General features: G+C 59.0%; 2 protein-coding genes across 2 annotated transcripts; both read left to right on the forward strand.

The window, feature by feature from the left end:
* The first annotated feature begins 27695 nt into the window (after nucleotides 1-27695).
* AGXT (alanine--glyoxylate aminotransferase) lies at nucleotides 27696-37156 on the forward strand. The gene is made up of 11 exons (XM_004262530.3): nucleotides 27696-28088; nucleotides 28184-28376; nucleotides 29691-29755; nucleotides 29927-30027; nucleotides 31568-31638; nucleotides 33116-33200; nucleotides 33468-33563; nucleotides 34296-34365; nucleotides 35740-35835; nucleotides 36398-36526; nucleotides 36789-37156. The coding sequence occupies exons 1-11, from the start codon at nucleotides 27858-27860 to the stop codon at nucleotides 36894-36896; spliced, it is 1245 nt and encodes a 414-aa protein (XP_004262578.1). The 5' UTR covers nucleotides 27696-27857; the 3' UTR covers nucleotides 36897-37156.
* A 10350-nt stretch (nucleotides 37157-47506) lies between these two features.
* On the forward strand, nucleotides 47507-121363 carry CROCC2 (ciliary rootlet coiled-coil, rootletin family member 2). The gene is given in 36 exon segments (XM_049712197.1): nucleotides 47507-49864; nucleotides 61261-61411; nucleotides 62317-62444; nucleotides 64501-64607; nucleotides 66612-66777; nucleotides 70766-70869; nucleotides 71427-71624; nucleotides 72758-72854; nucleotides 72932-73363; nucleotides 73562-73758; nucleotides 75286-75446; nucleotides 75535-75688; nucleotides 75891-76035; nucleotides 76442-76618; nucleotides 76794-76811; nucleotides 84924-85117; nucleotides 88651-88778; nucleotides 89275-89444; nucleotides 90051-90227; nucleotides 92947-93060; nucleotides 96259-96402; nucleotides 99449-99666; nucleotides 100259-100418; nucleotides 101297-101446; nucleotides 101951-102308; nucleotides 102597-102799; nucleotides 103517-104262; nucleotides 104384-104452; nucleotides 106610-106742; nucleotides 106960-107043; nucleotides 113336-113501; nucleotides 113504-113561; nucleotides 113831-114029; nucleotides 117835-117970; nucleotides 118656-118825; nucleotides 119766-121363. Coding segments are annotated over 36 exon segments (6441 nt in total). The 5' UTR covers nucleotides 47507-49522; the 3' UTR covers nucleotides 119853-121363.
* Nucleotides 121364-121896: the final 533 nt, after the last annotated feature.

The raw sequence follows: 121896 nt of genomic DNA on the forward strand, positions 1-121896 counted from the left end.
CATTTCAATGATTCTGACGGATGTGCGTCGTCATTCTGCGGCCCCTCTCATCAGCGTGCATGTAAGGTCCTTCTTCATCTGTTGCTGGTTTTTTTCTGTTTGTTTTTGCTTTAAATTTGAATGTCATATATGAAGAGGTCAACCCAGTTTCCTTGGTCCATATTGGCTAGTATGTCCTCTGCCAACATTTTTATTCTAAACTTTTTGTACCTTTAAGTGTATGTCTTTTAGGCAACCCATTGTGAGGATGTCCAAATCCAGACTGCTTCCACCTTTTACTTGGAATTTAACCCACTCACATTTATAGAACTGTCATATTGAGACTTAGCTTTGCCATCTTCTTAAAAATTTCCACTTATTATATATATTCTTTCCTGTTTCCTTTTGAGTATATATTCTTTCTCCTGGTGGTTCATCCTTATTCTTATTTTTATTTTTATAGCAATTGCCCTTAATTTAAAACGCTGTTTCTTTCTTTCTTTTTTTTTTTTCTTTTTCTTTTTTCTTTTTTCGCTACTCACCACCTGTTTGGTCACTTACTCCTCACTCCCTGGCAATAATGAGATTGTCTGGAATTACACAGTTCTGAGTTATTGTGGATATATTCTATTTCTTTCTTTTGTCCTCACTTTTAAGACAATTAATACACATTCTAAGAAACTTGGTCGTCCTTATTGTCCATACCTCTTGAAGAGTCTTCTTCATTTGTGTTACTTATGAAATACAAAGTATTTTCAATGTGGACCTTGGGTGGAAACATTCTGAAACCTTGTATTTCTAAGAATATTTTTCATAATACTTTCAATTTCACTGGATGTAAAATTCTAGGTGCAAAGTTTGTTTCCTTCAATACTTTAAACATATGACTTTGTGGTCTCCTTGTGTGCTTTTGAGAAGAGTCCACGCTTATTGGGTTCTAGTTCCATGTTCTCTCAGGATGCTTCTAGAATTTTCTTATGGTGTGGATTTTTCTGTCTCCTGTTTGACAGTCTGTGAGTCCTTCAATCTGAAGTTGTTTATTTTTCTTTAATTCTGGAAAATTCATTTGCTTTGTTTTTCAAATATTTTCTCTTCTCTGTTTTTTGTTTTTTTTTTCGGTACGCGGGCCTCTCACTGTTGTGGCCTCTCCCATTGCGGAGCACAGGCTCTGGACGCACAGGCTCAGCAGCCATGGCTCACGGGCCCAGCAGCTCCGCGGCATGTGGGATCTTCCCAGACCGGGGCATGAACCCATGTCCCCTGCATCGGCAGGCGGACTGTCAACCACTGCACCACCAGGGAAGCCCCTCTTCTCTGTTTTAGCATCTTTTTTCTTTTGGGATGCCTAGCATCGGTGCCCCTCCCCACCATTAAAACGGCTGGTTTAACAATCACATCCTTCATGTTTTAGCCCTGCCACAGCACACTGCCCTGTGTTTTGTGCTCTGACCCTCTTCTGAGGTGCAGGTCGGCATCTGCTTTCAGTTATGTGCTCCACCCCATCACCGCTCATCGTGATGCTTTCTGGTTTGAAAATGTCCACTTAGGTTGCATTTCAAATGTATCAACTCAAGCGCTTCACTCCGCTATGGACTCGAAACAGCTTCTGGAAAGATGGGGGCAGCGGGTGAAATTGTGGATTTTTTTTTCATGGATAAAGGAAAACCAGTAAATTTGACAGGTTCAGAACTGAGGTCAAGGAGTCTCCCTGCTTCTGGTTGGAGGCTGCTGCCCTTCTTTCTTCCTGCAGACAGGTCCTGAAAACATGATCAGACCTATGTTGCAGAAATGTCCACAGCATAACAAACCTTCTTGCTTTCACCTCATTGCAGTGTGGAAAGGAGGCCACACTCAGAGACTGGGAGCCACACATGGCTTGCAATCTAAATAACATTAAAATGATCCTACGCCTTGACTAAATTCTCTGGAAGGCAAGGGTGGTTCAGTATTAAGGACTCCATCATTATAATCTACCATTCTAGTAAGTCACAGGATAAAAAGAAATAGGATGACTTTAGTAGGTGTTGAAAAGGCATTTGACCAAAGGGCCATCCATTTCTGGTTAAAAAGCAATAACTACTCCCTTCGGGGAAAGATGGCTTCTTCTTTCACTTTAGGAGACAGCATCCCTTCAGGATCTTGGGGGATAAGAGTGCAGCCAGGGGCAGCATGGATTAGTGTCTGACTTCACTCTCCATCAGCTGTGTGACTCTGGGCAAGTTCACCAGCGCCTGTGTCTGTCACCTCTCCTGTTGGTGGGATAAGAACAGTACCAACATCAAACGACAGTGGTGAGGATTCATGTATGAAATGCTGGGTCCAGGGCTGGGCACACGGTAAGCCCTATACAAACAATACTCGTAATGGTGAAACAGCAAAAGAATTCTCGTTTAATTAGGGATGTGCATTATCATCTCATCTCTGTTTTATTTAGAAGTATCAGCCAATGCAATTACAAAGGAGAAAAAAAGGTTAAAATATTGAAACAAAAAAAAGAAACAAAATTATCAATATTTGCAGATGACGTAATCATCTACCAAGAAAATTTAAGGGATGAGTGAAAAGCTATGGGAAACAGTACTTTAGGGAGAGGTAAGAAAAATTATCACTGAGAAGGCAACGGTTTCCATAAAAACAAATAATAACCAGTTAGAGCCTATAATGGAGGAGTCTAACCACAATAGTACTAAGAAAGGTAAATAACAGGAAATGTGCAGGTTTCTCGTTTACAAAGAAATTAGGTAGGAAAACTTCGAAAATCCATGAAAAGAGGTAAATTAATGGAAAAGTATAGTATACTCTTGGAAAGGAACAGGTGATATTGTAAAAGGTCTAGTTTTCCCTAAATTAAAGCTACACGCTTGTTGCAATCTCAATTTAAAAAGCAGCAGAAGTTCATGTAGAAAAACAAACAAGAAAGACTAGTGAGACGATTTGTTAAAAAGAAAGAAGAATAAGGAGGATTTGCCGTTAGATATTAAAACATATCATGATATTCTAATCATTAAAAATATACCAGTATTAAAAGAAAATAGATCAAAAGTTTATGATAGAGGTATCATTTCAAAAAATTTGGAGAAGATAGATGATTTGATAACTGGTGTAGGACACTATAGGAAATACATAAAATTGGATCCTACCTGACACGACATCAAGATAAATTTCCAATGAAGTACACATTTATTTGTAAAAAATGACATTTTAGGAAACTAGAATGAAGTGTGAATGGATGCATTCAACATCTTGGTGTGGAGAAATCAGGGTACACAAGCTGATTGCTCTAAAGAAGAAGATGGACTACGTAAAAAGTAAACATCTACATGTCCAAAACATCATAAACAAAACTGAGAGACCAACCCTGCCCTGGAAAAGATATTTCAAAACATATGAAGATGAAGGGAACTTCCTCGAGGTATAAAAAGCTTATGCAAACTAATAGCAAAAACTATAAGTAACCACCAGAGAAATGGCCACGGACTATGAAAGGGACACGTTACAGAAAGAAAATGGGTCAATAAGCAAATATAGTCATAGTTAAAGAAATGCAGATCAGAACAGTGAGATCTTTTTTCTGACCTGTCAGAGTGTCCAAAGTTTAAATGTCGGGTGGCATCTGGTACTCTGTGGGTGTGGGGAAAGGAGCCCCTCCACACCACAGCTGTGGTTGGGGCAGTGGAGAGATTTTTCTGGGCGTGTCTGCATTCAGGTGCCCCCTCCTTGATTCAGTAATCCCACGAATAGAAATCTGCCTGCAGTATCTGCGCACAAAAATTTCCCAAGAGACAAGATAACCAAGGTGTTCACCCACGAGCCCTGGTTAAATTAATCGGGGTGCACAGGAGAGATTTCTCTGATGCTACTGAAAAGAATGAGTCTCCAAAGTTATGTGCCAGCGTGGAAAGACCACCGGGATGTTCGTTCAATTATTTAAAAGGGGCACAGAGCAGTGTGTATAATATACCCAAACAATCACAAGAAACGGTTGGCAGTGTTTGCCAGTGCTGGGCCTGCTGTTGGGGGAGGGAAGCAAGGTTGCATTCACTTAAAAAAAAAAGTATCCATCTATCTATCTATCGATCTATCGATCGATCTGTCTACTTTCTGTTTATATAGTTTGAATTTTCTACTCATATTCAGGGATACCTTTTGTAGGCCAGCAGCACTACCCAGGAGTAGAAATTAAGACCCATTTTCATTTTTTACTTTTTTTGGCACCATTTACAATACTAATAAATACTACATTAAGTTTTTTAAATTTTAAAAATCTATCAAAGCTGTAGACTTCCCTAAGGCTAAGCAATGTTGAAAGATCCCAGTCCCTCCAAATATTAGGTTAAGTTATATAAAATTGCTTATGTTCAACTAATTTGGATCATGAAAAATGGTAATTTCAAATCGTTTAACCTCATAAGAATAAGTTGTAGAAAAATATATTACAAAATTCAAAATACACAAACCAAGCTTGCAAACAGAAAAGAAAAACTACCCAGGTGTCACAAACCAAGAGGAAACTAAAAATATAGTGGTGGCTACAGTCAAGGTGAGCTGATGGCAGGATGGTAACGTCGGGACAGCAACTGGGCAGGTGCAGAGGGGACCAGGTGAACCAGGTGGGTAAGGAGCCAGCTGAAGGAGTTCTGCGGGCAGGATGGCATGTCCAGGGCAGGAAAACGACTGTCCAACACGGGTCATCCCTGGGGCCTGAATGTGCTTGAACTGGGGGGAAGCTGGGAGGAAAAGGCTGGGCCGGGGCTCCTGCCTGGTGGGCACCCAAAGTCTAGGCTAGGCCAGGGCTCAGCAGAAAAGCCAAGGATGGGTGGTGGGGTCCGGGGAAGCTGGGAGCCAGGTGGAACCTGTGACCTGTGCTTGAGAAGCGATCCTGAAATTCTTGAAGGAGGCATAGAGTCATTGAAACCATATTTGCAGAAATATTGGCTTCGACTTTTCCAGAACTGTAGATACACAGAAATACTTAGTGAGGAATTAGCATGATCCCCAATAGGAAAAAGGAAACCAAACCTGCAGAAACCGGAGACCATGAATGAACGAATGAATGAATGAATGACGGAATGAAAAGACAGGTTGCCTGAAAAGAAGCCACAGCTGGGGGAGTGGTGGGATGTGAGGCTGCTATGGAAGTACATGCGAGCCCTGGAGGAGTTGAGGGGACACGTGGAATTTGAACAATGCCGCACTGCCTCAACCTGGGCCTCCTCTGCCCAAGCCCGCCTCCCCTCAGGGGCCACAGAGCATCTGGTGTTCTTGCGGTCCAGGCCCTGGAGACCGCACCCCACTGGAGACCCCTCTCATTGGAGGCCCCGCCCTTTGGAGGTGCCGCCTGGTTGCCGCGGCAACCCACTGCAGCCGCGTTCCGGGCTCTGCGGGGCCGCAGGGGAACGCCGTTGCCACAGCAACGGTGGGGCGTGTCTGGCCTGGTCCAGAGAGCGGGGCGCACATCCCCGCGGACGCAGGTGTCGTTGCCCCTGCGGCGAGAGGGCCCCGCGGGGTACGGATCCGGACTGTGAGGTGAGGCCAGGCCGCGGGGGGAGCTCTGTGGGCTCGAGCTGAGTCGCGGTGGGGTTCCAGATCCAGCACTGGAAGGCCTTTATCTGTATTTTACAGATGGGGAAACTGAGGCCAGGAAGGGAAAGATCTGCTCCAAGTCAGCGCGTTGATGTCCAGGCAGAGCTGGACAGAGCTCCCCTATCTGGCTGAAGCTCCCTTGCCCACCTGGTCCCCGTTGATCCCCTATAGCAGGGGTCCCCAGCCCCCGGGCCCCTGTGAGGGACCGGGTCGCAGAGCAGGGGGCGAGCAGTGGGGGAGCGAAGCTTCCTGTGCTGCTTCCCATCCCGCCATCGTTCACATTACCGCCTGAACCACCCCCCACACCCCTCCGCCCATCCGTGGAAAAATTGCCTTCCACGAGACCAGTCCCTGGTGCCAAAAAGGTTGGGAACCGCGGCCCTGTCGGCATCTGCAGAGCTACACTGAAGTCACCCCCTCTCTTCAGTTTCTGCAGCCTTTCCCTAAGCTGAGCCTCCCATCCTCCACAGCCCTATGAGAAAGCCTCCTCCATGCAGCCTTCCTGCCGTCACCACTGGATGGAACGTTTCCACCCTCTGAGTTCTCATTTGTTTCATCCTCTGAGCCTCCCATCCTCCACAGCCCTATGAGAAAGCCTCCTCCATGCAGCCTTCCTGCCGTCACCACTGGATGGAACGTTTCCACCCTCTGAGTTCTCATTTGTTTCATCCTCTGAGAGTCTCATGTTGTGTTTAAAGTGGGCCCAATGCCCTCCTTGGGGTCTGGGGAAGAGTAAAGCAAGTGAGCCAACAGGCAGTGTGTAAACTGTCTGAGAACCAGGCTGTCTGGGTCAGTCTTGGGCAGGAGACACTCAGACTGGTAGGCCAACACGGGTGCAAGCACCCAGGAACCTCAGCAATGGTGCGGACAGGATTCCTGTATGACCCACCAGAGGCTGCCGAAATGGGGCAGGGGCCAGACACCAGCCACTGACCTGGGTGCAGGGGAAGAGGCCCAGCAGAGCTCCTGTCACTGGTCCAGCATATGCAGTGGGGCTGGGGTCCAGAACGGGCCAGAGACTCGAGTCCTAGGGCTGGGACTCTCACCCAGGCTGACCTGAGGGCAGCCTGAGGCCGAGCACGTGTTAACACGGGGGGTGGGGTGGGGCAGCCAGGGAGGGAGCCTCGAGCCCGCATACGGACACTGCTCTGGGCTCCCATCAGTAGTAACCTGGGCCCTGCCAGCGTTTGTATCATGCTGCAGAATTTGCAAAGTGCTTACTTTTGAATAACTGAGCTCCTTACACGCAGGTCCCCTTGCACGGGGAGGCACAATCATCAACCCCGTTTTGTGGATGAAGAAACCAAGGCTGAGAGACTTGAAAAGGCCCTGAGGGTCCCGGGTACTTGCGGTCAACCTGAGCCAGACCCCTGGTTGAACACACTTTCTACGACTCCAGTAGCTTCTCAGGGGCCAGAGCCACAGGGGGTGAAGCAGCCCTTGGGGGATGGTAGGAGCAGGTTCCCAGGTGACTGGCCCACCCCAGGCTTTAATTACTGGAGGCTCTGATTAGCCGGACCCCTGAGCTCCTCCCCTGGAGAGTGGGCAGGGCTGGGATGAAGCCCAGGAGTCTGAATTTGTAGGAAAACACCCTCCCCCTTAACCATTCCCAATCTCACCTCGCTGCAGAATCACCCGGGAGGTAAGGTCAATGTTATCAAACTTTATGAAGAAGGGAAATAACCTGCAGGAGGTTCCGGATTTGGAGCCCAGAGCAGAGCTGGGAGATGCGCACCCAGTCGAGGGTGGAGACTGGCGAGGCCCCAGGTGAACGGGTCCCTGGGATTTGGGCTTGGGAGGCCTGGAGGGGATCTGCACTGCGTCTGGATAGCTCTGCTGGGTTCTGCTCCTGGTGTGCCTGACGGCCAATTGCTGACTCAGTGTCTGGCCAGCAGCAGCTGGCAGCCGGGTGGCTGGGCTGGGGCCAAAGCCCATTGTGGGGGACCGTGTCCGAACAGCAGCTGCTTCCAGAAGCTCCCTTCGTGACCCAGACCAGAAGGAAATGCTGACTCTTTAAAGGTCAGTCAAAGTCCCCAGCACACCCCCCGCCCGGCCCCTCCACTGTTTTCCCTCCTCTGCACATCTGCAAAGACCCCACAAGCTCTGAGCTGTGTCTGGGCTTGTAGGGTGAGGGAACAGGAAGGGTGTCCTCTGTATCGTGAATATGTTGTTAGGTAGGGCTAGTAATCAGGACTGTCCCGCCACCCACCCTGAGCCGTGTCCAGGGAGGGAAGGTTGAGGCTCCCCAGTGATGTGGCTTATAGATTCTGCTGTCAGGCAGCAGGTGAAGCCAGGGGGAGGCTCTGGGGGCTAGAGCAGGTGCTCTGGGGTTCAGAAGGGAGGGGGTCCAGCACTCTGCTAGATGCCGGCAAGGGTTCAGGGGCTGGGTAGGACACCATGCTGCTCAGGGCAACTGCCGTCTTACAGAAGACAGGGCCTTCCCCAGGAAATTTCTGCGAAGTGGGAAGTGTTGCGGTGGCGATGCCCAGCAGCACACAGGGCAGAACCCCGCCCGACCCCCCACTTCCCCAGTCAGCCTCCACCCACTCTGTCCCTGACTCCTCTGGGCTCTGCTTTGCCTTCAGCCAGTGGGAGGGTCCAGCAGGAGGTTAGAGGGCAGGAGGAGAGGGTGGGGGGAGGTGGGGGCAGGTTTCCCCAGCACCTCCTTTTCAGATCTCGCCGGGGGGGCTGCCACCCTTATTGAGGGCTCTGTTTCCCGCACAACCTTCTCCAGGTTCTGGTGTGGCCCCTCCCTGTGCCCTCCGGGACCGACACAGACTCCCAGCGCTGCTGACTCCTGGGGCTCCCCCTCCCTCAGGGGCCCCCAGCCCTGCCTCCGCTGAACTCTCTGCAGCTACCCCAGCGAGTTTCCCCCTGTAACCCTCACCAGTACATGCTGCCCCTTCGCGAAAGCCCAAGCACGTTGACATAATTTTAATCAGGCCTAGGGCCCTCCAAAGTATCAGTAAATTATTCGAAGAAGAAACTGTTCAGGTCGTCTCTTTCTCTCTGAGGCCCAGGTAACAAAACAGGAAGTAAACGAGAAAAGTGTGGCTCCGGGGGACAAAATCAAACATCTTAGAACTTAGAAAACTTATTTGGTTCAATGAGGAAATAAAACTGAAATTATACTCTAGTTAGAAATGAATGAGAAAGAATGTGCTTCGTCAGAACCAATGGGATGTAGCCATTGTGTTAAAAGAAACAAATTCAAGCCTTAAATGCTTGGAAAAAATTCAAGAAAGATCGAAAATGATTGGCCTCTACATTCAACTTCAGCATTTATCTTTTTATCTTATTTTATTTTATTTTTTGGCTGCGTTGGGTCTTCATTGCCATGCGCAGGCTTTTCTCTAGTTGTGATGAGTGGGGGCTACTCTTTGTTGCGGAGCGCGGGCTTCTCATTGCAGTGGCTTCTCTTGTCATGGAACACGGGCCCTAGACCGTGAGGGCTTCAGTAGTTGCAGCACACGGGCTCAGTAGCTGCGGCTCGCGGGCCCTAGAGCACGTGGGCTTCAGTAGTTGTGGCGCACGGGCTTAGTTGCTCTGCAGCATGTGGGATCTTCCTGGACCACAGCTCGAACCCATGTCCCCTGCAATGGCAGGCAGATTCTTAACCACTGCACCACCAGGGAAGTCCAACTTCAGAATTTAGATTATGAGTAACAACAACAAAATTCAACAGATAGTACAAGAAAGAAGCTAAGGAAAACCTGAAATTATGAAATAGAAAATAAACAACAATTAGACTTAAAGAAAAAAAGGATTGCTTCTTTGAAAATGAGGAGAGGATATAACTACAGAAAAGATATTTAAAATGCAATGTTTATATAAAAAGTGAAAATCTAAATAAAATTGATAACTTTTCCAAGAAAATATTAATTACCAAGATTTTCTCACAAGGTGCTATAGACTGAATGTTTATGTCCCCCCATATTCATATGTTGAAATCCTAATCCCTGATGTAATGGTGTTAGGAGGTGGGGGCTTGGGCAAGTGATTAGGTCATGAGGGTGGAGCCCTCACAAGTGGGGTTAGTGCCTTTGGAAGAGAGACCCCAGGGAGCTCCCTCCTACCTTCCACCGTGTAAGGGCACAGGGAGAAGTCGGATGTCTGTGGACCAGGAAGCAGACCTTACCAGACACCAAATCTGCTAGCTCTTTGGTTTTGGACTTCCAGCCTCCAGGACTATGAGAAATAAGTTCCTGTTGTTTCTAAGCCCCCCGGTCTATAGTGTTCTGTTGTAGCAACCCGAGCAGACTAAGACACAGAGAGAGAGAAAACCTGAATGGTCCAGTAACACAGGGGAAAAAATGGGAGACGCAGTAAATGATTTGACTTCCCTCACACATGCTCGCGGGTTAGGCCCGGACTGTTGCATGGGCAAGTTCTCCCAACTCCTCCAGGAACATAATATCTGTTATCTAAAGTGATCCAAGGCAGAAAAAATATGTCACGATCCCTGATTTGTCCTCTGAAGATAACGTAGTCCTGAGACCAACATCAACAATAGCACAAAAGAGAAACTAAAGACTAATATCCTTTCTAATATACATGCAAATATCCTAAGTGGGGTTGAAGAGTACAGTACAAGAATGACATGTCTTGACCATGTAGAATTTGTTCCAAGAATGAAAGGATGGTTCAACATTAGGAATCTTATAATTAAATTCATCGCACTAGTAGGGTAGAACAGGAAAAACCATGTTATACTGATCAATGCAAAAAATACATTTGATAAAATTCAACAATGATTCCTGATACAAATGCTTAAACTAGTAATAGCATGAATCTTCCTAACTTCAAAAAGAGATAGATCAAAGCCTAACATCAGACACGGTCTCCCTCACCCTCAAACATGGTACCCTACTCTATTTTCATTGTAATATTTACATGTCCCTTAAATTGTTTTATTTTTTTCTTGTTTACTTCCTCTCTTCTTCCAGGGAGGAAGGATCTTGTTTGCCTTGTTCGTAGTTGTGCCGCCAGAATCAAGAACAGTGCCTGGCACAAAAAATACGGCCAAGAAATACTTGGTGAATGACTGAATAAACAAAGAACCAAATAAATATTGGAATGAATAACTCAATGTAGTTCCATCAGGGTTAAAAACAACCAAGGATGGGCTTCCCTGGTGGCGCAGTGGTTGAGAGTCCGCCTGCCGATGCAGGGGACACGGGTTCGTGCCCCGGTCCGGGAAGATCCCACATGCCGCGGAGCGGCTGGGCCCGTGAGCCATGGCCGCTGAGCCTGCGCGTCCGGAGCCTGTGCTCCACAAGGATGGACGCTATTGCTGTTCAAGTTCAGTATTTTATGATGCTTCTGCTCCATGTGAAGGCAGGAGAAAACAAATGCTAGATCTAAGTGTGGAAAGGAAGAAAGAGTTACACTTTTCAGATGAAATATTGTCACTACTTGGGAAATCTAAGAGAACAAACAAGGAATTTAGTAAGCTGGCCAAATGGCAAAATAACCAGGAAAAATTCCAGCAGTAAACGTGGAAGAACACAATGGCAGGAAGGACTCATAGGGAGGAACGCAAATACCCAGCAGACACAGCGAACACTTGAAAAGGTGCTCGACCCAAAATCACGATTACGACAGTGATGACGTAGCACCCACGGCCTTCAGATCTCCGAGCACTCAGCCTGCACAGCCCCAGGCGGCCAGGCTGCCGGCCGTCCAGCAAACCCCACCCCCACCCCGCTCAGGGACCAGGGCTCGGAAGGTGAGAGATTACACTCAGGATGTTACCCCAGCACAAGTCCAGAGGAAACACACACAAGGGCAGTCGTCACAGTATTGCTCAACACCCCCAAATTAGAACCCCCCCGAAAGTCCACCAGTGGAAGAGTGGATAAATAAAGTGTGACGTGCTCATGTAAAAACTGCTACAGCAGTTAGGATGAATGGACCAGATCTACGTATAGCTGCATGGATTAAACCCTCAAAACATAACCCTGGATAAAAGGGGCAAACAGCCAGTGTTTACCATGTGCATTTGACCACATAAGACATTTTTACTTATGGTTTATGAATCCACACAAGTATAGTAAAATTTTGGAGGCACGATTTTAATGTTAAAGACCTTGGAGCTGAGTTTCTCTGGGGAGGGAGGAAGGAGAATGGGGTTAGGGAAGGGTACATAAGAAACTTCAGTTGCGTCTGTGAGACATTCTTGGCTTTAGTCTTTATCGAGGTGTACTTTACGCACAGTGCAATGCTCAGATGTGTGGCACTTAATCAGTTTTGACAAATACCCAGCAAGCCAGGCACCTTTCCATCACTCCAGAAAGTTCTCACGTGTCCCTTCCCAGTCCATTCCCCACCCCAGAAGCAATCTCAGACCTGATTTCTAGTAGCAGGGGTTCCTTTGCCAGCTCTAGAATCTCAGTGAATGGAATTGTACTCTTCTGAGCCTGGACTCTTCCAGCACAACATTTCTGAGCTTCACCCATGCTGTTAACACACCGGCAGTCTCTCTTCGCTGCTGAGTGGTGATCCGGCTTTGCAGCTATGCCGTGGTTTGCTTGCCTTTCTCCTGTTGATGAGCATCTGGGTTGTTTCTAGTCTCTGACTATCATCAAATAAGCTTGAGCATTCTTGTACAAGGCTTTTGGGGGATATATATTTTTAGTTTCTCTTGAAACTGAAGAGGAACTGCTGAGTCATAGAAAAAATATATATATATTTAACTTTCCAAGAAGCTGCAGTAAAAATTTCTACTCCCGTCAGTAGTGTGAGAGGTTCCACTTGCGTCGGTCTTGCCAACATTTGGTATTGTCAGCCTCTTTCAATTTTAGCCACATCTTATTTTCCTTGATCGTTCCTTGATGGCTAATGATGTTAAGAACTTTTTTATGTGTTTATTGACCACTTGTATGTGTGTGTGTGTGTGTGTGTGTGTGAAGTGTCTGTTCAAGTCTTTGCATTAAAATAAAGTTGGATATTTGTCTCTTTATTATTAAATTGCAGGCTTCTTTACATATTCTGGATACAACTCATTCGTCAACCATGTGCGCTGTGAATATTTTCTACCAGTTTGTGATTTGCCTATTTATTTTCTTGATGATGTTTTCGATGAGCAGAAGTGTTTAATTTTTATGAAGTTCCATTTATCTTTTTTTGTGTGTTTGGTTAGTGCTTTTTGTGTCCTGAGAAATCTTTGCTTACAAGGCTGCAAAGATTTCCTCCCGTTTTCCTGTGGTTTATTCTTGCACTTTTGTTGTTTTCACTTTTACCTTTAGGTCTACGATGCAGCTCTGATTTTTGGAGCACCGCTCACTGGAGAGCCTTCCTTCCTCTGGTCAGCCACACTGGGACCTTTGACAGAAACCGTTGGCCGTTTTGGGTCCATTTTTAGTCACTGTTCTGTTGCATTGATCAACTGGTCTTTTTTTTTTTTTGCAGTACCACACTGTCTTGATTACTGTAGGTATCAGGACACTTTATTGTTTTAAAAAACAGGATCTGAAGCAAAAGGAGGAAAATGTTAACATTTGTTAAATCTAGTGGTTGGTCCATGGATTTTGAAACCTTTCAAAATATTAAAAAATGTAAATATGTAATGGAAGACAGATTCCAATCACAACAGCAACAAAAACATATAAGTACCTAGGAATAAATTAAACAATAAACGGACAAGTTCTTTATTAAAAAAAACTATAGAAGGTTATTGAAGACATAGAATTTATATGAATAATTGAGAGATAGTATACTTTCCTGGAAGGAAAGACTGAGTATTATAAATTTAATGTAATTTCTATAAAAATCATAAGAGAGTATTTTAGGAAGGTAAGTTGGTTCTCAAGTTAATCTAGGCAAAACCAATAAGAGTGGATAGCAAGAAAAAATTGACACAAGTAAAAGGAAAAATACTCAGGGAAATTGATCTACCTTATGGGAAATCAACCTTAAAGCTATAATAATGATAATAGCTCAATACTGGCAGAGGAATTGACCAAAAAATGACACAAAACAGACATACATGAATTTAGCTTGTGATAAAGATGACATTTCAAACCAATAGGGAAAATCAGCCTATTTTCTGAACTGTGTTTGTTGATTAAAGATCTATTTGGGGGAGGAAAAAATAAGGTGTCTTCCTCATTTTACACACACACAAAATTCCAGATGGAGTCAAAATCTAAAAGAAAAATTAAGACTTCTGGTTACTTTTGTCCCCCCAAAAATACAAATCCTAGTTTTCTCTTCCTTGGGCTGTGGCAGACCTTTCCAGAACATAAGGAGTCCAGAAACCTGGCAGATGGGCCACAGCAAAATCTACAGCTTGAATGTGACGAAATCAACCAGAGACAGAGTTAAATGGAAAAAAGGTCCAAGCTGGGAGAAAATGCTTATAACACACACACAAGACTGCGCACCTGTACCCAGAACATTGAAATATCTCTAAATATTAAATCAATGCCTCAGGTACATTTGAGTGTTTATAAAAGAAGGTACTAACTTTGAAATGTTTTGAGAAATAAATAACCAATTTTTTAAAAACTACAAGAAAGTATGAGGCTATAAAAAAGAGCCCTGACAACTCCGAAAATTGTGGGTGGCCTCTACTGGGGTGACTCCCTCCCCCACTCACCCAGGAGTCAGGAAGCAGGGGATGCCAGGGGAGGGTCCTGGCTGATTGGGGCACATGGAGGAGCGTGGGGTCCAGGCCCTTCCAGCTCCCACCTTGTTGTGACTGTGTGTCTGTTTGTATCTGTCATTTGGGCCACGTGTATGAGTTTCCTGTGGTCGCTGTAACAACACCCCACAAACGTGGCTCAGGACGACCCAAATTCATTCTCTCCTGGTTCTGGAGGCCACAAGTCCAGATCAGTTTCGCTTCGCCGAAATCAGGGTGTTGGCGTCAGCAGGGGGGGTCCGTCTGGAGCCTCCAGGGGAGAATCTGTCCTGGCCTCTCCCACCCTCTGGACCCACACTCCTTGGCTCACGGCCCCTCCCTCCGTCTTCAAAGTCAGTATCGCAGCGTCTTTAAATCCCCGCTTCCATTGTCACACTGTCCTCTGCCTTCTCTGTGTGTCTAATCTCCTTCTGTCCCTCTCTTATAAGGGCTCTTGTGATGGCGTCTAGGGACATCTGGATACTCCAGAAAAATGTCCCCATCTCAGGATCCTTCATGTAAACATACCTGCGAACACTTTACTTGGTAAGATGCTATTCACAGGCGCCAGGGCTGAGACCTGAGATCCTCAGGGTCTTCGTCTGGCCTGGTGCCACGTGTCGCTCTATCTTTTATGCCGAGATATCAAAATAGATGGACGTGTGGGCGCTGCACTTTGGCTCGTTTCACCACGTGCGCTTTCCTGCCCTGCAGAGGCTGCATAGCCCTTGCTGTGCTATAGGCTCTGCCAACCCCCTGAGCTCACAGGGGTTTTGAAGGCAGAGGGCTGCTGTGGCTGGTGGCCCAGGTCAGTCACATGGCTTTGGGTCATTCCTGGAAACCCGAGAAGGTCCCGATGGTCAGGAATGGTGAGCAGCACCCCTCAGTACACCCATTTCTCCTCAAACCAGCCATAGTGAATTCTCACTGACCCCTCTGACGCTGGGGATCCCATCCACTGCTGCACTTAGCGTCCCCGGGAAGCATGCCTGAGCCTCATGGAACTGACTGAATCAGGAGGTCTGTGGAGGCGTCTGGCCCAGGCCGTTTAAGGCTCATCGGTGTGACCCACGTGTGCAGCTGGGCTGAGAACCACTGTTTTGGCGGCTCCATCTGCAGAGGCATCGGCTCTGTCCCGCTAAAATGTGATTGATATCATCTCATACCATTTCTCTCTATCAGGCTCCGCGACCGCAGCAGTCAGTGCCGGAACATCCCACGGCTCCTCCAGACCACCTTCTGTTACTGGTCGTGTCCATCACCTGCTTCACACAGGCTGCCTGGAGCCCCTTCCCCTAATTAGGCACTTCTGCCGACCCCTTAGGTTAAGTTCCCAAACCCAGAATTTGTGTACTCAGAGGTCATTCACCTTCACACTTTTTGGTGTTGGTAGCTTCCTGTCTGTGTTATTTTCCCCCGAATTTGTGCTTCCCTCTGTATGATGATGGGCTTGTTATTTTTCTGAAGAATCCATCAATCATCTGGGACCTCTTCTGTGCAGACAAGCCCGCGAGTAGAACTCCTCTGCAGGACTGGCCGGATGTGGGGCTCTCAGGAGCAGAAGAAGCCCCGCAGCGGGGCTTCAGCCCAAGAAAACGCAGCTCACAGAGGCTTTAATCCAGAAGATGGCATCGCAGGGACGAAATGGGCAGCAAAAGTGGCTGAAGTGAACTCTTGTCTTAGATCTTGTCAGAAGAGAGACTGGCCTGGGAGGAAGCAGTTTGGGGATCAATTGCTTTCTCATCCGCTATTCAGGAGCAGAGGAGAGGGAAGCCGGAGGCCCCCCCACGCCCCGATGACGCTGCTACTGGCTAAGCCTTCACCAGGAATGAGCGTGGGGCTGCGGTCCCTCTGGCCGGTGCATTCAGGTCTCCTCACTAAGCAGCCACGGGCTTTGAGTTGGGAGCCTGAACGCCTCCCGCCCGAGGTGCAATCCCTGGGGAAAATGGGTGAAACGGAGGCGGCAGTGCACCAGGGGATCCCAAGACCAAGGTGAGGCCTGTGCAGGCCCTGACGGAGGAGCGCGAGCTCCCTCGGACGGGTCAGCACGGAGCAAGATGCCGGCGGCCTCGTGGTCTGAGCCACGTGCTGGGAGCAGTGGGGAGAGCGGGAGGACGCAGAATGCGTCTGGAAATGACAGGGAGGTTAGCAGAGCGCTCCTGGTGGGCGAGTCTTCACGTGAGCTGCCACACCAGGTCCTGCCTGCCTGGAACCACCGCCCCCCAGGAGGACCACGGCCCTGGCTGAGCTGGGGGGTGCCTGCCACCTCCCAGGGAGATCCGGGCTGAGGCCCCGATGACAAGCACCCCTCGGAATGACCCAGCGTTTGCTCCTTCCACACTCGCAACCGGGGCTGAAAGCCGGGAGCCCAGCTCACCCCTGACGCCCATCAGCGTGTGCTCACGGTGGCCGCGGTCTGGGTGGACACAGGTCCAGGCCCCTCCTCCCCCAGGCCGGCTTGGTCCCTCCCCTCTCCCCGCGCTCCTCCCCGCTGTAACGAAGCTGCCCTTGCGGAAGGCGGCCCTTGCGGAAGGCGGCCCCTGCTCCGTGCCTCGGTGTCCTAATTCATAAACAGGGAGTTAAACAGCCTTCCTTCCCTGAGGGGCACCAGGCTTGGGTGAGTCAAGCGCTGTGAAGTGAGGACGGGCAAACCAGGAGCCCTCTCCCCACGCCCTGGGCTTCTAGAACACACGGGAATCCCACTGCCCCCTGGGCTTTTGGTTCCAACCCTTCCCAGGAGGAGCTGGCAGAGGAGGGGCCCCAGTCCCCTTCAGGACCTCCTACCACCTGTGCTTCTGGAGGGACAGTGAGGACGAGCGTCCTCTCGGGGTCCTGGTGTCTCCCCGACACCTCCCCCAGCCTTGTCCTGGGCTTCTGGAGGGACAGGGAGAACAAGCATCCTCTCGAGGTCTTGGTATCTCCCCGACGCCTCCCCTAGCCTTGTCTGTAGCCTCCTGGGTCTCCCCGACGCCACCCCCAGCCTTGTCTGTGGCCTCCTGGGCCTCCCCGACGCCTCCCCCAGCCTTGTCTGTAGCCTCCTGGGTCTCCCCGACGCCGCCCCCAGCCTTGTCTGTGGCCTCCTGGTGTCTCCCCGACACTGCCCCCAGCCTTGTCTGTAGCCTCCTGGGCCATGTCTGGAGTCTCAGGAGCTTGGGTGCCTTGCGCCAGCTTCCTGGGGGGCAGGGGCAGAGGTCAGCAGGAGGCCCGCGACCTCAGTCACCCGCCCTCCCGCACATACCGGGTCTGGGGGCAGGGGCAGCACAGAAGGATGTGCTGACATTCTCAGAGTCCCTACCAGAGCAGGGCAGAGGCAAGGGGGGAATCCAGGCTGGGAGCTGGACCCCAGGGTTTCCAGCAAGACCGGGTGAAGGTCTGAGCTGGGGTCTTGGGAAAGGAACCTGAGGGGAGGGGTCTGTCCTGAGGAAGGGGACATCTCCTGACCTGGGATGACCCTTCTCGGGGTAGTCTCACCCTTCCCACCAGGAAATCAGTCGCGGCCTTGGGCCCCACGCGGTCAAACCTCAGACCCTGGGGAAAGGTGACCCTCCTGCCCTGTCCCTTCATCCCTCCCCTCTCAGAGGCTCCTGGAACAGGATGTCTGTGCCCCAGGGGTGGTGGGGGGTGACAGAGATGCAGGAAGCGGAGGCCGGCCGGGTGGCCAGGGGCTGTGGGCAGCCAGCAAAGCCCTCGAGACCCAGAGCTTTCCATGACACGGGGGCTTGTCATAAATGCAGAGTCTCGGGCCCCGCCCTGACCTCCTGAGCCAGGATTTGACTTTAGACAAGCTTCCTGCTGAGGCCTGTTTCCACCGATGCAAGAGAGACGGTCGTCCATGAACGGAGACGCACACCAGCAGCACACGACGCCAGGACCCAGTCTGAACCCCAACGCTAACCCACCACCTTTGAAAGGTCATATTTTGGACAATCGGGAAAGTTCGTCTCTGGACGGGCCATTAGATAATATTAAGCAATCTGATTTCGTTTTGTGAAGCATGAGGCACTGTAAGAAAATGTCCATTTACTTTAGATGCACACTGGAAGATTCGGGTAAAACACCGTAAGGTCTGGGATTTGCTTTGAAACAGGGAAAATTAGACAAGTGAACGTGGGGGGCTGGGGGACCAGAGCAAAGAAATGAGGTCGACAAGATGTAGACGGCTAGTGGGCCTGGGCTGCTGTGGGAACCAGGTTCCATGAGCTCTACATCTGTGTCTGCTTCGAGTGTTTCTGTCGTGACTCACACTGAAGATATTTTAAATTTGTGACTGTCCCCTGTGAGGTTCCACCACCGCGTCCTTCCCGCGGTTCACCCACCTCTGCCTCTGCACGTCCCCGCAGACTCCGCAGGGGCCACTGTCGCACTGCTCAGAGCACAGCCGCGCAGGCAGGTGAGTGCCTACCCACCTCCTGGGGCCGACGTGCGCAGCCCAGACCCTCTGCAGGGTTGGCGCTCTCGCCAGCCAGCAGACCTGCCCTTGCCCTGGGTGGGATCTTGGGTAAGGGGCACCGTCCTCTTTAGACCTTCCTGCAGTCCCCCTGTGCCCGCCTGGAACAACCAGCCTGTGTCACTTTGCCATCAGGAAGAGCAAGAAAGCTGCGTTTTGAGGAAGGAGAATGTGAAGCATCCTGTGGGGTCTCAGGCTGGCCGCTGGGTGTCGCTGTTCTCCGCGGGGCCAGCACGTGGTCCCCCTACCTCATCTGTCCCATCCCCAGGCTGGAGGCTCCCAGGGCCCAAGTACAGGCTTTTGGAGTCAGGTGACCTCTGACCCCAGACCCACACCCTCTGAGCCTCCCTGTCCTGTGGGTCCCCTGGGAATCCTGGCCGCCTCGGGCTCCGGGCTGAGGATCTCTGGCCAGAAATGCAGATTCCCGGGACCACCCAAGTCCTGCTGAGCAGAAATCTGGGGATTCAGATACTCACTCCCATTTGGGACCCTCTGCACTCCAGACACACAGGAGGTCACCAGGGGAGGCGCCCCCCTCTCCTGGCCAGCTCTCAAAGCACCTTCCTTGCTGGATCCGTCATTGCTCAGGAAGAGTCTGCGGTTTCGCGGGGCTTTCAGGAGAGACCCCAAATGTGCCTTCCTCTGCTGCTGACGCTGCCGGCTCCCTGGGGCTGGCCCTTTGTGCCTCCCACCCTCGTGGCCCCGGTCAACCTTTCTCCCCTGTCAGACTCAGAGCTTCCTGCCCGCCTGTCCCCACCTTGGACATGCTCCCTGCTGCCGCCTGGGCTTCTCGGAGGCCACAGCCGGCAGCTGCGTCTGTCCCTCCCCTGGGCCAGCATGTCGGAACCGTAAGCCCGCGGGTTTTCTCATCATCTTATGCACAATCATTTATTCTCGTACGGTTGACTCAGAGTAGACGCAGTCAATGACGGTGAGCAAACAAAAACATGAACTAATGAAGCAGAACGTCTCTCAGCACAGGAGGGGAATGAGGCTGACGTTCGCGAACAGAGGACAGAAGCGTGGATCTGATTACAGAGCTGCCAGCGGTGCAACTCAACGCCCTGAGCTTTACAAAGTCAACTGTGCATATTTGCGTCCCCAGGACCACCCCCAGGGTCGCTAGGGGGCCCCCAGGACTCAGCAGAGGCCGTGCTCACAGCTGGATTCAGGACAGAGAAAGGATACAAAGCAGCATCAGTAGAAGGAAGGGGCACAGGGACAAGTCGGGGACCAGGCGTGAGCTTCCAGAGCCCCCTCCCCTCACATGACACGCTTAGCTCCGCACCACCAGCCGTGACGAGACCGTGAGGTGCTGTCTCCCCGGGGAGCCCGTCGGAGACACAGCGCCTGGGGCTTTTCCTGGGAGTGGTCGCGGGCACCTGTGCCCGGTGAAGGTTCCAGACCCCCAGGAGGAAGCGGCACTCCGCAGGAGCCTCACTGGGCACAAACGTCTAGGGGCAGCGAGGCCCTCTCCTCCTCGAGGGGGCTGGGGACCCTCCTGGGAGCTCCCAGCCCAGGGCCTGCCTCGCAGGCAGGTGGGGGCCTGTTAACCCTTTTCTCCACAGCAGATGGAAAGCAGCCCCCGGGATGTCAGGGAGAGACACTGAGAAGATGTCGCTCTAGAAACGCCAAGCTAAATGATTTTAGCTGCAGCTGGATCGAACAGACCTGCTCACCCGACACACTGACAAATGAGCGTATCAACGCTCTGCCTCTTGAAGGTCTATGAAATGGCTTCAGAAATCGTTTCTTTTCCTGTTCATTAAGAAAATCTTGGAACGGGAAAGGCGGACGAAGTCTGAGCATCCAGACGGTCTCAGGAGTGAAAGGCAGCATCGGCTCTGACCTGTTCTGTATCCTTCCCTCAGGGACCCAGGAAGGCTCCGGTGTTAACGCCACTGAAATATCAGCGTATGTTAAATGATTTCAGTGACGCAGACAAAAACCTGGCAAGATGAACATGGAGTGTAAAAGGGGCCTGGTGTCCATAGAGGGTTTCCAAGCATTTGATTTGTTTTAAATTTCTTTTGTCTTTTAAAAAATTATTTATGGTGAGCACATAATACTTTTATCTTTTAAAATTCAACTTAAAAGCTGAATGTCAGGTAGGCATTGAATTGTTTTTCCTGGGAAAATTCCTGAGAATAGCAGAGTCCCCCAGGTTCTCCATAGCATCAGGTCAAGGTGACTCAGGGCAAGAGTTTGCAAAGTGTCTTCTCACATCCTATGTCTTTTGAGGTTCATAAACCCCTGGGATGCCAGTGAGGGTGGGCACCTATACCTACTGCCGAAGAGGCAATCCCAGTCGGGGGCGTTAAGTGACTGATGAGGGCCAGGCCCCAGGAAGAAGCGGGTCCACTCAGGTCTCCCAACCTCCTCCAACAGCGTTCACCCGGCCCCCAGAAGTAACTGCATTTAGGGCAATGGACGTTTAGGAAGCTCTCAGTGAGGGTCAGACATGGAGGGCCGTGGGCACGAGAGTCCCAGGGGACGTGGGCCGTTTCTCATCTCTTTCCGTAAGAGCTGGGTGAGTTTCGGAGGTGGGGCAGAGCTGGCAGCCCACCGGGAAGGCTGAGCGGCCACAGGGACGGCATCCCTGTCATCAGCCCAGTGCTTGTGTAGCCAGAGAACACCTTCCACTTTTGTGTTTGCTGAATCAGAGTTTCAGAAATCTTGGGGGTGTGAGATTGGAGAGAAGAGTGAGGGCTTGTGAAAGAGACACCAATGAGCCCTCAGAGGAGTTGTGCCAGGCAGTGGGACCAGGGGGTGGGGGGATTGGAGTGCGGGGCTGGCACCAACAGGCAGCGGGAGGCTGGAGCGCGGCGGCCAGCAGTGCCCTAGCTCTCGACTCTTAACAGCCGTTGACAGCAAAACCTAAAGGTAAAGCCCCAGCGTCAGGGGTCCCCTGCTGTATTAGCTTCCTAGGGCTGCTGTGACACATCCCCGCAAACTGAAATGTGTTCTCTGCTGGTTCTGGAGGCCAGACGTCCAAAGTCAAGGTGTGGGCAGGGCCGCACTCCTCTGAAGCCGGAGGAGGCTCCTTCCTGCCTCTCCGGCTTCTGCTGGTGGCTGGCGATCCTTGGCGTCCCTCGCCTTGTGGCTGCGTCCTTCCGATCTCATAGCCTCTGTTGTGTGTCTGTATCCGTGTCCAAATCTCCCTCTCCTTGTAAGGACACCCGTCATCGGATGAGGCCTGCTGTGCCCAGGATGACCTTGTCTTACCTGGATCACACCTGCAGAGACCTATCATAAGGTCACATTCACGGGTACCAGGGGTCAGGACCAGAACATACAGTCTGGGGGGCACAGTGCAACCCACAACACCTGAGAGCACTGAGATCTACGTGGCAGGGGCCTGTTCCCCTGGCACCAGTGTTGGGAAGGCAGGCTGCAGCGAAGACACGTGGAGGTGGGCTGACCCCGCAGAGCCGCATGCAGTCCTGCCCTGAGCATCACGTCCTCGCAGACAACTAGCCTTCTGGCTTGGATTCCACGGTCGCCTCAGAGAAGAGGGTGAGGCCGTCCCGGCATGCGAGGACCGCTCAGCTTGGTGGAGGCCTTAAAAACTCCCTGAGATTCTGACTCCTGAGGCCCAGAGGAACGTGATCCGGCCCAATGGCCCTGCAGCACCTGGCACCTGTGTGCCAGGCAGCCCTGGTCTCCCTGCTCACCGTGGCCCGTGATGCCAGCGCCTCCCCGATTTGTGGTCCAGGCGGGGTGAGCAGCTGCTCAGGCCACACAGTGGAGGCCATTCCAGACGCCCTGCCCGCCGCTGCCGCCTCCAGGAAGGAGGCCAGGCCCTCGTCTCTGGGCCCGACGCAGAGTCTGCTCATAGCCCCTGCGTGGGGCTCCCAGGGTCCCGAGGGTGGGGTCAGGGGACTTCTCTCTTCTGGGAACCCAGAGCGGACTCCAGGAGGACAGTGCTGGCCGCCGCCCCGGCCCCCCGCCGCCCCCAACACTGAGGGAAACACGCCAGCCAGGCATGAGCCTGCCGACAGGTGGGGGCAACAAAGTGCTAGAGGCAGCTCCCCCAGAATCACAGAACTTCTGACTTCTGAGACCTTCCAGAGTTCAGGGGTCCTGCCCAGACTCCCGGGAGCCCACCCTCGGAGGTACCCCTATGTGCCCGTCCTCAGCTTGGAGGGTTCGGCAGGGGAGTGGGCAGCGCTTTGGGGAGATCAGAGCCTGGACGGGAGAGTCTGGGGTGCTAGACACCCCTTTGCTTCCCAGACCTCGGCGGGCAGAGTGCCCTCAGCCCGTGTGCAGCCCTGGAGGCACAGAGAGATGCGGGTGTGGGCAACGGGGGCAGCAGCGGGGGCGGGGCTCAGACAAGCGCAGGGCCCGGGTCGGGGTGCGCCAGCAAAGGTGTTGGTCCAGCCCATCCAGCTGCGGGCCCTGGGCCAGCTCCCTCCCCACCGGGGACCTGTACTCACGGCCTCCGCAGGACCAGCCAGACAGGACAGGCCGTGCAGTCCCTGACAACAGAACGGACCGGGTCCCTGGGATCCCAAACACGAAGGGCGGGGCGACCTTTCACCTTGCCTTGCAGCTAAACTGCAGCTTCCCGTTAATAGGAAAACAGTCAGAGAGGGTTCAGTGCCTGCACCGCGGCGATTCCCGGGAGGAAGCTCCAGGCATGCGCGTCCAGTCCGGCCTGAGTCTCGCCAAACTTTCCCGCAAACTCTCGTGCCCTGGGTTTCGACGACCCTCATCTCATGTTGGATTTTAAACTGACGTTAAAGTTGATGCTAAATGTATCCTCCGACTGACAGCAAAGCCTGGATTGACTTCTGTGATGTTTGTGAGGCCAGTGTGTGTCATCTCCTTAGCTCTGTAGGTGGGACATACAAATAGCTACTTCCTGGGTTTTGGGGTGTGAGAGGGTGGGGCACCCTGGGCGATCCTAGACCCCGGTTCTGCTGTGTTAAGAGCAATGTTTTAAAAATATATATAAATAAATAACAAATAAATTAATTTTAAAAAAGCAATGTTTTAAGTCCAAACGTCAGTGGGAAATACTCAAAAGTATCTCTTTACTTCTTAGTAAACTCAGCAGGCTGGTACCCAGCCGTCCCTCTGGGGCACTGGCCGTGGGAGCCGGAGGGCACGTGGGATGCAGCCTGGCCAAAGCTCCCACCTCACGGGGCAGGCGCAAGGCTCCGGGGTCCTCTCTGGTTTGTCACGACTGTCACATTATGAAGGACACAGGGACCCATATGGGAAAGGGGCCGAGCCCCCCATGAGGCCCTGAGAATCACAGCACACAGAGCGGACACTCGAGAGCCCCAGGAGCGTTGGTTTTTCTGCGACGGTGCTCTGCTGCTGTGGTCGACGTGTCATTCGTCACCACGTGGCCAGGGGCTCGTCTGCCTGCTCAGCGCCTGGAGAACGGGGGTGACTTGCTGCCGCAAGTCGCCCGTCCACCCTCATCGCAGTGGAGCTGAAGCACGTGAGCCATACCTGTGGCAGCGCCCTGAGACTGCTCAGTCCTGATTCTCCGAGGCAGAGCTGGGCTCCTGGCCCCTCGCCACAGGCGCAGGCTTCCACACCACGACCTGGTGTCCTCACCCAGGGCACCCTGACCACGAGGAAGCAGCATTGTGCTGGGCCGGGGGTGGGTGGGGGAACAGCAGTTAATCGATGGTGTCCAGAGCCTGGCCCTTGTAGCACCTGCCAGGGCACCACTAAACAAATACCCAGGCACGTGATGCCTCAGCAGGGGCTGCTCGCTGGGACAGGCTCCCACTGACCTTCTCCCAGCAGAGACCCACCCCTACCACTCAGGTGGGGACCTGGCCGTGGCGCCTTGGGCCGGACACCCTGAGGCAAAGCTGCATTTCCCACCAGGCAGCCCTGGGGGTCCTGCCACTCTGGCCGAGGCTGCGGGTTTCAGGCCGTCTGGGATCTGGCGGGCTGTCTGTGAAAATGGGAGCGGTGGGCCTCTGACGGCTCCTCTGGCCCAGGATGTCAGGACAGGCTGGCTTTAGCCGTAGGTTTGAAATAGAGCATCCGTGGAGACTCCCAGCTGGTAGATAGGACGAGAAGCCCGTCGGTACCGGCACACAAGGTCACTGTCTGCCCGGAGGGCCAAGGGGACAGACGGCACCGCCTGCCTTCACGACACGCCTCTGGGGTGCGGCAGGTTGCAGACCCTCAGGCAAAAGCAGTCGTTTGTGCTTTTCACGTCAACTGTGGGAAACCAGAAGTGAAATTTCAAAACCAGGCTCAGTGTGTGGCAGGCATCAGCCCGTGGGTTCCACCACTGACTGGGAGACTAAGGCACTCCTGGGTCTACGGGCAGCTGGACCCAGGAAGCCCGCCGCGGGCAGGCACCAGGAGCTGGTCTGCACTTCATTCCCAGGCCCCCACGGCTGCTGGTTCAAGGCCCTGCAGGGTGGCCCCGGGTGAGCCGGCTGGTCCTTCCGGAGCTACAAGACGCAGCTTCCGGGCGACGCTGTGCTGACCTTGGCCTCAAGACCAGGAACTGCCTAGCCCACCTGGCCAGGTGGCCCTTGTCTCCAGGGCTCCGGGAGACAGAGGTCGGTTACCTGCCGCGCTGCTCACTGGCGTCAATGGCTCGCGGCTCCCAATCTGCTCTCGGACTGAGGAGACGCCTCTCTGGATTGCAACACTCCCCTCCCAGTTACATTGACACAGGACATCTTCCTGTTTTGGAACAAAGAACACACACCTCCCTCGTTTCCCTGGGCTGCCCCCACCCGTCCACCGGCCAGGCTGGGTCGGCCAACCCCGGGCCCAGGCTTCTCCTGCCCTGATGTGCCACGCTGGGCACCCCTCAGGGCTGCACGAAGTGGGGTCCTGCCCGAGGCCTAAACAGACAGGGCGGCCCATGCAGCCTGTGGCGTGGCAGAAGGACGTCTGAGGAACTCCAGACAGGATGGCTCCCCGGACGGGAGGCTTGGCCACAGCTCTGAGAAAAGAGCCAGAGGGGCTGAGCAAAGAAAGGGACAAGCCTTCCAGGCAGAGGGAAGAGCACGTGCAAAGGCACAGAGACATTTGTTAGACTGGAGCGAAGGCAGCAGTGTACCTGGCGGGAGGCCCCGATGATGCACTGGTCCAGGTGGTGCAGCTCTCAGGTGGGCGGAGGGCGGGCTGAGCAGGACTCTGGGCTCAGGGACTGAGGGAAGGAGCCCAGGGACCGTGTGGCTGCAGACAAGGTGGCCAGGGCAGGAGCAGAGTCGAGGGGTCTGTCCTGCGGACCGGGTGGTCCCCCCGCTGCCAGCAGGCAGGGGACCCCCAGGGTGGGCACAGCTGTGGGGCTGGCACCCCCTCCAGCAGGAGAAGGTTCCTCAGCTGTGGCAGGTCAGCACCAGGCCTGGGCAGGGCTGACACACCTGTGACTCCAGAGGCCCAGTGCCGCACAGGTGTTACCAGGCCAGTACCGGGCCCCAGCCACCATGGCCGGGCCAGACCTGAGGCTGCTGGCCCCAACAGGGGTCTGCACGGGCCCCCCTCACACAGGCCTCCACCTCTGTGCCCAGGTCCCTGCAGCTCCTTCTGCCTAGCAGGCCCTCACCACCCCTCCCACCCTGGGGTGGGCCCGCCTCTCCCTTCTCCAAGGCCCAGCTCCGAAGCCCCCACGGACTTTGCCCAGCAGCCCCCCGGGGTTGTCCCCTCCTCCAGGCTCTCAGGCCTTCAGTCTCCTCTCAGCTCCCAGGAGGCTGTCGCAGACCCCAGGTCCTCTGCCCCACCCGCCGGCCGCCGGTAGGGGCTTCTGCTTCTCTTCTAGCTGACACTGCATCAGTTGGAGCTGCCAGACTGGGTCCTGGCCCAGAGGGATCGCTTGGTAAGGAAGATGTCGGGGCAGTGGGGAAAGAAGGGAAGGAAGGAGCGAGGGAGGGGGCGCCCGCTTGGCCTCCCTGTGCAGGACAGGGCCAGGCTAGCGGTGGCGTGGCAGGCCTGCCCTGGGCCAACAGGGACATGTCTGGCCCCCCTTCCCTGAGTTTCTTTCTGCCCACCACTCGGGGCCTGTCCCCTTTGCCTGTTCCTCCCAGATGGACAGGGCGCCCTGACCCAGCAGGGCTGTGAGGGTCTCCAGGTGCTCAGGCCATGCCCGTCCATCCTGGCTAAAGCTTGTGGAGTCCCTGCCACCCCAGGATGCCAGACGAACCCAGCCCAAGCAACGAGTGCTGAATGCAGGGCTCTGCTGAGCTGAGGGCAAGTCCCCACGGGGGAAGGTCATGTGCAGTCACTTGTCGACCATGGGGGCTCCGTGCAAGCCCGGACGCCCCCCTGGTTACTGAGGCCCAGGCGTCAGATCCCTAAACACAAAACGGGAAGTCCTGGCAAGCTCCAACCCGGCCCCTTGAGAGCTGTCAGAAGCAAGAGCTACTCAGAGAGCATCCGGTCCAGTGCCTCCCTGGCCTGGTCACCCACAACGCAGGGCTCCTTCGATGTCCCAGGACGCCAGCGGCTCTGCTGGGCTGCCGCCCTGGGCTGGGCCTGGCTCCTCCTGCAGGGAGTCTTGGTCGCATTTATTCGACCCACGTGCTGACTCAGAAGCTGCGGAGGCTCCCCAGTGAGCACCCCTTGGTTACGTGTGTGGAGACCAATCATCGGGGCCCTCAGGTGTAGACGGGCAGAGGAAATACTCCAAAAGGATCAAGAATGGACATGTCCTCAGTGTGTACATATGTGTGTTTATACACGTGGAGCATATATTTTCTGAAGTGAGTCTTTCCGGGAGCTAAGCCAGAATCAGCAAACTGTGGCCCTGGGCCAAATCTGGCCCACCGCTTCTTTTGTAAATAAAGTTTTATTAGCACACAGCCACACCCTTGTAACCGCCTTCTCACCACCACAGCAGGGCTGAGTAGTTTTACACAGCCTGTAGGTCTGCCAAGTCTGAAATGTTGACGCTCTGGTCACATAAGAAAAACGCTGGGGCCCCCTGAGCCCAGCCAGGCGTACCAGGCTGGGCATCCTTCGGGGACGGAGAGGGAGGGGCGGCTGGAGGGCAGAGGGCAGCTGGCCAAGATCTGTTTTTCACTGACTGGACTTTGTTGGCTCCTCCTCTCCCACCGAGGGTTCAACACCCCTGCTTCCAAGCCTTCACGTGCAGGACAAGCATTGATAACGGCCTGGTAACAACGACACACAGCAAAAGACAGCAGGTGGAGCAGAAACCCGTCAACCAGGCTCACCTCCTGGACGCCCCCGTGTCCTCCGGTGCCCATCGTCCAGTGCAGGGCCTGCTGGGAAATGCTCCGGGCACTGACCGCGGCCAGTGCGGCCCTGGGGCACAAGGCGGCAGGTTGGGTGAGGACCATGGCCTCCCACCCACTGCTGGTGGCCCCCCCAGAAGCCCTGAGTAAGCCCCTGTCCCTCCCCAGCCGGCTTCTGCTGGGGCCCGGCCCCTCTAACCTGACCCCCCGCGTCATGGCGGCTGGGGGGAGGCAGACAATAGGACACATGCACAAGGAGATGTTCCAGGTAGGCCACTGAGACACAGCGGTCAGTGCCCTGAGTGGCCTCCTCCCTGGGGTGGGAGTAGGGGAGGCGGTGACCTGCATGTCCACTGCCCCCAGATCATGGACGAGATTAAGCAAGGCATCCAGTACGTGTTCCAGACCCGGAACCCCCTCACGCTGGCCATCAGCGGCTCAGGGCACTGCGCACTGGAGGCCGCCCTGTTCAACCTCCTGGAGCCGGGGGACTCCTTCCTGGTCGGGGTCAACGGCATCTGGGGGCAGCGGGCCCAGGACATCGGGGAGCGCATCGGTAAGAGACGGTGTGGGCGTGGGGTGCGGCCCTTCTCTCCATCCTTCCCCAGAGGCCTCCCTCCTCCGGCACAAAGCCTGGAAGCCCCCCTCTCCAGGTACCAACCTCGGGCCCTGAGCACTTACCCCCCCTGGAGGCCCTTCACGCATCCCCCTGCCTGCCAGCCTGCTGTCTCCTCCAAGAGGGCGTCGGGATGCTCGAGGGGCCCCCATCCCCCTGGTCTCCCGGAGTTTGGGGAACAGCTATTTCCGGAGCCCGTGGTGGGGACGGCACTGCAGGGACTCCTCTGGTCTCAGCACGAACCCAGAGCATCCCCGCAGCTGTCTGAGGTCCCCAGGGGCCACCTCCACTCTGTCACAGGACAAGGTTTCAGAAGCTGACATCCCCCCCCTCAAAATCTCAGAAACAGCTGTTTCTAGAGCTGCAAAATACGGAGGTATGGACAAGGTGTCCAGTTCCAGAGTAAAATTTACTAAAGGGAGAGACAGAAGTCGGAAGCCCTAGGGTGCATCGGGTTAATGATTTACCGCGGGTTTGGAAACATCACGGAACCCCTGCCTGGTCAGCTCCGCACATGGGCACACTCGGTCCAGGTTAATGGACAACCCCCGACAGCCCGAGGGCATCCTGACCTCTCACCGGGGCCCCTCCAGTGCACATGTCGGTTTTCAAGGGGAGCCCGGGTCGGGCAGGGTCCGGGACCCTGAGCGGACCTCGGCCACCCTCCTGGCCTGGGCAAGCCCCTCCCCTGCCTCCACCACACACCTCAGGCCCCTGAGGCTGGATGGTCCTAGGGCCTCCCTGCCTCCTGCATATGACACTGGGGGCCTGCTGTGCACGGGGGTGCAGGGCTTCAAGAGACAGGGCAGGACCAGGGCCTGCCTCCCTGGAGCCCCAAGGCCCCAGAGGGGGCAAAGCCTGCTCCCGCACCCCCTCAATCCTTCACCCAGTCATCCATCAAATGCATGGCCCCTCTGCAGCTACCCTCTGCTGGGAAGCGCCCATCTGCTCAGCCTTGCACAGATGCTTCCCTACTTCCCATGTGGAGAGGGCTGCAAAGGACCAGGGTGCCCCGGCCTGGCTGGGCCCAGGGAAGGTGGGCTGGGGAGGCGACAGTGGAGCTGAGGGACCCGCTCTCATCCACGGCACCCCAGAACCTGGATTCACCAAGCACACTCCACCTTCCCCCTCCAGCAGCGGCTGGGGGCAGGCATGGGCGGCCCTCACAGGACCCACCTGCTCAGCCGGGCCTCTGTCCCCAGCACTGGCTCCCCCCAGCGTGCGGGGACTGCTCACCACTCACTCTGCCCCCAGGAGCCCGCGTACACCCCATGATCAAGGACCCCGGAGGCCACTTCACGCTGCAGGAGGTGGAGGAGGTACGGGGGTGCGCCGGCCCAGGGAGGGGGCCGGTCAGCTGGTGGGGCAGGAGGGGTTGAGGGGCGTCCAGCTCCCACTGCCCAGATCTGCACTGTCCCTGGGGAGGGGGACAGATGGAGGCCCCTTCCCCGCACTGGGTCTGCCCATGGCTGTAACCTCTGTCCTCTCAGGCCCTGGCCCAGCACAAGCCCGTGCTGCTGTTCCTGACCCAGGGGGAGTCATCCAGTGGTGTGCTGCAGCCCCTCGATGGCTATGGGGAGCTCTGCCACAGGTGAGCCTGTCCCCACAGGTGGGCCTGTCCCCACAGGTGAGCCTGTCCCCTCAGGTGTCCGCACAGGTGAGCCTGTCCCCACAGGTGAGCCTGTCTGCACAGGTGAGCCTGTCCACACAGGTGATCCTGTCCCCTCAGGTGGGCCTGTCCCCACAGGTGAGCCTGTCCCCTCAGGTGTCCGCACAGGTGAGCCTTTCCCCACAGGTGAGCCTGTCCCCTCAGGTGTCTGCACAGGTGAGCCTGTCCCCTCAGGTGTCCGCACAGGTGATCCTGTCCCCTCAGGTGAGCCTGTCCACCCAGGTGAGCCTGTCCCCTCAGGTGAGCCTGTCCACACAGATGAGCCTGTCCCCTCAGGTGAGCCTGTCCCCACAGGTGATCCTGTCCCCTCAGGTGAGCCTGTCCACACAGGTGAGCCTGTCCCCTCAGGTAAGCCTGTCCCTCGGGGGAGCCTGTTCCAGGGTGGCAGTGCTGGGGGCAGAGCCAAGCACAGCTCAGACCCAGTCTGAGGACAGGGTGGGAGTGTGGTGGGCTGCTGGCCGGTCCCCCCAGCCTCTGCCGTGTGATGGTGGTGCAGGTCCTCGGGGGTCCTCCTGGCTCTGGGCCGAGGCTGGATGGACCCTCCCATCTGAGAGCAGGGTCAGGTGTCCCCCCAGCGCCACTGCCCTCCTGGCCCCATGACTAGGGAGGGCTCAAGCTGACCCTGCAGCCTTGGTGCCAGGGCCTGCCCCCCTTGCCCCGAGGTCCCAGAGCCCCAAAGCAGCGCCGTCCTCCACTGCCTTCCGCCAGGTTCCCCCACCCCTGCACAGGCTGCCCAGGGCCTTGGGTGGGGTCGGGGGGATTCCCTCCTAGGACCAGCAGTCGTGCTCTGGACAGCTGACCACAGGGTGGGAGGAGAGAAGCTCTACCGACAGGCAGGGTCACCCCGGCAGGGCTGCCATCCTCCATGGGGGCCTCGGGCCCACTGGGCACAGCCCAGCCAGGCCCACCTGCCGCCTGGAGTCTTGTCCAGTGAATCAAGCTCACAGATGTCACCTGGGCTATGACTCTCATAGGTCCGCGTGGAATACTCTTTGTGCGTTTTTTAAAGAAAATGTGGAGGTGGAGGAAAGTCAGAGGTTTCAGTTCAGGCTGTTCCTGGACTCTGTCCTCCCATGCTCTGGACTTCTGCCCTGTGGGCTGTCAGCAGAAGAGATGCAGCCTTGTGCCAGGCTGGTCCCTGGACCCCACACAGCCCTTGGGCCTGAGCAGTCAGAGCACCCAGCCAGCCCCCAGGACACAGACTGCCTGGCTGGCCTCACGAGTACCTGGGTCCGGCCACCTGGGGCCCCCAGGGTGACGCTCGCTGTGCCGGGGGCTCACCCAGGTTCAGACACAGAGCTGCTCCCAGGGGGCTGAGAGCCCCGGAGGAGGCACCTGTGGGAGGTGGGAGGCTCCCCTGCTTCCCCGGTGGCCCTTCTAAAGGCTCTTAAGGCCCCTCCAGAAACCCCACCCCGGGGCAGAGTCTGACGCCCCTCCTGCTCTCTGCTGCCCCTCCCCCCAGGTACCAGTGCCTGCTGCTGGTGGACTCGGTGGCATCCCTGGGCGGGGTCCCCATCTACATGGACCAGCAGGGTAAGGGAGTGCCCCCGCCCAGCCGCCCACCAGTGGCCCGAAGCGTCAAAAGCCCTGGCGGGGGGGGCGCCGTGCCAGGGCCTGCGGGTCCGTCGGCTGTGTACGGATTAGGCGCTGGTCTCCACGAGGCGTGGGAGAGCCGCCAGCTCCTCACGGGGCAGGACACGCTCCACAGACTGGCCACACCCCGTGCTTCTGCTGGGCCGTCGGCCGGGACCGGGCGGCAGGCGGGAGGAAGGGACCCTCCAGGGGAGGCACTTGGAGAGGCACTCAGAGCCTTGGAGCAGGGGTGGGGGCAGTGCCGGGGCCCCTGCCAATCAGGGCGGAGAGCCCCCTAACACCTGTCACACGCCGGGAGCACCGCTGACATTGTCACCTGCAGGCCAGCCCGGGGAAGCTTTCCAGGCCCAGCATCTCCTCAGGGAGGAAAGCCGGCTCCACTCTGGGTGGTGCTGCGTCCACGGCCGCCCGGCCCGCTTGGCCTGGTCCGCTTCTGCCTCTGCAGAGGGCTCTGCTCCGCGGGATCCAGTGCTGAAGGGGGAGCCTTCTGGGCTGACCCCAAACCACTGCTCTGAAAGGACAGGCACACAGAGGGGCCCTGGGGATGGGAGCAGGCGGGCAGTGCTGTCCCCGGGATGCCCACCCTGGGCCTCCAGGCTGGCCGCCCCCGCCGTGGAGGGAGAAGCCGGGCAAGGAGGCTCCAGCCTGAGGCCCAGGCCGCGGAGCAGCAGGGCCAGGCTCAGGACCTCTGGCCTTCACTGCCCGCCCCCCGGCCTCCACGGGACCTTGTGGGTCAGCAGACGTCAACCTAATGTCAGCAAGGTCGCTCGTGTTGCTGGTCCTGAGTATTCATCGCTTGTGTGAACCCCCACTTCACCCCTTTCCTCTCGGGAGAACTTTGGGTCCGCCCAGTTTTAGGCTTTAGGAATGAACTGTAAAGAACATTCCGGGTCCACCCGTCCGTGCACCTGGGCACGCAGTTGCCTCGGGTCCCCACCCTCAGGGAGTCAGAGACGGTGCAGGGCTTGGATCTGAATCCTGGTCCTTCGTCCTCCCGGCTTTGGGCTTGACCACCGCCCTCTGCTGCTGCCCCATAATTTGAAACTCCCCTCAGGCTGTGTGGGAGCCCGGGGGACGGGCACTGCAAGATGTGAAGGAAAAACCCGTTTGCTGCTCCACCCTCTGCCGCCCCCTACTCTCTCCCAGCGCTTGACCCCAGACGTGTGGGTTTTCCACCCCAGGCAGATGCTAACGGGTGCCCTCCAGTTAGCTCAGCCCACCTGCAATAGCGTCGGACCCCACAGGGTAAGGGTCTAGTCCTCCAACACTGTCCCTCCCATTTCCGACACCAGTTGCATGGTGGGTCCCAGGTTCCCGCAACGTCTGCTGGACTCTCAGGACCTGGGCTGGGCAGCCCCCCCATGACCCCCCCCCCCGTGGGGCTCGGCCCCTGAGCATGCGCCCCTCCCCTCCACAGGCATCGATGTCTTATACTCGGGCTCCCAGAAGGTCCTGAACGCCCCTGCAGGCACCTCGCTCATCTCCTTCAGCGACAAGGCCAAGTGAGTGTGCCCCGCCCCCAGCCAGGGCTGGACGGGCAGCAAGGCCAGGTGGCCCCGAGGAGGGAGGGACAGAGCAAGGGAAGGGACGGCTCCTCGGGCCGTGCTCTGCAATGCTCCCCCCAGTGACAGGCGCACACCCTCGAGGCAGAGGCACAGCTGGGCCCCAGGGGCCTGAATACAGACACGGGGGTCCTGGGGGCCCCACCCATCTGGCTCACTTCTGAGCAACGGGGGGCTGGGGGCATTCAGGCTGATTCTCCTCCCCAGAAATAAGATCTACACTCGGAAGACCAAGCCCTTCTCCTTCTACCTGGACATCAAGTGGCTGGCCAACTTCTGGGGCTGTGACGACAAGCCCAGGCTGTGAGAGAGGGGGCGGGGCTGGGGGGGGAGGAAAGGGGGTGGGTGGGTGGGGGGAGGGAAGTGCTAAGCCCAGGATGTGGGGGGGTGCGGGGCTGGGCGGGGAGGAAAGGGGGTGGGTGGGTGGGGGAGGGAGGTGCTAAGGGGTGGGAGCCTCCACCCTCATGCCCTCACACCCAGCTGGAGCCCAGTGCCAGGCCTTCAATGCCCCCAACGGGGTCCCTCCCAGGCCCCCCAGGCATGGTCCCCACCCCCCTTTCCATGGGCCCTCTCCTCCCAGAAGTCCCAGCGCATCTGCAGGCACTTAGGACCTGGCCTGACACATCTTCCCAATCCTGGGCCTTGCTTTACCCATCTCTCAGAGGGAGGGGGGGGCAGGGGGCTCTCTGTGAGGTGGCTTTGACCCTAACCCGAGGCCCCTTACGTGACACACGTAGACAGGGACACCAGGAACTGCGCCCTATGCAGCAGGCCCAGCGGGGCACTGGGGCCACAGGTGGGAGCCAGTGCCTGGTCTCCAGCCCAGTCAGCCTCTCCCGCAGCCCGGCCAGTGCCCTGCTCTGAGCCAGGCTCTCCCCACATCTGGCTGCAGGTCTGTAGCCCCCAAGCTGGACCGCGCTCCCCTGGGTGGGGGCCGACCTGTCGTCAGAGAGCCTGGGCCAGCTGGGGCTGGGAGAGACAGAGTCACTGCCCCGGCCCCACCCAGTGACCTGGCCACCCCCTCCTGTCTTCCAGATACCATCACACCACCCCCGTGGTCAGCTTGTACAGCCTGAGAGAGAGCCTGGCCCACCTAGCAGAGCAGGTGAGCGGAGGGGCAGTGGAGCAGCGTGGAGCGGGGACCCGGCAGGTGCTGAGGCTGGCGAACCGCTGGGCGGCCCCCACCCCGAGATTCCCTGATTGGGGGCAGGGGGCGAGAGGGATGCTAAGACTCGGAGAACTGCTGGTTGGTTTGCTGAGGGGCCCGCAGGAAGGAAGAGGTGCTGGGGGCCTTGCTGGAGAGTAGCCCTGAGTGGGGAGGGGGATAGGCTCTGGGCAGGCATGGGGGGGGCGGGGGGTGGCGAGCTGGCTGTCAGCTGAGGGTAGAGGCCCCAGAGGACAGAGCCCTGAGGGCAGATGCGGCGAAAGGGCAGGTGTGGACCCCCTTCCAGGCCCTAGGTTCTTAGTGAAGCGCTCAGCGTGGGCCTGGCTGAGCAGAGGGCCCAGGTGGGAGGAAGAGAGGGCGGGCGGCCAAGAAGTGGAGCCAGAGGGCGGGGGGGGGGGGGAGTGAGACCACCGTCAGGAGGCTTGGCTGTGCCCTCGGCCACTACCTGCTCCCGGGTGTGGGCAGGAGCCACGTGGGGACAGCTGGGTGTGACCACGACCAGGGTGGTGCCCTGGCCCAGTGCAAGGTCCACACTCTCGGGACCCAGGAGGCCAAGTCTGGCCCAGGCCAGGAAACACGGCCCCAGGACGGCCCCCAGGGGCCCTGCCAGCTGCCGGTCCAGAGGCCGGGAGAGACCTGGGCCAAGGCCTGCCTCCAGCGAGGCTGCAGTGCTGCGCCGGCCACGCCTGCCCCCTGCGCCCACCCACGTCGCCACCGGCCCAGGGCTGGGCTAGTGTCCCATGGGCTGGGTGGGACATGGTAGTATCCCATGGGCTGGGTGGGACATCGAGGTGTCCCATGGGCTGGGTGGTCACCTGTGCAGCCGGGAGAGAGGCCGGGAGCTGACGCTTGCTAGGCAGGGGACTGGGCCACGGCTGGGAGCTGTGCCGCCGGAGAGGCTGGACCCCCGTGGAGTAGGGACTGTGGGCTCAGCGGCTGGGAGGGCAGGAGGCAGCGTGCAGCCCAGAAGCCTTTCTGCCCCTGGCCAGCCCCCCACCTCTGGCCAGGTCGTCCCCACCCCTCCCAGGGGCCTGGAGGATCCAACAACTGGCTGGGCCACCACATCCCCCTCCCAGACCCAGACTATTTCCACCTCCCTGAGGTAGCCCGGGCCCGGCCCCTGGGGCAGAGTCAGGGCCCTGAACCTGGGGCTCCAGGGGGCTCCCGAGGCGCTCAGGGTCCAGGCCAGGAGAGGAGCCCCTCCCCCAGCCAAAGTTGCCCCCCCCGGTGGATGCCAGCCAGTTTCTCCCTCTCTGCCCACCGAGGAGGGCCCCCAGCCCACCCTGTCCACCCCACTGCCCTCTCCCCACCCAGGGCCTGGAGAAGAGCTGGCAGCAGCACCGCGAGGCCTCAGAGTACCTGCACGGGCGCCTGCAGGGACTGGGCCTGCAGCTCTTCGTGAAGGATCCGGTGAGGAGGGCGGGGGCAGAGGGCATCACATGGCAGTGGGGGGAGGGCGAGCTCCTGTCCAGCCCCCTTTATGGATATGCAGTTCTGGTGGGGGCAGGAGCGGTCCTGGGGATGGGGGCGCAGTCCCCGTCATGGTCATGGTTTCCTGGCCTCCGGATCTCAGGACATTTAGTAGGATGCCTCCACCTCCCCCAGAGCCTCTCCGTCTGGAGTAGTTATGGGTGCTCCCTGAGCTGGAGGAGGCCCATCAGCCTCCAGAACGCCAGCCAGACACCATCCTGGAGGGGCTGGGGGTAGGGGGTCTGCTGAATAAGCCAGCGTGTGGCCTGTCAGAGAACAGACACACAGAGGGGTCCCTGGAGGCTGGAAGCCCTGCCCTGAGCACCAGCTGGTAGGCATGGCTCCTGGGGCGGTGGTGACCTCGCTCTCCTGGGGCCCCTTCTCCGTCCCCCACATGCACCCCTGCCCGCCCCTTTGGAGCCCGCGGCCAGGGCTGGCCAGGCCAGGGCAGGTGGAGCTGGCTGTGATGGCACGAGGTGGCTGAGCCCGGCCTGTCCTGCAGGCGATCCGTCTGCCCACCGTCACCACCGTGGCCGCACCTGCGGGCTACGACTGGAGAGACCTCGTCAGCTACGTCATGGACCACTTCAGCATCGAGATCACGGGCGGCCTCGGGCCCTCGGTGGGGAAGGTGAGGGGGGGCCTTCTGTGCTGAGTGTACCACATGCCGGCCGAGGTCAGCGGTCGTCTGCGGACCCGGGACAGCAGGGCGTCAGGAAGGGAGCAGCTTCTCTGAACCCCGGGGGCTGTACGGGGAGTGACCTAGGCCACGTGTACCCTCCCACCCACTTCCTCCCGCACAGGGGGACACCAGCTGGCTCTGCCCTGACCTCAGTCACAGCCAGGCAGGGCCCCAGACAGAGGCTGACGTCTGCGCCCCGCCCCCGCCCTAGGTGCTGCGGATCGGCCTGCTGGGCTGTAACGCCTCCCGGGAGAACGTGGACCGAGTGATTGGGGCCCTGCAGGAGGCCCTGCAGCGCTGCCCCCAGAACAAGCTGTGACCCGGCTGCCTGTCCCATGCTCACGCAGTGACTGGGGGTGGGAGCCCAGGGGCAAACAGACTCTGCCAGGGGGACAGGGACAGGACAGCTGCTGACCCAGCCCGGGTGAAGGGGGGAGGGGCAGGGCCAGGCAGGGGCCCGACCCCTCCGAGCGGAGCTTCCTGGACGTGGGCTGTTTGGACCCTCAGCACCTCCCCAGCGAGCGGCCGTCCCCATAGGTCACTGGCCTGGGAATGTTCAATAAAGAAGCCGCTGGTCATCTGTCCTCACTGTGTGGGGCCGGGCTGCGGAGGAGTCTGGCAGGAAGGCCCCCCGCTCCCTGACTGCACCTCTGTTGCGGGGAGCTCGGGGAGCGGATCCTCGCCCGGGCCTCCCCAGGGCTGGAGGCTGGGGTGTGTGACCGTCAGCTGGGCCGGGCGCCCTGACACTGCACACCCTGGGCCCAGACCTTGAACCTGCAAAACACATCCTCACGTACGACCTCCACGGAAGGCCCCAGGGTCGCGGGACTAGGGCACCAAGATGTCCAAGGGCAAAGAGCCAGGACTCGAGCCCTGGAGACTCAGGGGCACACCGCAGGCACGCAAGCCACCGCAGGTGCGGAGCGTCTGGGAGTCGCAGCCCTGGGGCCACTCTGCAGCCCCCAGCCCCTCCCCCTCCTCTGCCTGGCTCCCCCGACCCCTGTCCCTTCGCTCTTGCCCCTCACTGGCTTCTGCCTATGCCAGGCTCCCTCGCCTCTCCTTCCTGGGAAGGGTCAGGCCAGGCCAGAGCAGCGTGTGCTGCAGCCACAGCCACGTCCACACATCCAGGTCCTCACGCAGAACCTCCAGGATGCACGCCATTGCTCCCTCTGGTCGGGATGGGCGCCCACCCCGTGCGGCCCTGTGTCTTTGTGGAGGGCTGGGGCTGGCCTGGCTCCACCCCGTTGCTCACCCAGCTGGGCGCTGGACACAGCTCTGGGCACTGGGGTGGGGCTCTGAGCAGACCCGAGGCCCGCTGCCCCGTGGTGCTCACAGCCACTGGGAGAGATGGCACTGATAGGGCGACCAGACACTGTCACAGGGTAGCTGTGATCAGCGCAGGAGCTGAGAGGCCTGAGGGTCTGCAATCCCATGTCTAAAGTCCTGTTTGCTCCTGTGTTTCTTTCATGGTCTGTGCTGTTTGGATCCTCCCTAGGATCCTCTGCCTCCCTTGAGGTCCCGAGGATCTGTTCCCGTGTTTTCCTCTAGAAACTGTGGTGTCAGGTTTTATGCTGAGGTTATGACCCACCTCACGTTGACTTTGTGCGTGGAGGCGAGAAGGGGGCGAGGTTCATTTTTATCCAGGCTGATACCCAGTCTTTGCCATGTTTGTTAAATAGCCCTTCCTTCCCATCTAGTTGACGCGGCCCCTTTGCCAGCTGACCATGGGTGCAGGCCTCCTTCCGCCTCTGTTCCCGTTCGTTGCTCAATTTATCCGCCCTTATGTCCACACCACGCTGTCTTAAGTACATCAGCTTTATAGAGTTTTGAAATCACGTAGTGCGCGTCCTCCAGTTTCATTCTCCCTTTTAAAGATTGTATTTCCTATCGTAGATCTTTTGAATTTGCATACAAATTTTAGTCATCTTGTCTATTTCGTCAGAATAGCTTACTGGAATTTTGGTGGGAATTGCACTAAATCTATACATCAAGTTAAGGACAATGGAAACTATTAAAATATTACAAATTCTTGATCATGAACATTAATTTAGGTCTTTTAAAATTAAACTTAGCCGTGTTTCCAGTTTTCAGTGTAGAGGTCTTACACATCTTTTATGTGATGTCTTCCTAGGTGTCTGGGGTTTTGTTTTATGTACAAATTTATTTATTTTTGGCGGCATTGGGTCCTCGCTGCTGCGCGTGGGCTTTCCCCAGCTGCCCACGAGGGGGGGCTACTCCTCATCGTGGTGCGCGGGCTTCTCAGTGCGGTGGCCTCTCCCGTTGCGGAGCACAGGCTCCGGACGCGCAGGCTCAGCGGCCATGGCTCACGGGCCCAGCTGCTCTGCGGCATGTGGGATCTTCCCAGACCGGGGCACGAACCCATGTCCCCTGCATCGGCAGGCGGACTCTCAACCACTGCACCACCAAGGAAGCCCTGTAAATGGTATTTTTAAAATTTCATTTCCAATAGTGATTCTTAATATATAGATTTATAGCTAACTCTTCTCTATAAGCAAACCTAGTAGTTTCTTTGTAGAGTCCTTGCGAATTTCTATGCAATCAAGTCGTCTATGAATAACAACATTTTCACTCCTTCTTTTCCAGTGTTCATATCTTTTCATCATTTTTTCCTGCCTCGTTGCACAGGTGAGGACCCTGTACCAGGTGGCTCCCGATGGGCAGCTCAGAGCACACGGTCCGCTGGGGTCTCGCCGGCAGGGCCTCGTTCTCTGCCAGGGCTGCGCATCATGGCAGACACTGTGCTGAGCAGTGAGGCTGCAGATGACGTGGTCCCACTCCACCACTTCCACGACCACATTAGGGTTTCCAGAGATGCCACACGCTGCCCACTCTCCCCGGGTCCCACCAGCACCTGCACCTGCACCTGCTGGAGAGCCCAGCTGGGCTCTGACCCCACTCGGAACCCACAACCTTCCGAGTCACTTACCCTCTGCACCTTGGGATGAATATGTCTAACAAGGCATCCAGTGAACTGCTAGCTAATGCTCCCAGGTCTTCTTTGCAGGATGTAATCAAAACGGTGAACCAGAGTGACGTTCTACAGGATGTCCCAATGATAAAGGCCTATCAGGCTTATGTTGTGACACAGAGCACGAGGATGAACCTGGGGCAAGATCACGAACTTACATTGTTGCCTCTTCCAAGTGAATGCAAACTGTTTCCGACCCTCCTCTCTAAAGGGGGTTGAAGAGAATGCATTTCCCAGATCAGTAGTCACCTAGCACGTCCCAGAGGCTGTGCTGTCTGTTCTACTAAAGAAACCACAAAGTACAGCACCTGGGTTGCAGGGTACGACTTGGTTCGGTTTATGTAATCCACTGCCAGTCACCACAATCCCACTGAGTTTTAAATTTATTTTTTAAGACACATTTTTAGAGCAGGTTTAGGTTCTTAGCAAAATTGAAAGGAAGGGTCAGAAATTTCCCATACACCCCCTACCCCTACCGGTATGTAGTCTTCCCCACTGTCAACACCCCCGACCAGCATGTTATATTTGCTGGAATTAGTGAGCCTACACTGACGTGTCCTAATCATCTAAGGTTTAGAGTTTGCAGTAGGACTCACTCTGGGTGCTGTACATTCTATGGGTCTGGACAAACGTATAATGACATGTGTCCACCATTATAGTATCATACAGAGCATTTTCACTGCCTTAAAGTCCCCTGTGCCCCACCCATTCATCCCTACCCCTACCGCAAACCCTGGCAATCGCTGATCCTTTTGCTGTCTCCATAGTTCTGCCTTTTCCAGAGTGTCATAGAGTTGGAAGCATACAGTACGTCCTTTTTCAGATTGGCCTCTTTCACTTAATAATATGCATTGAAGCTTCCTCCACGTGTTTTCATGGCTTGATAGCTCATTTCTTTTGAAGTCTGAATAATATTCCATTGCCTGGATGGACCACCGTCTATTTATCCACTCGCCTACTGAAGGACATCTCAGTTGCTTCCAGGTTTTGGTAACTATGAGTAAGGTTGCTATGAACATCTGCAGGCAGGTTTTTGTGTAGACGTAAGTTTTCAGCTGCTTTGGTTAAATACTAAGGGGTATGATTGCTAGATCATATGGTGAGAGTATGTTTAGTTGTACAAGAAACCACCACATTGTCTTCACAAGCGGCTGCACCGTGTTGCATTCCCACCAGCAACGCATGAGCGTTCCTGTTGCTCCACATCCTCGCCAGCATTTGGTGTTGTCAGAGTTCCGCATTTTGGCCATGCTAATAGGGGTGTAGCGGCACCTCACATTAACTCGTATTTCCCCTGATGACCTATGATGTGGAGCATCTTTTCAGATGCTCATTTTCCATCTGCATATCTTCTTTGGTGAGCTGTCTGTTAAGGCCATTGGCCCATTTTTTGGTCGGGTTGTTTCTTTTCTTGTTGTTGAGTTTTAAGAGTTCTTTGCATATTTCAGATAACAGTCCTTTATCAGGTGTGTGTTTTGCAAATTTTTTCTCCCATTATGTGGCTTGTCTTCTCATTCTCTTGATATTGTCTTTCACAGAGTGAAGGTTTTTAATTTCAGTGACATCCAGCTTATCCACTGCTTTTTTCATGCCTTTGGCGTTGTGTCAAAAAGTCAATACCATACCCAAGGTTATTTGGGTTTTCTCCCATGTTACCTTCTAGGAGATTTATAGTTTTATGCTTTACATTTTGCTGTCTGATCTGTTTTGAGCTCATTTTTGTTAAGGGTGTAAAGTCTGTGTCTAGACTCATTTTTGTCACGTGGCTGTCCAGTGATTCCAGCACCATTTGTGGAAGAGACCACCTTGGCGCCATTGTATTGCCTTTGCTCCTCTGTCAAAGGTCAGTTGACTACATATATAGGTCTCTTTCTGGGCTCTCTACTCTGTTCCATTGATGTATGTGTCTAGTCTCTTGCCGTCCTGATTACTGTAGCTTTAGAGTAAATCTTGAAGTCTGATAGAGTCGGTCCTCCGACTTTGTTCTTCTACTTTAATATTGTGTTGCCTTCTGGGTCTTTTTTCTTTCCATATAAACATTACATCAATTTGTTGATATCCACAAAATAAATTGCTGGGGTTGGGATTGCAGTGAATCTATAGACCAAGTTGGGAAGAACTGACGTCCTGATGATACTGAGTCTTCTATCCATGAAGATGAAATATCTCTCCATTTAGTATTATCTTCTTTGATTTTGTTCATCAGAGTTACGTAGTTTTTCTCGAATAGGTTTTGTATATATTTTGTTGGATTTACATCTAAGCATTTCATTTTTGACCCATCTGTTGCTGAGGTCATCTGGGTGAGTCACAGTCTTTGAAGGTGGCTCTAAGCCCTGATACTGCACTGGCACACAGTATGTTTTGCTGGCCAATTTTGGCCATGGGAGTAGGTGGTTTTAAAGGCTTCCCCTTGGCCTTTCCTACCATTGTGGCTCTTACTCCTGCTAAGTACAGCCATCCATCCTGATATACCTCCAACAGCAAGGAAATGACCACAGGGTGGGCCTGGACACTTTGCACCCATTACAAATCAGATTGGACCAAGATAATGTCTTCTGCAACCTCCCCTGACTCATGGCAGGGGGTGGGGGGGGTGGGCATCATGGCATTTTTTTGTCTCCTTGTATGAGTGTCAACTCTGGTCCTGAGTCCCACAGCCTTCAGAGAAACTCGCATGTCCTCTCCGTGGCCACAGGTCTTTCTGGAGGAGGTTCAGGGAGGTGGCTCCCACGTGGACTTGCTCAGGGTTTGCAGGCCCTTCTCAGGACCCCGGGGTGTGGGCTGTGGCTCAGAATCTGAGGAGTAACGTCATTGAGAGGCAAAGAGAGTGAAGAGTAGAAAATGCCTGTCACCACCTGAGCCTGGAGCTGGAACCAGCTGGGGAAAGTCTCCTTGGGACCGCCCGGTCCGGCTGGGAAGCCTCGCCCTGCCGTCGCCTCCAGCACCTGCCCAGCCGTCTGCCTCGGCCCCTCTGTCTCTATGGGACTCTGACCTGCAGGGAGGAGGCGCTGCTGCAGAGGAGCTGGGGTCTCTCCTTCCTGACCCTGACCCTCGGGCATGGGGCCCTTTCTGCACCTTCACTCCACTGTCTGTGATTCGATGACTCTTACATTCCTCCAGCTTCACTTTCCCAAGAATCTCACAATTCTCCTGAATTTGCCCAGGAGACCTGGCGACACTTCGTGTACCCAAAGCGCCAAGGGGCTCTGAGCCTAGAGGAAGGCCCAGCTCCACGCCCGACGGGCCCCACTAGGTACCTGCCCCCCGCTCAGGCGTAGCCCTGTGTCCGGGGAGCGCTCCTCGCTTGGCTCCTGGAGCCCCTCCCCCCGACCAGGGGCACTGAGGTGCCTGAGGCTGGCGTCCACTCTCCCTCCTGTGTGGTCTCCTCTCCCTTGCCGTGCGTGTCCATCATCGCCCTTTGCTGACACCCCTGCTCCTGCGGCCCCAGGACCAGGCCAATCTGCCCTCCGACGTCTGAGGCACCTCGTACCCAGCAAGCTCAGCGTGCGTCTCCAGTCTGCCCCCAGAGGGTTCTCCCACCCCCCGCTCCCATCTCGAGGTCACCCTGCTTCCGCCCAGTTAGTCCTGGATCTGCTCCCCCTCCCTGCGTGCACACCTCCACCCATAGCCACCCCTCCTCAGCCCCACGTCGCTCCTCCCCGGGCCGCCCAGCCACGGCCCTGAGCCTCCAGAGCCTGCCCACCCCAGAGGAAGGAATCCGGCCCCAGCGCACGCCTCTGGGTCATCCGTCTCCGGACTTCCATGCTTGCAGGGCTCTCTTCCTACCCTGGCCGGACAGCAGGCCCCGCCTGGCTGAGCCCTGACCCCTCCTGTGGCGCACTGGTCCCCTGCCAGTTCCTCGCTGCCCGCCCCCCCCCCGGCCCCTCTGCACACGCTTCCCCCCCCCGCGCTCTGCCCCTGCCCGCTGCCCTCCCGCGCTTTCCCAGACCTCAGCTCTGATCGGAGCCCTGATGAGCCAGGCCACGTCCTTTCCCCTGCAGCCCCTGGACGGGTGGTAAGTTCCCCAGCAGATGGTAAGCTCCACGCGGCTGGGGCAGTATGGGCCTCCTCAGCGTGCGCCAGGGGGGCACAGAGGCTGGCACGCAGCCGGCACTTGGACAATGGGTGGAGGCCCAGGAAAGCTGGATGTGAGCCCCGCCTGGACCCGCCAGGACCCAGCCGGGAGAGTGGGGCGAGAGACGAGAGAGACGGGGCCCAGGGCGCAAGGGAAGCAGGCGCCCACCCCAGCCGGCCAGGTAGCATTAGACCACGGGGGAGCCACGTACCTCGGGCCACAGCCGCCAGGACCACAGCCCTGGGACCCCAGCGGGGAGCGAGGGGAAGACCAGACATGCCCAGCATCGTGGGCGGATCTGAAGAGCTCCCCGTGGGCCTTGGCGGCACTGGGCGGGCTGGCCTGCGCGTGTCTGTGTTGCTTCCATCTCTCAGTGTAACTCAGGGCAGCACGGGAGCCTGTATTTCGGGAGTTCCCAGAGGTGCCGGGAAAGGGGTCACGCGTTCCACCTGAACAGGCTTGTGAAATGAGTCCTGGGAGCACAATGGCAGCCCCCGCGAGGGCTCGGCACAGGTGAGGGACGATCCAGGTGGCGAGGGGTTTGCCCCCGGAAGGACACAGGTGGCAGTCCTGCCCTGGGTGCCCTCCAGAGCAGCGTCAGACGGAGGAGAGGACTCTGGCCTCGGCGTGGCCTCGCTCCGCCCTGTCTCCTCGGTTCCCAGCCCATTTGGGGCACATCCCATGTCGCCCACTGTCCCCCATTACTGGACTTCAGACTCGTGCACAGTGATGCCCCTGGGGCTGGAGCCCCTGGATTCCCAGTGATTTCCTGGGAAAGCATTTCCCCCGGGTTACGGGACGTGAGCCCTGACAGCCAGGATCTATCCCACTGCTGGTCCCCGTGGCCCAGGGGCTGTCCTCCTGACCACCCATCACCACCCCGCGGGCCTGCTACCTGCTAGGAGGGGCCCGGGGGCTGAGGGGAGGCAGGCTGCCCCTGGGGAGGCGGCCACCCAGCCTGCTGCCTTTTCTCACAGGGACCCAGCTCTCAGCGTGTGCCCAGCTCTGACGTAAACACGCAGGGAACCTGCAGGACCAGGTGTGGAAGCGGGTGAGGGGACAATCGACCCCCAGGTTGGTGGAGAAGCCTGGGGGGGCACTCGGGTCGGTTCCTGCACAAGATGCAAGGTGCACGTGTGCTGTCGGGGGGCAGGGGGCGCAGGCAGGGTCTGTCTGTCCAATGGGGGCTGCGGGGGGGGGGCCTGAGGAGGTGAGCTGTCCAGGCGTTTGTGAACACCCGGGCCACCCAAAGAGAAGCAGGCATGTGGCCAACCAGCATGGTCACCGGGAAGGTAACCCCCCCCCCAAGTGGGGAGCAGACAGCTGAGCCATGAAGCTTTCCAAGCGGAAGGAAGGCAGGGGTCGCCACAGCCCAGGACGGGGCGGGCAGGGGTCTATGGGGCGAGGAGGGTCCCGAGGGCCTCGGCACAGGGCTGGGGAGGAGGGGGCTGAGAAAGGGGCCCAGGGAGCAGCCACACGGTCATCTGGCGTCACGCAGAGTGACCCAGCTCTGTCGCACAGGCCCAGTCAGTCAGCCCAGGGCCAGACCGGAGTCACTCCCGCCCTCCCCTAGAACGTGGCATCTATCTCACAGCCCGGACTGAAGAAGCTACTAGGGCTCATCGAAGCTGCCAGGTGGGGGAGAAGAATTTGATCCCCAGGTGCTGCCGGCAGATTTGAGTTGGTTTTGTTTTTCTTTTTGAGATGTTTTTATTGTGACGAAAAAACATAACATAAAATTTACCATCTTAACAATTTTTAAGTGTAAATTCAATGACATTAAAAATATTTACGGGCTTCCCTGGTGGCGCAGTGGTTGAGAGTCCGCCTGCCGATGCAGGGGACACGGGTTCGTGCCCCGGTCCGGGAGGATCCCACATGCCGCGGAGCGGCTGGGCCCGTGAGCCATGGCCGCCGAGCCTGCGTGTCCGGAGCCTGTTGCTCCGCAACGGGAGAGGCCACAGCAGTGAGAGGCCCGCGTACCGCAAAAAAAAAAAAAAAAAAGTCACATCGTGCCACCAAGTTCACCATCCATCTCCAGAACTCTCCTTCTTCCCAAACTGGCACTCGGTCCCCTTTAAACACTCCCCCCATCCCCCTCCCCCAGCCCCTGGTAAACACCATACTTTCTGTCTCTGAATCTGACTGCTCTGAAGACCGCAGGCGAGCGCGGCCGGCGCGTTTGCCTTTCTGGGGCTGGCTTATATCACTCAGCACAGCGCCTTCGAGGTTCATGCGTGCCGCAGCCTGTGTCAGCGCTGCACCCCTTCTGGCCGAGTGATGCCCCATTGTATGCGCAGAACACATTTGCTTAGCCATGCATCTATCAGCGAACACCTGGCTGCTGTGAAGTACGCTGCTATGAACACGAGGGTACAAATATCTCTCTGAGACCCTGCTGTCAACTCTTTTGGGTTTGTACCCAGAAGTGGAATTGCTGGATCACGTGGTAATTCTATGTTTAAGTTTTTGAGGACGCACCGTACTATTTTCTATAGTGGCTACACCATTTTTATTCCCACCAACAATGCACAAGGATTTTGATTTCTCCACATCCTTGCCAATACTTGTGATTTTCTGGGGCTTTTTGTTTGGTTGGTTGGTTGGTTGGTTTCTTTTTGGCTGCGCAGCACGGCCTGTGGGATCTTAGTTCCCCGACCAGGGATCGAAACTGGGCCCTCGGAGTCCTAACCACTGGACTGCCAGGGAAGTCTGTTCTGGGGTTTTTTGATAGTGGCCATCCTAATGGGTGTGAGGTGATATCTCACTGTGGTTTTGATTTGCATTTCCATAACGATTAGTGATGTTGAGCATCTTTTCATGGACTTATTGGCATTTATATGTCTTCTTTAGAGAGCTGTTGATTCAAGGCCTTTGCCCATTTTAAAATTGAGCTGTTTGGAGTTTGCTGTTGTTGAGTTGTAGGAGTTCTTTATATATTCTGGACATAATTCCGATATCAGATATATGATTTGCAAATATTTTCTCCCATTCTGAGGGTTGCCTTTTCACTCTCTCTATAGCTTCTTTGATGCACAGAAGTTTTCAATTTATCCAGTCTATTATTTTTGGTTTTGTTGTTGCCTGTGCTTTTGGTATCATATCCAAGAAATCATTGCCAAATCCAAGGCCGTGAAGATCCCCCTGTGTCCCAGCTCTGACGATGAGGATCCCCGTGTCTCAGCTCTGACGATGAGGATCCCCCGTGTCTCAGCTCTGACAGTGAGGATCCCCCTGTGTCTCAGCTCTGACGATGAGGATCCCCCGTGTCTCAGCTCTGACGATGAGGATCCCCGTGTCTCAGCTCTGACGGTGAGGATCCCCTGTGTCTCAGCTCTGACGATGAGGACTTTCGTGGCAGGGTTTTAATGCCCCGATAGCACCACACCTCCCAGGTGCCCCAGGCAGAGGCACCCTCCCCCGGGTTGCCGTCTTCACCGTCATGCAGAGCTTGGTGCTCCACTGTACCCAGCCCGTGAGAGCAGGTGCCAGGGGCAGGGCCCATGCGTCATCCCCGCACCCCTTCCCCAGGACCGTCCCCCAGAGCCCGCCCAGGGCAGCAGTCTCGGGCACCTTCCGGTGGATGAATACAGGCTGGGTTCTGCTCCTGGTGGCCTCCCAGGACTTATCCCCTGTCTGGGATACGTCCTGAGACTTATCCCCTACCCCAAAACACCAGGGCTGATGCGCCCCCTCGTGGTCTCCGGGCAGTGGACTGGATGTTGAGAGAGGCCCCCAGAGCTGGAGAGAGAGGGAAGGCGATGAGATACCGCTCCCACAGCACACATGCCCAGGGGCCCACTTGGGGTGACCCCAAGAGGCTGGCCGGCAGTGTCCCTAACTGTGAGCCTCCCATCCCACTGGGGCCCCCCATATGGTGAGCTTCTCCATCACACCCTCTCTCATTCCAGAGCCTTCCCCGGGGGCTGTGCCCAGGCCCTGGGCTGAGCCCTTCCCTGAGGGCTCTCCGGCCCACTGATGGCCCAGGACGAGAAGCCGCGAGCACGGACGCCGGGCCATGAAGCCCTGGGTGGTGCGTAGGGGGCCCGTGTGAGCCTGGGGGGGCGGGGTCATGGGGGCCAGAGAAGGGGTCTTGGAGGAGAGGGTGCTGGGGTGGGTGAGGGTAAGGCCAGAGGGCACAGGGCTGCTCTGCTCAGCCTCGAGTGTTCAAGGGGGCAGAACAGGCCGAGGCGGGTGTCCGGGTGGGGAGGGGTGGGGGCTAGACAGGCTAGACAACCCCACCCGCCAGAGGGGCACCAACTTCCCTTGCGTCCGGCCGGCGGAGTCTTATTTGGACTCGTCTGAGTGACCTTCACGGGTGGTCACACCGACCTCTGCAGCCCCTCATCCCCCCACTGTCCGAGCACCCCCCTTTGAGCCCCCCAGGTAGGAGCTCTCCCCAGAGGGCAGGGTCGCACTCTCCCAGCCCCCGAGCCCAGCTCCCTGGGGGCAGATGAGGCCCAGCCTCCGGGCAGCAGGAAGTGCCGAGCCTGTCCCTTCCCCAGCCCCCTCCCCAGCTCCCCAGGTGCTCAGTCCTCGGGGCCCACAGGGGTCCAGGGCTCCAGGAGCTAGAGGCAGCCTTGGGTACCAGGCTGGCGCCCCAGCCATGGCGGTCAGAATCTGGGCCTCTGCTTGGCGCCTCCGGAAGCCAGAAGTCGCCACTAATCCAGAGGGGCCGTGCTCAGAGGATGGCCTTGTCCCCCGTCCCCCAAACTGTCCAGTGATGCCCAGCGGGGCCGTGTCCGGCCAAGAGCCCGTCCTGTCCCTGCATAGGGCACGCTCGTGGCTATCCTCACGCGTGGTGAGGAGGGGGTGGGGGCAGCCTGAGGACACCAGGAGGAGACAGAGGGCACGCGTTTCTCAGGGAGAGCTTCCTTTAAGCAACGGCAGCACCGTCGTACAGTTCGGCTCTGAGGAAGTGGCCTGGACCCCGTCAGTCTCGCCCCTGGCAGCCCTGGGGACAGAAACGATGACCCACTAAGTGTCCACCCTCACTGCTGGCCCCTTCTGGTCTTGCCCGGCAGGCCACCTCTATCTCCTGAGCTGCCTCAGAAGAGCCCAGGTCTCTGGGAGTCTGGGGACCACCCCCCGTCCCCAGGGCCCCAAACTGGCCTCCTTTCATTAGAGGGGCTGTCACTCCCACTGCTGGGCCCACCTCCAGAGGCTGCCCGTTTCCAAGAGGGACTCCTGTCGGCATTAGCCCGGCTGGGAAAGGTCCAGATTTGAAGGAGGATCCCCTGAGGGGAGGGAACACTGGGGAGCCAGACTCACTGCAGAGGCCCAGGCTGGGGAGCACAGAGCTCTGGGCCTGCAGGGACAGCCCCGGTCCCCCCTTCACCTCTCCCATCACTACCCACAATGGGTCAGCTGCTGCCAGTGGTCTGTGTGGTTCCGGGGAGGTTCAGGTGAGAGGAAGTGAAGTAGGAAGTGCACAAGCCACGGGGCAGGTCACCTGACGGGCTCCAGAGGGAAGTCAGGTTCCAGAGGCGCATCTGAGGGCAGGTGAGGAAGACGGGCTCTGCCCTGGTCCTGGGGCAGGTGACCTCCCCTCCGCAGGCTCTGCTCACCTGTTACACGGCATTGCACTACTGAACTCAAGCTCCTTTGCAAATGCTCGGAAAAGAGTCACAGTTTATGATTCTCCATCAGGAAGGACCCGTGGTCTGCACGCCTCCTCTACCTGGTGTGTGGCCACCAAGCACACAACTCCTCCTGGGGCAACTGCTCAGTGGAGGGCTGAGGGCCCTTCCCTGCAGGGCTGGGGGCCTGGGGGAGAGGCCAGTCGCCCGGGTGTGGTCGCTCAGGCGGAAAGCTTCACCCAGGGCCTCTCCAGGTCTCCTGGGGAACAGCTTCTGGACAACAGCGTTCCCTAGTCCGCATGGCAACGGGGCCTGCACTCCTGTTTCCAGGGAAAACCAGCCCTCAGCGTCATGGTTGCCGCAGCAACGCCTATGGGCTCAGTCAGCCACGCTGTCCTGCCAACCCAGAGAGGGCAGCTGGGCACTCAGGACAGAGGAGCCAGGTGCTGCCCAGGTGCGGGGTCGGTGCACAGAAGGAAGTCCTGGCCCTGCCAGGGTCCCAGGAGGAAACTCACCGGCAGCAGAGTCCCTGCTTTCCCTTGGGTCCTGTGCCCCAGCCCGCGATGAGTTCTGCCTCCAGCGAGCCGGGCAACGGGGACTCTGCCGAGCGGCCCCGGCTGGGGCTGGACGCTGTGATCCAGGTCAGTGGTGGGGCTGCCCTCCGGCACCCTCCTGGGAGCAGGCCCCAAGGGCACCTTGGGAGGGAAAGGACCCTGCACAGAGAGGCCACACCTCCCCGGCTCCAAGGGGCACTTTCCACGTGTTCACGTGGTCAGCACGAGCACCACGTGAGCGCGCATGCACACAGGCACCTTACACACAGGTGCACGCGTACACACACACAGGTGCACACGTACACACACAGGTGCACACGTACACACACGGGTGCACACAGGTGCAGACTCTGCTCGGGACAGGAGCCTGGGGAGAGACTGAACTGGGGGCCGGGGGCCTGAGCCCCAGGCCAGCCTCCCTGCTCCGTGCTGTGTGGGCTCGGGCTATCAGCGCCCCTCTCTGGGCCTCAGGCTTGAGGCCTGCACACTAGGGGTGGGGCATGGAGGACCCTCCCACCCAGACCTTCTGGGGTCTAGTTCACTACTGCCTTGGGGCCAAGTGTGGGAATCAGCGGGGGCTCCCCTGGAGAGGCGTGCGCCCATGGGGGTGGCCCGTGCCCAGTGTCTAGTCTGTGAGTTCCAGAAGTGCTGGTTCGGTTTTCCTTCATAGCACCCACCTGCATAACAAAAACAACAGCGACACCGATAACGACTGGGAATTACCCCACGCCCCTCCTCTTCACTCCCTACTCCCAGCCCGTGCCCGGCCCTGCCACCCCACTCCCTTAAGTACCCCCCGCCGGCCATCACAGCCAGACAGTCCCCACCCTGATTCACCCCTCAGGGATCCCAGCGAACCCCTGGGAACCAGCTGACTCAGAGTTGTTTATTAACGCAGTTATTAGACTCTCAGCAGTGCGCTGCCTGATGGGGGGTGACGTGGCCCTGTGCAGACAGACAGGTCACCGCAGAAGAGTAATTGCCGACAGTTGTCCCCGTGACTAAACAACAAGGCGGAGCTGCCGCACGTGCGCACGCGCACACACAGGTGCCCACGCAGGACAGAACACGACCGGGGCAGGATATTTGAATCAGGTGATGCAGCCAGCAAGGCTGACAAGATGGCCCTGGGTGGGGTGACTTTCTCTGTCCAGTTCCCGTGAGGTCCAGCTCTGCGAGGTCCTGGATGCCGGTGACCATGAGGGCCGGTGGGGGGTCAGGGGAGGGAGGGCCACTTGCACACCAGTTTCCAAGCCAGGCACCCTGTCAGCCTGTGAGGATGCTACCACGCCTTTGGGTTCCAGGAAAATAGAGGCTCGAGAGTTGAAGCAGGTTGCTATGGTTACGGGCTGGTTTGAGGGAGAAACACAGGATGGTGCCGACATCCGGCAGTGGGCATCGGTGCTTGGCAAAAGTGGCTGCCCCCCAGCTCCCGCTGCCCGTGGGAAACCGTCATCTGAAAGCCGCGGGGAGCCCTGGCCGAGGTCCACTCTGCCCGCCCAGCCAACACCTGTTGTCTTCACCACGGTGATGGAGATCGCAGTGGTTACTCCAGGGCTGAGCGGGCAGCAGGCGCCTCAAGATGCCCAGATAGGCCCGTCCGGAGGGGGAGGAGGGGGGATCCTCCAGCCCCTCCAGCTACAGATGGGGAAACCGAGGAGTCCGGGCAAGGCGTGGCTTGAGGACGGGGGCTCCTGGGGGACCAGACCTGAATGTGCTCCCCTGCCCAGAGGAGCTCCTGACACCCCACTTGCTGCAGCCGGAGCTGCTGCCCCTGTCAACCCCGGCCCTGGCCCACCCTCAGAGCTGGATTCTCTGAGGGTCTGGACGCAGAGGCGGTGGAGAAGGCCGATGGGCAGGAAGTCTGGGCCCAGTTCCTCTAGAAGCTTCAGGAATTTTCAGACTCTTTCTTTTGGGTTAGGTTTTGATTAACGGTATTTTTCTAAGAACTTGCCTATTATATATAAATTTTCAAATTTACTGCCCAAGGTTGTTCCCAATATCCTCTTACTGTCTTCTTGAAGTCTGAGGCTCTGAAGCAGGTAACCACCTGCCCCTGAGTGTTGAGGCGCTTGAGACCCAGGGGTCACCCAGGACCCAATCTGAGGAAGTCCCTGGCAGGCTGCAATGAGCTGGTCACCCCAAACTGACGCCTCCTTTTTCATTGCTGATACTGGTCATTGTGGATCCTCTGTACGGTATTTTGTCTTCTATTTCATTGATTTATATACTTTTTATTCCTTTGCTTTTCAGTTCTTTGGGCTGTTGTTCTAATTTTTTGAGATGCGTGCTTAGCTCACTGATTTGCAGCCTTGTTTGTTTAAAAAAATTTTTTTTACTTAAAAAACTGTGGTAAATTATATATACATAAAATTTACCATTTTCATCGGTTTCAAGTGTACAGCTCAATGGCATTAAGTACATTCACATTGTGCAGCTATAGCCACCATCCAACTCCAGAACTTTCTTCATCTTCCCCAACTGAAACTCTGCCCCCGCTAAACACGAACTCCCCCTCCCCCCCCAGCCCTGGCACCCACCACCCTACTTCCTGTCTCTATGAATCTGACTCCTCTAGGGACCTCATATGAGTGGAATCATACGATACTTGCCTTTTCGTGTCTGGCTTATTTCATGTAGTATTGTGTCCTAAAGGGTCATCCATGCTGTAGCCTGTGTCAGAAGGTCCTTCCTTTCTAAGGCTGAATGATATTCCACTGTACGGATGGGCCCCATTTTGTAATCCATCCATATGTTCATGGATCCTTGGGTTGTTTCCACCTCTGGCTGTTGTTAATAGTGCTGCAAATACCTGTTCAAATCCCTGCTCTCACTTCTGGGTGTACACCCGGAAGTGGGATTGCTGGATCCTACGGTAATCCCACGTTTAATTTGAGAAAACTCCATACTGTTTTCCACCGTGGTGGCATCATTTTACATTCCCACTTTCTTCTTTAATGTATGCATTTCCTCCTAAACAAGGCTTTAGCTGCGTCCCATAAATTCTGATATAATAAGTTTCATTTTTACCCAGTTCAGACTGCTTTCTAATTTCCACTGTGGCTTCTTATTTTATCCCTGGATTATCTAAAGGTATAAATACCTTAGTTTTCAAACATATAGAGATTTTCAAGCTTTTCTTTACATCTAGTTTAACCATCCTGTGCGCAGAGGTTTTGTTTTGGGCGTCGTAAGGTGGAAAAGCTGATTAGCGTCCGCACGGAGGCAGTCGGGGGGCAAACAGATGCCTGGATCTGGTTTCAGAGAAGAGCTCCGTGCTGGAACTAGACGTCCGGGGCTGTTGGCATGTGGGTCACTGGGTGAGATCCCAAGGGGAGACTGTACCCAGGAAAAGGAGCGGGCGCACACCCACACCTAAAGATGGGTGAGGCGAGAAGGAACCGGCCAAGGGGACCGAGACGGGGAGGCCAAGGAGGTGAGAGTGACTGGGAGAGGGCCATGTCTGGAAACCTCGTGAGGGGAGAGTTCCAGGGAGGAGGAACGACCGTCAGCACAAAATGCTGCTAGTAGGTCAAGCACAGACTCGGTGGACCACGGCATTCAACAGCGCGGGGGTCATGGGCGACATTGACCACAAGGGTACCTCGTGGGACACGTAGGGGCAATACATCTTTTTAAGGCGAGGATAAATTATGACAGTGTGTGTCGACAAGAATGGTCTGATAGAGAGAAAAATAACTGATACGTAAGCAATAAGGAAGGATTGCTGGAGCAATGTCCTTAGTGCAAGAGAGAAGATGGTATGGGATGAGGTGGGGTGGGTGGGATGGGATAGGATGGGATGGGGTGGGATGGGGGGGTGGGATGGGTAGATACATGGATTAAAGCAGAGGCTGGCAAACTTTCTGGAGGGGCCAGATGACTGATACTTTAGGCTTTGCAAATCATAAAGTTTCTGTAGCAACTATTCAGCTCTGACACTGGAGCATGAAGGGGGTCACAGACACTGTGTGAGCAAATGGATGTGGTTATTTTCCAAGAAAGCTTTACTTATGAACAAGCGGCAGGCCCGGATTTAGCCTACAGATAGAGTCTGCCGAGCTCAGGATCAGCGGACGGAGGAATAAAGGGACGTTCGGGTGGGTAGGGGAAGAGACTGTCGTACAGATGGTGGCAGATGGTTGAGTGGGTGGGTGGGAGTGGTGGACATGTGGTAGGTTGGAGAATGGATGGAAAGTCATTGTACACAGAGTGTGGGGATGAGAGCAGAGCCCCGCATTCTAGAAACTGGCCCTTGCATGCATACAAAAGCGTGCCGACATCCTAAGTGTGCAGCTTAACTGAGCCCATCGTGTGGCTGGCGCCCGCCCCAGCAGAGCATTCTCAGAATGCCAGAAGCCCCCTCCCCCAACATACATTAGTCTTGCCCATTTGGGGACTTCAGAGAAATGGAGCCATATAAGTGAGTGTGTAAACACACACGCTCTTTGTACTACACCACGTTTGCGAAATTCACCGGAACGCAGCACGTCGCTCTAGTTTGCTGTGCACTCCAGTGTGTGAATATGCCGCACTTCTAAAATGGTTCATTTTAGAGCTAATGGCCATTTGCGTGGTTCCATGAACGGCACCGCCACGAACATTCTGCTCCGTATCTTTGGGGGCCATATGTGCATGTTTCTGTTGGGTGCACACCCAGCCATAGGAGTGCTGGGTCACAGGTTGCATACATCCAGCTTCAGTGAACACTGCCAACAGATTTCAAAGTGGCTGCATGGATTCACAGCGTGTGAGGGACTGGCCGCTACACATCCTCGCCAGCACTTGGCATTTCCTGTCATTTTCCTATTCAGCCATTATGGGGAATGTACAGTGGTATTGCTTTATGGTTTTAATTATCGTTTACCCGATGACTAATGAAACTGAGCACATTTCCCTGTGTTTACTGGCCCTCCAGACATCTTCCTTTGTGAAGCATCTGCTCTACCATGTGCCCGTTTTGCTCTTGGGGTCGTGCCTTCTCTTCTTATTACTGATCTCGATTTGATGGCCTAATCTGGAAACAAGTCCTTTATTAAATACGTGTATTGCGAATACCTCCCGTGGGTGGCCTTTTCACCCCTGTAACGGTGCTTTGAGGAACGGTTCATAACTGTAACATGGCACAATCTGTCCATTTTCCACCTTAGGTTACTGCTGCTTGTGTGCTATTTAAGAAACACACTTCGCCTACTCCAAGGCCACTAAGAGGTTCTTCTCTGTTTTCTCTTAAAAGCTTTATCGTGTTACTTTCACAGTTAAATCTACAATCCATTGGGAATTGACCTCTGTGTATGGTGTGAGGTAGAGACCACCACGCGTTTCCTTCCGTATGAAAAGCCAGTGGACCTTGCCCCAGACTGAAAATCCCATCATCTCCCCACTGCACTGTGTCACCTTTGTCACTCACCAGCGTGTGCATGTGTCTGCGCACGTGTGTCTGCGTGTGCATGTGCGCATATATACTTCCAGAGTTCGTGGCCTCTTCCGCTGGTCAGCTGGTCCTTATACCAACGCTACCCTGTCTTCGTCCCTGTGGATCTGTGACGTGTCATTACGTCTGAGCATAAGCTTTCTTCACGATTCCCTACATACTTTTTTTTTTTTTTTTTTTTTGTGGTACGCGGGCCTCTCACTGTTGTGGCTTCTCCCGTTGCGGAGCACAGGCTCTGGACGCGCAGGCTCAGCGGCCATGGCTCACGGGCCCAGCCGCTCCGCGGCATGTGGGATCTTCCCGGACCGGGGCACGAACCCGTGTCCCCTGCATCGGCAGGCGGACTCTCAACCACTGCGCCACCAGGGAAGCCCTCCCTACATACTTTTGACTCTTCCATAAGAATTTTAGAATCCGTTTGTTAATTTCTACAAACTAAGAACCCTGCTGGGATTTGGATTGGGATTTCATTGAATCTGCAGATTAATTTGAGGAGGACTGACGGCTTTACAATACTGTCTTCCATTCTTCCATTTACGTTTTTGCTAATTTTACTCAACGTAGCTCTCAACGGAGCGGCCCTGCACATACTTTGTTAGCACATTGGCTCCTAGGTATTTGATGTGTTGGGAAGCTGTTACCACTTTTAAAATGATCATAGCTGAGAAACCGGCTCTGTTTTGAGGGTCGCTCCGTTCCCAGGCTCTGTCGCTGATCTTCCAAACTCAGAGCACCCACCCAGCCCAGGACGCCCTGCCGCTCACCTCTCCCTGAGTGTCGGTCCATCTCCCCCACTGCTTCCGTGGCTCTCTGACGTCTTCAGGAGTAGGAGCTTCACAGTCTACCTGGCTGTTCTAGTAACTGTGGAGGGAGCGCTGGCTCCCTGGGTCCTCTATGTCCTGCGTCCTCCCTTCCCCACACACTCACCTTCTCCACTCACGGGTTTTGTAGAGGTGTTTATGGTTTAAGTTTCCAAAGTGGGAAGGTCTGAGGGGGAGGGGGGAAGGGAGGGGCACCGGGGAGAGGGAGGAGGTGCTGTCAGGAGGCCCGGGAGGGCTTGCACAGTCATGAAGTCGCAGCTGCCCCTGAGCAGAAAGGAGGGCACTGTGGTGTTCAGGTTCTGGACCTGAACTGGCCCTGCCACTGACTGTCTGCCTCAGGGTCCCCATCTGTACGAGGGTGAGACAGGTGGTCTGGGGGGCTCCCCAGAGCCTGGGTGAGTGAGGGCCCACCCTCGGGACAGGAGCCGGGATGGTTTGAGAGTGCCAGGGTGTGGCCAAGCCCTGTGTGGACGGCAGCCAGGGTCACTGCCAATCAGATGGGACATGTCTCCCTTCCTCGTTCAGAAGCGAAGACGGGGCGCCACCATCCTCACGGGGATGTTAAAGGCCTTCAGTTACCTCTCCCGCCTCGTGGCTCCCGTGCACCCTGCTCCCCAGCCCCGCACAGACTGCCTCTCCTCCTCTGGTCCCTCCACCTGGACGCCTGACCTCTGTCCCCTCTGGCTGCTGGACTCTTATTTATCCTTCAAGGTCCAACTCAGCGGCCCCCTCCTCCCGGAAGTCCGTGTGGGCACAGAGGACACAGTAGCAAACAAGACGGACAGGATGCTGCCCTGCTGTCATCCCTTGACATGAGTCATTTTTCAGTTGGTGATTCATACCTTGGGCTTGGCTTTCAGTCCCTCTGGTAGTGACCTGTGTCTGAGCCTGCTTGCGTGCCAAGTGCTGATGGTGCCGGGGTGGGGAAGCGGGGATGAATGAGAAATTGTCCCCCCATCCCCAGTGCCTGCTTTCATGCCTGGCCCAGATCGCCCCTTTATTGTTAGTTGAGGCCCAAACTACCACCCACAGAAGCCTGACCCGGCTCCTGGGGTGATGCCCAGGGCCCCAGAGGGCTCAACGGACGCACAGAGATCTGAAACTGGGCGGTGCTGAGATACAGCATGGTGGGGGCCAGGGGTTACCCCAGGCACAGAGAAGCTCTTTTTCCTAAGGAAATGGAGCCTGGCAGGCCGCCACCCAGGCCCAGGGCCCTGTCTGCAGCCGGCCAAGCCACGGAAGGATGGCAAGCAGACGTCCGGTGGCTGGACTTGGCTGGAGGCCCTGTCCTCAGATGTGTTCTTCAAGCTGGGCCCGCGCCTGGCGAGGGCCAAAGCCTGGCCCTGGGGTGCCTGGGGCCCTGCGGGGTTGCTGGGGAGGGTCTGAGGGGCAGAGGCGGAGGAGGAAGCCAGGCTTGGGCCGCCCCCCATTCCTCTGCCTTCGGGGAGGGGACCCAAGGCCAGCGTGCCTGCGGAGTCCTGATCTCGGGCCACTGGGAAGGTGCTGGGGGCCCACGGGCAGGGGCCCAGGCCTAACACTGCCGCCCGTGAGTGCAAGACCCTGAGCCTCCCTTCCAGCCGAGATGACAGATATAAAACGGGTGCTGGGAGACCTTGAGAGGTGACGCCCTTCTCACATCTCCATGAGCAAGGGAGCCTCTGCCTTCCCGCCGCCCCCAGGAGCCCCAGCCTCCCTCCTCGAGCAACGGGCAGTCACAGCTCCTGCAGCGCCCCTTGCGGCCACACGGTGGCACTGTTGGAGCTCCGCCACCCCAGACCCAGGCTGCTGGCCAGGGGCGCCCCCCCCAACCATCCCCCGACTCTGCCGAGGGGCCCAGGATTCTGACTCGCTCACGCTGCTGGCTGAGTTGAGGTCCCCCGCTGGACACCCGCTCTCGCAGGGTGACTTTCAACGGGGCTTCTGGCGCCCCTCCCTGCCTTGCCACGGGGCTCATCTGGACCCACCCGGGCCACCCAGGGGTCTCCCTCACTGGGCTCTGGGTATGGGGCACCCTCATCTTCCTTCCAGAAGTCGCTGGGCTCCTCTCCCTGGGGATCTGTGCCTGGGCAGCCTGCGGATTCAGAGGGGCCACTCGGGGGTCCGATGCTGGTCACCAGTGAGGGAGAGAGTGAGATTGTTCCGTGTGGGTTCCGTTTCTGTCTTACAGCTCCACCCGCCCTCCCCAGCCGCCTCATGTCCTCACCTGCGGGGTTAGGGCGGGGTCCCCAGAGCCGCAGCCCCCAGGTCCCTGGGACGCCCCATTTTCAAAGATGAGAACACACGGCTCGGGACAGCAGGTGGCATGCCTGAGGTCAGGCAGTGCACCGGCAGTGGCAGAGCAGGGGCCCCAGCCCACCTCTCCCAGAGGGGAGCCCAGGGTCCTCGGAGCGGAGACCCTCCCCATCCACAGGGCCACACGGCGAGGGCGGCGGCGAGGAAGGAGGGGATGGCCGCCCCACTGGGCCGCACACACAGGCCCCCCTCTAGGGCTCACTGGGGGTGTCACGCAGGGGCTGTGACCTCCCTGAGGTCCTTAGAAGCTGGTTGAGCTGATGGGGAGGAGGACGCTGGGGACAGAAAGGAGGAGGGGACATGGTCAGGCTCAACTGTGAGTCTGAGGTCTTTTGGGGAGCTGATGCCCAGCTCTGGTGTCCCCTCTGACCAGCTGAGACTGCGAGGGGGGGAGGGGGGCTTCTAGAAGTCTCCCAGTGCACTGCCCGGTCACAGGCAGACAGCACACCCCCCCAAAGCTGACCCAGAGCCACCCCTGGCCCACAGGGCTGCAGGTGGCATCACGGGGTCCCGGGCGGCCGCAGGGGGAACCAAGCCCCAAGGCCAGAGGTTGGTGCAGGCCCAGTGACCTGCCCTGGGTGAAGGCCCCTCCCTGCCCCCATTACTGGGGGGAGTGGGGGGCAGGAGGTGGGGCGGGGTGGGAGGGGGCAGCCCCAGGGCCTCCGCGCACCCCCACCGTGCCGACCCCGCTGCCTCCCTCCGCTCCAGCTGGGCCACGGCCCATCGCAGGCACCCGGCCGCAGCTGGAACCCATTACGCGCCCAGCTCCTCTTGGGACGTCTCGGCTAATAACTGACCCTCCGTAAATGTTAGGAATGAGTCAAGTTTATGCCGCTGCTGCCTTCCCGTTAGCGGGTGGCGCCGCGGACGCTGGGGCGGGGAGGGTGGTGTGGAGAGCGGAGGGGCAGGGGCCTTCCTGGACTCGACATTCCCGCGGGCCTCAGGTGGCTCTCGCCTCCCCCTTGGGCCTCGGTTTCCCTGAGTGCAAAGGGGGTTCAGGGCGGACGATGGCTGAGCCCCTGCCTGCGGCCTTGGTGGTCTCGGCGCCCCCTTCCGGGCTCTGCCAAAAGGGGCCAGCAGGCACCTCGTCCCCTCCCCTCAAGGGAGGCTGCTCACCCGAAGTCATGCTGAAGGGGGGTCGGCGAGGGGGAGTGTAGTCAAGGTGTCTCCCAAGACCTCCCAGGGGACTCAAATTCCTACACGCAGGTGAAGGAGGACTGGGGTCCAGGTGAACCAGAGCCAGGGTTCTCACTCCCCGTGGGGGGCGGTGGAATTCAGTCCCGAGAGTTTGCTCAGTGTCTGCCCAGCACCGAGCTCCTGTTGGGATGGGAACGTGGCTTCACCAGGTGTCATGCAAGAGCCCGGGTCTCGGGGTCGCCCTGGCCACTCTGGTGCTGACGGAGGGGCAGGCCTCGTGTCCAGGCAGACGCGAGCGGAAGAGACCAGGCTGGGGTCTCAGGAGGAGGGGACGGGCTGAGATTGTACCAGGGCAGTGGGGTGGGGGGAGCAGGGCTGCACCCAGGAAGCCCTCCATCCCTACCGGCCCAGGCCTGAGGGTCAGAGCCAGGTGGAGGGGTCTAGGCCTCGAGAGGGTCTTCAGGGAGAGCTGGGGGGATCAGAGGAGGACAGGCAGGTAGGAGGCTGTGCGGTGGTCACTCACCAGGGCCCTGGGATGGGAGGGAGATCTGGGGAGTCTCGGGGTGGGGGGTCTTGGGAAGCCAGGGGTGGGGAGGGGCTGGGCATATGGTGATAAGTTTGAGAAGTCTGGGACCTTCGGGGGTGATGGGAGGACCCTGGTTTGTCGCCCTAGAGAGTCACTGGAGGGGACATCCATCTCCAGGACCCCCTGGGAAGCGTCTGGTTACCCTCTGCTATTTCACTCACTGCCTGACAGCTCATATCGCAAAGGCAGCAGGGCCGGTGGGCAGCTACGGACTGTCCTGAGTGCAGGCCCATCCTGCCTCGCTGCCCTCTCACGTCCAGATGTTCATGCTGGCTTAGAAGTGGCTGCCTCGGCCTGCAGCGTTCACGAGTTCCCCCCACGGTCAGCACCACGACAGACCTGGCGACAAAGGCCCCGCCCGGCCCTGGGCTCTGGAAGGCAGCCCAGGCCCTCCCCCGGCGGTGCCATCGTCGTGGAGCCAAGAATGCCCAGGGCCGAGGCAAAGTGCCAACTGGAGCCCAAGACCCCAACACCAGTCTCTGGGTACCCAAGACCCAGGGTCTCCTACCCGCGTCCGGGGCTATTCGGACCTCTGCCACAGATGGTCAGCTGTTCTAGGCGGCTAGGAAGGAGGGCCGTCCCCACGATCCACCCACTGTCCCTCCCTCGGCTCCCACCCTGCCCCGGCCCAGGGCCCACGCGTGCCCCTCCCAGTGGACGGGAAAGCCCCACATGGCTGGCCTTGTCCTAAAGGGGGGTGTGTGGGTGGACCTTCTACCAGTTGTCCCTCTGCTGTTGTCAGCCCCTCCTGCCGTGGGGCTCTGGGCCTGCTGGGTGGGGTTCAAACCCCTCCCTGCCAACCCCACTGTGAGAACTGGGAGGCTGCCTGCTCCAGGAGGGCCAGAGGCAGGAGCCTGCCTCCCAGCGTCCCCGGAGAGGTCCACCACGACGGTCAGTGCAGCCCCCGCAGAGGCGGAGCAGCGCTGAAGGGTGGGACAAGGTGGTGCCCTAGGCTCGGAGCTCTCCGGACCAGCTCTTCTTTCCTCACCTGTGCTCAGAGCAGCGCCAGGATGGGCAGGGTGCCCTCCCACCTTGAAAGGTGGGGAAACCAAGGCACGGGCCTTGGTGACCTCACCCAGTCCTCTCCAGCGCACTTTGCCACCGTATGGGAGCCCCGTGGCAGCGCCCACTAACTCCAGTGGGTTCACGTGGGGCTCTGGCAGCTGTCCAGGGACCTGCCAGCCCCAGGCATCTCTGAGCCGGTGTTTTTCAGAGGCTGGAGGACACCGTTCTGAGCCCCATGGCCAGCAGAGAAGACCGGGCGCTGACCGTGCATGGGGGAGGCTGGCGGGCCTCACCCATCCCCGTGCCTGCCCGCATCCGTGAGATTGTGGCTGGCAGCCTGGGCGAGGAGCCGCCCCAAGGTGAGGGGGGCCACCAGGGGGGCTGCAGAGCCGTCAGTCAGAGTCCAGCTTCAGGGAGCCAAGCCCCTCACTGTCCCCTGACCGGGCCGGCCCCTCCCGGCCCATCATCCTCCCCTGTGCTAGGGCGAGAAGCACACCTTCCCACGGCATCATCCCCGGGGGTCAGAAGCCCATCCCCACGGCGCGCTCACCACCAGGCCACAGGGACCATGCCCACCTAGCCCTGCGTTGGTTTGTCACACATCTGTGCCCACCAGTCTTGATTTAATTATGTTCATTTTTCATTAGATGATGAAATCCTAAAGGGTGACACTCAGGAGGCGTGGACGCTAAGCAGCCCCCCCCCCCAAGAGCTCTGCTCCCCCAGCCCCCGGGCCCCCTCGCGGTGCCTCTCCCTGTCACGGCTGCGTGCGCGGCTGGGTCCCTGCACCGAGGCCACCCAGCCAGTAGGGCAGCCTGGCCCCAGAGTGTGCCCCGACCCCCTCGTGCGGGGGTCCCGAGACCCCTTTCTGAAATAAGGGGCTCTCCAGCCTCCTAGAGGAACTGGGGACCTCACTGTGTGTTAAGGAAAAAGAAAGCCCACTGTGTGGTTAGAACAGCAACTTACTACTTGGGGGTGAGATCTGGTTACCCTGAGTCAGCAGTTCTCACTGCCTGACGGGGGTGTGGGATCCCCAGCGTCCAGGGGCACGCTGTAACTGGGTTGGGGCTCGCCCTGGGCAGGGGTCTGTACCGGGGTGAAACGTGATGTCCACGGCAGGAGAGGAAGGGAGGCCCGCGGCGAGGTGCGGCCCCAGATCGGGGTCCCCCGGGTCAGTCCCGGCAGATCAGCAGACCGGCGGCGGGACAGGGAGCCGGGCTGGGGGCTGGCCTGGCCACAGGCTGACCTGCTGCTGCGCCTGCAGCGCTGCGGGAGCCGCCAGCCACCTCGGCCCACGTGCAGGAGGAGCTGTCCCGGCTGGAGGAGCTGCTGGCCCAGGCGGGGGCCGAGCGGGACGAGCCGGCCGGCAGGTACCACGCAGTCAGCGAGCAGGTGAGCGTGCGTAGCGACGCGTGGCAGCCAGAGGGTGGCAGCCGGGCCTGGGGTGACCGGTGGATCCGTCAGCGCGTCTCAGGACGTGGAATGACAGTGGTCAGCCATGGCACGGCTGGACCCTGGGCGGTGGCTAGAGAAGCTGAGGCTGGAGGGGACCAGTGAGAGCGGGACAGGTGCCCGGGGCTCCCCGGCCCCGGGGTCCCCCAGGACTCCCCCCCAGCTTAAGCACTGACTTGTGCCCCACCTGCCAGAAGCCCTGGGGGCGGCTGGGGCATTCCTGACCCCTGGCCCTGGCCTCCAGCCCAGCGTGGGCACGTGGCAGCAACTGCCCAGGGGAGGAGCGGGAGCAAAAGGAACCGCCTGGCGGCCGCCGAGGACTAGCCCCGCCCCCAGCCCCCACCCCCGACGGCCGAGGGCGGACGGAGCCCCTGGGCAGCGCGGTGCCCTCCAGGGTGACTGGCTGTGGCAACAGGCCATTTGGTCACGACCAGTGGGGCTGGGAGGGCCTCCTGGTGGACAGATGGGGAAACCGAGGCAGAAAGGTGACGAAACTTGCTAGGCCAGAGCCTCTGTCCCATGTCTGCCACTCTAAGACATGATGGCCTCTGAGGCAGGACTGGGCTGGGGTGCCCGGCCCACAGTGTGGCACACTGGGAGCCCCTGTGTCTGCAGAGTCCCCCTGGTCTACGTGGCAGGGCAGATGACTCCACTTTCCAGATGAGAAAACTGAGGCTCAGAGCTAGTCCGAGTTATCCAGGGCCACGCTGCCATTGCTGGGTGAGCCCTGACTCAGGTCTTTCTCCGGCATGACCAGTGACCAGTGCCGAACGCCCAAGGGCCCTGGGTCAGCCTCGTCTCCTCGAGGGTTCCAAGGGCTTCCTGGGATAGGCGGCGTCACCAGCCCCACAGAGGGAGGGGCTCCCTGCCCCCACCCCAAACTGTCACACCTGTTCTCATCGCCAGCCCCACCCCCGGGCAGACTGGGAAGGCCCTCCTCATCCCCGGAGGGGACGACGTCTCCCACCCACCCTGGGCCCTGCGCGGGGCGGGGCGGGGATCTTCCTAGCACAGGGTGGGGAGATGTTGGGAACTAGAGGCCCTATGGGAATAGAAGCCGCAGAAATCCCGCGGCCGATTAGGAAACCTCGTGAGTCAGTGAGCTCTGAACTCAGGCCTGTGCCAGCTCTGGCAGGTGGCTCAGCAGCCCTTGTGAGGGCCACAGAGGGGCCCAGCCTCCCCAGGTTCCCCAGGCAGATGGGCGGGGCGGATGGTGGTAGCAGGGGCCGCATGACTGTTCCGTGGGCACCTCCATCCTGGCTAGACTCCCAGCCCCCGCCCAGGCCCCTGGGCTCGGCTGGACCCCCGGGCCCTCCTCTCCAATCCCACTGGTAGCTGCAGGGGCCACTTACCTCCCTGTACTCAGGCCCCATGTCGTGCCACAAGGGTGCCCTTCAGCTCTCCTGACCTACCTGCCTCAGCCCCCCACCAGCCGGCCTCCTCGGGTCGGGGCCCCCAGCACTGCCTTTTCCCCTCAGAGCCCCGGGTCCCCGTCTGCTCAGGCTCCAGCAGGCTCGGGGTCCACCTGGCCCAATTTGGGGGGCTCCCCTCCCTGCCAGGCCCACTTACTGGGGGTGTGGTACCCACCCACCCGCTGGATGAGGGGCTGGGAGCAGACGGAGGGTCGAGCACAGGCAGGAGGGCAGCTGCAGGGGCGGGACCCCAAGCTCACTCACTCCCATGGGGGTGACCCCAGGCCTGCTCTGCATCTCGGCCGTCCTGCCCCTTATGTGGCCGGACCAGAGCCTGGCCCCCCACTCCGCCAGCCGTGGGCACATGGCACAGGACCATGGCACGGACGGCTGCCCGCCTGACCCATCTTAGCAGACCCAGCTTGACCCCAGCTCGACCCCAGCCCTTATCCCAGCCTGGCCCCGCCCCAACTAGGGACCCAAGGGGAGCCCTCTCACCCGTCCCTGGGAGGGTTTTGTGCCAAAGCTGCCCAGCCCGCTGGGCTTGGAAGTGTCCAGCCAGGTGGGTTAATGCCCCTCTCCAGCCGCAGGCCCGGCTGGAGGCCACCGAGGCTCGGCTGCGGAGGTCAGAGCAGAAGCACAGCGTCGACCTGGAGGAAGCCCTCGGCCGGCTAGAGGCTGCCGAGCAGAGGTGAGGCCAGGCAGGCAGGGCAGTGGGGCAGCAGGGAGCTCGGCCGTCACTGCGCAGCGGACGCCACTGTGCGGTGGGGCTGTTGACACCCCTTCCCAGGTGGCTCCAGGGCGGGGCAGCGCGGGGCGGAGCAGCACATGGAGGGACAGCACGGGGAGGGGCAGCACGGGGAGGAGCAGCACGAGGAGGAGCAGCACGGGGAGGGGCAGCAGAGGGAGGAGGAGCACAAGGAGGAGCACGGGGAGGGGCATGGGGAGGAGCAGCACGGGGCGGAGCAGCACAGGGAGGGGCAGCACGGGGAGGGGCAGCATGGGGAGGGGCAGCACGGGGAGGGGCAGCACGGGGAGGAGGAGCACGAGGAGGGGCAGCACGGGGAGGAGGAGCACGAGGAGGGGCAGCACGGGGAGGGGCAGCACGGGGAGGAGCAGCACGGGGAGGGGCAGCACGGGGAGGAGGAGCACGAGGAGGGGCAGCACGGGGAGGAGCAGCACGGGGAGGGGCAGCACGGGGAGGGGCAGCACGGGGAGGAGCAGCACGAGGAGGGGCAGCACGGGGAGGAGGAGCACGAGGAGGGGCAGCACGGGGAGGAGCAGCACGGGGAGGAGGAGCACGGGAGGGGCAGCACGGGGAGGAGGAGCACGAGGAGGGGCAGCACGGGGAGGGGCAGCACGGGGAGGGGCAGCACGGGGAGGAGGAGCACGGGGAGGGGCAGCATGGGGAGGAGGAGCACGGGGAGGAGGAGCATGGGGAGGAGCACGGGGAGGAGCAGCACGGGGAGGGGCAGCACAGGGAGGAGGAGCACGAGGAGGAGGAGCATGGGGAGGAGGACCACCCCCAGGGCCTCAGGCGAGAGTGCAGGTCCCACAGGTCATGGGGCCTCCCTGGCCCTCTGCTCCCTCGTGTGTCACCCCAGGCCCCCACCGCCTGCTGAGGCCGGGGCTCTGGCCTGAACTCCAGGAAGGCCGCCTGAGCTGCTCCTGGCCCTCGGCTGGCCTGGCCAATCCTGGGGGGCCCGAGGGTTCTCCCATCAGTCCCAGTCCACTTCACACTCCGGCCCTGACTCCCAGGCCCCTTTGGCTTCAAGCCGCTCTGATTTCATGATCGGGCTTACTTGTGCACCGTTGGTAAGTGTGTGTCATACCCCAGCGCCCCCGGAAGTAGCCCCAAGCCCCAGGACACGGCCACGGAAGGGAAGGGCATCTCTCCACATTCCCTGCAGGGCGGCCAGCGGGAGGGATGAGCCCCCACTCCACGGCCAGCTCTGTCTCCAGACCTGGGGGAGGTTAAGCCATTTGTGGAAGACTTCCCGGCCTTGGTTCATCCTCAGGGACTCTGGATAAGGAAGAAAAGTGCTGAGAAGCATTTTGAAAACCAGTTTTGGAGCAGGGGGGTGGAGGGTGTTGGTAAATAAGCCAGGAGGAGGCTGATGCCCACAGAGCAGACAGGAGCAGAGGAAGTCCCTGTGGCCGCGCAGCTAGCCGGGAGGTGCGGGCTCCAGAGGGTTTGGGGTCCCCGACTGCAGCCACATGCAGACCTGCCCTGGGTGGAGAGAGACCCCCACGGTCCCAGAGGAGCTGCCCCCTCCACGGGGCAGGCCTGACTCCCTCTGCCCCCGCCCTGCGCGGCAGGGTACCTTCCCAGCCCTGGTACCCTCGGCCAGGCTCCCAAGCCCTAACCCTCTTGATGGTCTCCCAGCCCCTGGAGTTAGGAGCCAGCCACAGTTGTGTGGCAGAGCCAGGGGAGCCCAGAGGGGCGGAAGGTGGGGAGAGCAAGCGAGTCAGGGCAGGAGGGGGCGTGCCGGGGTGGCACCCAGAGGCTGGCCCCCGTTGGCGGGGCCACTGAGGACCGCTGCAGGTGGCCAGTGCCTCTTAGGGGCAGTCTGGGCGCTGCACAGTCGAGCTGGGGTCGTCTGGGCCCAGGAGGTTCGGGGCCCGGCTGTCTGAGCACGTCTGTAGGGAGAGGCCACCCGCCCATGGCCACGCTGCTCCGTCCCTACCCGTACAGGAGCACCGGCCTCTCCCAGGTGAACACCCTCCTGCGGGAGCAGCTAGGACACATGAAGAAGGCCAACGACAGACTGGCCGAGGAGCTGGCGGGGACGACGCACAGCGTGCTCCTCCTGCGGGCTGAGCTGGAGCTGCGGGAGAGGCAGCGCTGGACCCAGAGAGAGGTGCTCCCCGGCTCTCGCCCGTGGGCAGGGGCATGCCTGGTCTGGTTCCCGTGGCCGGGGTCGGGGTGGGGGGCAGGAACAGGGAAACGGAGAGCTGGCTTCTGCCACGGCCCCTCCTGGGGGCAAGGCCCCTGGCCTCCTGCCACACCATGTCCCCCACTCGGCTTGGCCACGTTAGTCTGCAGGGTGGGGGACACTGCGTGGGAAGACCCCCGCTTTGAGAGAAGGACGCCTGGCTGGGCTTGGAAAGTGGAGTGAGGGCCGAGCCCTGGCTCTGGCATGGCCGCGCTGCTCTGGAGAGAAGAGTCTCTGCAGGCCCAACTCGGGGTCAGACACAGGAGCCTGGGCCGCACCACAGCCCCCCACTCCCTGGCCAGCCCAGCAGGGCCCACGCAGCCTCTTCTGAAACCCGCAGCCCTGGGGCACGGGGTCACGGCACGGGGCTCCAGGCCTCAGCCTTGCTGGGGGGAGATACTGTGTTGACCATCCCGGGCTGGTCACCGGGGCAGGACGTCCAGCTTGAGGTAGGGGACATATTTGAGACAGGTCACCCCACGCCTCTGCCTATCCACATCCCCGCTGGGCTTGCAACCTCTGCTCCGATCGTCCCTGGATGTCCCCACGGACCTCCCGGCGTCTGCCACGGGCCCCATGGGCAGGATTTCTCCCCAGACGTGGCAGGAGCAGAGGCCGAGCTGGTCCCCGGGTGCCTGGGCCTCAGGCTGACCCTGCACAGGTGTCCCTCGGACAAGCCCATCTCAGAGGGGCCGTCTCGGCACTGCCCACACGGATCGGGCGGGGTGGGAGGCCCAACCCCACTGTGTAGACAGGGCTCCTCCTGCTGGACAGCTGCTCCAGTCAGAAGCCGAGCGGCCCCTCCTGCTGCAGCCACCCCTGCACGGGGACGGGACGCCAAGAGGGAATATGCGCTTGTCATCACAGGGTGGTCGTCGATGGCCGGGCTCCCACGTGGGGTTGGGGAGACGTGGGAGACACATCACGCCCCCGCCTTGGCCACTAGGGAAACAAATGCCCTGGAGACAGGCCTCGCGTCCAGTTTGGCACTGGTTTATCGAGGGTCTTTATTCCCCCTTGGCCGCTGGCTGGCGGCTCTTCCTCTCAGCGCCTTAGAGACCCCCGTCCTCTGTCTGCTGGCCCGCCACGGAGGCCGTCGTCCTCTTGCCGTGGCCGCTGTGAGCGGCCGCTCTCTGTGACTGCATCCTGCCAGCTTCCTGCCAGCTTCCCGCCGCAGACGCGCAGGTTTCTTTGTGTTTATCCTGCTGAGGACTCATCAGATGCCGCGCTCCCCTTGTCCTTGGCAAGCAGCCGTCACCTGCTTCAGTGTCACCCACGTCCCGCTCTCCCCTGTCCTCTCCCGCCCCGTGGACCTTACCCATCCCCGTGCTCCCTCCCACGCTTCTTAACCTCCCAGACTTTCCTTCCTTCTACCCCCCTGGTCTACGTGGTAGATAGAGGGTAGAATCTACCCTCCTGGTCATCAGTTTTCTCTTCTGGTGTCCAACCGCCCTTAAACCTGCCGATTAGGCTTGAATTCTAAACGTTGTGTTTCTCATCTTTAGAAATTCTGACGTTATTCTGGATATTTTCCAGCTATCTCACTCTTAACTGGTACTTTCAAGCCTCTCGTGTGTTTGCTGATGCATATTAGGAAACAGTTATTTTGTAGTCTGGGTCTGACGTTCTAATATCTGAACTTCTTCAAGGTGTGAGTCTATTGTTTCTGCTAGGTCGTGGTCATGGTGCTGTGTTTCCTTGTGTCTTTGGTGGTTTTTTAAAAAAATTTTTACCTAAGACCTGCATGTTATCCTTGGGACTCTGAAAATTGTTTGAAACCTGGAATGAACGTGGTGTGCTCCAGAAAGGACTGCCATTTGCTTAGGTCGGGTTCTTAGGGGCTCTGACGACCTTTGGGCCACAACCTGGAATGAACGTGGTATGCTCCAGAAAGGACTGTCATTTGCTTAGGACATGTTCTTAGGGGCTCTGACGACCTTTGGGCCACATTGAAGTAAATTTTCAGCTTTATTGTTTTTTTTAAACCACCCAGGTTTTGTGAATCCAGGCTGAAAACTGCACCAAGGCTAACTTGTGGTTCCAAAACCACAGGGAGATTTTTTCCTTACTGTCTTGGTCCCTCCAGGCCACTGTAGCAGAAATACCCCAGCCTGGGGGCTTGTCCACAGACATTTACTTCTCACAGCTCTGGAGCCTAGAAGTCCAAGATCAAAGCGCCAGGCCCTTCGGCTGGTGAAGAGCACTTCCTGGTCACAGAACGATACCTCCTGGCTGTAAGCTCACATGGCAGAAGGGACTGGACCCTCGTGGGGCCTCTTTTATAAGGACACTAACACCAATCCTGAAGGTGGAACTGGAAAGCCCCACCTCCAAATACCATCACATTGGGGATTTGGTTTCAACATGTGAATTGTGGGGGACACTGCACCTCTTTACAGCGCCCTGCAGGCAGGTGTGTGTGTGCATGTGTGTGTGTGTGCACGCTTGTTCACCGTCCACGGCACCTCGTTATAGCACCCTGCAAGCAGCTGTGTACGTGCGCGTTTGCGTGTGTGTGCGCGTGCACGTGTGTGCTGATTCGCCCATCTCTAGCACACCTTACTTGGAGTGCAGCTTGGGGGATCACTTCCACATGTGAGCAGACTCCCCCTTGGGTGGACCTTAAGCTTTCCTCTCTGTCCCCAGAGCCCCTGTGGTCAAGGAAACGTGTTCAAGTTACTGTTTGGCAAGTCCCCCTAGAGTCCCTGAGTTTCCTGGTTCCTGGCTTGCGTGTCCCTTACCATACCGGCCGCCCAGCCTTGCGTTCAAGAAGTTGTAAAGTGTGGAATCTCAAGTATTCCACTGGCTTAGTGGGCAGGCGGGACAGGAGTCGCTCTTCGTGTCAGCAGGAGGGATGTCTAATCCCTGCTCTTTGATGGTCACAGTTGGGGGGTGGGGTGCAAGCATACACAAGGCTCTGGCACCAGGCGCAAAGGGCGTTCCCTACACAAGGTACACAGCAGGTGTTTCTGGGCTCGATGGGGGGCACCTCAGATGGGGGCTCGGGAGGGCGATCGGCAAAGGCTTCATGAAGTAGCAGGTGAGCGTGTGGGTCCTGGGCTGGAGGACCGGCAGGACTTGAAAGTGCTTTGTTTGAAGCAACATTGAAAAGCCGCGGGTGGGGCTGTAACAGGCAGGAGGGGCCCTGGGAGCACTGGAAAGCACTGGGCGTGGTGGTGAGCCCCCGGGGGGCCCTGGAGGCCAGTGTTCAGGACACAGCCCAGTGCAGGGGCTGGGAAGGTGGTGGGGAGACTCAGGACCTTCTGGGCTTCCGCTTAGTTCCCTGCAAGGCTGGCGCCGCTGACCGCACGTGACCCCATCCCACTCCTGCCCCCAACTCTCCACCCCGTCCCCTCCCCGTTCACAGCCCAGCGCTGGGCTCTCGCTGCACCTTACAACCTTGTTCACTCCGCCTGTTCTCAGGGTGGCTCCCCCACCCCTACCACTGCATGGGCTCCTACTGGCAGAGGCTTCTGCCTCCCTGCCACCTTGAAGGGCCAGGCCCCACTCCCGACGTCCTAGGGGCCCTCCGAGAGTAAGCGCTGCTCTCTAGGTCCTGGAGAAGGCAAAGTCTGTTTCCTTGTGTCGTGCTCCCAACCCCCCAGCTGGAGGGCGGGAGCTGAGTGCCGCCCACGGCCCCATTGGGGGAACCAGGCTGAGTGGGTCCTGGTTCTGGACCTGGGAGTGGTCACCTCCCCAGGTCCTTTGGGGAGGGGAGCAAAGCACTGCCCCGGGACCTTACCCATCCAGTGGGGTAGGTGCCGCATGCAGGAGGGTAGTGATGAGGGTCTGCACTCCGCCCGCCTGGAGCCGGAGGACCTGATTGTGGGGCGGGTGAATGGGGCCGCAGGGCTCCCCTCACCCCTCAGCCCCGGGCCTCCGCCTGCAGTGGACGCAAGCCTCTTGCTTTCAGACCCAGCGTACTCGCGCGGTGGGACACCAGGATGTCCTCCTCCTGCAGAGACAGGTCACAGCCCTCCGTGGACACCTGGCTGAGCTGCGTGCAGCCACCGAGAGGTGCGTGCCAGCCACCCTGCCCACACAGAGCCAGGCGTGGGTGCCATCAGGGTCGGGGAGAAGGGCACCTGATGCCCAGCATCGGGCCCACCACACTCCTCCCACGGGTGGCCCGATGGGAGTGGTGGAGATGGCAGCAGACGCGGGCAGTGGAGGAGATGGACGGATGGACAGAGTGAGGCAGGCAAGGGTGCAGGGGAGAGAAGAGAGGCAGGCCAGCTAGGGAGATGCAGCGCCAGGGGCCGGATCCACCCGCAGGGACTCTGGCTTCCCCCCGGCCCTTGCCGAGAACCTCCAACGGTCCACCCTGGGCCCCTGAGGCTCAGAGGGTGGAAGTGCTGCTCAAGGTGGACAGCCTGTCCTGTCCGGCCTGGCCCATCCCCCACTCACCCCCGCCCCTCCGAGATGCCACCCGGCGGGGCCTCCCCTGAGGACGGCACGGGAGGGGTCTGCCGCAGGCCTGTCACCAGACCCTGCCCCTGCCGCCCAGCGTGGAGCCTCCAGGCCGAGCCACAGGCGGCCCCGAGGCTCAGCGGAGTGCCGCCCTTGTCTCCCAGGGGCCTCGCTGACATGCGAGTGGACGCGGCCAGGACGGCCCAGCGCCTGCACACGGCCTGCCTGAACCTCGGCTCCAACCTGCGGCTGACAGCCAGCCGCACAGCCAGTGCCCTGGAGCAGCAGCTGCAGGACAAGGTGCGGGAGATGCTGCAGCTGCAGGGTCGCTGGGACGCCGAGAAGGTGGCACTCCAGGCCAGGTGGGTGCAGGAGGTCAGGGGTGGGGGGCGGGGGCGGGTCGCCACACCCACCCATCTGCCCAGCGGCCGTGGGTCTGGGACTTCTCTCACATGCAGTTGTAACTCCTGATTTCACCCCACACCCTGACACCGGGGCACTTGCCCTGAAGCCGCCCACGGCTCATAATCGCCACCTCGTGGCAAAGGCAGGCGGGTCCAGACCTCCTTACCCACCATGCCCTGGAGGCAGAGCTAGCGCCCCGCGACTGGGCGCGTCTCTGTGGACACTGCCGCCATGGCTGCTTCCAGAAGTGGAATTTTCAGGCCTAAAAGGCCTATCCTTTCAGGGGTGGGTGCCTGTTTTGAGGGCCCCCAGAGGGGCCGGGGTCCACCCCCGGTTATCGTGGGAGGTTCTGGACACGGAACTCACGTGTGGCGCTCGAAGATCTCGTGAGGACAGCTTCTGCAGGAAGCAGGAGGCAGCTCCTAACGTTGCCACGGGCCTCTGTTCCACGGGACCTGGGGCTCACGGGGTCACAAACGCCCTCGGGGTCAGCGAGTCCAACACACTGGAGCCGCCCCGGAGGAGAGCCGCGGCGGGCCCGGGGGCACGGGCGGTCTAGCAGAGCCCGAGGGTTCAGCGCCCGGGGCCGGAGCCGAGGGCTCTGGGCCCACGGGAAGGGAGGCCCGGGTGCTGGGGGGCAGCCAGGGGCCTTTGAGAAGAAGGCGGTCCCGGGAAGGAAAGACAATGACACCATTAGACTTATGGTGGCAGAGGAGTTCCAGGCAGAGGGACCAGCCGGGACAAAAGCCCAGAGGTGAGCACGGCACCTGCCACACACCAAAGACAGAGCAGGGCCTTGGGAAGCCACGCTGTGGGGCTAGAGAGCTGAGTCAGGGTCAGAGCGGGGACCTTCAGTGCTGCAGTCGGGCTCTGCGCTCTACCCTGAGACAGCGGGAGCCACTGCGGGTTCTAGAGCAGAAGAGAGGCGTCTGACTGGAGCGGGACTAAGGTCCACGCAGGCAGAGGCGGCCAAAGCCAGCAGGCAGACCGCACCCCAGGAGGTGGCCGACGGGGCCGGGGGGTTCCAGGGCCCGCCGGTGCCCCAGCCTCTGTTCTCTGCACTGACAACCCCACCCCAACTTCTCTCCAGACTCTGGGAGCAGACGTTGCTGGTGGGGAAGCTCACAGAGCAGAACGCGGACAAGGAGGAAACCATCTCCTCCCTCAGAACGGAGGTTCAGGAACTGGTGCGTGGCGCTGGGAGAGGGGCGGCTCGCGGTGGGGGAACCCGGGCCCCGCTGAGCAGCCTCCCCCCCCCCAGCAGGAGTCCCATCGCAGTGGAGGCCGGCCGGCCCCGAGAGACTTGAGGGCTGAGGTGGAATCCCTGCAGCTCACCTCGGACAGCATCACAAAGGTGCGGCCCGTCCCGGGTCCTTCCCGCGTGGAGCAGCAGAGGGGCTGCAGGGTCCTGGTGCTTCGAGCAGGCCCGGGAGATGCTCTGGAAGGACCTGTCCGACCTCAGCCCTGCGCTCTCTCCCCTCTACCCCTTCCTCCCTGCGCCCTGAAGGTGGCGCAGGCAGACGAGGGGTGCCCGGAGCCAGCCTGGAGCGGCAGCACCGAAGGCCAGGAGGCGCGGGGCCAACCAAGGAGCCCCCCACGGGCCGCATCCCCCCCACGGGCCTGCTCCCCGGCCGCCCTGGACCCTGCGCTGCGGGCTATGCAGGTGGTCATTGAGAGGCGGCGGCAGCGGGAGCAGGTGGGCGGCCACAGAGGCAACGCTGTGCCCCGTCCCCACCAGAGCAAAGCCACAAAGCCCACCAGGCGCCTGCCCCTGGACCCCACACCCCGGGCAGGGTCTCCGGTCTGAAGTGGGCAGTCGGGAGCCCCGCTGGCTTCTGTGGTCGAAGGCCTGGCCAGGCCACGGGGCTCACGCCACGCTCCCACTCGCGGGTAGGAGCTGCGCCGGCGGCTAGAGTCCTCCGAGGCAGCGGCCGCCGGGCTCCACGAGCAGCTGTCCGAGAGCCAGCGGGAGCTGCGGGCCTCGCGGAGGCTCCTGCAGGAGCTGAGGCAGGAGCAGGCCCGGGAGCGCCAGGACCTCCTGGGCAAGCTGGAGGCGCAGCGCTGCCGGGAGTCCAGCAAGCTCCGGGGAAGGTGAGGCTGGCGGCTGGGCTCACCTTCTCCACGATGCCCCCCGCAGGAGAAGTGAGGGCCATTTCCCGGACAGGAAGTACTCCTGGCCCGAAGGCTGCCTCCTCGCCCCTTCACCCCCCAGCCCCTGCCTGCACTGAGCACAGCCCCTCTTCCCTCGTCTGGGCCCGTCTGGGCTGTCTCCCCAGGACTCACCCTCCCAAAGCCCAGGCTGAGCACGTGCCTGCCCCTTGGCCTGCATCCCAGGCTCCCGGCTGCCCGGCCCATTTCCACACTCCCCTCCTGGGAGCAGGCTGTGCTCTCTCCCACCTCCCCGCTGGCAGCCAGGACTCCTCCGGGGGTCTTACCCAGCCTTCACAGGTGGTCCATAAAACCCCAACTCCCGCCCCATCCACTGGGGTGGCCCCGCGTGCCCTCCTGGCGTGTCCTGCGGCTCTGCTGTTCTGTGGTGCAGTCGGCCGTGAGGCTGTCTGGATTCTTCTGTGCACGTCTTACTGCCCTGGGGCCGGTGGGGGTGAAGGACCTGAAACGAGAATCCCCCAGGATTTATAGTCCTGAGTGAGAGGCTCAGTGGGCCTTCCCAAATCCACACACTGCCCGAGCCGGGAGATGGGGCGGGGAGTGGGCTGGCGGCCCAGGAAGGCTTCCTGCAGGAGGGAGTGACGCAGGGGCAGACAGGACCACCTCCTGTGCTTCCCCTCGCTCACCCCGAGGGTCTGGGACTGCAGGTCCCTCGGGGCCGCCCCTTCTCCGGGTGTCCTGACAGCGCACTTGGTTCTGAGACAGGAGGTCCAAAGAAAAAATTCATCCCGGTCCCGCTCTGGAGAAACACGCGGGAGATGGGCAAAGAGATGGGAGCAGGCGGGTTCAGCCTGGCACAGGGGCCTGGGAGCGGAGGAGCCAGCGGGGGCCCCCGGGGGGCGGGAAGAGCTTTGCCAGGGGGAGACAGGAGCAGGTGTGGGGCGCAGAGCAAGGCAGGCGGGGCCCCCTCACCACGCCAAGGAGCAGAGGTCACGGGGGCCGCGGGGGAGCCGTTGGCAGCGGCGCCGCCCTCACAGCCGTGGCTTTGGCAGGGCTGATCTGGCTGCAGCGTCCTAGGGCCAGGGGGTGGGGGGCAGGCTGGAGCGGCCCCTCAGCACCGGGGAAGGAGGGGCTGAATCCCAGGGACATTTGGGAAATGGGGCCTCAGGACTCGGTGCTTCAGAGCACGGCCGGGAGAGAGCTGCTGAGACTGCAGCCCTGGCTGGTGGGTGACCGGCAGAGGGGACCTGGCCGGGGCGACGGGGACGGGTCAGCAGCGAGCACAGCTTTGACAAGGCTCGGCAGTCAGGGGAGGTCAGCAGTGCAAGCAGACCTGGAGCTGTGGGGTTCCCGTCGGGCAAGCGCCCCTCCTCCCCGCTGGGTTCTGCAGGTGCAGAGGCCGAGGGCAGGCACACCCCGGGCGCAAGGCCCTCCAGGGCTTTTGGGTCCCTGGGCTCCCCTCCCCGCTGCACGCCCGGGACCCCCCGGCTTCTCCTCCCCTGCTCCCAGAGAGGAGGCAGCTCAGGAGGAGGGTGGAGGAGCTGAGGGGACGACGAGGAGCGGCGGAGTCCGGAGGCCAGGCGCGGGGCTGCAGAGAAGCCTCCTGCGGGGGGCGGGGCAGAAGGCGGAGCTGGTGAAGCAGGGCCTGCAGGGCCGGAGGGAGCTGGACGGCAGGGGCGCCGCGCCGCCACCAGCGGGCTGTCCTGTCCCCTCTGGGCCCCGCGTCCTCAGCTGCTGATGCGACCTCTTCTGCACCAGCCTCGTCTCAGGGGTCGGGGTGCCTAGCGAGACAGCAGGCCCCGCCCACGGCGGCCGGCCCCCACCGCCACCCAGACACCCACTCCAAGTCCGGCCCAGCGCCACCCCGGGGCAAATCCACCACCCTGGGCCCAGCCGAGATGGGTGCCCCAGCGTGTGTGCCGCGCTGCTCACCCAGGCGTGTGGGCCAGGCCTCCGCTGACAGTGCTACCCCCAGCCAGAAAGGGCTCAGCGGTTCCTGGCCTGCAGGGCGAGCCGCGCTCCTCTGGGGCCCCTGGGCTTGGAGGGAGCTGCCCTGCCTGCCGGCCCCGTCTCGCCCTGAGGTGACCTAGCGCCCTCTGGTTTCCGGGTCTCAGTCAAGGGCGCCTGGAGCAGCTGGAGGAGAAGGTCTCGGGGCTCAAGAAGGAGCTGGTGTCGGCCCAGGAGGTGCTGAACACAGCACGGCTGCAGAGGGACGTCCTGCAGAGTGAGGCGGAGGTTCTGCGCAGGGCCCTGGCCCGGGTACGACTTCCACTCCTCTCTCCCCGCTGCCTGGGCCCTCAGGCCATCCCCAGAGCCCCCAAACTCAGCGGCGGCCTCCTGGGTCCCTGGCCAGTGGGCACCGGCCCACCTTCCCTGAGCGCTGGGCACACCTTCTCTCAGGGTGCCCCCTCCCTCGGTCGCCCTGTCACCTCTCCTGGCTGCAGTCTTGTACCCGGGGGCCACCGTCTGCCCCAGAGGCCTCACCACCGTGGGCCCCCTTCCACCAGGCCCCACCCAGAGCGCCGGCTCGCACACCTCCGTGATGCGGGGCTCACTCCCTCCCCGGCGCTAACAGCTCTACCCAGGGGAAGCTCTGCCCATGAACCTGAAAGTCCCTCCCTGGCTTCCCCGCTGGGGTGCCCTCTGCCCTCCCTCCACCCCCCAGGCCGAGTCCAGCAAAACCAACCTGGAACTGCTCGTGTGCCAGCTCAAGGCGGAGGGGGTGGAGCAGAGACACTCCCTGGCTGACATGGCTGCCCTGATGGCGGGGCTGGCTCGGGACAAAGGCTTCCTGAGCCACCTGGTCCTGCAGGTGAGACAAGGGCCCAGGGGGACGGACCCTGCCTGAGCCTCGCTTCCCCAGCGTGGCTGTGAGTTCCTGCCCCCACCCTGCTCCCCTGAGCTCAGGGCCCTCCCTTCACCCGTGGTCTCCCCGCCTTCTCCCCTCCTGGACTTGGGGGCTGAGGGTGTGGGGGCGGGGCCTGCACATGGACCCCTCCCTGCCTCTCTGGCGGCAGCTGGAGCAGGTGGGCCAGGTGAGGGGTCCGCGGGGCCCCGGGCCCCCAGGCCCACCCAGCAGGGCCACCGCTGCCTCTGGGGCAGCCGGGCACACGGCACCTTTGGAAGTCACGCTGGTTCAGGATGCATGTCAGCACCAGCGCTTTCTAACTGCAATGCTGCCTGACGTGGCTGATTCGAAGCCGTCTCCGCAGGGCTGGGAGGCGGGGAACGGGGGAGGAACACACAAAGAAGGACCTTTACATCAGGCCTGTCCCCAACATCCGGGGGCTGGGTTCTCCCCTGGTCAGAGGGTCGAAGGCCTCGGGCCCACTGATGCTCACACGCTCGGGGGGAAGGCTTCACTCCTCCTCCGTTGTCTTGTTTCTCTCCTTCCTGGACCACATCCACACAAAAGAGCTGCCCCGTCACTCACTCGCTCTTGCATTCCTGCGTTCATTCCCAAATCTGCTGACATGGATCTTCCATGGAGGAGGTCAGACTCCCTGGGACGAGACACTGCAGCACCTTTGCTTTCTCCTGACATCAGCCTTGTCGGTCCACATGGAAACCCTGTCTCTGCAGCGTCTCCGGCCCCCAGTGGCATTCAGACTTCATGGTCTGTCACCTTTGGGACTCAGTCCAGCGTCCTTCTGTTTCTCAGACTGTCCTAGCCTTTTTGGGGTCATCTTTTCCTCTTTTTTTAGTCAAAGGGTGACTACACTCAGTAAGCCAGTGCACAGTTTTTGACAGTTGTAAGCAAAGTGTCTCCACCAGCCCAGCAGGCTCCCTCCTGTCACGGCCACCCAGGTGGCCTCTGCCCTGACCTGTTTTAGACCTTGCTGTAAATGGAGCCATGGGGCATAGACTCTTTTGAGCCCGGCTTCTCTCCCTCAACATGACGTCTTTGAGAGCCATCCCTGTTCTTAGGTGTATCAAGAGCTCCTTCCTTTTGACTGCATAGTAATATTCCATCATTCGGATAAACCACGCTTGCTTATCCATTCACCCGCTGCTGGACTTCTGGGTTCTTTCCATTTGGGGAGTGGACAAGACTGCGATGAGCGTTCATGGTCAAGTCACGTGTGGATGTTCTCATTTCTCTCGAGTAAATACATAGGCGTGCAATTGTGGAGTCACTGGGTAGGTGTGTGTTGAACTTTATAAGAAACCGGCAAGCGGTCTTCCAAAGTGGTTCTATCATTTTACTCACCAGCAGCGTGGGAGGCTTCCAGCCGCTCCTCTGCCTCGTCAACATTTGGCATCATCCGTCTTTACTTTTTAGCTATTCTGTGTGTGTGAAGTGATACGCCATTGTGGTTTTAATTGGCATTTTCTGATAACAGATGGCATTAAGCACATTTTCATGTGCTTCCTAAATATTCATATACCTTATTTTGTCAGGTATCTATTCAAGTCTATTGCCTATTTTTATTGGGTTTTCATATTTCGGTTATGGATATGTAGGAGTTCGTATATCTTGGATAAAAGTACTTTGCCAGACAGATGTACTCACGTTTCTGTGACTCGCCTATACATTTTCTTTTTTTTTTTGGTGGGGGTGGTACGCGGGCCTCTCACTGTCGTGGCCTCTCCCGTTGCGGAGCACAGGCTCCGGACGCGCAGGCTCAGCGGCCGTGGCTCATGGGCCCAGCCGCTCCGCAATATGTGGGATCTTCCCAGCCCGGGGCACGAGCCTGTGTCCCCTGCATCGGCAGGCGGACTCTCATCCACTGCGCCACCAGGGAAGCCCTTTTTTTTTTTTTTTAATATACATTTTCTTAATGGTATTTTTGATGGACAGAAAAGTTTAACTTTGGCAAAATTCAGTTTACCAAGTTTTTAAAAAATTTATGGTTAGTGTTTTCTAGGGGCTGTCTGAAAACTTTTTGCCTAGCCCAAGGACGAGACAATATCCTGCTCTGTTTTCATCTAGCTCTTAGGTCTATGATCCATTACAAGTTGATTTTTCTGTACAGCAGTGGTTCTCAAAGTGTGTTCCTCAGACCAGCAGCATTCGTATCTCTTGAGAACTTGTTTAAAATGCAAATTCTCAGCTGCCCTCCCCAAACCTACTGAATCTGAAACTCTGTGGGTGGGGCCCAGAAATCTGGATTTTAATTATCCCTCTCAGTGACGCTGATGCACATTAAGGTGTGAGAACCACAGGTGTGTGGTATGAAATAGGAACTGAAGTCAGGTGTGTGGTATGAAGAGGAACTGAAGTCCATTATTTTTCATACTAATATCCAGTTGTCCCAGCACCAATTTTCAAAAAGACTTTCCTTTCCTCCTTGAATTATCTTGGCAACTTGTTGAAAATAAATCGATCATACATGTGCATATATGTGCCCAGATCATATTGTTGATCTGTGCAAACTGATCTATGTGTTCATCCTTTCACCAAAACTGCACTGTCTTCATTCCTGTAGCTTTTTTTTTTTTTTTTTTTTTTGCGGTACGCGGGCCTCTCACTGTTTTGGCCTCTCCCGTTGCGGAGCACAGGCTCCGGACGCGCACGCTCAGCGACCATGGCTCACGGGCCCAGCCACTCCGCGGCACGTGGGATCTTCCCGGACCAGGGCACGAACCCGTGTCCCCTGCATTGGCAGGCGGACTCTCAACCACTGCGCCACCAGGGAAGCCCCCTGTAGCTTTTTAATGTCTTGAAATTAAGTAATGTGAGTATCCCCATCTTATCCTTCTTTTCAAGATTGTTTGGCTGTTCTCAAACCTTTGCATATTCATATACATTTTAGGATTAGATTGTCAATTTCCATACCCAAAAAAGCCTGGTAGAACCTTGATTGGGATTGTGTTGAATTTATAGATCAATTTGAGAAGACTGGACATCTTAACTGTATCTAGTTGTCCATCCATGAACATGGTATATCTCTCCATTTTTTTCTTTACTTAATTCCTCTCAGCTGTGTTTTGTAGTTTTCAGTGTAGAGGTCTTGCACGTCTTTGATTAAATTAATTCCTAGTTTTGATATTGTGCCTTGCTGTTTTAATTTCATTTTCCTATGTCCATTACTAGTATATAGAAATATAATCTCGTTGATTAACTTTCAGTCATGCAACCTTGACAAATTCATTGATAAGCGCCAGGGTTTTACATGTACATAATCATGTTATCTGTGAATAACAACAGTTTTACTTCCTTTCTGATCTCAGTGACTTTTTATCTCATCTTCTCTTAATTCACTGGCTAAAGACCTACAGAACAAAATTGAAAAGAAGTAGTGAGAGTGGCCATCCTCCTACCAAACTCAACTACGAGGAAAGAATTCAATATTTCACCATGAAGTGTGATGTTATCTATAGGCTTTTCATAGGTGCCTCTTATCGGATTGAGGAAGCTCTCTTTTATTCCTAGCATGCTGAGACTTTTTTTTAATTATGAATGGGTTTTGAATTCTGTTAAATGTGTTCCCTGAATGAATTAAGATGATCATGCCATCATTCTTATTCTGTTAATACAGCTAATTATATTGGTTTATTTTTTAATGTTAAAACAACCTTGCATACCTGAGATAAACAATTTCATAATTTTTTTAAGGATTTTGACATCCATATTCATGAGGAACATTAGTCTATAATTTTTTTTCTCATAATGTTTTTGTCAGATTTGGAATGTGGGTTATGCTGGCCTCACAAAATAAGTTGGGAGGTGTTCCCTCCTCTTCTATGTCCTGAAAGTGTTTTAAAATTTCTGTTTCTTCCTTAAATGTTGGTAGAATTCACTAGTGAAGTCATTTAAGTCTGGAGTTTTCTTTGTGAGAAAAGTTTTGATAAAAATTTAATTATTTATTAGATATAGGGCTATTCAGATTTCCTACTTGGTCTTGTGGCTGTTTCTTCTGCATTCTAATAATTTTGCCTGTTGTGTTTTTATTATCATTCAGTTCAAACTATTTTCTCATTCTCTGTGTGATTTCTTCTTTGACCCATGGATTATTTAGACATATATTACCTAATTTCCAAATGTGGGAATTTCCTAAGTATCTAATTATTATCAACATCTAATGTAATTCCAATAAGGTCAGAAAATATACTCCATATTATTTGAACAGATTTAAATGTATTGAAGCATGCTTTATGGCCCAGCATATTAGCTATTTTGTTGAACATTCCATGTTCATGTAAAAAGAATGTGTATTATGCCATTGTTGAGTGTAGTGCCTATAAATATCAATTAAGTCAAGTTGCTTGATACTGTTGTTTAAGTCTTCTGTGTCCTTATGGGGTTTATTAGTTTGTTTGCTTTATTTGTTTGATTTTTTTTGTCTACTTGTTCTATTAATGACATTTAAATCTCTATGATTGTGGAATTGTCTATTTCTACCTTTAGTTCTGTCTACTTTTGCTTCATATATTTTGAATTCCTGTTTTTAGGAGCATACAAATTAGTATTTTATGTCTTCATGCTGAACTGACTTTTTATCTTTATAAAATGTCCCCTCTTATCTTTGGTAACATTTGTTTTCTTGATATCTAATTTTCCTGATATTGATATAGCCACACCAACTTTCTTTACTTACTGTTTCCATGTTATATCCTTTCCATACATTAACCTTCATTTCTCTATGTCTGTATGTTTGAAGTGTGTCGGGTCTTGCTTCTGTATTTACTCTGACAATCTCTACCTTTCAACTGGAGTGTTTACATCGTTTACATGTAAGGTAACTGTTGACATGCTTGGTTCAAGTTCACCATCTAAGTGTTTGTTTTCTATTTATCTCATTTTTTTGTAAATTTTTACATTTTGCCTTTCCGGATTTCTTTTGGGTTACTTGCATATTTATTTAGTATTCCATTTTATGTTCTCTATTAACTTTTTTTAGCTATACTTCTTCTTGTTATTATTTTAGTGATTACTTTAAAATTATGGTATGCACAGTCTATATTAAAATAACATTATACTATTTCACAAACAATGTAAGATCGTGACAACAATATATTCCATTTATCCCTCCCATCCTTAGGGCTTGTTGCCATATATTTTATTTATACATATGTTGTTATAAACTCTGTAATACATTATTAATATTTCTGCTTCAAATGGTCACTTCAACCACACACACACACACACACACACACACACACACACTTCAGCTATCTAGTGAAATTTTCCATCTTCTTGGATATGTTCTTGAACACATTAATTATAATATTTTTCAGGTCTTTGTCTGATAACTCCAACATCTGGACCCCCAAATTGGGTCTATTTCTATTGTCTTTTATCTCTTAGTTTTCAGTCCTTTGGCCTTATCTCCTGGTGCTTAATAATTTTTTATTGAATGACAGATTTTGAGGTTTTGTAGAGCTAATTTGAGGCTCTGGGTGATATAAACTTCTTCCAAAGGGAATTTGCTTTTCATTTTAGGATATCAGAGTCAGAGCAGATCACCTTTATCCAGTCTTGGATTTAGCTGTTTTGTAACTGGTTTCAGTCTTTTTTGAAGAGTGAGCTACCTCGGGGTGTTGACCTCACGGTATGGCTCTCCTGTGCTCCTAACTAGGGCCCCCACCCTGAACTCTGGGTGTTTCTGTCTCGATTCTGAGATTGCCAAACGTCCTGCCTGACATTCTGGATGCTCCACTGCACTTTCTGGTCCTATTCATAACCCCTGGCCCTATACTGTTGTGAGTTATAAAAAGGCAGTGACATTTTTTAAAGGTACAGCATCTCAGACTCACCTCCTCTCTGATGTCCTAGCCTCCTGTGCTATGGCTGCTCTGGTAGCTCTGAACTCCAGATCCTGTCTCTTCAGTCTTATAAGCCTGCTGAAGCCATAGGACATCTCCCAACCCTTTAGCTAAGGTTTCATCCTCGGCTCCCGAGGCTCTGGCAGAGCCTCTTAGGAGCTGGCAGATCCCTCAAGGGGAAATCTGTGGTAGAATATTAGGGTCACCTGAACACATTTCTCTCAGTAATTGACCTCCTTGGGTCTTGGCTGCCTTGGTATCTCTAAGTCCTTCACACAGATATGTTGGAGGTGTGCTGTACAGCTTTTCTAGCAGCTGTGGCGGGAAGGTTGGTCTCCAACAACCTACTTCACCATTACCATAAGCAGAAAGTTGTGTTGTTTATTGATGAAGACTATTTTCACTAAGTATAGAATACTAGAATAGCCATTATTTTCATTCAGCATTTTGATGAATTCATTCCATTGTCCTCTGACTTTCACTGTTGCCCTTTGGAAGTCAAACACCAGTCTTCCTGCAGCTTTTTTATAGGTAGTGTGTGGTTTTTCTCCTCTGATTTTTAAAGATTTTTTTCTCTACCTTTGGTATTCAGAAACTTTTTAAAAATTTTGTTCTGAAATGTTATTAGCATTTTTTAATTGAAGTATAGTTGATTTACAACATTGTGTTAGTTTCTGGTGTACAGCATAGTGATTCAGTTATACATGTATATATTGGGTATATATATATTCCGTAACCTTACAGAAAAACCCAAACGAACTTTTTGGCCAACCCAATACATACTCTTTTTCAAAATCTTTTCACGGAAACTTTACTAAGCTATATCTAGGTGACATTTTCTTTGTTTTTATCCTTTTGGAAGATTGTGGCTCATTTTAAATTGGTGGCTTGATGTATTTTATTAGATTTGAGAAATTCTTGTCCAATATCTCTTCAAATATTCTCTCTCCTCTCCCTCTGCAACTCTAATTACACATATGTTGGATCTTTTTGCCTTGTCCTATACGTCTATTACACTCTTATCTATATTTTCCGTCCTTTTTTCTCCTCATGATTCAATCTAGTACATTCTTTTGTCTGTCTTCCAGATTATTAGTCTTCTATCCTATCTAACCTGCCATTGAACCCATCTATTAATTTTGGTTATTGTATTTTCAAATTATATTAATGATATTAAGTGTCCAGTTCTGTTGTGAAATTCTACATTTCACCATTCATCTTCTTGAACATGTTAATCACAATTATTTTAAAGTCTGTGTTTGATAACTCCAACATCTGATAGCCAGGGGGACAGGGAGTCAGTGTGTCTATTTTATGTTCTTGCATGTGATTTTGTGCCATTTGATTCTGTCTCTGATATGCCCGGTCATGTTGATTAAATGCCAAGTATCATACATAAAAATTATAGACATAGGGCTTCCCTGGTGGCGCAGTGGCTGAGAGTCCGCCTGCCGACGCAGGGGACACGGGTTCGTGCCCCGGTCCAGGAAGATCCCACGTGCCACGGAGCGGCTGGGCCCGTGAGCCATGGCCCCCGAGCCTGCGCGTCCGGAGCCTGTGCTCCGCGGGAGAGGCCACAGCAGTGAGAGGCCCGCGTACCGCAAAAAAAAAAAAAATTATAGAAATAATTTGAGGATCTTGATGATGCTCTTCTTCTTCTAAGGAGGATTTACTTTTGGTCCTGGCAGGCAGTGAAGGTAGATGATCACCATAATCTATGATTGAGGTGATTCAAACCTGAGCGTCACTTTTTTGAGGGAGAGTCTATTCCGACTCACCACCACTACTAGGATGAAGCCCTCCTGCGAATCCAACTAGAAACCTGGGATGTTTATCAGGACCCTTCCGCTTTGATATCTGTAAACTCGTCTCCTTGGCTTCTCAATTCCTCAGCCCAGATTTCTAAATCAGCACATGCTCTGAGGAGAGAAGAGATACTGAGTGGTGGTCTCACTCTTCTGTTTCCCTTTCCTCCAAGATCTTGGCTCCTTCAGTCCCAGCTGCCTTGACAGCTCTCTGAGGCCTTATACAGATTCCTGTGATAGGTTTTGTCTAGATTTTTGTGATGTTCTTGGGGGAGGTGTTAGTCTGCAACAATCTGTTCCTCTGTCACCTTCTTTGCATTTCTGTGCCATGTCTCCTGACCCCAGAAACTTGTGGCCCAACAGAGGTTACCATTTAGATTGGCTGCTGGGTCCCACCTGGGGGTGCTCAGTTCAATAATTTCTCCATCATGGTGACAGGAGTGGAGGTCCCTCTGCTGTGAAAACACACATGCACCAGGGGTCCAATATGTCTCATAGCCACCCTCCTCCTCCACTCTTTCCTCCATGCTGTTCTGCATGAAACCACTTTTTCTGAAGTCCTTCTTTTCCCTGGAGAGGCCCCTCCTCACACTTCCACTCTGTCTGCTGGACTTTCCCCTCCCCCTCCCCTAGGTCACATGCAAGAAACAGGCCCTGGAGGAGCAGCTGGCCCAGAGCCTGCAAGACCAGGAGGCCCACATGGACGCGCTCCAGAGGGCCCTGCAGGAGAAGGAGGCTTTGTCTGAAGAGTGGGCCCAGCTGCTGGCCAAGCAGCAGGCCCTGGAGAGGCAGGGCCAGCTCACAGCTGAGGAGGCAGCTGACCTCAGGTACCTGGGGTCATGTGGCCCTGACCTCAGGGAGCCTGTGGTGTGGCAGGGATGGGCAGTCACTCAGCAACTGTAAGGCAGGGCAGGTATGTCTACATGGGAGAGAGGCTGTAAGGGAGGGGCAAACACAGTGCCCGTGGGGTCAGAGAGCACCTAGAAGAGGTGAATGCAGCGAGAGCCTTCCTAGAACAGTTTTCCTGAGAGAGATGGTTGCACTGGCCCACCTCAGACCAGCAGAAGAAAAGGTGCGGAATGTCCTGCTCATGGATCTGAGCAGTTCAGGGTACACGCGGCTTCAGGCAAGGCTGGATCCAGGTGCTCCTGTGGTGCTCTCAACAGCCTGCCTTTCCGCCATCAGCGTGGCTCAGCTCTAAGGAGATTTCATTCCCGGGCAGGCTCGGGGTGAGAGCTGGCCAGATGGCCAGCAGCCACGCCCAGCTCCTCCTCCAGCAGACACAGAGTGCCCTTCTCCCCACTGCCCACAGCTGTCTTGAGCCGCTTGACATCCTTGAGGAGATCCTGGGCGTCGCAGGGCTCCGACATGCAGGCTGGGGCCCCATGACTACCCCTGGAGCCCGGGTGGTGGCAGCCCCAGGGAACCACGAGGCTGGGGGTGGGGGTGAACCCTGAAGACCATCGGGGCCACTTCCAGGACACCTGGAACAGACACTGCAGGCGAGAACAGGGTGCCCTGCCAGCTGTTGCCTGGTGAGCTGAGCTGGCCTGTGGCTCTAAGGACATCCATAAGCTGGTGGCTTTCTGCACCTTGTGCCCTCCTCAGGAACATCGAAGTACTTTTGTAGAAAGAGTTCCTCCCGAAATTCCAGTACTGGGGGCCATGAGGAAACTTAGAGGCCCAGGTCCTCGAACTTCTTCACAGAAGACCTCTCCTCCCAAGGAAAGCATGGCCACAAGTTGGAGCAGGAAGCCCGATGAAGTCTCCTCCTGGTGGCTGGCAGCAGAGGGTCCCAAGACCCCACTCCTGGCCCCGTCCCAGGCCCCACCAGTGCTCAGAGGACAGGGAAGGGGGCCTCTTTCCTCCCGCCAGCATTTGCCACCCAGAGCATGGGCCCTGGTCAGGGGACCCTCCACCAGCCTCAGCACTGGGCCCAGGGCCTCTGTGCATGGAGGCCCTGCAGCTCCCAGACGGAGTCCCACACCCACTAAACAGCACTTCGCAGGGACCAGTCTGAGCTTCTGGTGACAGGGCGGCACGGGACATGGCTTGCTTCTCCTGATGACCGAGGAGCCCAGGTTTCAAGGTCCTCCGGCCCCCCGTCCCAGGCCCTGACAAGGCTGCGGTGCCGCGGACCTCTTTTAGTTCTCAGGCTCCAGCAAGATGGACTGGGGTCCCCACCTGTACCCCACGCACCCTTGCTGGTGGTGCCGGGCCTCCTTCCAGGAAGTGAGATGCTCCCGGGCTCTGGTGGAGGGACAGACTGGACACATCCTTAGAGTGTCTGGGACCGGCACAGGTCATTCCCCTCAGAGGGGCCCGGGTGGGCACAGAAAGCTGGGGAGAGCCGTCCAGACGTGGAGAGTGGGGAACATATGAGGTGCTTAAGAGGGTGGGGACTGGAGGGGGGACGGGATATCAGAGGAGTGAGGTTCCTGGGCTCTGCAGACACCAGGGCGCCCCGGAAGGTGCTGACAACACCCCACTCTGACACTGGCGGCAGAGATGTGCAGGGGGCCCGAGGGAGACTGCGGCGGGGCCGGGACAGGCTGAGCAAGGTCCCCCATGGCCCGTGGCCCTCCCTGACCCACCGAGCCGTTTGGGGCTGCGCGTCGGCTGTCTGTGTCTTCATGTGGGCATCTGTGTTGAGTGTGGTGTGTCCTCGTTGGTTAGTTGGTTGGTTTTGTCACCGTACGTCACCCAGCACTGGACCGAGCACACGCTCGTTGGCTGGCTGGTGACTGATGGATTTGCTGTCAGAGACGCAGTCCGTGTCATCACCCGCTCCCAGAGCGGGCGCCGCTGTGAGTCACCTCGTGCACCCCAGGCACTTTCTGAAGGGCTGCGTCTGTGCCCAGACGCAGAGGCGGCTTCTTCATGCAGGGAATCGTGCTGCGTGAGTTCCGCTCTGAAGGCTGCTTCTCAGAGTGACTCTTTAAGAGAATGTCCTCATTGTCTTAGCAGCTAACGAGATGCCCCGTAGTTTCTGAAACATTCCAGCATTTCATGGCATCGAAGCTGAGTGTGATTGACGCCCCGTGTGGAGCTACGGGGAACGTCGCTGCGTTGCGCCATTGGTTCATGTGTATTTTCTGAAGAACCGACGCCTAGAAGTGGGATTGCTGTGGCCCAAAGACATGCACGCTTTACGTTCTGAATTTTCCCAGCCCCCCTCCCCCCAACCAGAGAAAGTCACCCTCACACCCTGCCAACACTAGATATGATCGTTATTTTAAGCTTTTGCTAATGTGACATGTAATCGATTAACCATCATAGGTGTGATTAGAACCCCCTTGAGGACCAGTGAGTTTCTTACGTTTATTCCCCATTTGTGTTTTCTTTGTGAATAACGGTCACCGTTCTCATTGTTCTGTAGGATCAGACGCCTTCTGTCATTGATTGGCAGGAGCTCCTTGTATGTGACGGACATTCACCCTTTGCATATTTAGTGCAAATATTTTCTCCAAGTCTGTCCCTTGTTTTTTTTGTTTGTTTGTTTGTTTTTTGCGGTACGCGGGCCTCTCACTGTTGTGGCCTCTCCCGCTGCGGAGCACAGGCTCTGGACACGCAGGCTCAGTGGCCATGGCTCACGGGCCCAGCCGCTCCGCGGCATGTGGGATCTTCCCGGACCGGGGCACGAACCCATGTCCCCTGCATCGGCAGGAGGACTCTCAACCACTGCGCCACCAGGGAAGCCCTGTGCTGTTTTTAGTTTTTTGGGTTTTGTTTTTTTGCGGTACGCGGGCCTCTCACTGTTGTGGCCTCTCCCGTTGTGGAGCACAGGCCCCGGACGCGCAGGCTCAGCAGCCATGGCTCACGGGCCCAGCCGCTCCGCAGCATGTGGGATCTTCCCGGACCGGGGCACGAACCCGTGTCCCCTGCATCGGCAGGCGGACTCCCAACCACGGCGCCACCAGGGAAGCCCTGTCCCTTGTCTTTTGACTTGGTTTGTGGAATCTTTTCTGCACAGAAGGTTCCGTCTCCCTCTCTTTAAGTGTATTCAGATCTGTTGGCCTCCTTATTTTTGTCTTGTGGCTTTTATGTCTTGCTTAAGATTATAAAACACCCTTCTGGATTTTTGCTACTATTTTTACAGTTCGGAGTCGCTTAGTTGTTGTCTATTTGTATTGTTTTTGCATTTTAGCTTTTTAGTCCACCTGGAACATTGTTTACGCAGGGTCCAGTTTGTTCTTAGATTTACGATGAACGAGCTGTCCCCTGTTTGCCGTCTGATTTACCATCCCAGCCTTGACGGGCACTGTCCTAGCAAATGGGCTCCACGCTGTCCCTCGTTGGCAGGATCCTCCGCCAGTCACGCCAGTGAGTGACTCGCCTGTTGTTTGGTGACTCTCTGCAGGGCCGAGAGGGACTCCCTGGAGAACAGCCTCTTTGAGGCCCAACAGCTGGCGTCACAGCTGCAGTCACGGCAGGAGCAGCTGGAGGGAGAGGCCCAGAGCGCAAGGCTGGCCCGGCAGGCCCTGCAAGGTGCTCCGCAGACAGGCCCCCTCGGCTCCTGTCCCCAGACCAGCCCCAGACGGACCCTTTAGATGAGCTCGTCCCCTGATGCTCTGCTCCCACTCCCCAGCCCCCAAAGGGGCCCAAACACAGCCCAGAGCTCATGTGTCTGAGTGACTTGTGCCACTATTCTCTGTGATGGGTGGGCACTGCTGCCGGCGCTGGCCCGAGGCTCAGAACGGGCTGTGGCCACAGGGTCAGCGTGGCAGCCCCCGGCCCCACCCCCTGTGCGCCTGTCCCTGCTCAGCCCACCCTGCAGCATGCAGGCTGCCCAGCGCAGGCTGGGATCAGGACACGTGCCTGCAGTGGCACCTGGGGGGCTCTGTCCTGCTGGCTTGGGCCGTATCCTCAGAGCCGGGGGCTGCCACTCCACAGGGGCTCACAGGGCCGCAGGGTGTTCCAGGGGATGAGGTAGGGGTGAGGGAGGGCCCCGCGGCGGGTGTCAGATGCGCCTGTCCCTTCACAGTGCAAATGGAGCAGCTGAAGTGCACCTGGGAGGTCCAGGAGACGAAGCTGCAGGGGGACGTGGGGCAGCTCTTGCAGCAGGTGATACAGCAGGAGCAGGACACGCAGCTGGCCCTGGAGAGCCAGGCGCTGGCCCACATCGAGGACCTAGCCCGGCTCCAGAGGGAGAAGGTCTGCCTCCCTGGGACCAGCCCCCAGCTGCCCAGCCGCTTCCCGGGAGTCTACCATGTCCCCAGGGACGGCAGGCACTTGGGGAGGGGCCCAGGAGACCAGCCGGGCGGCAGGGGTGCCCAGGCCACGCTGAGGCTGGGCCAGAGGACCCTTGACAGTGCGCGTGGGCAGCCAGGGCCCTGTCCCTCACGGAAGAGGCACCCACGGGCGTCGGCTGACCTGGCCGCAGTCTGAGGACCCATAGCTGGACGGAGCTCTGTCCCCCTCTGAAATGTCCCGCTGGTCACAGTCCCAGAAGGCCTCGAGTGACACGTCCTTACACACTTTGCATGTCAGGGTGCCTGGTGCTCTGTGGAGGCTCAGGAAAAGTTTCTGAGCTGTGACTTGAGTGGGGGGTGGTAGCCGCTGGGGCCCAGAGAGCCCTTCGCAGCGCGTGTCACTGCGTGTGAGGTGTCGGCGTGAGGCTGGCTGGACCGGACGGTCCCTGGGCACCTGTCCTGCCCTGACGTCCCACGAACCCAGTCTCACTCAGGAACACAGGCGCCTGCTGGTCTCACGCGTCCTGACCTGTGAGTCTTCATGGCCTGTCCCTTTTCCTCGGCCCAGGAGACCCCGAGTCTGTCTCTGACAGAGGAGAAGGAAGTGGCGGCACGCAGGCTGGAACAGGAGGAGGAGCTGGTGGCAAAAAGTGCAGCCAAGAGGGAGCCTCTGCAGGAGGAGATTCAGAGCCTGAAGCGTGAGCGGGATGAGAGTCTCCTTCAGCTGGAACGCGAGATGCAGCAGGTGACGGGCCGACCACGAGGCAGTGGGAGCTCTCGTGTCTGATCACTTGCCTTCTCCGACCCAGCAAGAGGGCTGTGTGGGGCAACCTTTCCACGCCACTGTCATTGCAGCTTTGATCTCCCACAGCAGTCCTGGTGGACAGACATCCACCCACCTACCATCCACCCATCCACCCATTCATCCATCCACCCATCCATCCATCCATCCATCCATCCATCTATCCATCCGTCCTTCCATCCATCCACCCATCCAACCATGCACCCATCCACCTGTCCATCCATCCATCCATCCATCTACCCATCCACCCATCCATCCATCCATCCATCTATCCATCCATCCGTCCATCCATCCATCCAACCACGCACCCATCCAACCATCTGTCCATCCAGCCACATAGCCATTCATCCATCCACCTGTCCATCCATCCATCCATCTATCCATCCACCCATCTATCCACCAATCCACCCATCCATCTACCCATCCAACCATTCATCCATCTGCCCATTAAATTACCTGCCCATTTACACATCCATGCAATTCACTGTCCCTCCACTCCCCTGTCCATCATCCATCCATTCACTTGAATATCCATCCTTTATTCACACACCCAGCTGTCTACCCACGTACATAGCCATCTATTAACATACCCAATTGGCCATTCACACACCTGACCATGAATCTATCCATCAACTTGCTTAAACATCCACCCAACTGTCCATGCACACAACTATCCTCCACTCACCTGACCATCCGTCTCTTCAGCCACTCACCCAGCCAGTCATCCATCCATTCACTTAAAGACCCTTCCCTCCGTCCACACACTCAGCTGCCCACCCACATCCACTGACTGTCCATGTGTCTGATGATCCCTCCATCCATCTGATCACCAGCCAGCCGGCTATCAGTGTGTCCATCCATCAGCCACCCACCCAACCCGCCTCCCATCCCACAGGCTGTTGGAATTCAGACACTGGGCAGGTAAAAGCTACCCTCTGAGTGCAGACAGTTCCGGTATCCCGCGCCACCCTGAAGCGCGCGCTGTTGAGTGAAGGGGACGGACAAGTAAACACATTCCTGTGGGCTGTCGCACTGTGACAGGACGCTCAGGGGTTGGTACAGCTACAGATCGTGGGAGAAGAGTTACAGTAGCAGGAATAACCAAGGTTGTTGTCAGACTCTGCATCTCTAGTTTGACTCTCACAACGCTGAGAGGTTCACGCTCTTACCGGCCCCTTTGACTGGAGGGAAACAGAGATTCACAGACGTTGAATAACTTGCCCAGGGCGGCACGGTACACCTGCTGGGCAGTGGGGACCATGTCCTTGGCCACTCCGCTCTGCTGCTTCCTGAAAGTGAGGACGGCGTGTCGAGGGTGGGGCTTGAAGGAGGGTCGGGAGGCTGTGGTAGAGGAACAGCATCGTACGAATGTCCGGGGAGGGCAGAGCCCCGGATTCAGCTGTTCACCAGCGTGACTCACAGAACTCCAGGAAGCACCGCACTTGCCGTTAGTGCTATTGTAAAGGACACAGGCCAGGACGAGCCCAGTGCAGAGACACGGGGACGGGCTCTCTCTCCGCAGAGCCAGGGCCGGCCACCCATTGGCACATTAGGGTGTTTACCAGCCGGTAAGCTCCAGGGTTTTATTGGTGTTTCCTTGTGTGGGTATGATGGACTAAACTCAGGGTCCAGCCCCCTCCCAGAGGCTGGGTGGTCAGGCCGGTCTCAGTGGCTCACTGCCCCAGGGTTCCGACCACCTTGTTAGCACAAGCTCAGGTGTGGCCCCAGGGTCCGCAAATAACAGACAACCCTCACCTGTGAAATTCCGGGGGTTTAGAGGCTCCCCCAGCACCCAGGGCAAAAAGCAGACACACTCTTTGTTACAAACCTCCTCCCAGAGACCGCCGTGCACAGGCCAGCAAGTGGGAATACACGCTCCTACGCCCGCCTCTGAAGCACAAGGATGAAGAGGACACACAATGTCCTGGACCTTTCTCTTCTCAGGATCAACAGACCTGGGGGCTTCCACACTGTGTTCAGAGCTCGCTGGTTCTTTTCCACAGCTGCATGACGCCCTGACGTGTGCAGGGATCCCCCTTCGTTCTGTTGGCCTCCCTTCGGTGGGAGTCTTGTTGTCCTTATAAATAACATTATAAATACTCATCGGAGACCCCGAGCGTAGGTCATGCATGTCTCCAGGCTGCCCTCCCCAGTGGGCCTGGCAGGGAGAGGATGTGCGTTTATGACTGACGGGCATTGCCAAATCTCTGCCACCCCACAGCCTGATGACAGAGCAGGGGTCCCTCCCACCTCGGGGCTGGTGCGTGAAACGCAGCATCTCCAGGGGCTCACACGCACCCCTCACCCTCAGCGACGCGGAGCACGTGGGGAGGTTAGGAACGATTAGCGGTTCCTGCTCTGTGCCTGGAGCGGGTGGAGGGCTCCAGGGAGGAGGTGGCCCGTGAAGCCCCCTGACCTGCGCTGGGAGAGAGCAGGTATTGGGCAGAAGCAGGTGGGAGGGGAAAGGCACCCTGGGTGGGGTAGGGGAGCTGCCTGAGCGCAGGCTGGCAGGCTGGACCCACCCCCTCAGGATGCAGCTGCCTCTGAGGGGCTCCTCCTCCCAGAGCCTGCATCCTGGCAGGGCCGTGGCACCCAGAATTCTGCTGAGCCTCTCCTCAGAGCCCCCCAGCCCTCTCACGAGCACCCTGCCCCTGTCGCCCAGGCCCTGTCTCTGAGAGAAGCGGAGACCAGCCAGCTGAGGGAGGAGCTGTCCAGGGCCGCGTGGGAGCTGGAGCTGGTGCAGCACGAGGCCCGGGGCCGGCAGGAGCGAGCCGAGGTGAGCCCGCACCCCAGCCGGAGCGAGACACCTGGCTTGGCCGCCTGCACAGCCCAGCGGGGGCGGCAGACCCCAGAGGCGCCCCCTCCCTGCCTGGTCCCAGGGATGCATCCCCTCCACCCAACCCACCCGAGCCTCCGTTTCCCCCAGGGATCTCCAGATCCCCTGCTGGGAGGGGACAGTGTCTCTGCGGGAAGCAAAGGCGATGGGGTGGGACAGGGGTGGGGGGCAGCAGGCCAGTCACCCTTGTGCCACTGGGCAGAAGCCAGAGAGGGGAGGGCCTGGCACCAGCAACAGAGGGGGCAGACCAGGCTTATGCCCGCCAGCCCCCCAGCCCCTGGCCTTCCCTGTGTGACCTCAGCTGCCTGTGGCACAGCATAGCTGTAGGAGGTTCCGAGGGCCTCTTGGGGCTGACTTTCTGGAGAGGCCCCTCCCAAAGGAGAAGCCCAGCGGGTAGGCCAGCGTTGTAACTGAGGCAAGCGCTCACCAGAAGGACCCCATAGAGAATCCCCAGCAGAGCTGGAGGGGGGCATCCGCTGAGGGGCCAGAAGAGACCCCAGCAGGTAGCCGCCCACCCTGGGCCAGTGGGCAGAGGCCCACACGTGCACGGAGGCCACTGTGGGCAGCCAGCTGGGGTCACCTGGGGCCCCTGGCTCCTCTTCAGTAGCCCCCGTCTGGGGGCACAGGGCAGGCAAAAGCAAGTAAGACTCCGGGGAGCAGGGGTGGCCACACTGGGGCCCTGTGCCCCACCCCACGGGCGGGGCTGGGCACCGCTGCAGTCGCCGGCAGGGTAGCCTCGGCCTGTTTACGGAGTGGCGCCAGGCCCCGGGTGGGTGACGCAGAGGCCAGGGCCCTGCCGCCCACGGGAGGAGGGGGCCAGGGGGATGGCTCATGGTGAGGTTGGGGGACGCAGTCCCCCTGCAGGTAGCGGGGGTGGTCGAGGGCAAAGCCGGACCCTGCCCTCAGGACTCCAGCCGCACCCAGTCGGCTCAGCTGGGCCTGCGCCATGTCTCCTCTGCCCCCGCCTTCATTCTTCCAGCCTGCCCACCTTCATTTTTCACCCCCGTCCCCGGTGTGTCCCCAGCCCCAAGGGTGCGGGGTTAGATGCTCCCCTGGTGTTGCATTAATGGCTCAGTGAGTCCATGAACAAGTGAGTGGGTGGAACGCAGGCTGCAGGGCTGGGTGGCGACCCTCTGACCCCACAAGCAGGGCCGTGCTCAGAGACCGCAAGGGGCCCTGGACGAGGGCAGGACACCCAGATGGCAGGCCTGGGGAGCCCAGGCCGTTTGCTCCGACCTAGCGGGCCGTGGCGGGAGGGGCGCTGGGCAAGGGAAGGAGTGTTGCAATTAGGAGTTGGCTGCCAGGGTGTTTCTTCACCCCCTCCTGATGCAGCGACCTGGACCCCCGGGTCACTAGCAGAGCAGTCCCGGGCCACTCCTGGCACCCGGGAAGGTGTTGCCTAAGAGCCTCTCTCCCTGGAGCCCCCGCCCTGCTCTGTCCTACCATGGACACAGCCGCGAGGGCTGTGGGAGCCCCATGGGACGGGGACCTCCCTTCCCCGACCACCGCCTAGCTGCTCCCTCGGGCCAGGAAAGACCCCAAGGCCCGGGAGCGGAGGCCCCGGCTCGCAGAGGGGCCTCTCTGGGAGTCCTCCCTAGAGCTGGCTCTGAGCCTCCCACTGGATGGGGGGGGGGGGCCTGCCCGCCAGCTGGGCTCTTCCGGGAGCTCATTAAGGGTTCTTTTGCCACCTCGGCTTGGAAAACGGAAATTAAAACCCACTGAGAGGGGAGGGTGGGGAGAAATGCCGGCCACGGAACAGCAGTTGTGGGTGACCTACAAGCAAGGCCCCCGTCGGTGCAGGGGCTCCCGGCTTCGCCCTGCGGTTCCTGATCCCGAAGAGGCAGTCCTTCCACTCGCACCCACCCTGGCCACACCAAGCGCTCACTGCAGCCTCGCTGGGGCTGTCCTGGGGGCACAGCCAGACCTGGCCGTCCAAGGTGACACTTCTCAGTGGAGATGGACAGCCGCACCCCACCCTGGCCACACCAAGCACTCACTACAGCCTCGTTGGGGCTGTCCTGGGGGCACAGCCAGACCTGGCCGTCCAAGGTGACACTTCTCAGTGGAGATGGACAGCCGCACCCCACCCTGGCCACACCAAGCGCTCACTGCAGCCTCGCTGGGGCTGTCCTGGGGGCACAGCCAGACCTGGCCGTCCAAGGTGACACTTCTCAGTGGAGATGGACAGCAGGGGCCAGGAACAGAGGCGGCACCAGCGAGCTTCCTTCCCCGAGGGCAGGAAGCTTGGCCTGATAGAGCCCCAGCTTGCCAGATCCCTCAGACAGTGGCCTGTGAATTGGGAAGGGGCGGGGGAAGGGTGTCTCCCAGAGACCCCGTCGGGGGCAGCAGGGCACCAGGCCTCCCTGGAGCACAGAGCCAGCTCTGTCCCTCGCCCTGCGGAGGAAACTGCCCCTGGGGACCCAGACCACCCCGGGCGGTGGCGGGGGTATGTCCTGGCCAGGAAGCTAGGCTGGGTCTCGGGCTCAGGGTGAGCAGGTGGTGTCCTCATTCATGGACAGGAGGGGTTCTCGCACCGCCATGGCCAAGCCTGTGGCCCAGAGGCCCCCCTGCTCCAGGCGGCCCTCGGTTAGCACTAGAGGAGCGTCCCAGCACTGCGGCCACAGGAAAGCAGAGTCAGGCCAAGCTGAGTCCCGCCCGCGTGGACATCCAAGTTCAGGGCGTAGCCGCGGGTCCCGCCCGCGTGGACATCCAAGTTCGGGGCGTAGCCGCGGGTCCCGCCCACGTGGACATCCAAGTTCGGGGCGTAGCTGCGGGTCCGAATAGGGACGACCCCCGGCCCCTCCCAGGCGTGTCGCGGGTACTCTCACACTTAGAGCCTGGGAGCGTCCCCCAATCCCACCTGCCTGCTTGAAAGTTCAGGGGGCAGGGTCAGCCCTTCCCATGGGAAGCTCCCCCCCACCCCCCAACACCAGGGCCTCTGCCCCGCCCCCCTCACCACTGGGACCCTCAGGAACCGGCACTGGAGGCACTGGCCGTGGGCATCCGGAGCCCCAGGCCCACCTTACGTGGCCCGAGCGGGCTGCCCGCCTGGCCCAGCACAGCGTGGGGCTGCCCGTGGGGGTCTGAGCCTCCCGCCAGGCATACTTGACGCTGCGGCCGGCTTGCTGCTCCCCCCAGGCCACCATCAGCGCCACGACCGCAGACCTGAAGGCCCTGCAGGCCCACTTCGAGGACGCCGTCTCGGCCCATCAGAGGGAGGCCAGGGCTCTGGGCGAGAGGCTCCGGGAGATGGCGGCCCAGCGGAGCAGCGCCAGGAGAGAGGTGAGGCCGGGTGGGAAGGGGGGCCCCTGCGAGGCAGGTGTGACCAACAAGCCGTGGGGAGACCCCGGGCGAGATGCTGCTGAGCGGGTGCAGCCCGCACACAGCGTGAGGCCTGGACGCCGCCGGACCAGGCCCTGGGGGGGCGAGGCTGCCCTGGGCGGGGGGAGACACGCAGAGTGAGTGGGGTGTCCTGGGGCAGCCACGCGCGGGCCCCGCCAGGGCCCAGGGGCTGGTGCGGGGCCCCCGGAGCCTTGTGAGGTGTCCCAGGGTGGGGGCCAGTCTGGGCCCGGGCGAGCGGAGCTCGGCAGGCAGGCTGGGGAGGTGTTTCTGAAGGGGATTTGACAGGACGTGGGGACGCGGGAGGGGTCGGGCAGGCGGGCACAGGGATTGGGGCTGGGGGAGGGGCCCCGGGGCCCAGCGACCTCATGCACTCCCCGGGCCGGGCGCCAAGGCTGGCAGGCGGGCGGGGGAGCGGCCAGCAGAGTGAGCAGAGGGGCCGGGCCCTCCCCCAGCCCCCCGAGCCGGGCCAGGAGAGGACGAGAGCGTGATTGAACATGACAGCCTGTTTACTTTGGCCCCCAAAGAGAAAGGTCTCCTTTCAACAGATTTCGAAGTCAGGCCCGGTCAGCGACCACACGGGGAAGCAGAATGAGATTTTAAAACTGGGGGCGGCAGGGGGAGGAGCCGGGGGGGGGCACGTTTGTGCTGGTGGGTGAAGGGAGAAAGCAATGCCTCGTGGGAAGTTCAGGTTCCCCGATCGGCCGCCCCCAGAAAGGAGAGGGGCCCCAGAATGGGGACGGGGAGGCTGAGGCGGGTGAGGGGGGCAAGGGGAACAATGGCAGGGGGAGGGAGCCCAGAGGACCCTCCCAGGCGCCAGGCTGGCCCAGAGTCGCCATGGAAACCATAACACTTTCACAGCCTTTAAACTGGAGGAACGTCCAGGCCTCTCACAGCCGTGCCTGAGATCCACATGCGCGTGCATGCGTGTGTGCGTGTGTGTGTGCGCGCGTGTATCACATGCAATACATACACCGCCTGTGCACATGGAGACCACACCCCCATGCACACATGTGCACACACAGAGTGGCAGTGCACACACGTGCACTCATGCGTGGACACAGCACTCACACATGCAAACACATATGGGCACCACATATGGTGCCACAAGCAGCACACGTGACCCCGAGAGTCCTCACACATATAAGCATCACACACGCGTGTGAACGGACATGTGGGCACGCACGTCTGCACATAGGTGTGTGCAGACGCACACACCACACACTCACGCATGCTTTGTGCATACACACGTGTGTGCTTGCACATGCATGCACACGTGTGAACACGCACGCACAGGCCAGGGCCCCTCAGCAGCCCCTCCCCCGTGCAGAGCCCTCGGGTCACTTCCCTGCAGGAGATTTCAAAAGAGTCTGTTTATACAATTTCTAGTAAAGAAATAATTATTATAATCACATTAAGAGATTTGGCTGTAAAATTCCTGTAAAAGGGGTGGTTGTTCTTATGAGGGGGGGGGCGGGGAGCAGGGGGGGCGGGGGGCTCCCTCCCCCGCGTTTGTTTTGCTTGTTTTCATCTCCTCGGCCCTGGGAAATGAAAACAGCTTCTTTTATGATGGATAGGCCCTTTTGCTGGTCCTTGACCTTCGGGTGGATTTCTGCTGAGCTCGGCGGAAAATGCTCCACGCAGTTGTGGCTCCCACATGTGGGGGGCGGGAGGGGAGCGGAGGGGGGCCCTTCCCAAAAACAGAACAACAATAACAGCCGGCGGACGCGGGAGCCAGGCCGGCCGGGGGCCTGGACAGTGTCCCGCTGAAACAGCCAGCAAAGTGGGGCTCGCTCTGGCAAACCAGCGCCTGGACAAGGCTCCGTTTCTGTGGCTTCCCCCACCTCCTCCTCTGGGGCACGCCTTCTCCAGAGTGCGCCAGTGGTCGGTGGGGAGACCAGGGATCCCGGCCGAGCCCCAGAGCCCGCACGTCGGGCCGGGCTGCCCCTTCCCGGGGTCTGCGCTCCCTCCAGCGCCTCCCACCAGAGGGTGAGCCCCGGGGGCCCTGAGGCAGCTTAGGAACCCAGGGCGCTTAGGAACCCTGACCGCCACGGACGCTTCAGCTCGGCTCTCAGCCCCACAAAACCACGGAGCCCGCAGGCCCTGCCCGGAAGCCAGAGGGTGAGGAGGGCCCCAGAGCAGGGGATGACACAGGTCCCGGCTCCAGCGCGGTGGGAGTCCCCCTCTGGGCCCGGAGCAGGTCTGGCAGGGGACGAGGACACACCTGCAGCCTCTCCCCCTCCTCGGGTCAGCTCACAGAGGTGAGGGTGGCCTGAGGCCAGGGTCCGGGCTGCTGGGCCCTGAGGTCCCCACTGGCTCCACAGCCTTCCCACCCTGGGGCCTCTGCTGCCCTCACCCCTGGGGTTTAGGAGGCCCTCGATTCTGTGGCGGGCACCTTGAACCATGCTCCTGTGACAGCGACAGCCCAGTCCGAGCGGCCCTGCTGCGGCCAGAGGATGCTGAGGGCGCCGTCGCCCAGAGACCTGGCTTCCCCACTCCCTCCCTCACGGAGAGGGAGCCCAGGCCCGAGGCAGTGGACGTGCCCACGGCCGTGCAGGGCTCAGGAACCTGGGCTGCTGAGGCTGCTCTCCACACCAGGGTGGGCGGTGGCCCGGGGTCCACACCCTTATTGAAGGGGAGGAGCCGGCCCGAGGGACACAGGTGGGGACAGTGCAGACGTGTGGGCCGAGCTGTGTCCCACACAGGCCCTGCTGACCGGTGACCAACGTCCCCAGGGTCCAGGGAGGGAGCGCAGGGCAGCACCAGGGTCAGGAAGGGCCAGGGTGTCTCCTGCCAGGGCTCTGGGATGGGCCCCTGTGAGCTGTCCTGCAGCCTCAGCGGCGTGGGCAAAGCCAGGCTGCCTGCTTCTCCTTCGAGCACTTGACGACCCGGGGCCAGGGTGTTGGGGGGGCACTGGCGCTGCCAGAGGCCACAGCTGACCCTGGCCCGTGGCCCCCAGCTGGCCCTAGAGACACACACTCCTCCCCAGGCCGAGAGGCTGCGGGCACAGCTGGACGAGGCCCAGGAGGGCCTGTCCGCCCTGCGCCGGGAGCTGCAGGGCAGCGAGGAGAGCCGGGAGAGGCTGCACAGGGAGGCCCTGGACGCCCGCCGGGTGCTGGAGGACGAGGCCCGAGAGAAGGACGTGCTGCGGGATTCCAACACCGTGCTGCGGGCCACCATCCGCAGAGTCGAGCAGGAGAAGGCCAGGTAGGGCGGCCGCCCCACAGAGCAGCCCTGGTCCTGTTGAGCTGGGCCAGATGATGGTGAAGTGGGCACACCAAGTGGACCCAGGTGCCAGCTGCCCGTCCAAAGGGTCTACGGTGCTGGCCCAGGAGGTGGAGGCTGGGACGCCGCCAGGCCTGTCCTCGCCCTCAGGAAGTTCCGTTCAGCAGGCAAGACAGGCCCCAGGTGGCCAGGGCTGGGGAGCAGAGGGAGGCCAAGGACCTGGTCCGGGATGCCTACCAGAGGCAGGACAGCCTGGCCGGAGCTGCGGCCCTCCCGGGGGAGCAGCAGAGGTGCTGGCGGATGCTGCACACTGGGTCTCTAGGAGCGTGGCTAGAGGGAGGGGAGTGGGGAGAGGGGCTGAGACACGGCGAGGGGCCCGGCCAGCTGGGCAGTCGGACCCAGACAGAGGCGTCCCCAGACAGAGGAGGCTGGGTTTCGGCACACTCGAATCGGATGTGGGGAGTGTCTGGCTGGAGTGAGGCGGGCGGCCTGCCGGGTGGCCAGGACCGTCACCTGGGGGGATGCCGGAGCCCCCAGGGAGCTCCCCGGCCCGAGGTCGTGACCCTCTGCTCAGCTTTCAGCGTTCCAAGGAGGAGAAGGCGCAGAAGGTGCTGGTCCTGGAGGAGGCCCGGGCAGCGGCTCAGAAGGAGGCCGGCACGCTGCGGGCCCTTCTGCGGGGGGCACAGCAGGCACGGGCAGACGCCCGCCGGCAGCTGCAGGAGCTACGCAGACAGGTGAGGGGCCGCCCTGGAGCCCACACCCCTCCAGGAGCGTCCCCCCCACTCCCCAGACTTGGAGCCACAGCAGAAGGGCCCTGCTCGGACTCACGGGGTCTGGGTTTGGTCTGCCTGTGGGGCACAAGGACAAGCCCCAAACCTACTGGCTTAAAACAACCATTCGGACGCCCATGGACTCTGAGGGCCAGGAGTGAGCCAGGGCGCCACGCGGAGGGGACCCCACTCCACAGAGGGACCGACGGTGGGGCTCTCCCAGCACGTCTTCTCAGGCGCCCGGTGGTGATGCTGGCTGTCGGGGGCACGGGGTGGGCAGCTCCCGTGGCCCCGAGTGGCCTGGGTTCTTCCCGTCACGGCCGCCTCAGGGCTCAGGGTGCACAGATGGGTACTGCTTCATCCTTTAGCCTTGGCGTCCGAGGTCAGGGCCACTTAACACTGACCACCTTGGTCTCAAGCCCACCCAGGAGGGCCCTAGACTGCCCTTCAAAGTGTGCACACCCAGTTTTGCCAGACTTCTGCAGACAAATCGGTTGGTGAACTGTCTACTGTAGGGACGGGCACAGGCACCCTTCCTCACTCGAGTGGCCTCTGCACCCGCATTTTTCACATCTCTGGGCTCCACAGAGTGTCCTGGCTCCAGAGACGAGACACCAGGAGAGGGTGTGGAATGGCAGAGAGGGTCAGCTCCAAGGGCCTGGTCTTGCTGGGGACACGGCAGAGACCCCAGGCTGGAACTGGACGTGGCCTTAGCCTCCCTGAGTGCAGTCTGCTGCCCGGGAGGGAGGCTCTCTCCCGGGCCATGTGAGCAGAGGCAGGGGTCAGGGAGGCCTGGCACAGAGGCCCAGGCGACCCCATCAGTGTCGACCCCACACACCCAGGTGATGTCACTGGAGGCCGAGAACCAGAGGAAGAGCCAGGAGCTGCGCCGGATGCAGGTCCGGGGCGCACAGGGTGCGCAGCAGGGGACGCCGGAGCTGCAGAGGCTGGCGGCCGAGGCACAGGCAGCCAGAGAGGGCTCACAGAGGGAGGTAGGAGCCCAGCAGCGCCCAGGGCTTCCCGTCTGGCAGGCGCGGGGCCCCAAGCTGGGGGACTGGCTGTCTCCACCCCAGCCTGGGCACTTCCTGAGGGGCTGTGGTGTCTCCGTTTACCCCCCATTCACTCATGAGTATTCAACGGGCACCTTGCCCGAGTCCATGGAGGGACCATCCCAGGGGATGGGGGCACGAGTCAGGCCACGAGCAGGGTCTGCCTGGGGCTTGCCCCACGCAGGCCAAGGAGGGCACAGCCTGGGGCCATCGCCCCGTCTGGCCAGGGTTGTGAGGCTGCCAGTGGGCTCTGCTGCCTGCCAGGACCTGCTCCATGGTTCTGGGGTGTCCCTCCCCACCTGGGCTCGGTGTCCCCATAGTCAGACAGGGGGTGGGAAGCAGGTCCAGGGCCCCCTAGCTGTGACATGCCGAGCAGGGGCTAAGGCCAAGCGGGCTGGGGAGTCTTCAGAGAGCAGGTGGGTCTGGAGCCCCGAGTCCCTCCCCCAGGTCCTGAGGCTGCAGCAGACGCTGGTGGAGGCGGAAGCCAGGGCCGCGGCCCAGGAGAAGCAGCTGGAGGAGCGCCTCTGCGAGAGCCGGGGCACCGAGCGGGCCCTCCGGGCCGAGCTGCACCGCGTCACCAGAGAGCTGCAGCAGGCCAGCGGCACGGCCGATGGCCTCCAGGCTCGCCTGGACGGGGCCTGCCAGCGGCTCGGCGGCCTGCAGCAGGAGGTGGCCCAGGCCAAGGGCGCCAGGCGGGAGGTGGAGGCCCAGCTGGGCCGGCTGTGGTCCACACTCCGCCTGGGCCTGGGGCTCCGGGGACAGAGCCCCGTGGCCTCCCCCAAGCGGCCCGGCTCCCCCGCCAAAGGTCAGTGTCGTCTGTGGCTTCAGGCAGGCTCCTGTCCCAGCTGTGTCACCCTCCTGGGGCATCACCCCCGCCCCCCAGGGCCCATGACCCTCGGGTTAGGGTTAGGGTTAGGAATCCAAAGGAGGGATGTCTGGGAGCAGAGCCAGCAGGAGAGAAGCGGGGGCCTGAGCCCTGTGCCTCTCCCCAGGCTCCCCATGGCCGGGGACGGCAGAGAGAAAGGGGGACGGGGCACCTGCGTGTCTGTCACCACATCCCCACCACGCTCTCTCAGTCGTCACTGTCCTGCAGGCTCAGAGGGCACCCAGGGTTCCCCTGGGCGGCAGAGTGCCAGCACCCCCGGCCGGTCCCGCTCGCCGCTCCGATGGCCCTCGCCTGCCCCGGGAGACTGCAGCACAGAGGGGGCCGTGGCCTCGGTGAGGGACGCCCTGAGGGACTTGGCGCAGAAGCTGAGGGATGCCCGGCAGGAGCGGGAATGGGGGCGGGGAGGGGCTGCTCGCTCGGTCTGCTGTCCTTCTGTCTGTCCGTCCTGGATCCACTGAGACCCTGGCAGGACCCTGAGGGATAGATGCCAATAAATACCAGCAGCCCTCGAAAGCCAGCTGCCCCACTGCCCAGGGCTGCCCTCCGTCCTCTGAAGAACCAACCCAGGAGCTGGCCAGGGCCCCCTAGAGTGCCCCAGTGACCCCACCCTGCTGCCCCGGGGATCCCGCAGGGCAGTCCATGAGCTGCCCCCGCCAGATTCGCCAGACTCGAAGGGGCGAGGGTGGGAAGAGACAGACTGACAGTGACGGGGTCCTCCACGGACACCTGTTCCCCTTCCACCCCCACCCCACCCCCGCCCCGCCCGACCAGTGCCAGCCCCGGGGACGGGCTCCAGCCCCACACAGGCCCAGACCCCGGCGGGGGGCCGTCCCTGCAGGTCACCCTGACCCCACCCACGGGCCAGCTCCCGTGCCCCTGCAGGCCCTGCTGCCCCGCTGTGTCCATCCCGCACAGCTGGACACGGGACCCCAGCCGCCACTCCAGCCCTCGGTGCCCCCCTCCCCGCACCCGCAGGCCAGCCCAGCCGCCCACCGCCCTGTCCCGCCCGAGCAGCCTTGAGCTGCCCCACCCCACCCTCCAGCCCGGTACTTGGCCCTCCACCCGCCCCCGCCCACCAGCTGCCCCCGACCTTGGTTCTCCCCCAGGATGCCTGGCGCTGCCAGGAGGGGAGCCTGAGCTGCCGGCTGAGCGAGGCCGAGAGTGAGCGCGCCCGAGCCCAGAGCCACGCGGGGCAGCTGCAGAGGGCACCGGCCGGGGCAGAGGAAGGTGGCCGCCCTTCTCCACCCTGCCCTGGCCACCACTACAAGGTCCCCCAGAGCCCCCCTCCTGGCACCTCGAGGGTCCGTCCCGGGAGCTGCTCGGGCCCGGGCCACAGGGCCAGACCCCGGAACCAGCATGCCCGCTACCCCGAGGCGCCCCAGCACCTGGCAGCTGGCGGGTCTTTCTCAGCCGTGACTTCCCCGTCACAAGGCAGTAAAGTCCAGAGACCTCCAAGGCCCGCCCCGACCAGGCCCCCAGCTACTCCGCCACGCCGGCCTCCTGCAGTCCCACCTCTGGGCATCTGCACTGGCTGTGCCTACCGCCAGGAGCCCTCTTCCCCCACCGGGTCCTCGGCCCACGTCAGCTCCTCAGAGGGAGGCCCCCTGCCCTGCTGGTCACCCCACCTCCTTTCTGCCCCCCTTCCCCCACTCCTGGGTCTGTCCAGGAGGCAGGCCCGGGCCTGGCACGGAGTCCAAGGGAGGGATGTCCAGGAGCAAAGCCAGCAGGAGAGAAGGAAGGGTGGGGAGGGGCCTGGAGTCCAGGCAGAGGGAGCTGGCACCCCAGACCTGCCCCCGGGGACCTTGACTTTGAGGCAGGACGGGAAGGGCAGGGAATTTTCAGAGGGGGGGCCTCTCCAGCCCCTACCATCTAGGTGCCGGTCACTTAAATAAACCAAGCCTCAGTTTCCCAGCCTGTGCAATGGGAGGGGCCATCCCCGAGAGGCAGCCCCACAGGCCCTGGGAGCCAGGTGAGCTGCCCCGCTTTCCCCACAGGCCGGCGTGCAGGCTGCATGGGCCCTGCAGGAGGAGGTGTCCCCGAGGCACGGAGGAGCGAGGCTCCAGGTGGGCGCACCTCACACCCCGGGGCAGGGGGCAGGGTGGGGAGGAAGGCTTCTGGGGGAGGGCGGGTTCCAGGTCCCCGCAGGCAGTGGCACTGGCTGTGCTGGGCTGGGGCAGGCGGCCCCTGGGCGTCGGGCCCCCACAGAGCTCGTCTGGGCCACCCTGGCAGAGCCTTCTTTGCAGTGGTCCCAGCCCTTATTTCACAGATTTGCAGACACTGAGTCCTGTGCAGGGAGTCACCTGGCCCCGGTGGCACAGTCGGCGAGGGGCCAAGTCGGGGGCAGACCCCCGGCCTCCCAGGTCTGTGCTTTTGGCGGCAGGCATAGGGCGGCGCTGGCCTAGCCTTGGAGCTCTCCAGGTGCGTGGGGTCATATTTATGCGGCCACGGGACTGCATTTTCTTCTATGACACTCAGACATGGAAGGAGGTTGCACAGGGTGGACTTGGGTAAATATGCCACGTGCTGGCCTTTGGGGTGTGAAGGCGGCCACCGGGGTGAAGTTTTCAGGTGAGGATCTGGGCCTGGGGTGGGGGCCAGGCCTGGGCGGATGGGGGCTGGCCCGGACCCCCCTCACTGCACCCCACCCAGGCCCACAAGTCCAAGGAACCCTGGGCTGTGCTAAGATCCCTCGGCAGGACAGGGCCAGGGCCAGGGCTCAGCCGGGTCTGGGCCGCTGCGGCTGCTTGAGGACCTCAGAGCTCCAAGAACAGCGCACCTGGCTCAGGGGGTACAGGCCCCAGAGGCGGCCACCCCCAGGTGTCAGGGAATCGGGTCCCCCGGCCCCATGCTGAAAAGACGAGGCTGACGGAGACAGCAGAGTGGAGGGGCTGAGGAGGACACGGGCTCGGGTCCAGGCCACCCCCTCCCAGTGCCTGCGAGGAGGGACCTGGAGAGACGGCCTCGCATGTCAGCATAGCAGTGAGCCGGGCGAGGCCTGTAGGGCCCCAGGGGCAGCCGGCAGGCAGGCCTCCCCTCAGAGGGCAGGTGCGGACGCCAAGCCTGCGCTGACTCGCTCCGTGCGGGGCTCGGCCTGGAGCCTGGTGGCAGGGGCCTGGGTCCCAGGTGCCCGCTAGGCCAGGAGCCTCTGAGGAGTGGCCTCCTGCAGGCGATGGGCAGAGAGCAGAGAAGGAGCTCAGCCTGGAAAACATTTGTGAGCTGAGAGGGGATTTCTGTTTCAAAGGCCCCAGTGGCTGAAGCTGCTGGGGAGAGGCTCGGAGGGCTCAGTCCCAGCGCCCAGGTGCCTGGCTGGGGGCTTGGGAGATGCCCAGGAAGTGTGGGGTCTGAGGAAGCAGGGGAGGCGGGGCCAGGCTGTTTCATTCTACACGTATGTCCACATGTATTTGTTCCATGCGCATTTGAAAACAATGCTTTCTGTTTGCAGGTTACACGTTTTGAAATATACCTATTAAACCAAACTTTACATCATTCAAATATTCCACCTTGATTCTGTCTCCTGGATTTATCGAAGCTAAGAATCATGTGTGGAATTTTCCCAAGACAGTTTTTTGGGGCAATGTCTCCTTTTATCTCTAAGGGTCTGTAACTTCTAGATCTCTCTGACACACTCTCTAACGTTTGCTTACTGGTCTGGAGGCCTCTGTGCCCTGCTCCGTGCCATTTGTCTTGAATTCTGCTCTGCCCAATGCTGGCAGTGTCCCCACCATCTCCTGACCCTGGCCTCTGCACTTTGACCTGTAGGTTTTCGGCCATCGTTGCATTAGCCTGGCTTTGGTTACAATCCTACCTTAGAGTCTTTCCCTTTTGCAGGAGAATTTGCCCCACTTACAAGTTTTGTGATAACTTATGCTCTGCTTTTCTTCCATCGCTGACGAGACACCTGCCCCTTTAACGACTCCTCACGACTTCCTTTTTGCCCTTTCACTGTGGGGTCATCTGCCTGCCCCTTCCCTCCAGTGTCTGCATCCTGGTGTCATCCGTTGTCCGGTCTCTTGGTCACTGCTTGGGGGAGGGGGGTGTTACAACAGTTGAAGTGTTTTCCCCTAATATTCGGTGTTAAGTGTGAAGAGAATGTGTGTGTCACCTTAGCTTAAGGACCTCCCACGGCCACCCCCAGCAGCAGGGGTTCTGCACCTGTGCCCTGGCTCTGCTCTGAGGGCTCCCCTCCTCCAGCCCTGCCCCACCCCTTTCTTTCTCCTCAGCGCCCAGGTGGGGTCCCTGAAGAGCTGGTCCCTGAGTCTGAACCCCACCCCACCCCCTGCCCGCGTCTGCCGAGACGGGGGCTTTGTGCTCACAGCACTCCCCGCCGGCATCCTCCTCTCTGACGGCCCAGCTGCGAGTCGCCATGGACGGCTGACTTCACTCCACGTGTGAGCCCCTGTCCTTGGCCAGAAGTCCCGCTGGCCTGCCTGCCTGCCTGCGGGGCTGGGCTCCCTCCGGGCTCCCACACTTGGGAGGCTGGGTCCACCCTCCTGAGGCTCCGGGAAGCGTCCCCTCACAGCCGCGGGACTAGGTCCCGTTTCCCAGCTGTCCTCTGGACGCCTTCCCATAGGCTGCCGGCCGCTTGCCACCGCCGCCCCCCCCGCCCGCCACCCCCCCCCCCCCCCCCCCCGGCCCCGCACCGGCCTATGGCCCTGTAATGGACTAGGCCCGCCCACCTGGGTGCCCTCCCCTTGGGTGAACTCGAAGCCAATGGGCAGAGCCTTAATTACAGCTGCAAATCCCTTCGCCAATAACCTCACGAACTCGTGGGACAACACCGGCCAAAGGTCACGGGCCATCTCAGAACGCTGCCCTTCGCGGTTGGGTTCTGTTAGGCGCGTCAGCTGAGCTCTTCGTGAGCACAGATGGTTCCCTGAGTCAGGCTCACGTCCCACCTCTTCTGAGCGGGGCCTGTTTTTCCTTAGATTTCAGGCGCCTTGTTTGCCCTCTGACCTCAGTGTCAGAGGGTGTCAAGAAATGTGAGGGTGTTTTAGGTTATTGGAGCTGCTCCTTCCGGAGTGGGAGCCACAGGACCCGTTGATCTTTGAAATGTTTGCCCTGCGCGTGGGAGCCCGCTCCGCGTGCAGGATCAAACCTACCTTCAGTTTATACGAGTTCTTTCCACTTCGAAACCGTCTCTTCCCCCCCCACCACTCCCTGCAACTCTCAGCCGCCCACCCTGCACTCTGGGCCTGCCCCCCTCGCTGACCTCAAACTTCACCTTCTCATCGCGTCTCCCACCAAGTCTGGGAGGACTTAGGGTCTCCGTGGTCTTAGCCGCTCTGCCTTCTCTCCTGCTGCCCCACGGCCCCGGGCTGGCGCTGGTGTTTTCACCGCAGATGGTTCGCCCTCTGGCTCCCCGCTGGGCTCACCTTCTCGAGAACATCAGTTACCGTTTTCTGACACGATTCCCCTTTCCTGCAATAACTCTGTTCTCTTTTTGATTCGAGACCCTCCGATCACATTCCGTGGACCGACGGCTCTCCTGAATCACCGCTGACCGCGAGCGACTCACGTGGTGATTCTTTTCCTCCTTTTGAGAAGGGGGTCCGGTCTCCTTCCCAGTTGGGGCTGCAGAGGAACCCATCAGGGGCTTCACGCGTCTCTGGCCAGATGTTTCACACCTCAAGGAAAGGCAGAGAGGAAGAGCCCAAGGGGAGACGTGGGGAGCAACGGCAGAGACGGCACTGAGGCCCCCCCAGAACTCTTCTGTTCCAGGAACGGGGAGGGTGGCGGCCCCAGCCTCAGGGCAGAGCTGCGGGGTTGTCCTCCGGCTCCTCCCCCCGGCAGTTGCCTGCCAGGGGAGTGGGGGCCTTCCTGGTGCCTCCCCCACCGTGACCCTGGTCCCTGGAGGCCTCCCCTCCACACCCCCACTGCCCCCTCCAGCCCCGGCCTCTGAGGTGCCCACGTGGGGTCTCCACACAGGGCGCAGACGGCTCTGCCGGAAGTTGTTCACATATTCTCCACCCCTGTTCGTCCTTCTGGTTGATCGAGTGTTGAGCAAACTGTGTGCTAGAATCCATCCGTCGTTTGTCCAATTTTTCTAAGAATTCTGGCAATTCGCAATTATCCTATTTTTAGGCCACTTGCCTCCATGTGCGCTCCATCTTTCGGGAACCCTCAAAGTCCCTGGTCTCCAGCTGAGGGAATCTTTCCCAATGTTTGTAACCTGTTGGTCATTGCAGTGGGCGCCCGGGAGGGGGTTCAGACACACCTCAGTCACTGGAGGCCCCGGGCACTCTCCACTCACAGCCAACCCAGGCTGCAGCGTTTCCAGCCCACTGTGGGCTCAGGATACGTGGCCACACCGCCTGCCGCCCACTGCCTGCACCACGTCCAGGCCAGGCTGCCAGGCGGCCAGCGTGAGCTAGAGCAAGGCTTGCATTTGACAACATCTTGCACTCTCATGGACTGGGTTTTTCCCTCGTTTCACATAAGCCAACGTGTTTGTCAAGAGAAAGTTAATTAAAAACATATTTTTCTAATTAAATGGTAGAGGCTGTGCTATGCAAACAGCAAGATTCTTGTTTGAGAGCAAATCCCTCCCTGTTTCCAGGGCTACCCTGGGAATTCAATAGATCAACAATGCAGAACCGAGCCCCAAGGTTAGGACACGCGCGAACACAGCCCCCGGGGGGCCTGCAGGCAGCTGGCGGGGCCTGAGCCAGCGGGAGGCGAGGCGCGGAGGGGGGCCTGGCGCCCGCCCACTGGGAGAGACCGCCCGAGGCTGTCCTCGGACCGGCGCCAGGTCACAGCCTCGATGGCTCAGAGGGGCTCATGGCGTCCACCAGCACCTCACAGTCCCTCGCACACCCTCCCCTCCTCTCCAGAGGGCTCACCCCCAGGGCCCAAATCCAGCTTCAGTCCAGGTTCTAGAGGCGAAGTGGGGAGCCGCTCGGCCTTCTGGGCGCGCTGTAGCTGGAGCGCATTCCTGATACTTGTTCAAGAATGTCTGTGCTCCTTTAGGGCACCATGCTTGTCAGATGTTTTGTGTGTTAAGAGTATTTTATCTTCATAAAAGGAATTGGTGAGCTTTCCATCTCTTTCTACTACCTGGGATCATCTAAATAGCCTCGGAGTTAAGCCTTCCTGAAAGGTTACATTGAACTCACCTGCAAATGCCCCGCCCCTCCTGTCAGCTTACGTAATACATTTTCATTTCCTCTCCCAGCTTTTCCCTCGCGGTCTCTGAGTTTTTCTATCTCTTCTGGGGTCAGTTTTGGACATTTGGAAGTCACCCATCTCATGTTCAAAGGCGCTGCCAGGAACTCGCTCTTATGTTTGGTGGCCGTTTTTCATTTTTACACCTGTAGTTAGATCTTATTTATATCTATAGTTAGATCTGTTTCTGTCCCTGATGTTGGAGATTTTTATTTGTCTCTCTTTAACTTGCCAACAGTTCATCTGTTTTATTGGTCTTTTCAAAGAATCAACTTTTATCTCTTTTCTCCTTTCATGTGGTTTATTCGTTTCAGCTTTTATCCCTATGGACACACTCTTTGTTGTTGTTGTAATATTTCTGATTTCTTCAGTTGCATAGTGCTGTGTTTATTCTGGGCTTTACTCTTTCAATAGTAAAAGCATTCAGTGTTATTGTGTTTTCCCTCGTTGTGGTTTGGTATGTGCCCCCATACGTTGTTGTTGTTGTTGTTGTTGTTGCTTTATTTACTTTTGGCTGCGTTGGGTCTTCGTTGCTGCGCGGGCTTTTCTCTAGTTGCGAGGAGCGGGGGCTACTCTTCGTTGCGGTGCACGGGCTTCTCACTGTGGTGGCTTCTCTTGTTGCAGAGCACGGGCTCTAGGCGCGTGGGCTTCAGTAGTTGTGGCTCGTGGGCTCTAGTGCGCAGGCTCAGTAGTTGTGGTGCACGGGTTTAGTTGCTCCGCGGCATGTGGGATCTTCCCAGACCAGGGCTCAAACCCGTGTCCCCTGCATTGGCAGGTGGATTCTTAACCACTGCCCCATCAGGGAAGCCCCCCAAAGGTTTTTATCATGAATTCTTTTCCTTTCTTACCAACCCTCTAGGAGTTTCCGCTTTTATTTCTTCTTTAATTCAAAGGTTGTTTAGAAGAATAGATGCTGTGCCTCTTCTTGCGGCTGTGTCTCGTCTTACTGGAGAGGGGCTGCCTTTGGGGCCGTTATGATGTTTTGATCAGCTTCTGGGTGGATCTTTGCTTACGTTCCTGGTTTGTCGGTTGCTTCTTGGTTGTCGGTTGTTTGCTTTCTTGGTTCGGTTTTGTCTATTTGTTTGTGGTATGTTTGGAGGGAAACTGGATAAGCTGATTGCAGAGTTTACAGGGAAGAATAGATGTTTGAGATTTTCTAAGAAATTTTTGAAATAGTATCGTAATACTGACTGTAACAGTAGCGTGGTCAAAGCAGCAGGGGTTGGCACAAGGGTGGACGAAGAGGCAAGCAGGACAGGACAGAGTCCAGAAGTTTCCAGCTGTCCCTAACCGGCACCAGATCCCAGCCTCCTGTCTGGGCTACTGAGGCCCACCGTGTAAAGTAAGGCGCTTGGGTCCCCTTATATTGGAGCACTTCCCAGCGCTAGTTCTGTCCTGTGACCGGCCAGAGGGCTCGCGAGGCTCCCAGAGGGCAGGGCCAGGTGGCCGTGCACTGCTGCCCAGCGCTCACCCACACTGGACACTTGCCAGCTGATGAACAAATCGATCCGTTGTCGCCAGTGGATGAAAAGGCTGAGGACCTGAACTCCGAAGGATGCGCTGGGGTTGGCGGCAGGCTCTGCTCTTGTGCAACAGGCAGGGTGCGGAACGTTGCGTCCGCCTGCTGTGCTAGTGCCTGAGGCATTTCTAGCCTCTACAGACCCCCACTTTACAGCAGCCCCGATACAGGGGGGCGGTCCTCACAGTTCTTCTCCCGTCCTTCTCTTGCTCCCGACGAAAACGCTGTGAGATCGCATCACACCCGTCCGCAGAGGGGGAAACCAAGGCTGGGGGCTGGCCCAAGGGCACGCGCCGAGCCCTGCCTCCTTCCCCAGGCCCGGGGTGGAACCACAGAAGCCGGCGGTCGAGCCTCGTGCGCTCCTGCAGCTGAACCCCCGCGCTGAGCGCAGGCTTGTGACGCGTGCACGGCCAGCCGCCCCCCATTCAGGCTCAGGGCTCAGAACCAAAGCAAGCCAGCAAGGAGACTGACTCCGTGGGGCAAAGGGAGGTGTCCATAAAGGGTGCCCCGTTCCGTTATTATGGTTCATCTGAATTCCACAAACGCTGCGTCACTACGAGAGGAGCACAGCGCGTCACGAGTGGCCTGGAGCCTCTTTAAAATACCGTGAAATATTTAAGCCATATTTGAAGGAAACGTCTGCTTTTCTACGGGAAAATGTGTACAAACAGAAAACTGTAATTTCCAAAATTGTAAAGAAGGGTGAAACCTCAATTTGAGGTACAAGCATTGCCCTCCCTTTCCTTTAACTTTCTAAACTGACAGACCCAGAAAAGTTCCTACAGGGTCACGGCACCTGTCCCACCTTCACCCAGCCTGGGACGGGGGTGCCCGGTGGCTCCCCCTCTTCCCCTGAGCCAGTCCTCCTCTTGTATTTAGTGAAAACGGAGTGGGAGGTGGATGCAAAGCCCCCTTAGACACACGGCTCCCGGGACACAACTGCTGGGTCCCTGTGCCTTCAGGCGTTCCTGCTCTGGCTCTAGACCCAGTCTCCCTCTTCCTAAACAAGCACCTCTTGCCCGCCACAACCCACACCCCCTCCTCTCTCTGCTGGCCCCATCTCCCCTCCCCCAGCCAGGATTCTGGAAGGGCTGCCCCTCCCCCTCTCCCCAGACCGTCAGCACCGCAACCTCCCGGGACCCACACAGACACAGAGATCACCAGCAACTTTGGTCCCTTCCAAAGGGTGCCTTTTGGGTCCATGTCTACCCGAGCCCCTGGAGCTTTCCGCACAGGAGCCCGACCTCTCCCTCCGATCTCCGCCAGCTCTCTGGTCCTCCCTGGGCCCAGCCTCCTCTTTTCTCTGCTCTGAAGTCCACTTGGCCTGGACCCCTCCTCCCCCCACTCCCTGGCCTTCCGTGCCAGGGCCTCCATAGTCACTTGGTCCTGTGACACTGCCCCCGGCGCAGTGACCCCCGGGAGACCCCTCAACGTGCTCCCACACCCACCTTCCCATCCCAGCAAGTGGGCTCCGGACACCCCGCACGCAGTCCAAGCTTGGGAGCCCTCGTGGCACTGCCTGCCCCTCACCCGCCACGCGGCCCTCGGGCTACCTCTCCATTCCGTGGCGCGTTCTTCCACTTCTTGGCTCCTTGAGCCCAAGCCGCCACAGGCTCCGTATGGACAATCCCGGGGCCCCCAACTTGCCTTCCTCCGCCCCCCGCTCAGCCCCCGCAATGGGCTGGACGCGGCTCCTGATTTTCCAGAGTGCTCTGTACCAAAGATCACCACCACCTCCTGCCCACCAGACACTCGCGGGCAGGACGGCATCCGTGTGCTCCCGAGAATCGCCAGGCCCCACTGCGCACCAGCTCCAGCCCGGGGACACCACAGGCGCTGTCCTCGTGAAGGCTCAGAGAGGAGGGGTGACAGGGAGGGGGCGGCGCAGCGGGAGAGGGGGGCGGCCAGCAGCACTCCGGGCTCGGGCAGCAGGGGTGGGGAGGCCTGAGTCACGGGGGTACGAGGTGGGCACAGGGGAAGAAGGCTGCAGGTGGAGGGCGTGGGGGCTGAGCCCCACCCGCCCCGGGAGCTTCGGAGGACTTGCGGGGACTGTCGCGGTCTTTCTTCCAAGGGCTGGAAGCAGGGCAGGGAAAACGGATGTGTCTTCTGAGCCACTCTGACCACAGCGGAGAACCCGCCTTTGCCCACGCCGCCGGGCCAACAAGGCCTGCTTCTAGGACCCCTCCCACCCCGCCCGTGGTTACATCGGAAACTGCCCGATCCGTGCACACGGCACTCAACCTGTTCTTGCGTCTTTGCTTCCCAGCCACTGCACGTGATCTGGGCAGACGCCAGGTGCCACAGCCTCACCTGCAGCACACCCCGGGCCGTGCTTCCAGACGGCCTGTGCCTCCCTCCCCCAGAAGCACTGGACACGCGGCACCAGGCCCTGGACGAGGGCAGAAGGCACAGGCAGGGCCTGGCCCAGAGCGGGCGCTGCTAGAGGAGAAGGTCGCCCCCCTGGAGCGCAGGCGCGGGAGGCCCTGCAGCAGGTGAGGGGCCCCGGGGGGCAGGGCCCTGCCTTCCCTTTAGGAATCGCTCCCTCCGTGTGAAGGGAAGTCCAGGGAGACGCTGGAGGCAGGTGTCAGGCCTGGAGTCACCCAGACGCGTCCAATCCCCAGCTGACAGAGGGGAAACCGAGGCGGGAGGGGCACGCAGGGAGTCAGAGCCCCAAGGCCTCTCCCTGGTTTCCTGCTCCACTGCGGGCGCCCCTACGACAGAAGGTGGACTGTGGACACACAGCTCCGGGAAAAATAATCAGCCGAGCCGGGGGCTCAGCCTCAGGCCAGAGTGACCTGCCTACGCGCGGCCTCTGCCCGGCCCCTGCCCGGCCCACGTGCTCTGGCGGCGGCGGCGGCGGCGGGCGCAGCGCGCGGAGAGGCGTGTCCTGCGGGAGGAGCGGCCGCGCTGCGCCCCGGGCGGCCCGCCTGCAGGCGGAGCTCGCGGTGCACCGGGCCCAGGTACCCGGATCCGGTGGATGGTCCCCGGAAGAGGGGGGTGGGGTGGAAGGGTGGTCCCTGGAGAGTTGGGGGTGGGGAGGCGGGGTATGGGGAGGGCCTCGCGGGCGTCCAGGCAGGGGCTGGGGGGCCGGGGAGGCACCGGCTTCTGTGTCCCAACCTGCCAGTGGGGAGTATGCCCGCCCTGGGCCTGTCCACCCGCCTCCAAGCTCAGGGTCAGCCTGGCGTTGGCAGGTCACCCTGTGGACCTCCACAGCCCTCCGGTGATGTTACCCCAACTCTACCTCTGCTGTCCTCGGGGGAGGACCACAGGTCATGGCAAACACACACACGCGCGCACACACACACGCACACACCCGCGCACAAACACACACACACACACGCGGCGTTGTTCCCAGTGTTTGAGCGCCAGTCCTGCCTGGAGCTGTGTGGCATTGGCACACTGCCCGCCTCTGGAGCCCAGATTCCCCTGTCCGCGGTGGAGATAGCCCAGGCTCAGGGGGTGCCCTGCAGATGGGGGCAATGGGAGGGTAGGTGTAGGCCCGCACAACAGAGACCAGGAAGAGCGCCGGAAGCCGTCTCGTCACCCTTGCAGACCCAACATGGGCTGGGGTGCAAGACAGGGAACCAACCAAAGAGGCTGAATGAATGCAGGACAGGACAGGGCACGGGCCGGCCCACAGACGGGCAGAAAGGATGTGAAAGGCAGGGAGGCCCAGGGGCCTGCTGGCCAGTGATTCTGACAGCTGAACTGTCCCCAGGCGTGAATGGACCATCTTCACGTATGAAACGGGCCAAAGTGGAGGTATTTGGGTTGAAATCAGGGGTTGGGGTCACCAGAGCATCTTCCTGGGGCCCAGGTTAACTGATGGGGAAACTGAGGCTAGTGAAAGGAAATGACGTTCTTGGAACCAGGCAGAATGTCACCCAGGCCCCAACCCCAGCTATGGCTCTGTGGACCCACCCGGCAGGCCTGCTGTGTGCAGGGACCTCCCAGGTCATGTGGCCTGAGAGGCAGCTCCCTTGACCTCGATGTCCTGCCTCTGCCCCATAGGAACAGGCACGACCCATCCAGCTGACCCCGGCGGAGTGCGAGGCTGGGCTTTGGGCCTGGGATTCTGATGCCCTCTCAACACCCCCAGGGGTGGGCAGGACAGGGAGTCCAGAGGGAAGACAGACCACCGGGCAGTAGGTGGAAAGCCTGCGCTGGGCTGGTGACCAGGCACCCGAGGCACCCGTCCCTTCAGACTCCGTGTCCCCACCTGAGCGGGGGGGGGAAGCAGGAGTCCTGGCAGTGGGGAGAGCTGGGGGCTCAGTCCTGGACCCCAGAGCAGGGCAGCCTTCCCAAGGCCTCTCTGGGGCGAGGGCATGGTTGGGTCCTGCTGCCCGGGCGGCCTGGCAGGTGGTGGCTGGAGGCTGTGTGAGCACACCTGGGCAGAGGTCTCGCTGCCTGTCCCCTGGAGCCGGGAGCTGGGCTCATGTGCAGGCACAGGGACACGGCCCTCCCGACGTGGCACGGATGACCAGGTACAGCTGCTGTCCCTTGCACCGCAACACTGGCCCTGGGTGGAGGTGTGGGTGGACCCTGCCAGCCTGGGCTCAGCTGTGTAAAGGGAACTGGGCCGAGAAGGGAAGGTTCGTCCCTCACGGTAGGTCCAGGCAGCAGTGTCCGGCCAGGGCTTCTCAGAGGGCGGTGGAGGGTCCGTGTTTCATGGCTCAGCCCATGGACTTTGCAGGGACCACCTCAGGCCCAGTGGATCCCTGAGCTTGTCACTGTGCCACCTGCCTGCCAGGTCCTGCGCAGAATGGCTCTGTGCGGGCGCGGGGTTTGTCTGGGCCATGCAGCCCAGGGCAGGAGGGCCCGGGCACCACAGGGGCCAGGCTTGGCCTCGCCAGCACACAGTCGTGGCCGCTGGGACGAGTGGTGAGGTGACAGTGCCCAGGTCTCTCAGACTTGGAGGGCAAAGATGTCGGGGGGCGGGGCGTGTGGACACCAGCGAGGAGTGAAAAGGACAGGCTCAGGGTCGGAGAAGAGGCAGAGGCCACCGGCCACGGCAGGGGCAGGAAGGAGAGTGTTTCACTGTGTCAGGAGCAAGGTGCAGAACTAGGAACAGTGGGGTCCCCACAGGGGGTGACGGCGGCACCCCAGCGCGGAGGGCAGGCTCCAGAGAGGACTGACCAACGCACCCCGAGGGAGGACAGCAAGGCCCCGCCCAGCGAGGAGCTGCCAGGCCTGGAGCCTCCAGGAGAGCCGCCACCCGGGTCACGTGTCCCCAAGCACATGGGGACACGTGTCCCGGGCAGGCCCTGGCCACCATGTGCACACTGTCCAGCTCAGGTGGGCTCGGGGACAGGACGGTTTTCCAGAGGGAAGTGGCCGGGTCAGTGGGGTGGCCATGGAAGGCAGGGACCCTGGGGACAGAACTGGGGTCAGGATGGAGGCACAGAGGCCAGCAGATCAGGTCACTGAGAGCCAGCGGCCAGCTTGTCCACACAAGGCCACCTGCCTTCTCACAGAGAAGGGTTGTCCAGCCGGGCATGGTCACCAGGACCCTGCAGCTTCTCCTGAAGGGCAGGCCCAGTGCCAAGCTGGGGAAGCCAAGGGCTCCCGTGGCCGCTCGGGGTAGGGGGCCTGGGGGCTGGGAGGCCGAGATGGCACTGCCCCGGGCAGCAGAGCCAACCGCGGGTCCCTGGAGCCCAGATGGGGGAGGGGAGGAACAGCTAATGAGTTCCAGGAGGTCAGCTGTGAGGGGCCCGAAAACCCATAAACCCTTTATTGGTGTCTCAGGAGGGGAAACCCGGATGCAGCCATTTATTTACTTTGGATTTCACTTTTCTCTTCTCTTTTTAACATGCACGTCCAGGAGTGTAACTGGATTTTTAAAGAAACAGGACTTCCTTTCTCAGTGGAGGGGCACCCTTTGTTTTCCTCAGTCCTGAAGAAGAAAGGGTCCCCTCCTTCTGTAACACGCTGGACACTGCCCCCGTCACGTTGCACTCGAGACCGATCCGCCATGTCCCAGGGCCCCCCGAGAGACCAGGCCCTGTCCAGCCTGAGGGCGAGAGGACAGGCCTGGGCCTCCAGCAGCTGGGGCTGACCACTGTCCCACCCGGCCCAGAGCCGGGGAAGTGGACAGGTCTGGTCTGGGGCCCAGATTCCCATCCTGCCCCAGTGGCTGATGGGCCAGGCCTGCCCTGCGTGTCAGTTCCTTCCTCCAAAGGGACCATCCACAAGGGGGCAAAAAGGAGCCCCCAAACCTTCCCACCAAAAGTGTTTGTTTCATTGGTCACCCAACATTCATCCCCAGTTCTTCCCCCCTGTCCTGTGCCTGCGTGGTGAGGATGGGGGCCAGGAGGGGGGCTGTACTCAAGCAGCGGGCCGTTCCAAGGAAGACGGGCTGTGGGGACAGGGACACAGAGGACATAGGCTGGCTGGGACCTGGTCAGGGAGAGGTTGGGGCCTATGAGCCGGCTGCAGGCGCTGAGGTGCAGGGGTGCCAGGATGCAGCGCACAGAGGCTCCCTGAGGCTGGGAGCGGCACTGCAAGGGCCTGGAGGTACCAGGAGATGCAGCTGGTCCAAAGCAGGACAGCAACGTGACTGGTGGTCCCCCCTCACTCTCATAGCAGCCCCACATGCTGGACGGCCCAGGCCACTGGGCATCCTGGCCAGGGAGCTCCCTCCCCCAACCCAGCCAGCTCTCATGGGATCCAGAGCCCCTCCCGGGGGCACCCCACGTGCTCTCCAGGGAAAAGGCTGGCCTGAGCTCACACCCCCGCCAGAGACTGTGGCAGGTTCTGCTCTTGTAGACAGAGCTGAGGAGGGAAAGGGACAACGTGAGGGCGGGGGCCGAGAAGGAGCCGCTGGACCATACCTGCCTGCACCAGGAAGCGGACAGGGCCCTGAGGCAAAACCAGCTGGGCTCCATGCACCCCAGTCTTGGGAGTGGGCCGGGGCCTGGGGCTGGGGGTGTCCGGGTGGGTGTGGGTCCCAGTGCTTCTGTCTCGTGCTTGGACACACATACGCACACGCCCAGATGGGAAGGGCGGGCTGGACCACTCCTACACAGAACAGGTGCGGAGACGCAGCCCCAGACAACAAAGGGGTCCACCAGGGCGACACCTCAGGTCTCAGGGCTCCATGGGCCCCGTGGGAGTGGGGGGACCATCAGGGGACCGTGAGCCAGTGCATGGACCAGAAGGGGGAGGAGTGTGGGAAACACAGGGCCAGGCAGGCCTACAGGCAGGTCCAGGGGCTGCTCCTGTGTGTTCTGGGGTATCTCCCCTTTCACCACTGGACAGACCCTCTATCGCCAGACAAGGAATCGGCAAGGGAGGTGGGGGCGAGAATCAGCCTGCGATGCCTCTGGGACCCCAGGTCCAGCCAAGTGGAAACTAGGATGCCATTAAAACAGATGTAAGGCTCACCTTGCCGGCCTGTGGGTGGGGCTCCGGAGCAGACAAGGCCCGGGGGCCGAATGTGTCTACGAAACCCTCCGCTCACCTTCCGGTCCTGGCCAGGCCCCGGGCTCCAGCAAAGGGCAGCCGGGCCAACTGGGGGTCCCCAGGGGAGGGCTGGATGCGCCTGTCCCGGGACTCTGCGCAGCCCTGGGTGGGCAGGCCACAGTGAGGTGCCTGGGGTCTCACCTATGCCCAGCGGCTCCAGGAGCTGGCCACCCAGCACCAGCGAGACCTGATGGTGGAGGCCGAGCGGCTGCACGGAGCCCATGTACAGGCTGCACAGGCCCTGGCGTCCCGAGAGAGGACCCACCAGCAGCAGGTGAAGGTGCTGGAGAAGCAGGTGGGCAGGGACCCAGCGCCCGGCGGGGGTGCAGAGGGAGGGGAGGGTCCCTGCGCCCGCCTGGCCCCAGCCCGAGGTCCTCCGGCAGCGCTACTGCCCGGTGGGCTCCAGGCCATCCCCACGGAACCCCACACTACCCTCCGTCACTCCCACACCTCACTGAGGGGCGGAGGGGGATTCTGGGGTGGGTCACCACCCTCTCCGTGCCGCCATCGCCCCCCATAAAGAGGGGCGGGGACAGTCCCTCAGCCGGTGGTTGCTGCGTATGAAACGTCCAGATGGTGCCTGGCGCGTGGCAGTCCTAGTAGCGGTGGCCGCTGCACCGTCCTGCGGAGTCAGGGACGGGGGCAGCAGCGAACGGGGGGGCGGGGCAGTAACAAAGCAGGACAGAGCCTTGAGTGTGTGCCTGTGCTGACCACACCCCCCCCACACGCACGCATGTGCACAGACACACACGTGCACGCACACATACACAGACATGCCAGCCGGGGCTGCCCCGCGGGCTCCGAGCTCTCTGCCTCGGGGGAGCTGCTCGATGGGGGAACAGAGGAGGGAACTGAGACGCAGAGACATAGAGTGGCAGCCCGCTGACTCCCTGAGGTGGTGTCCCTGACCCTCCAAGCCACGTTTGCTCGACTTGTAAGCCCAGGAGCATTATTTCCTCATTACTCTGAGTGTGTTCATGGCTGAGTGGAAGGAGGTCCACCCACTGTGAGTGGTGGTCACCCGGGTCCCTAAGAGCCCACGGGGGGGTGACCCTGATCAGAGGTGGGACCCTGCACGCCCCATCTGGCCTCTGGTGAGTCTGTCTGTCTGCCGGGGTTTCTCTCCACGCACACCGCCCCCTTGGGAGCCGTGGACCGCGGCCTCCCAGCCCTTCCGGTCACGGAGCTCAGCCACGGGGCCCGCCCGCCCGCCCGAGCTCCTGCCCTGTCCCCAGGTGGCCAGCCTGAAGGAGCCGCGGGACCAGGAAGTGCAGCAGCGGCGACGAGCCCGCCTCGGCCAGGCCTTCCAGGCCAAGGAGTGAGTCCGGCTCCCGACCCCTGGGTGGCCCGGCTGCCACTGCCCTGACCGGCCCGGCAGCAGAACCGCTGCTGGGGAAGCAACGCCTCGTGCTTCTCAGCCGGGGGGCCGAGCTCGAGGGGCACCGGGCCAGGGAAGCCACCACCCGTGCCGGGAGTCAGTGGGCACCCTCTGATCCCCTGACCACAGAGCTCCCCCAGCCCTTGGGACCCCCGCCTCCGGCTGGCGTGGCCCGAGCTCCGGAGCCGCTGCTCTCCGACGCGCCCCTCCCCGGCAGCACGGAGCCTCCCGCGGCCGGCATCGGCCCTGGCACCGCTGTGGATGTGCTGACCCGGCCAGACCCCGGCGGCCAGGCCCCAGCAGGCCAGCTTCCGCAGCCACGGGCTGCATTCCGTGCCCTCAGCTCTGTAAACATGGGGAAACACGTGGAAAACATTTCCACCAACTGAAGCCAAAAACATAATGTCCCGCAGGGCCCAGCTACCACATCCCTGCGCACAGAGGCGGCAAGACCTCCGTATCCAGGAACTGCAGGGCCGTCACGGTGGCAGGTGGCTGCAAGTGACTCAGAGTCCAGTCCCCACCCCCACCCCCACCCCCCCCCCGTGCTCCCCGCCCCGTGACTCACTGCCCGTGAGAGGCATCAGAATGTAAACGTTAAAGTTGTTAGAGAACCACCCACTTTCCCAGCCTATAACTCTGGGAAAATTCCTGCGGGAATCCAGCCCTGGTTGCCACGGAGACCGGGGCAGCCATCTTAGGCCGATGCCTGGTTCACCTGTTCGCATTTTCTCTCTTTTCCCCCCATGAACACTGGTCAGAGTGATTTGTTTCCTCTCCAAATGGCCTCTTTTGTTTTGTAAGTGACGTGTTTACAACATCTGCGGGGCACCAGCCAGCCCAGGAAATTCCTGCGTCCGCAGGTGCTAGCCGCCACCCCGAAGCACCTCCTCCCTCCAGGACTCATGGGGGTGAGAAGGGCCAAAGCTCCTGGAGCCCACCCATTCCAATCACGATCCCGCACTTAAAACAGGCTGTCCTGTCAGGCCTTCCTTTCTGACTGAACCTAGTAACGGAGTTGCCATATGTTGCGAACTGCACAAAAAATAGGTTTCATTCTGCCTGTCAGCTCTGCCTGATTATTGGTGGCTGTGTTGAGAAGGATTCTGAAGTTCAGCCCAGACTCAGAGGGGAAGAGCATGGTGACCCATTAACAACGCTGCTCTGGGCGAAGGAGGCGTTAGTGGTGGTGTTCGCACCCAGGTATTCACCAGCTCGCAGCGGCCCATTGGAACGCATAGCAACCCAGAGGCTGCCCCCACCATTGGAGAGCCTGGTACAGACAGGAAGGGTAGGGCCGTGAGACACACACAGCTCTGATGCTCAAGGCCTGGCATTTAGTAGGCAAGTCCCTTCCCTTCCTCCTCGACCCGGCGACCCCACGACCCAGTGGGCAGCTCCCTTGTGGAGGAAGGGCCTGAGGGTTGGCGGGTGGGGAGGAAGGGCCCGGCATCTGGAGATGATTGGCACTTGGGGAGGAAGGGCCCGGCATCTGGAGATTGGCACTTGGCAAGAGTCAACACTTGCCTCCCTTTGGTGGGCACTGGCGTCTCCGTCACGCCTTTGGCACTGAATCTCCCAGCACAGAGGAGGTGCCTAGTAAACGCGCACAGATGAGAGAGGAACACACCCCAGATGCAAAAGGGGTCGGAAAGATTTCTCAGCATTGAAATGAGGGCCACGCGCTATTTGATCAATGTCCTTGCTGGTGATTTCTGGACCCTCCTTGCCCAGGCTGCTCCCGGGAGACGTAAGATTTCTTATATTTCAATGAAAGTTCAATCAGTGTAGGAGACGCTGTTTTTACTTGTTCAACATAAAGTTGTATACTTAGGAGAAAGGATTTTTCTGATGGAGATAAACTGCTGTTTTCTTAAACATTTCCAATGGCAAGCGTGTGGCTTCCGTGTGAGAGCTTTATGACCGCCCGCACCCACGTGTGCACAGCTGTGTACCCTGAACCAGGGCCCCCCATCTCTGCCGCAGCT

Source organism: Orcinus orca, chromosome 7 (assembly GCF_937001465.1).
Source record: "Orcinus orca chromosome 7, mOrcOrc1.1, whole genome shotgun sequence".
In the NCBI taxonomy this organism is placed as follows: domain Eukaryota; kingdom Metazoa; phylum Chordata; class Mammalia; order Artiodactyla; family Delphinidae; genus Orcinus; species Orcinus orca.

What these genes read in the sequence shown, in the direction of transcription:
- AGXT (XM_004262530.3), top strand. Translation starts at nt 27,858, where the DNA reads ATGCTCCGGGCACTGACCGCGGCCAGTGCGGCCCTGGGGCACAAGGCG. An exon ending in GGACATCGGGGAGCGCATCG is followed by an intron (nt 28,377 to 29,690) that starts GTAAGAGACGGT and finishes CTCTGCCCCCAG; the next exon opens with GAGCCCGCGTACACCCCATG. An exon ending in TGTGACGACAAGCCCAGGCT is followed by an intron (nt 33,564 to 34,295) that starts GTGAGAGAGGGG and finishes CCTGTCTTCCAG; the next exon opens with ATACCATCACACCACCCCCG.